The sequence below is a fragment of the Panicum virgatum genome, chromosome 4K (assembly GCF_016808335.1).
Source record: "Panicum virgatum strain AP13 chromosome 4K, P.virgatum_v5, whole genome shotgun sequence".
NCBI lineage: Eukaryota > Viridiplantae > Streptophyta > Magnoliopsida > Poales > Poaceae > Panicum > Panicum virgatum.
In genome coordinates this window covers 45,129,427-45,264,778 of record NC_053139.1, presented here as the reverse complement: position 1 = coordinate 45,264,778, position 135,352 = coordinate 45,129,427, and the positions used below count along the sequence as shown (strand labels likewise).

The following is a 135,352-nucleotide window of genomic DNA, read 5'->3' as shown; positions in this document are numbered from 1 at the left end:
GGGATACTTACAACAATGGTGCATGCAATTAATCCAGGCTTCTCTCTGTGGTCCAGAGCAACAAAGAATAGAAGGAAGGCACCAGCATACCACGGAATGGCAGCCAAGAAGAACCCCAATAAGAACCTTCAATAGAAACACAGAAGTGAAGTTTATATGGTGGAAAATTGGATCTTTCATAGAAAATTGCTAAATTCAGGATAAATGTTGTGCGCAAGCCGATTTACTTCATGCCACTAAAGCATCGCAGCGAACTTTGTAATCAGGAATTTTATACGGAGAGCACAATTCACTTCAATACATTACCATAGTTCATAAGCTTCTATTAGAACGTTGACTTTTTCTGCATGGTTATTGAATAGTATATGTTTACCACTGTCCGAATAGTATATGTTTAACACTGTCTGACTGACTGAGTCTGACTGCAAGCTAGCATTAACAAAACATCCTAAGGAAACACACCACTACAATAACATGTAAACATGGTTGATATACCAAATGATTGTGAAACGTCTACTTGTCTTAGACAACCCGGGGTATATACCAAATGATTAAGTTTCTAAGTGCTCTAGCTGATCTACAACTTCCCCACCGCATTAGATTGATGCTTATCGCCATGGGGACGCACTTACAGAAACCAGCCGATGCCGATGCCGCAGAAGGGCAGGGGCGGCTCCTGGACGGGGACACCCTCCACGAAGATCTGCTGCTGGACTGTGCCCGGGAAGGCCACAACGCCCTGGCTACCGAACCCTGTGCGCCGACCAAGACACGGAACCGTCGAGTCATTCCTCGAAACAAGAAGAGCCGAGGGTATAAGAGCGCGGGGGGGGGGGGGGGGGGGGGGGCTAGGGAGTACCGACCGATCTGGGAGGAGGCGTGGTAGGTGGCGCCTCCGACGGGCGGCGGCTGCGACGGCGGGGGGAAGGTGCCGTAGTGGTGGTGATGGTAGGGGAGAGGGCTGGGGGCGGGAGCTGAAGGGGGTTGGAGCCGAGATGGGGGCGGGAGCTTCTTGGCCTCCAGCATCGCTGCCGTGCTTGGAGCCGGAGAGGCGGAGATGGATGGATCCAGAGGGTAGGCGAAGAGTGGGGGAGACGATGAGATTTGGGACAATAGAATTAGGGAATGTCTCCACGGTGTTCGAGTAATTTTCTACCATGTTTTATCTGAATCAGATTCACATTTCTAGAGGTAATAAATAGTTGGTGCCCATCCGTGCTACATGCTTCCGTTAATCAGAGAAACATGTCCGTGCAAAACAACCCATTCATCTTCGGATTTACAGATGTGGCAACAAGTTCCGTTGCTTTTTTTTTTTCCCTAAGGTGAGAAGTTTTTTTCTTGCGAAGGGGAAGTATATTAAGACAGTTGCACAGTACATCCCCGGATTCTTACAAAAGACCCCCTGGAAACAAAGAAAATTACATCATTAACCCCAAACTTCCATAGAGACCCCTGCAATACCGAACATCCCAGTCGCCGGCGAGGGGAAGCGCCGTCGAGCCGCCACCACCACCGAAGAAGCACAGGGGAGACCTAACCCTAGGCGGGGACTACCTCCGCCGCCGGGATCTACAGCTAGACACCTAGAGCGACAGCTATACTGCTTCCACTCGCCGAGGAGACGAGCACCCCTCTCGACTCAGGCGTCCCGAGGACCGCCGGAGGAGGGGGGCCGGCGGATCGTCGGAGGAAAAAGGCGCTCGCCTGCTTTTCGCCCTTTCTTACTGTAGCCGCGAGAAGGGGGAGAAAGAGCGACTTGCTATTATTTTATTGGCCACACGGGTCACTCCTAAGGTGAGAAGGTGATCCAACTTGAACCTAGATGGAGGTCAGGTAGCTTTTCAGAAAAAAGAAAATAGACACATAATTAAAGCTGAATATAACTTAAACTTGATACTTCCCCCCCTCCCCCTGGGAGGAGTTCGGAAGCTGAATAATAGCTTTGATTTGCAGTTGATCCTCTCTCTCTTGCAGACATTCAGAAACTAGGCTAGACCTGAACTTTCATTTCTGACTGAGAAATTGTTCATCCCTCAACCATAGTTGTTCATCCCCCATGTGCCCTTTGACCGGCCAAGGCAATTATTCATCCCTCATGGCCGGAGTTGTGCGCTGCGGAGCTGCGCCCGCGCCCGCGCCACCAGAGGTCCAAAGCAGCGCCGCCTGTGCCCGTACTTGCCTTGCCGGAGTTTGTGTCGTCTGAGCTCGCCGGATTTCTCTTCTTCCCCAACTCTGACGGGCTTAGAAGGAGGGGGGCCTTCGGCCGGCCAGGCTATGGGGATGGCGGGAGGGCGGCGTTAGGGTTCTGGCGGCGGGGGAGGCTGTCGGGCCAGGTCGGGGAGGGGGTGCCATGGCCGGAGATGTTCACTGCAATAATGGAGGAAGACGAAATTAAAGAGAGATCGGTACTTTCGTTTTGGAGGAGAGAAAGAAAGAACCGAGTAAGAAGAAAGAGAGGCACATTTTAAATTTTGCCCTTCAAGGCTATACTGCTTGGGTCCACCTTCTTTCCCGAATCTCCAAGCAGAGTCACCCTTCTACGGTCACGATAAGGCTCGCGACCGCAGGGCATGCGGATTTTCCGCGTCCAAAATGCGGTGCGTGGTATGTACATGACAACTCATTTAATTTGGCTATGTGTTAGGTCATTTGATATTCGAAATATTGTTGGACCGGACCAGCGGCCATCTATCTCTTTATATTTTGTGTTTGTGTAGGAGTGTTCGACTATGTGTATGATCGGACAAATAAGAAAAAAACCCTCATAATAATTCAATTAATGATGTTTATTGGGTTAAAAAATTGGGATACAATTTGTTGTCCGTCTCACAACTTTGTTTGATGGGCTACAATTGTCTCTTTACTAACGAGGGTGTGACCGTTACTAGAAGGGAGGATTCCTCTATTGTTTTTACGGGTCTTTTGAAGGGCAAAATCTATATTGTTGATTTCTCTAAGGAGAGGATTGAGCCCAAGACTTGTTTAGTGGCAAAATCCGACTTGAGTTGGCTTTGGCATCGCCGACTAGCCCATGTCAGCATGAGGAACTTGGCCAAACTTCAAAAGGACGGGCACATCCTAGGACTAACCAATGTTGTTTTTGAGAAAGACAAGTTGTGTAGTGCATGTCAAGCGGGGAAACAAGTTGGTGCTCCACATCCCGCCAAGAACATCTTGATTTCATCAAGACCATTAAAGCTTCTACACATGGATTTGTTTGGACCGATCACCTACATAAGCATTGGCGGTAACAAATATGGTCTTATAATTGTTGATGATTATTCTCGTTTCACTTGGGTATTCTTTTTTGCATGACAAGAGTAAAGTTCAAGGAATTGTCAAGAAATTTATTAGAAGAGCTCAAAATGAATTTGAGTTGAAGATCAAGAATATTAGAAGTGACAATGGCTCGGAATTCCGAAACACCAATGTTGAGGAGTTTCTTGATGAAGAAGGAATCATGCATGAATTCTCCGCTCCATATACCCCTCAACAAAATGGTATAGTGGAGAGGAAGAATAGGACATTGATTGAAGCCGCAAGAACCATGCTTGATGAATACAAGACTCCGGATAGTTTTTGGGCCGAAACAATCAACACGGCGTGTCATGCCATCAACCGTCTCTACATCCACAAGTACTTGGGCAAGACACCCTACGAGATAATCACCGGTAACAAGCCTAAGGTGCATTACTTTAGAGTTTTTGGTTGCAAATGTTACATACTTAACAAGAAAACCAAAGGCTCAAAGTTTGCACCAAAGATTGATGAAGGTTTTCTACTTGGTTATGGTACTAATGAGCACGCCTATCGTGTTTTCAACAAAACCACCGGTGTTGTTGAGACCACGGTAGATGTGAAATTTGATGAATCGAATGGCTCTCAAGTAGAGCAAGTTGATATGTACCTTGTAGATGATGAAGAACCAAGTTTATCAATCATGAGAATGGGCTTAGGTGAAGTGAAGCCAAGAGAAGAAGGAGATCATGCTACAGTTGAAGCAAGAAATGAGGATCCATCATCATCCACTAGAGTTGAACCATCAAGTTCTCAAGTTCCTCAAGATCAAGATCATGCTCATGGTGACGATCATGATCACGGCATGGATTAAGGGGGAGCGAAAGGTGAAGAAACTCAAGAAGAAGCACCTCAAGGTCAAAATGATGATGATGGTGAACCTATTCAACCTCAACACCAAGTGTCTCATCCAAGAGTTCATCAAAGTATACAACGGGATCATCCCGTTGACAATATTCTTGGGAGTATTCGAAAAGGGGTAACTACTCGTTCTTGTTTAGCAACTTTTTGTGAACATTACTCGTTTGTTTCCTTTTTGGAACCTCTTAAGGTAGATGAAGTACTTGGTGATCCGGATTGGGTCATGGCTATGCAAGAAGAGTTGAACAACTTCACAAGAAATGAAGTTTGGGAACTAGTGCCAAGACCCAAGCAAAATGTGATTGGAACCAAGTGGGTTTTCCGGAACAAGCAAGATGAACATGGAATTGTCACAAGAAACAAGGCAAGATTGGTTGCTCAAGGTTACACTCAAATTGAAGGCTTGGATTTTGGGGAAACATATGCTCCGGTGGCTAGGCTTGAGTCAATAAGGATTATATTAGCTTGCGCTGCTCATCATGATTTCAAGCTATATCAAATAGATGTCAAGAGTGCCTTCTTGAATGGACCACTATCCGAGCTAGTCTATGTTGAGCAACCCCCGGGTTTTGAAGATACTAAGCATCCCAACTATGTGTACAAGCTCCATAAGACGCTCTATGGGCTTAAGCAAGCTCCTAGAGCATGGTATGAATGTCTTAGGAAATTCCTTCTCAAGAACGGCTTTGTAATGGGCAAAGCCAATTCTACTATCTTTACTCAAAAAGTAGAAAAAGATCTCTTTGTTTGTCAAATTTATGTTGATGATATTATCTTTGATTCTACTAATGAAAAGTTTTGTGAAGAGTTTAGTAGGATCATGACCAAGAGATTTGAGATGTCCATGATGGGTGAATTGAAGTTCTTTCTTGGTTTTCAAATCAAGCAATTGAAGGAAGGGACGTTCATATGTCAAACCAAGTACACAAGTGATATGCTCAAGAAGTTTGACATGGTCGATGGTAAACTAATCAAGATACCTATGGCCGTGAATGGACATCTTGATCTCAATGAAGATGGAAAATCTGTGGATCAAAAGGTACATCGCTCCATGATTACCTTTGTGCATCTAGGCTAGATATTATGCTTAGTGTGTGTATGTGTGCAAGATTTCAAGCTAATCCTAAGGAATGTCATTTGGTAGCTGTTAAAAGAATCTTAAGATATTTAGTGCATACTCCAAACTTTGGCATATGGTATCCCAAGGCTCCACTTTTGATTTACTTGGCTATTCTGATTCGGATTATGCTGGTTGCAAGGTAGATCGAAAGAGTACAACGGGGACTTGCCAATTTCTTGGTCGATCTTTGGTGTCTTGGAGCTCTAAGAAACAAAATTCCGTTGCGTTATCCACCGCCGAGGCCGATTATGTTGCAGCCGGTGCGTGTTGTGCTCAACAACTTTGAATGAGACAAACCTTGAGTGACTTTGGTTGTGAGTACAAAAAGACCCCTCTCTTGTGTGACAATGAGAGTGCCATTAAACTAGCCAATAACCCAATCCAACACTCAAGAATCAAGCACATTGGCATAAGACATCACTTTCTAAGAGACCACGAAGCCAAAGGAGATATCGCTCTAAGTCATGTGAGTACTGATAAACAACTAGCCGATATCTTCACAAAGCCTCTCGATGAGCAAAGGTTTTGTTTTCTTAGGAGTGAGTTAAATATCTTGGATTCTCGTAACTTGGCTTGATTTATTGCATGCACCTTGTATTGCTGCCTAGACTAGAAAAAATTTATTTGTGTGAGTTTTTTTTTTCAAACATTTGATGTTGTGATCGTTGGATCACTCCTTGCCTCAAATGATCATTGTTATGTAATGTTGAATGTGGCTGATTATTTGTGAGTCAAGGTTCTTATATGTCCATACTCTTATCTTTCACATCGGATCAAAACTCATCACTTCAAGGGAATCAGCCAAAAATCTTCTGTGATCCCCGAATGATCCAGCCCTAACCTGGATCATCCGGTCCCCTGTACTCGAACGGCTCTGAAACCCGCTGGATGATCCGGCCCTACACCAGATCATCCGGCCCTGGGCGGTCGGCCTATATAAAGGCTCGCGCCCGTGCCCTGTCTCTCTCTCTCTCTCCTCATTCTTTCCCTTCCAGCGCCGCCGCTCCTTTCTCCTCCACACCTGAGCGCGGCGACTTGGCATTTTGACAGGGATTTCTTCAAGATTTCAAGCTCCTTTGATTCCCCTACACTCCGAAAGACCCGGAACCTCTCCAGAACTTCTTGAACTTCTTGATTTGCACGGGAAACTCAAAGGTAATCCATTCAAAACTCTCGTCGCCCGATCTCTCAATGTAGGAAGTTCTAACTCGATTCCTTCGGGGGATAGCATCCTAGTACCATATAGAACACATGCCAAAAGTCTCACGAGTTTTGGTTGGTTGAATCTTTGGTTTCAAATCTCAAACTTTTTCATCCAAAACTCCCTTCGCCCGATCTACCAATGTAGAAAGTTTTAGGTGATTTCCTCCCGTGAATCATGTTATTTACCTATCTAGAGGTCATACCTAAAGTTTCATATGATTTGGTGGGCAAAATTCTTCGGATTCATGATTTTGGGGTGTTCTTCGCGCAGACCCGGATGATCCAGATATAGACCGGATGATCCGGATGATCCGACCTATACTCGGATGATCCGGCTGGGCACGGAGATGCACCACTCTTTCATGATTTCACATCCTTTCTCGGTCATGTTCTCAATCATGTTCACATATTCTTTTGACCAGATGCCAAAGATGAAGGTTTCCAGGAAGAAGGTTCGCTCCACCAACTCTTAATCAGAGGATTATTCTCCTAGCCCCGAAGAGCAAGTTCAAAAGCAAGTTCGCAAACCCAAAAGCACCAAGATGGGCATGAGTAAGAGCAACAAGAGAGGCCGTGGTACTGGAAATCCTCCAGGGCAAGGTAGAGGCAACCCTCCTAGGCAATCCCGTGCAAAATCCAGTTCTTTTGCCCTTGGTCATTCTGGCAGTCCAACTGATGAGCCTGAGGATGATGACATCAATCTATCATATCTTGTTGATTCCATGGTATCCATCAGACGCCCCAATCGTGACCGTTGTGATCCCGCCATGGTGAATTATAAGAGGGGTGGAAATTATGTTGAGAATCTAAGGTACAGTGATGACCCGAGGGAGGAACAGCGCAACTTTCATGGTGATATTCGCTTTTGGTTTCCACATCAGGCTGACTGGTATGAGTCAGTTATCATGAGCTACAAGCATGTTACTACAGAGATGAAGTGGATTGACTGGGGCTATCTGAAAAGGTTGGCATCTCCAGTCAAAGAGGTAGTAGATGCTGCATATGATCGTTGCAAAGAGATGGATCTTGATAACATCATGAGCTTCCAATGTGATTGGAATGAGGAAGTCGTGGCACAATTCTATGCCACACTCTTTATTGAAGAAAATGAGAGGATAATACATTGGCATCTAGGAGGAAAGAGGTTCAGTTACAATATGGCTGATTTTAGTACTTTGTTTGGGCACAGAGGACACTCTGTCTTCTTTGGTGGTAGCCTTGTTGTGAGCCGAGATGACTCTAAGGTGGACCTACAAGCAGGTAATGAGTTAGAGCCCTCCAAGATGCACTTTATGTATGATAGTGCCTATGGTGATGTTGTGTATGGGTCAGTCAAGGGTCTCACTCCATACTATAGACTGCTCAACACTCTGTTCCGCTTCACTCTCACTCCTAGAGGGGGTGATTCAGACAATATATCACATAGGGCAAAGAATTTACTGGTTCAGATGACTCCAGGGAAGCCAAAGTTTGCAGTCATGGAGTTTGTTTGGAATGAGATTATTGGATGCTCCTATGACTCCTCTAGTGCATGTCACTATGCACCTTACATTTTTCATATGATCAAGACAGTGTGAAAGGCTCTTGTTTGGTTTTGGTAATTGAGTGACAACTTAGGTGGACTAATAAGTGTTTATGTTGAGATACACAGGTGATTAGTCCACACAAAGATACTAGTATGAGCAACATGTGCCATGGAGGAGAAATGGCTAAGGGTTGATGCTATGCTCATATAGTGTGATGGAGGAACTCATTGCATATGAGACATGACATGGAGTTATGTGACCAAAGTGGAGAAGATCAAGACAAGGCTAGGCTTGATGGACCGGTTGCAATGGAGAAGGGCAAGTCAAGGCTTTGAAGCGAGGGACCGCGAGGCGGTGAAGCTTGGGCAAGATGTGGCGCCGATGGACCGAGACAACGGTGAAGAGTGAGCAAGGTCAAGATCGATCGACCAAAGAGGTCATGTGATGATATGGAGTGGATCATATCATTCAAGGAAGATCAAGCCAAGTGTTGACTCATGATGATGATCAAAAGGCTTGATGGAGTTTGGTACTTGTGTGGCATCAACATTTGGGAAGATGAAATGGAATGCGCAAGGCAAAGGTATGACTTGTAGGGCATTTCATTTCACCGGTCAAAGGTTGTGTAGAGAAGTGCATGACCGGATTTAGGATAGATGGCCGTACTATCAAGAGGGGCAAACTTGTTTGCATATCGGTCATCTAGTGCCACTTGAGCGATCTAACATGGCGATGTTGCTAGGATCGAGTGGCGTGGTGAGATCAAGTGAAAATCCTTTGAAAATGATTATGAAAATGCAAACACACATGCACATGGTATTGTTCACTTGGTGTTGTTATCACATTTGCAAACTAGAAAGAGCTGGAGTTGATGTTTATCAACTTGGGGAAGCAAGAAAGACTTTTCGGTGTTCTTCGGAAATTAGGTTGGCTCTTGGAATGAAATACTGCTTTGATCCATTGTGTTTTGGATCAAATATTCAGTTGGATTGTGTAGCCCTCTGAATAAGCTTTCTATAGAGTCCAAGATCACCAAATTTGGACATCGGGGCTAAGAGTTATGGCCGTTTTACCGAGATACATTTCTGCTGAAAATAGACCTGCGGACGGTCCTCTCCTGGGGGGGCGGACGGTCCGCCGTTATCTCGGATGAGCTCGAACAGAACCGTTTTTGGCTCTATTGGTGGTCCAAAATGAACTGCGGACCGTCCGGTCCATGGGGGCGGACGGTCCGCCTTTAAAAGCTGAAACGGGCGCAGAAACTTGGTAGTTCTGTCTTGGGTGTCCAAATTGTACTGCAGACGGTCCGGCCCTTGGGGGCAGACGGTCCGCCCCCTACTAAAAATTCTGGGACAGAAACACTACGGTTTCTGTGTGTTCACACTTTTTGAACGGCGGACGGTCCGCCCCTAGGAAGCGGACAGTCCGCCGGTCACTTCCAGATTTAGTCAGAGACATTTGCAAATCGGTTGGTTCGAAGTTTTGAACCGCGGACGGTCCGCCCCAGGGGTGCGGACAGTCCGCCCGGGGCTCTAACGGTCGACTCTGACATATAATCATTGCAGTTCTAGCCGTTGGTTTTGAATGTCGGACGGTCCGGTCTTTGTGAGGCGGACAATCCGCTAAAACTCTGTTTTCACAGGATTTGAGTGTAACGGCTAGTTTGGGGCCTCCTTCTATAAATAGAGGGTGTGGCCGGCCATTTGAGGTTGCTGAGCACCTTGGAGACTTGGTGTCCATGTGTGAGAATCCTTGAAAGCCCTCTACTCACTCTAACTTGATAGTAATCATCCGATTGAGTGAGAGAGCGATTCTAGTGTGATTGCTTTGAGAGATTGCATCAAGTGGCACTAGGTGATCGTGTTGCAAGCCGGTGTGCTTGTTACTCTTGGAGGTTGCTACCTCCTAGACAGCTTGGTGGCAAGAGGCTCTGTTGAAGCCCGCAAGAAGATTGTGCGGTGCTGTGGAGAAGAGATTGTGAGAGGTATTGTGCTCACTCCGCGGGAGCCGTGAAAAAGCAACTTTAGTTGAGCGAGACATGAAGAGTAACAAGTGGTTCGGCCGGATCATGTGCTAGAGCTCGGTGTGAGCACTCCACGTTGGAGAGTGTGACTTGAGAGTCACCACTAGCAAGAGGATCGGCGGCAACCTTGGAGCTTGTCTCAACAGGGAGTAGCTTGGTGGCAACCAAGTGAACCTCGAGATAAAAATCACCGTGTCAATTTTGTCTACTCTTCTCGGTGGTTTGCATTCTCCAAATCACAAGCCTTGTATTTACATTCATATATATCTTCTTGCTTGTGTAGCTAGAAGTAGAGATCCTAGTATAACTAGTTAGCTTGTGTAGCTTAATTAGTTACTCTTGCTTAGATTGTGTAACTAAGCAAGTTGAGCTCTTGGATTTGGATTGAGTATCCTTGTCCTTGAGCATCTAGTGAGCTTAGGTTTTACTTTGTGCTTTTTCTCATAAGAATTGAAAGTGCATCTAGGCCTCTAAATTGATTTTGGTGATTCTTGACAATCACAATTCGGGATATGATGCTTTTAATAAGATATGTGCAGGAATAAATGAAAATAATCAAGAAGAATATGAAAGGAAGGCCCCCAATTCAAATTCTACACTTGGTGGATCCTATCGGAGTTTAATTCTAATTTTCGGTTTGAAATTGAGTATAGGACCACCGTACTACCAAGGGGGATGTGTTCGATTAATCTAGGTCGTTAAAGTGCTTCATTTAAGATGAATTTTACACTTGAGAGACACGGTTCACACTCAAATACACTTGCGTGCAGAAATTTTCTGCACTGGCCGGATCATCCGGCCCTACGCAGGATGATTCGGCCCACACAGCCGAACCTCACTGTCCATGGCCGGATGATCCGGCCCCTGAGCCCGAAATTCTCTATCCATCTCCGGATGATCCGACCCTACCCCGGATGATCCGGGCCTGGAACTTTCTGGACGTCTTTTCTGCCTAAAAATAAGAGAATTTTGAGTGTGGCTGGATGATCCGGACCTGGAAGTTTTCGAGTGTGTTTTAGCCTATTCTGTTATCCTCCCGGATGATCCGAACTTACACCGGATGATCCGGACCTCACAGAAAACACACACAACGGTCACTTTTGGGGGTGGGGCTATAAATACCCCTTCACCCCCTCCTTTTGTCTCTCTCTTCTCTCCCGACCAACTCAGTTCCAAAAGTACTCATTCCTTCACTCTCCTCCATTCAAAAGCTAGATTCGTGCAAGGATTCACCTAGGGATTGAGAGGAAGTGAGATTTGGGAGTTGGTTTGTGAGCATCTCACGAGCTTTCGCGTGTTCATCTCAAGAAGCACTTGAAGCAACCTTGATTCGTCGATTCGCGTTCTTTACTCTTAGAGCTTTGCTCCTAGACGGTTAGAGGTGCCGGTGAGCTCCCATTCCTTTGTGGTTGAGCCTCCGGAAGTTTGTATTTCCCCCTCTCTTTGTGAGAGCAATAGTAAGTGACTCAATCCTACTACGTGGTTGATTGGGCGAGGAAAAAGGATTATAGGGAAACCCTGCTCTTTGTGAGCACCTCAACGGAACGTAGCTCCTTCGTGGAGTGAACTTCGGGATAAATCTTGTGTCTCCTTTACTTTTGTTCTTCGGGATAAATCTTGTGTCTCCTTTACTTTTGTTCTTCATAGTATTCTTCATATTGTTCTTGAGCTCGTTTTGATCTGATCTACTTGTTGGGATCTTTGCTTCTTAGATGCCCAAACAGGGAGCATGAACAGTATGAAAATGGCTATGAAAGTAGACGCTTAATTCTCCAGTAATAACCAGAAAATTCAACCCTTTACATAGTGGAAAGGAGGGGCTATTTATACCCCTAGCCCTCGGCTAGATATCACTAAATTGTCCCTCTCCAACTCATGTACAGTTCACATACAGCCGGTTTCGGGGTAAAATTACAAGGTGGGAGGTGCACAAATCTGACCTTCTCATGTATTCACGTTTTACACGCTTGCCTGTAACAAAACGAAGGTCCCGGAGTCCTCCGCCTGGTTTGTCCTCGGCGCTAGATAACCTTCGGGCTTCGGGGTCCTTCGGAAGTCATGATCCTGAAGGTTCCGTCTTCGAGCGATCAGTCGTCATCTTCGTTCCCGAAGGCGATCCCCTTGGTCCCGAAGGTCCGGATCTCCGAGCCTGTGCTTCCGAGTGACCAACTGTCACCTTCGCATCCGAAGGTGGGCTCTCTGGTGTGGGGCGATCTCGCAAGCGACGGTCGCCCTTCGGGTGTGCTAGCCTTCCTTCGTTAGAGCCCTGCAAACGAGTTAGGGAGCGTCTCCGAGGGTGGGTCGGCCTCCGGGAGTCAATACGAAGGTCCAATCCCCAACACTACTTTTTAGTAGCATATCTCTTGCATAGAACTTATTTGCAGGTTTGTTTATTTCGTTTGTCAACTTTGTATTCAAAGGGAATCGTCAAAAGCTAAGTAGATTTTAAATCTCGTACAAGATTCTTTTCACCTGCCGGATCATCCGAAGTTACGTAGGATCATCCGGACCTGGGAAGTCCGGAAGATCCGACGTAAGGCCGGATCATCTGGGCCTGACATTTTTACTGCCAAGTTTTTCAAGAAATTTTTGAACAGGTCTATTCACCCACCCCCTCTAGGCCTTGTGTCGATCCTTTCAATAATAAGCACGCACCTTCTCTTTGAATCTAAAAGGATATAAAAGGGCACCTGAGGCCCTAAAAGGATATGCCGGCAGGGCAGATGCTAATGTGGCTTGCATTTATCTTTGGCTCTGAGCTCATCACCGGCCAGAAACAGCTGCTGCTCGTCATCCATATCCATGGGTTGATGTGGAATAATAGTGGTGAAGTGGAATGCATTATCAGAATGTAGTTTCCATTAAACGAGTCGTGTTTTTTCATAGCAGGTTTAGACGATTCCCTACAACTTGCCATTTTCTGGAGATACACGTAGCGTGATGAGCTGTTACACAGGTACATCTCTCTTTTTTTTTATAAATACACAGTTACCCCCTCCGTCTCAAAATAAGTCATTATAGAAATTTTAGAACAGATTACCAAAAAGTTAAAATGATAATGTTTGCCTCTATTTATTACTCATATTTGGCAGTAATTGATTCTTATATGCACTTGCACTTTCTATATAGGGTAAAGTAACATAGTTTTTTGGGATAAATTTTGAATCCAGAATGATTTATTTTTTTGGGATGGAGAGAGTACATATCTGCTGATTGGTCTCATTTTTTTTATGGAAACATAAGGAGCAAGCCCCAACCAATTGATCTCTCGTTGAAGGCGGAGTCACCGTGAAGGAGTCACCCACGCGTGGGTTTATATAAGTTCTGCCATGGCTGCTACCTGAGTGGGACCGTACTGCTATGCGCTTGCTTTGCACCTTCACCATGTAGCATGTTACTGCCTTACGACAGGCACTTAGTGGTGAATCTAGGATGTGAATATAGGGAGATGCTCATTTTCCTCTTTTCCTTCTCCTTTTCTTTTTCTCCTCTTCATTCGTGGTTGAAAATTGTTAGGAGAGCTTTGGGTGAGTGGGGGTTGGGGGGGGGGGGGATGGGCTCCATGTAGGGGGGCTGGAGCCCCCCATCACCCCCTGGCTCCGCGGCGAGGGCAGAGTTGTAGCAAGCAGCTTCGACCGACGATGGCGGCGCTTAACCAAGGCGGCGCTCACCGGCCACACTGTGGTGCGTGAGAGCTTTGGGCTGAGAGATATCGGTGGCTATGTGCTGGGTAGGGTCACCGTGCTGGTCGCGGTGGGGCCGATCAGGATTCGTCGTCGTGGTGCTAATGTAGCTCCAGCACCGCCGCTGGTGGTGGTTTAGCTGGCGCCGACGCAGGGGTAGCCCTATGTATATCAGCCGCAGCCGGACTTGGACGCACCATCGCAGCCATAGCACGGGGCTTGGTCCGTAGCCCAGGGTTTTCTAGTTCTTTTCAAATGTGAGTGATACATTGTGATGGCCGTGGTGGCGGGGTGGGGTATATGTTTTCCTCTTCTCCTCTTCTTTTTTCCTCTTTTTGATTCATGGTTGAAAATTGTTGGGGTAGGGGGATCCATGGAGGTAGGGGGCAGGAGCCCCCCAGCACCCCTGGCTCCGCGATGCATCGCTACAGCCACTGCGACTGGAAGAAGTGTTATATGAGGACTTCGAGATCAAATGGCCAAAGGGTAGAGTAGTAGCAGGTAGCTTCGACCGACGATGGCGGCGCTCAACCAAGGCGGCCTCGACGGGGCCTTGGTCAGACTGCCCCGTCACCATCCACACTGTGGTGCATGAGAGCTCTGGGCTGAGAGATTTAGGTCTCATATCTCTCGGCTACGTGCTGAGCGGGTCCCCATGCTGGTCGCGGTGGGGCTGATCAGGTTTCGTCGTCGTGGCGCTAATGTCCCAGCCGCGCCGCTGGTGGTGGTCCAGCCACGCCAATGCAGGGGTACCCCTACTTATATGAGCCGCAACCAGACCCGGACGCACCATCACAGCCAAAGCCCAGGGTTTTCTAGTTCTTTTCAAATGTGGAGTGATACATTGTGATCAGCAACGAAGACAGGAAAAATATTAGGCGGGGCTAAACACATCTTAGACGTAGAGCACCTTCTTCTCAAGCCAATAATGGTTAAAATTTTTAGGTGGGGCTCAGGAAGGGCCCCATGGACTCACCATCAGTAGGGGGGATGGACTCACCATCAGTGGGGGGGGGGGGGGGGCTCGAGCTCGGGTTGCCCCCCTGCTGGCTTCGTCCCTGATTGTGATGGCCGTGGTGGCGGGTTGGGGTATATGTTGTGACTGGAATTATTACGCTCCCATGTAATTTGCCAAAACCAGCAGACTAAGCAAGTTGTGCGCTTCTTGTTAAAGTATCCTCTCAGTCTCGATAAATTTCAGTGTAAATTAAACTCTACAGTCCTCACAAACGTGTGGTCTGCATTTGCACTGAGTGCCAAGTATGAATGTTGAAAGTGAAAATGAAAAAGTCTATTTGAATTCCAAATCGGTTTTGAGATCGATTCATATTCACACTACCCGGCACAGTAGAATTCAGAAATCCTTTGGTCTGACCAAAATGCAAATGAAAAAAAAAAAGATAAAAGAACCGGTTGCAGGTGCGCCAAGCAACATGTTCAGAGCAACTTGAGCTAGAGAACAAACCAGCGCTCAAAAGATCTCTCCCCCGTCCAGAAGCTTTCACCATCCACTCCAATTCGTCCAAGTGGCCGCTTTGCCATCTCAAGATAAGCCCTCCTGTCCTACCACCATCGCCTCTTCTTCCTACTCAGCAACCGCAGCAAATCAAGAAGCAAACTGGTGTTCAAGTTCAGCAAAGGAAGAAACGCGCAGAGCGAGCGAGCGAACTGAGAAGACCGATCGAGTACGGCCATGGCTCTGGCACCCACGCCTCTCCAGTGCTTCCTCACTGGTAGACCGGTGTGCACGGCGACGCTGCCCAGGCTCGCGAGGAGGCCGTCGAGGATCTCGTGCAAGGCGGCCGGCGATGAGAAGGACAAAGTCACGTCGGGAGGGGACGATGGTCTTGGGGTGAAGCTCGGGAAGCTGGCGATGGTCGCGCTGGCCGCCGGCGTGCTGGCGCTCGGGCCCATCGACGGCGCCATGGCGGCCAAGTCCGGCGGCAGGGTCGGCGGGCAGGCGTTCCGGTCCGCGCCACGGTCGTCCGGCCCTCGGATAAACAACTCCAGGTAACCTTTAGCGGTTAGCGCCTTGTGCAGACTCTTTGAATCAGTAATAAAATAAAGCAATCTGTCTGCTAGATCTTTTACTACATCGTACACCAAGTTCAGTTCTAGCCGCGTTCAATTCAGAGTTCAGACTAGAAGATGTGTTCTTGCCTCTGATTACAGGCTCTGAATCTCTGAATTCTTGTATAGCTAACATCTTTTGATCCTCCTTCTCGTGCAACCTTGATCGTTCAGTTCCTCTATCAATCATTAGCAAGAATCTACCTTAATACGATAGGCAACTGAATCAGCTGTGACATGCTTTCTGCGTCTGCTAACGCAAAATGTTCTGCCGTCCGGTGCATCCGCAGGACGAACATCTACATCAACCCGCCGGTGGCGCCGCCTCTGGGCGGGTACGGCTACGGGAGCCCGTTCTTCGGCGGCTACGGGTGGTCGCCGTTCACCTTCTTCGCGCCCGGCCCGAGCGTCGCCGTCGGGGTCGGCGGCGGCTTCGACACGCTCGTCCTCTTCTTGGTGTTGGGCTTTGTCGTCGGAGCCGTCAGGCGGTTTCTCAACAGGAACGATGACGATTACGACGACTACTGATAGATCATCGATGCTGGCTAGGGTGTAGGAGTATGTAACGAATTTCATCCTCAATCCTCGTGTTGAATATGGCGAATCTTTTTCTTGTTAATTTCCAGGAATGGAACTTGACAAGTTGGCGAGGCGGGAGGAAACTGCACTTAAAATTTTGTTAAATTAAAGCAAAGGTACTAATTGTATAGTATCAACAACAAAGTCCTGGATATTGGAGTTTGCAGTGCAATCTGACCTGACCTGACCTGCTATACCCATGAGCCGGCACCCTATCAAGCCTGGATTCACCGGAGCCCAGCCAACCAAAATCTTAGATCTAATTTAAACCAAAAGACTAGCTTGATGGGTGAGTGTTGTCCCACCTTATACACTACCCTCTCTACCATCAATTTTCTGATGTGGTGCTGAATCTAGGCCCTGTTTAGTTGCATCCAAAATTCCAAAACTTTACAAGATTCTCCGTCACATCGAATTTTTCAACCCATGCATGAAATATTAAATCTACACGAAATAAAAAACTAATTGCATAGTTTGCTTGTAAATCACGAGAGGAATCTAATGAGCCTAATTAATCTATGACGGGACAATAATTACCAAATACAAACGAAAGTACTATAGTGTTTTACACCCTAAAATTTTTGCAACTAAACACGGCGCTAACACTGGATTCGAATCCTTGACTTCAAGAGCATGGAGGGCAGCCCAAACCGCGAGTGAGCTTAGAGCACTTCCACTGCGTTGCCACCTATGCAACAGGTCATTCTAGCCACTAACTTCTAATTACCTATAAAGTGCATAACTAAAATGGTTATGTTAAAAAGATAATAGTTAGAGACTAATAAAACGTCTCTTCACCAGATGTCATCTTACTTTGCCACTTAGTCTAAATTTACCATGTATCACAGTATCGCACCAGGTAATGTCTTGCTTTCTCATAGAAAAAAAATCTCGGCAACTTGTCATGGCTCCTTCTAAACTTTCTCCTTTTAACCTCCTCTCTGTTCTCACTCTTATGAAATGCCATCAAATTTCCTGATCATTTAGGTAGGAGAGAGAGCTGGACTTTGCTCATTACTATTAGAGATGAGATTGGTTAATCTGTTATTGCATTATGCTGGTGTGTTGTATTACAGGCTCGTTTGGGAGGGCTCCCAGAGCGACTCCACCGGCAGCTCCTATAAAAGCTGCACCAAACACGCTCTTTGCTGGAGCACTTCTGCCGCGCTAGTTGAGAGAGCCGAAGCAATTCGCAAAAGCGAATAGGCATAGCCACAGAACAATTCCTTTGTGTTCCATCCAAATGGCCACTTTAACAATTTTCCTATGTTTTGCGTTCCATAAAAGACTAGAAACTGTGCGCGGCTTTGCCGTGCTTGGCCAGTGAGGGTAGTTTTCTTTTTAGAACATATTTATGATTTAGGGTTTAGTGTTTAGGGTTTAGCCTAAACCCTAAACATATCAGTTGCAAACTAATTTTTCTGTGTAAATTATGAAAACTTCAATCTAAGCCATCAGATCAACATCTAAGGGAAGGGGCGCAGAGAGGTGGGAGAAGGGATTTGCAAAGTGTGATTACCCAATCCAAGGGCGGGTCCAGATTGTAAAATTACCTAATCCTCCATAACCCTTGGATGTTGATCCAATGACTCAGATTGGAGTTTTCATGGTTTGTACGGAGAGGTTGGTTTGCAACTGATACGCTCCCTTTCTTCTTAGTATTTTTGGATAATTCCATATTATAAATTGAAGTAATTGTAGACTTTTTTCTTTTAAAGATTATAAATTTTTAGGATCGACGAAGTCACTACAGATGCCTCGCTGTTGATGGGAACATCACCCATCTCTGAAAGTAACCCTGGGCACAAAATACCGAGAACCGAATACGGAACCGAAATTACCGAAACCGAAATATTCGGTTCCCATTTCGGTTCCGAGTTTTCAGGAACCGAATTACCGAGGTAAATACCAAAACCGAACCGAGTTTACTTAATTTACCGAACTTACATGAAATGTGATAAGTTTGAGTGTTGTTATATTAGTGATTGTACTATTGTAGACTACTATATTACGTATTTTGGCACTCACACTTATAGTCATGTGGACTTTTCTATGTATTTATATTTTGCACTATTATTATCTATGAAATGATGTTAAAATTAGTCTTTGAACCTACTATTATATCCTCTCTGTGATCAGTTCGGTACTGTTCAGTAAATACCGAAACTGAACCGAATTTACCAATACCAAATTTTCTCGGTACCAAGTTTTTTTAGAATCCGATCGGTACCAATTTTTGAGGAACCGAATTTGCAATGGTACCGAAGAACCGAACCGATCGGTTCGGTATTTACCGAATGCCCAGGGTGATCTGAAAGCACATGGCATTAAATCCTAGAATATTCGCTCCCACGGGGAGTCGAACCTAATAATTTTTTTAGACCAAGTCGAACCCAGTAACTTAGGTGCTATCGAGATACTTGTAACCACTAGGCCATATGCCCTTTCACGAAGTATTTGTAGACTTAATTTTTTTTGTTTACATATTCTATTCATTTGCAACTAATATTGGACTCCTGCACATATACCATTCGCTTGCCAACATCAGATTTGCAGTTGTAAAAAAAATAGCAAAATACACACTTTTATTTGTCTTAGTAAATGTAGATTCCTCTGAGTGTGGGTACCAGCCATACGCTCTGCGTGCAATCTGCTTTATTTATTTACCATGTGTTATGCAACTCTTCACGTGCATGCCTAATTGTAGTTGCATCATATTATTTCTAATAATGATTATAATATTTCTAAAAAGGATTATGATCTTTGATACAATGCTAGAGATTTCCGGCACCACATCGTTCTATTTTGTTAATTTGTTTTGGAATGGCGTTTGAACCCTTTTGTATGGATTACATACTCAAATTTGTTTTAGATAATTGTAACATACTAGCATACACAAAATACTGAAATGAGAAGCTGCAAAACTATTACTCCCTCCTTTCCAAATTGTAGGTTGTTTTTGCAAATCTAGATACATAATTTTTGCTATGTATATTTAGACACGATAATTATTTAGGTGCATGACAAAATCTATGTATCTAGATTTGCTAAAATGATTTGCATTATAAAACGGAGGGAGTACTTCTTTTTTTTTTTGTATATATGCTTTAATATATTTCCTTCTCCAGATCAATCATGATTTTGTGAATCTAGATTGTGCGAGTCGGAATATTAGATATAAAAGATATATATGCAAGTATGCAACAAACATTATGATGGTTTGTGGACAGATTAATTTACAGTCAGTAATATCAATGAGGTGCCGATTTGAAATGCCATCCTATCTACAAATGCTAATAATTTGCGGTTTATATGAACACGGTTGATCTCTGCACTTACTAGTGCATGGTAGTAAAGATACGGAGTAGTGCGCCGTAAACCGGCATCAGTGTGCACTCGACAGCCTCTTTAATCTTTATAATCTTTATTATAGCCACTACCCAGTCTTGTTGGGCTTTAGATTGCAGCAAAAGAAAAACAAAATGCACAGGGAGTTAGCATTTTGCCGAGCTCGTGCTGAGCATGTTGTGACGAATCGGTTTGGACCGTTTGGAGAAGAATAGTCTGGTTTAGTTTGGGCTTTGAAAAATTTATGAGTTGGATCAGCAGTGTGGGTTGGATCGAATCGCTGGTCTTTGATGGAATAGTTTGGTGTGAGTATGGTTCAGATTTTGGCCCATTAGCAAGTTTAGCTGGACCGGTACGGCGAATCGGGCCTTTCTGTCGCTGGAAGCGGATGACGCGGGAGGCGCTGCTGGGACGGGAAGTCGCGCGAAGCCGCGAAGCGAAGAGTCTGGAAACACATGCGACGCAAGCCTGAGATCAACGATCGAGAAAATAGTAAGTTGTGATCGGACGATCTGCAAATTCGGATTACGTGGCCTAACGGACGTCCGATTTTGGCCTCATTCCAGGGTCAACTTTCTTCTTTTAAAGAATTTGAGATGGTATGACACGCCAATCCTACATTTTTCCTATTCCTATGTTTTGAGAATCTTCGTTCCAACGGAGCCCTAAAAATCGGTGAAGAACCACCGTCTCTTCCGCCTCCGCAGACCGCAGCCATCCGCCCATCCCCCACGATGCTCCTCCGCGCGCGCGCGCGGCGTCCAGCCGCCGGCGCCTCGCTCCTCCGCCCGATCCGACCGCCCCCCGCGCTCTTCACGACCACCCCCATCACCACCGATGCCTCTTCGTCCTCTGCCCCCGACCCGGACGGTGTGGCCGACGAGGTGGCCACCCTCCTCTTCCGCTGCTCCGGCGACTGGAAGCTCGCCATCGCCGCCTCCGACCTCCCCTCCCGCCTCTCCCCCGCTGCCGTGTCCTCCCTCCTCCGGCGCAGCTCCTCCTCGCGCCTCCACCCCAAGCTCCTGCTCGATTTCCTCTACTGGTCCCGCCCTCGCCTCGGGCCCTCGGCGCCCGCCCCCGCCCCCGACGCCTTTGCCCACCTCGCCGTTTACCTCTGCGCCGCCGGCCTCTTCCCCCTGGCCAACGGGCTCCTCGACCAGATGATCCGCGCCTACCCCACCCCTCCCCTCGTCCTCGGCTCCGTCCACCGCGCGCTTTCAGGCTCCGGCCACGACCGCCGGCCGGCCGTCCTCGACGTGCTCGTCGATACCTACAAGAAGACCGGGAGGGTCCAGGACGGCGCCGAGGTTGTCCTGCTGATGAAGGATCTCGGCTTGGCGCCCAGCCTTCGGTGCTGCAACGCGCTGCTCAAGGACCTGCTGCGCGCGGACGCCATGGATCTGCTCTGGAAGGTGCGCGGCTTCATGGAGGGCGCCGGGATTTCGCCGGACGTGTACACGTACTCGATATTGATCGAGGCGTATTGCAAGGTCCGGGACTTAGATGCTGCCAAGAAGGTGCTTGAGGAAATGCGTGAGACGGGATGCAGCCTGAACAAAGTGACCTACAACGTATTGATTCGTGGTCTTTGCAGAGCCGGAGCTGTTGAAGAGGCGTTTCGGTTCAAGAAGGAGATGGAGATTTATGGGCTGGTTCCAGATGGATTTACTTATGGTGCAATCATTGATGGTCTGTGCAAGCATGGCAGGCCGAGTCAGGCAAAATGCTTGCTGGATGAGATGTCTTGTGCTGGGTTAATGCCTAACCTTGTTGTTTATGCAACTCTGGTTGGTGGGTTCATGAGGGAGGGCAATGTGGATGAGGCGTTTAAGATAATCAAGGAGATGTCTGCTGCTGGTGTGCAGCCGAACAAGATTATCTATGACAATCTCATCCGGGGTCTATGTCAATTGGGGCAGATGGGCAGGGCTGCCGAATTTTTGAAGGAAATGGTCAAAATTGGTCATATCGCTGACACTGTCGCTTTTAACCATCTCATTGAAGGGCATCTCCGACAGCATAACAAAGAAGAAGCTTCTTGGCTGTTTAATAAAATGAGAAAAGATGGTATTTCACCTAACGTATACACTTACAGCATAATGATTAGTGGACTATGCCAAATTGGTGAATCGGAAACAGCAGGTGGTCTCCTTGAGCAAATGATTGCAGAAGGTATAAAGCCCAATTCATTTGTTTATGCGCCTCTTATCTCAGGGTATTGCAGGGAAGACAAATTCTCATTGGCTCGTGAAACTTTCAAAAAGATGACCAGTTCAAGTGTGCCTGATCTGTACTGCTACAATGCTCTTATAATTGGACTGTCTAAGGTGGGAAAGATGGAGGAAGCCATAGAGTACTATGATCAGATGCTGAAGCAAGGATTGCACCCTAATGAGTTCACGTATGGTGGTCTGATTCATGGCTATGGTATGACTGGGAATCTAGAAAAGGCTGAACAGTTACTCCATCAGATGCTTAATAGACTAAAACCCAAGGACTTTATCTATGCTCATCTCCTAGAAGCTTACTTTAAGTCAGATAATCTTGAAAAGGTTTCCTCTATTCTTCAATCCATGTTAGACAGGGGAGTCATTCCGGACAACCGTTTATATGGAATTGTGATTCACAATCTGTCCAGGTCTGGACAGATGCAAGCAGCGTTTAGAGTTATCTCAGTGATGGAGAAGAATGGGTTAGCTCCTGATTTGCATATATACAGTTCATTGATATCTGGACTTTGCAAGACAGCTGACATGGAGAAAGCTGTTGGCCTTCTTGATGAGATGGTTAAAAAGGGACTGGAGCCTGGTATCGTGTGTTATAATGCCCTAATCGATGGACTTTGCAAGTCGGATAATATTTCTCATGCTCGTACTGTCTTCAATAGCATGTTGATTAAGGGATTACTGCCAAACTGTGTGACATATACAAGTTTGATAGATGGATACTGCAAAGCTGGTGAGATCCATGATGCTATTGGTCTTTATAAGGAAATGCTAGAAAGTGGGGTAACCCCAGATGCTTTTGTCTATAGTGTGCTTACCTCTGGCTGCTCAAATTCCGGGGACCTTCAGCAGGCTCTGTTTATAACTGAAGAAATGGTTCTTAGGGGATATGCGAGCATTTCTTCTTTCAACAGCTTGGTCAATGGATTCTGCAAACGTGGAAAATTGAAAGAAACTGTGGAGTTTCTCCACGTGATGATGGACAAAGATATAATGCCTAACGTGCTGACTATTGAAAATATTGTAAAAGGACTTGATGAGGCTGGGAAACTCAGTGAAGCACACACAGTATTTGTTGAGCTGCAACAGAAGAAAGCTTCACAACGTGAAACAGATCACTTGTCCTCATTGTTTACAGACATGATCAATCAAGGACTAGTTTCTCTAGATGTGATAAATAACATGATCCAGTCTCATTGTAAAGGAGATTTAGATAAGGCTTTGATGCTACATGATGCTCTTGTGGCAAAAGGTGCTCTTATGGGCTGCACATCTTATCTTGCTTTATTGGATGGCCTTTGCAGGAAGAGCAAACTGACTGAAGCTTTTAATTTGCTAAAAGAAATGGAAGAGATGGGTATTTGTCCTTCTGAGGATCAGTGCGTGGTACTTTTAAATAATCTCCACTCGTCAGGATTCATCCAAGAATACAATAAAGTTTTTGATACTATGTTGGGTTACAAATGGTTACAAAAGAAAAGCAAATTCTGTAATTCAGTTGGTAATAGTCAGGAAGCTGTGAATGCAGAATAACCATAGAATATAATTCTCATGCCATTGTACTGCAAATTTATGAACTTTTTGATAGATGAGATTTTGAGCAGATTAATTTACTTCATAGAATCTGGCTGATTTCTTCTTGTTGCAAATCAGAAAACCATGTCTCTGCAGCTATAGATTAATCTGTTTCGTGGTCCTGCACTTTTTCTGGTTCAGGTATGAAAGGTAAGATGATTGTGTGTTTGAGCAATGTAAAGAGTGCAACTGCATAACAATGCTCTTAGAAAAAAAATTACATAGCTATGTACAATAACTATTTCTATTACTTTGATTTAGCTGTGTAAATACTACTAATAAGTGGTTTGGGGGCTCACTCCTATTTCTCAGCATCATCCTGATCTATTCATTTGCGGGCACATCAGGGCCACACTGCCATTGAGTGAGTTTGGTTATGTTTTTGATCAACCAGAAGACAAAAATAACATTTCATGCTGTAGATGTAAGCCTTGCAATGTTTATTTTCTTTGTTAAACCCAGATTCTCAATGACTGTACATTCTTGATGAACTAATCTTTTCTTCTTCTTTTTTTTATTTCAGTTGCCCTCAGTTTATCCTTTTATTTTGCATTAAACTTTAGCTATTGAATATTGCCTTTATAACTTCCATGAACTGAACAATATCAGCAAGTAGCAAAAGCAATCGAGCATTCCAGTTCCATACCGGAACGGTAGATATTAAATTCGATTTCTGTTAAGTGAGATGGGTGCGCAGGTATTTTCTTAAAAATTAAAATCTAAATTTATCCATCTTGTCTGGAGGAAATATGCTGGGGAAAACTGGAAACACTAGAGGGAAATACAAGTATTCAAGTTTGCAGGTTTGAACGATTTGGTGAATGTTTTTGTCGATTCATCATGGTCAGGTAAAATGTTAATGGCAGATTGTGAGGAAGCTTGTGTCTTGTCATCATGGATCATGATACTTCAACTCTTTGTATTCATACTTGTCTGTAGAGAGCGGAGGCGGAGCAACTGGCGTGATTCTCCAGTCTCCACGCTTTCCACGGGTTGCACTTAAATTTGATTTTTTTTAGATTAAGGAAATTATCCGGTCTTAAACGTTCAGAACAATGTTTTTCTAAACATTAAACGGTAAACAGTCGGTCACCCTTTGTTTAGTGTTTAGATCGTTTAAACGGTGTTTAAATGGAGTTAAACGGTCTAAACGGTTTGACATATTAACGTTAAAATATGCATATTTACGTATGTAAATGTCAAATATACTAGAAAATCTATATATTTGCACATGTAAAAAGTAACTATTCTCCTAAATAATTTTTTTGGAAGAAATTTAAATCCCACAATATTTCATATACTTACGATGATACTTAGTTCGGCATTAATTATGGTAGTTGTAATTCTCCTATTGACTAAATTATGAATTAAGTGATCATTTAGCTTATTTAATCATGATTAACTCGACTATGTTTAGACGATTTAGACGGATTTTAACGGTTTAAACGGGTTTAAACGGTCCAACCGTTTAATTCACCATTTAGGGCCTAAACGACATAGGTGACCTCTGTTTATCGTTTAAACGCTGTTTAAACGGATTAAACGGCCGTTTAGGCGAACAGAGGTTCACAAAGTCACAAGTGAATGTACCACAGCAAAACAAATTTATCTCATTTAAATTTGGATTTGTTATGGCTTGTTTACAATTTATACTTCGTCCCGCACAAAGTTTGGCGGCATTTCAAAACTTTTGTCCCGCACAAAGTTTTGACAAGCGTCAGTTTCTCTACTTTGTTTTTCACTCGAGGCCTGGCCGGTTGGCCGCATGATCATCGGCTCCCATTTGCAAATAAAAACATGGAAACCCATATACAATAAGAAAAGAGAAAAAATACTTTTTAAAAAATATTTAAAAACAGAGTAATAATAAGACCTCAAACTAGATCTTAGAGACTGAGCACGGTGACGTTTCGAAATGCTGACATATTCTCATAAAAAATGCTAAAATATTTGGAAGTTTACCACTGGGCAGTGGCAGACAGATGGGTCCCACAATCTCAACGTTATCAGCCAGCCAGCCCACCCAACTCAAACTGAAAAAGAAAACGGCCCACTCACCTCCCGTCTCGTCCCTCTCCGCACCGGCGGCGGCGGCGCCACGCCCCCCATGCCCCTCCGCCTCCTCCCGCCGCCTCGCCGCGCCGCCGCGCCGCTCCTTGCCCCGACCGTCCCCCACCTCGCGCGCCTCCTCCTCTCCCACGCGCCGGCCACCCCGCCGCTCCTCCTCGAGCTCCTCCCGGCCTGCCCCGCCCTCCTCACGCCGCTCCTCTCCCACCTCCTCCTCTCGCACTCGCCGCCGCTCCCCGCGCTGTCCCTCTACCGGAGCCTCCTCGCGCTCCCGCACTTCCCTGTTCCGGGGAGCTCCCTCCCCGTCCTGCTCCGCCTCCTCGCGCGCTCCCGCCGCCACGCCCACCTCTCGTCCCCGCTGCTCGAGTCCCTCCCGTCCACGCACCCGCACCTCCTCTCCGCGCCCGCGCTCGCCGTCCTGCTCTCCACCGCACTCTCCGCGTCGGCGCCCGGCGCGTCCTTCGACGCCGCCGTCACCTGCTTCGACTCAGCCGCCCGCGTCTGGGCGCGCGCGGGCCGGGCCTTCGGCGCCGCCGAGCTCAACGCCCTGCTCCGCGCCTTCTGCGCCCGCGGCCGCGTCGCCGAGGCGCGCGCGCTCTTCCACCGCTACTGCGACGCGTACCCGCCCGACACGCGCACCTTCAACACGCTGCTGCTAGGGTTCAAGGAGGCCGGCCACGCCCAGGCGCTGGACCTCTTCTACCATGACGCCGTGCTGCGCGGCTTCGTCCCGGACTCCGTGTCGTACTGTGTGAGGATGGACGCCTACTGCAAGAAAGGTAGGTTTGTGGACGCCGTCGAGCTGCTTGATGAAATGCGCAAGAGGGAGAACTGCAAGCCGACCCTGCAGGTGTTCACCACATTAATATATGGAGCTGGGATTGTGAGGGACGCAACGCGGGCACGCCTCCTGTTTGATGAAATGGAGAAATGGGGTGTGACTCCAGACCGTGGTGCTCACAATGCATTAATGGGCGCGTATGTGAGGGCTAGGGATTTGAAGTCTGCGATGGCGGTGATGGACAAGATGGAGAGGAAGGGGATAGGTCCGGATGATGTTAGCTACAATACAATGTTTTGTGGGTTTCAGAGAGTTGGTGACTTGGAGGGGATCTGGAAGGTGTACAGCAAGATGGTTGGTTCAGGGTTTATGCCAAGGACCAGGACAACTATGTTGCTCATGAAGGTCTTCTGCGAGAATGGCCGGCCTGACCTTGGGCTGGAACTGTGGGATTATCTGATGGGAAAGGGATGTGTGCCTCACCGGCATGCATTGGATATTCTGGTTACCGGTTTATGCTGTAGAGGTGTGGTTTCTGAGGCATACAGGTGTTTCAGGGAGATCATCGAGATGGGGATGGCACCTACAGAGCGAGCATTTAGGGTTTTGGAAGGGTTTTTGAAGCGTACACAGGAATACGGGAAGGTTGAGGAGATTAGGCAAATGATGAAGGTTTCCCAGCTGGAGGGGCATCAGATTGAACAAGAGGCTGTGTGAGCATAAGCACCTTTGTAGTTGTTTTTCCTCGAGGAAATCATGGAATCATTACCACCATTGTTTGATGGCCTGTAGTGGCAAGGGTGAAATGTTGCAGTGACCAAGCTTTCTACATCTGTGGATAGTAGGAGTGAAAAGATCGATATCCTGAAGCTGGCAATTTGAGAGCACTAGGCTAACAGATATAGAAAAGCTTCCAATTGTTAAAGAGTTGCAGACCCAGCTAAGAGATTCTTGTGGAAGAATTTTCAGCTCTAGAAGCTGAAGTTTGAAGTTTCAGAGTTTCGTGAAAAAAAATACTTGGCCTTTACCAAGAAAATGATAAAAAAGAGAACTTGAAATATGAATCTTATGCATTGATATGATCCAGTGCAAAATGTAATGATTATATATTTAATTCAACAGTTGTAACTTGGAGGTTTTGTTTGATTATCTTTCAGACTTGGCTTGTGAGTTCCTTTTTTGTTGGACTAAATTCTGTTTTGCCGAGGCAAGGAATTCGTGTACATAACAAGTTATGTAGTATTCAGAAGCTAGAACTGTAGGATCGAACAAAAAAGTCACCAGAAATCTGAATCTTCTGGTCTCTGAATTAAAGCATAAAAGAACTCAATCATTTACAGAGATGAGAATTTAGGGTTTTGAAGGGTTTCCAAGGTGGATGTGGGAACCTGGGAAGGTTGAGGAGACCTGTCAAATGATGAAGGCGATCAAATTGGAGAGGCATCAAACTGTAGCGTCTGTTTGAGCACTCTTGTGATTTCTTTTTAGGCCAAGCTTTATAGAACTGTGGGAAACAGGGAATGAATAGATAGCCTGATTGCCTGAAGCTGTCAATTTGAGAGGAACAGGTATGGAGGCTAACCTTGAAACTGTTTATATCAAAGGATTTAGTGGGGTTGCAGGTTCAACTGCAGGAGCTGCTGTTTTCAGTTTGTGAGAAAGCTTTGTCTTTGTCAAGGAAAGGTGCTCGAAATTTGAAACCGATACATTGACATTTCACAATGTAAGATTTGACCATTATTCATTGAAATTATACATTGGGAGGCTGTATCGAATAATCTCGTTAAAAAAAGGCTGCAAGCATTGTATTGTCCAAATCAGTGATATTCCTTTTAAGTCAAAGGTTTCTTGGTACATGTCAATCGTTTTAGCCATTGCGAGTTTACCTTTGGCTATGGGTTCTGTATTTCAGTGTATAAAGACTAATGACTCAAAAGTATAAGACCGACATCCAACATTCAGCAGAAAACCACATTTCGTTCTGTTGATTGATGCACAGATGAACTTATGCTTTCTACTCTATGAGCTGAACAGCCATGATTGAAGGTATCTTTTCCCTCAGTTTTTGTGTCACAGCTACACGAACTGTCATTACACCAGCTGCAGGTCCACCGATTCGAATCTTGACGACATATCCATCGATCTGGACCAGCTCGAGGCTTCCACCTCCGGTGCCGGAGAGGTATGGCCTGATCTCATCAAGTACCTGCAAAGCATCAAGCAATCCTCAGAACTACAGTTTGATCACGATAATCTGCAGCAGAGGCAGAGCAGAGCACACTTGTATTTGCAGGTTCACGAAATGATCAGAGTCGAGCATAGCATCTGAGGAGTGAGGACTGGGACTGACCTTCTCGACGTTGTCAGTGGTGAGCTCGAGGCCGGTCTCGGTGTCGACGATCTGCTCGACCTCGAGGATGTCGGGGATCTTGTCGCGGAGGCGCGTCTCGATGCCCATCTTGAGCGTCATGGTGGAGCTGGGGCAGGAGCCGCAGGCGCCCTGCAGCTTGAGCACGACGACGAGGCCGTCGATCTCGTGCAGCGCCACGTTGCCGCCGTCCGCCATCAGGCTCGGCCGCACCTCGTCCAGCACCCTCTCCACGTTCTCCTCCGTCAGGGGAAGCACGCGCACCGCCCACCCTGATCACGCACGACGCATTGCGTTCCCTGATACGTTCTTGACTACTTGCCGCGTGCTGTGGCTATGATTTTTGCAGGAGAGCGGTGGCGAACCTGGTCGGTTTCCGCGGTGGTTCGGCGTCGGCGTCGGCGTCGTCTGCAGCGACGTGTGGGCGTGGCTGAAGCCGAGCCGGCCATGGGTGAGGGAGCTTGGAGAACTCTGTATTGAGAAAATCAAGGGCAGGTCAGTGGAGCCAAGAGGGAGAACGCTTGAGGCGGGGAGGTTACCTTGCGGATGGTGGCCGCCAGGGGGGAGCTGGTGGCCGTGGCCGCGGCCGCCGCTTGCCGGAGATAGAGCCTCATCTGAATCCCCGCTGATTTTTTTTCCCTCCCCGTTGGAGACGAGGCAGAGAGACGGCAAGCTAGATGAGGCCGGAGTTCGTTGTCGACCGCCACGCCAGGCAAGAAGCTCAGCCGTTAGCTGATTCGTTTCCGAGGATGTGGTTCGCCGGAGCCGAGAGGCGGCCTTGTTGGGCCCAGTTTTGCTATCTTGGAGCACGCAGGCCCACGGCCCAGAACTTTGGGCCCATTATTTTCTTTTCTCGAAACGGGGCTGGGCCTTCAAACGGACCAAGCCTTGTTGAAGATTACAAGCCCATACTTACGTATGCTTGTGACTTTTTTTTTTGACACCGTATGCTTTGCGACTTGCGAGCGTGTTTTCAGTAGTTTTTTAAGTTTTTAACGCTTAGGTCTGCTTTAACGTTGCACCATACTACGATAAAAAAAACGTTGCACCACACTAAGTATCACGCATAATTAACATCTAGGCTCCAAAATGTTTCGAAAGAAACGTCTGTGCTACAAAAGGTAAGGTGAACTACTCGGGGCAAGTACATTAGCACACGTTCTAACAAAGAGAAGTAGGTCACCATCCATACAAACTATAACTAGACACGTATCATCCCAAGAACCGTACTTCTATATGGAAGGAGAAAAGTCTTTGGGTACCAACATGGACAGAGAGAGCCCAGGTTAAAAGATGCAAGTCCACTTCACCTCAGAGTCTGTCCAGATCACCGATGTGCCCACAGGTATCTCCCAACAGATCCTGGCCACACAAACATCACCCAGAGAGATGCGCTCTTGCGTCCCCCCACAAAAGGAATCGCTTACCATGCCACTACTTGTAATCCACTTGAGAGGAGGAAAGAAAAAAAAAAAGAGATAAAGACTTGAGCCGAGAAAGCGCACGAAAACTACTCTCCACTGACAAGCAAACCTGATCCTCATCTGCAAGTAGATATAGATCTGACCGGAGTGGAGCTTGCAAATTGCCTTGGGCCGGCCGGTGCTAGCGGCCAGCAGCTGATGGGTGTATCAGTGTATGAGCATGTGAGCCACGGCCGGCCAGCCAGTTTGATGGTGCTCGTGCTTGCTGGCCATGGCCAGTGCAGATGCAAACATGGCGGCATCACCTGTGCGGATCACGACACCGATGAAAAGGATTAACGGCAGGTAGCCTGTCGGCCTTTGGAGGGGAGCGCGGCGGTGACAGATAGTTGCTTACATTATTTGGCTGCTGCTGATGCCTGGTCCTCCTGATTTGGGATCCATGCCATGCGTTTGATTCCATCCCCAGTGCTAGTGCAGTAGCATCAGAGAAGGCAGTAGCGCCATTTCCATGTGTATCTGCAGTTTTGTTTCAGAATATACAAGTGAGATGCAAATCTTTCCCATGTGCAACAGGATTTTCAGACAGTGCTAAGGAATCAACAAGGAAATTTAAACAGCACATGTTTCTAACTCTTTACGAACAAGCTGTCTGCTATGTCCGATAAACAGTCTACGAGTACAGACAGCAACAACCAATCTGATCGCTGTCAAGCTTATCCGCGGATATGAGGTGATGCTACTGGTTCTGCTTTTGCGTGGTACGTGGATGGCCATGACGCTGCAAAGTTCCTTTCCAACTTTCCAAGTTAGTGTAACACCCTGCCTCGCGGACAGTCCGCTTGGGGCGGCGGACGGTCCGCGACGGTCCTGTTTCAACCACTCCAAGACCGAGGTTCGTCGATCGCCACCATGTGCCGATCATCGAGCTCGTCTCTGCCCATCCCCGTACGCCGCATTGAAGACGAGCACATCCTCTCCACCCACCCACGCCCACTCTCTCGTTCTCTCTCTCGTTTCACTCTCCCTCTCCCTCCTGACGCCATGAGCGGAGCGTGAGCTCCTCCCGTTCGCCGGCCAATTCCGCGAGCTTCCCTCCATGGATTTCAAATCCACCGCACCTGAAGCTCGACCACCTCCCTAGCTCCCTCCTCAACCCCTCCAACCACAGCCACAACCCCCACCTCGCCGGGAATCTCGGATTCCCCGGCCGTCAGTTCGAGTTTCGCCCAAACTCGACCTCACCGTGGAACTCCATCGTCCGGGCACCGTTTCTTTCGTCCAAGGGCTCAAATCGACTGTAAGTGAGCCACTCATGCTCGTGCTCCCCTCGTTCCTCCACGTTCACATTGTTTCCACGCACATTCTCGACGAAGTCATTCTTACCGCCACGGGCCGCACGTCGCCGACTAGGTTCGGCTTGATATCCTCGCGTGCGTCACCCATGCCCATGTGCGCCTTTTCGAGTAGATGGGGTAGTGCTAGCCTCGCCGTCGATCGGGCTACCGTCGGCGGGAACGACGCGCCGCGTCGCCACGACGATCTCACTGGTGGCGGCGCATGGTGTTAAAAGACAGGAATCGCGGACGGTCCGCCTAGGAGGGCCGGACAGTCCGCAAGTCAGGTTAGACGTTGTCCAGAGAAGTTGTGGTCTCTGATGGTTTCCCAGAATTGAACTGTGGACGGTCCGCTATTGGAGAGCGGACAGTCTGCCGTAGAGTTCGAGATTTGTCCAGAGACGATGTTGTCTCTGGTGGGTTTCGCAGGGTTGAACTGCGGACGGTCCGCTATTGGAGAGCGGGCAGTCCGTCGTAGAGTCTAGAATTTTGTCCAGAGACGTTGTCGTCTCTGGTGGATTGACAGAGTGAACTGCGGACGGTCCGCCAAGGAGGGCCGGATGGTCCGCCGGTAGGATTAGAAATCTGTCCAGAGACGTCGTTGTCTCTGGTGGATTGACGTAGGTGTATTGAGGATAGTCCGCTAAGGGTGAGCGGACAGTCCACCAGCCAGTATAGAAATTCTCCAGAAACATTGGTGGTTCTGGTGGGTCTGCCGAGTTGAACCGCGGACGGTCCGCCACTTGGGCTCGGACAGTCCGCAGTGCATTTCATTTCGAAGTAGTAATTATATAGTGGGTTGCACTCAATTATTTCATATGCATTCGTGTAGCATCCGCAGTTGAGGACGTCATGTATGAGGTGATTGCGGCACCATAGGAGCAGCCGGAGCAAGCCCAGGAGGAGAGGCGTGAGAACCCGACCCAAAGTCCGTCTAACCCTAGCTCTGAGCAACAGCCCGAAGGCAAGCCCCGGCGCATGACCCCTATTTCAAATTATGCAACAATATATATATATATATTTCTTGTGCATTAAAGTATAGGAGTTGAATGGAACCTTAGTTGCATAACCCTTAGGTACCATGAGTTCTATACTAGTACTTTGTCAGATGATAGACGTGCTAAGCTATATTGAGTTCGGTAGAAGTCGAGTAATTTTCTGTTACTCGCGAGATATAGGGTGTCTTTATATTTCAGCAATATGAGCTACTGAATTCAAAAATGAAAGGAAATAGATGTGGGGACCGGGCGGAAAAATGTTTAGTCCGTCCGTGTCGATTAAGGACCGGTCCGTTGTTGGCAGTGCTGATCGGGGATTGAATTGTACTAACCGCATACCGGGAGTAGGAGGTAGTCGAAACCGGTAAGCCTAGTGCTGCCCTGCTTCGAAAGTACAGGACTCCTTCCCACCCCTTAGGGTAGTCGAGTGGTCGCGGAGAAGCGGCATGCATGTATTTACTTTTGGTGGTCTCTCGTAGGGCTCGGCTGACTATACGCTGATGGGGCGGTATTGTAGTTCGTGGCGGGGAGGGGAATGGTTGTTGCGTGAGGTCCGACGGGGTCTATGCTTGCCGTGTTGGTTAGGTCCACCTTGCAAGGTTAAATCGAATCGATTCGCCGTGTCTCGCGGTTATGAGGGCTTTGATCTCTTTGTTGCATCGTAGTCTCATGATAGAATGAGAAGAATATGTATAAATATGTCAATGAACACATTGAATTATTTGATTGAACCACCATGTTTACTATAGTTGATTCATGCAAATATTAGATTAGAGATAATTTGTATAGAATCTGGGACTAAAATAATGAAAGTAAAGATTTACTTTAGTAGCTTTTCTGCAAAAATAACCACCAGCCAAAAGCCTTGCATGTCTAGATATGTGGGCTAAGTTATAACCACTGGTCGGGTAAGTCTTGCGAGTATTAGTTGCTCAGGGCTTTTGTTGAAATATTATTTCAGGACACACAGACGTAGACTTCTATCCCTGCTGCGTTAAGTTCATCCGTCGGGACACAGAGGGATGTGAGGTTGTGGAGCCAGATTCTTAGTTAGGGGACTCCTCGGCTTGTGTTAGTTGTATGCCTTTTCTCCTCTATTCGAACCTGAGTTTCTGTAATGTAAAGTTTGTAAATTATGTATATATTCCAACTTGGTTCGTAAAACTTATGGCGGAGTCATATGTATATTGTTGCATTTTCAAGTATTTGTCGTGATTGTACCATCTGCGCTCACCTTCGCGTGAGACTATCGGTGTTGTTTCGATCGGGACGTGGGCTGAGAAAGGACTGTCAAATTAAATCATTAAGCTAATGCGCCTGATGTGTTCAAATGACGGTCATTATGCTTAATTGAGAGTTTCAATTTGGCGGTTCCGTCACAGTTAGTTAGATATTTCTAGTTTTCAGATATATTCTTTTTTTTAGCTCGCGAAAGGTAATTTAGGGATCAAATACAAGTAAGAACAGCAATGGTGTCAGTACCACACTGCTTCCACAACGAGGGTGGATATAGGCTACTCTCACCTGGGAGGTACTAGTACTAACTCAACCTAAAGCCAAGTTGTGTTTTCCCAAATGAAAAATGAAACAAAACAAAACAAAATGAGGTCAACGGTTTAAAGATGCTATATCCAAGTGCTCATCCTTTTCAAGAAACAGTGACTGTGATTTTAGAATCCCTTCTTTCGCGGAGAAGCTAGGAAACCCTATAAGAAGTGAATGCAAATCCCTTCTTTCGCGGAGAAAGCTAGGAAACCCTATAAGAAGTGAATGCATATTGGAGTTGGAATACATGACATGCAGCATATAAATTGTGTGTGTGTCTCTCTCTCTCTCTCTCTCTCTCTCTCTCTCTATATATATATATATATATATATATATATATATATATATATATATATATATATATATACATACATACATACACATACACACACATACATATACATATATATATATACATACATATATATACATATATATATATATATATATATATGTATATATATATGTATGTATATATATATAGACCTATCATTGGTCCCGGCATTAAATCTTTAGTTGTTGACAGAGGAATCTTGGAAAGCCAAGTGATGGGCACCGTAATCTTATCCTATGCGTGTACTACTACTGTCCTATGTGTGTACCATGACAGAGAAAATCACTTTAAGCTCTTCCAGCAATCTTGCATCTAGCTCTAGATAACGTTCATGTGGCGAGACTGGGATCAAGACTGGGAAAGATTCAAGGGCATCCATGTAACGAAACGAAGTCAAACCCGATTAATGTTTAGAATATTATGCACATCAGGAGTTTCATAAGTACTGAATCTACAACATCAAATCATGAACAGATCAACAGCCTGGTGTGCAGCAAGTCAACTGAGCAACTCAAATGTGATTTAGATCAGCAAGAGGTATTAGTTTAGTACCTGTGTCGGTGGGTTGAATGCAATTAACAAGATCCTGGCTTTGAGATCCAGCCGTCCAAGAACACTGGGAAGGCAGGGACGGAACATGCTGAGGCAACAGTACAGCAACAACCTGTCCAGGTTGAAGAAACACACACAAAGGGACTTGCAACTCACATGGATGCTTAAACGCCAATTTACTTTTCTGAGGCTGTGGGCAGATCCCAGAGTCGGGATTGTAACGAGGATGGACAGCATAGGATAAATCATGGCTGTGGGCCCCTGGTATCTTCAGATCTCTACTGCAAACTACCAACATGTGAAGATATATGTATGGCCTAGCTTATCTATCACACAAGAGAGAGGTTGCCAAGTCCAAAACCTTGATATCTTCAATTCCGGCAAAACCTGCGTGGAATATCTGCTTCACATGTCATTAGGCTGGCTTCTTGTTTCATTAAACCAGCCAGATTTGCCTCTCCGATTGGTTGCAGGCTGCACTTCCCTGATCTTTCCTTGAGTTTGTTAAACAAATAGCGACACGGCGTACGTCCTGCCAACGATCTCCAACTTTGCAGCTTTTGCATTGCTGCCCTTGCACCCGGCTTACCCTTCAGCTTCACACAGCTTGTCAGCCATTGCGCTACTACCTTTTCTTCCGTTTCAGATGGCATCTCCTGTTTCTACTAAAAAAGTATGAAGCCTGCTTCATAAGTGCAAGGAGAGAACCTGGCAGCTACTCACAAAGTTTCTTCCTCAGAGCTGTTCTGTAGTTAAGGCTCTGAAATGAGTAATGGGTGCTGAGGATAGACTTAAGCAAGCTTCCTCCAATTCAGCTATCTGCTAGCATATGGAGATTACCAGTGGTCACGACCTGTAACCAAAGAAGAGGGAAAATGCGAGATAAGCAGCTGGAACATGAGAAACCAGGTCATAAGGTGAGTAAATCTTCATGCAATTCCCTCTTTACTTGATTCTTGATTCAGTGTCAAACCCAATATCGATTGTCACCTGCCTTCATACTCTGCAGTCAACAATATAATTGACTAGCAAGCATAGTGAAACTGACACAGTCTACAGTTTTAAATTTCTAGACAATTCCTCCAATCCTGTAAGATGGCTGCCACTGAAGTTACTGACGTTCCAAACTGGTGTTTTCAGGAATGGCTGCTGGTCTGCTTGGTACTCATAGAATTCTCCTTGCCTTATTGGAGATAAAGGAATCCATCGCAAGGGATACAGAGAGTAGAGATTCTATCAAGAAGATAGCCAAATTATTGCTGAAAGTTAGTGGACAAAAGCTATTGTACTCCTTGGAAGAGCCAATGGACGAGTATTTCAAGCATGATAGTACGGAATCTGTTCGGAGAACAATCATGGAGCATGATAAGGTCTTCAGACAGCAGGTACACAACAAGTAGATCAGACACCCTAACAGGTCTTGACTCCCGCAATTTTTCTCCTTGAAAACGCAGGAGAGATGTGTTTTAAGAAGAGAGACTCGTGAAACTTTTGATTTTGTAACATATATTTGTACATAGAGATGAGAAAATTAACAGATTGTTCAAGGTTCTTCTTATGATGTAGTGCATACTACTACTTACTATGAATAAACTTTCATCTTTCTAGAGATAGGTTGAGAGCCAATCGCTAATCATTTCTAAGTTATCCTTTAATTCCAGCAACACATAACCCTTGCATTTATACTGTCTTCTTGCATCAGGTGCACGAACTGCATCGGCTATATTATGTACAGAAATCGCTGATGACTGAAGTTGGTTGTGGGAAGCGTAGTTTCCAATCTAGAACAGAAAAAACTCAAGAAATGGTGCAGAGATCAAGATCAAACCACAACAGAAGTCCTTCCACCTCAGAGACTAATCAACCTGCTTGCCTTGGTACTGCACAACACTCTGCTCCTCCACAAGGACCTGAACAATTGGGTCTTCAAGAATGTAGGCCAATGACATGCTTAAGCCTCTTTAGTGAAGACAATTCAGCAGTCAAAGAAGGAAACAGCACAGAAAACCCAGTAGGCAGCCATAAAGCAGTTAAGGATGAAAATTGGAGTGCCACTGTTGAGAGTGATCTTGACCTCAAACTAAGCATTGGCCCCAGTTCACCTGCAACACAAAAACCACACTGGCTATTCTCGGGCAGCAGGGATAGGAACCTTTCTGGTCAGCATCGATGAAACAAATTGGTTAACTGGACCAGTTAGTTAGATGATGTAATGGCACAGCGCTATAGTTTCACTCTGTGCAAGACAAAGCCTCCATAAAACAGGGCATATGCATTTCTGGAAATACAAGTCTGAAGAATACTGCAAAATTTTAACTCCCAAGACATCTGAGGAAAAAAACTGCAGCTTCGAGATACTTCCATCAAATTTTGATCAGAATTATTTCTTAGTCAGTAGAAATCTTTATGCTAATATCTAGGGCCTGTCAGGCATGAATACTAGCTAGAACTGCATTAATACAATACCAAGCAAAGAATTGGTGGAAGTTCAGTTCTTGTTTTGTCTTGCCCATAATGTAGAGTTTCAGAAAAAGTAGGAAACTACATCAAGCAAATATCATATTTGGAAAAAAAAAAGATTCTGATTTCAGTTTTCCCATAGAAATAGTTACATACTAATACCCACTGCTGTCACAAAAAGGGGTTTCTCCTATAGCATGTGTGTTCTACATATTCAATGCGTCATCAATTTTCAAAATTAATATAAACACTTTCCGAATCGAACACCGAACTACTCTATTATTGAAACATTGCCAACTAGGTCTGTGTCATGTATCTCTGCTTAATATGAAGTTAGCTTGTTCTGAATTCAATGCTGAGTGTTCTATGTTCAGAAACAAGCCAGATGAATAAGTTAGACAACTAATCATTTGATACTATTCTGCCATTTATTTACTTATTGAAAAATCATATTCTGTGTTCACCAGAATCCACCACAGGAGCATTCTCCATCGTTGAAGTGATGAAATCTCATATTGTCCCTTACAATAATGTTGATGGACTCAACTTTTGACACCAAACACATAAACAAATGGCAGTCCTCACAGATCCTTAGATTCTTTACGATCCTAACTGTAGATCCAGACCCCAGTATGAGCAATCCAAACGACAGAGCAAGCTTCTCGCTGTGACCCATCAACAGTCTTTCTTTCTCTTGCTCACTTACATCATAAACAATTGAACTCAGATGTGGCACATAACCTGCAAGCTTCAATTTTGCTACTAACTCCAGCAATGCCTTCTTTATTTCACTTGTCCTTGGGTGAGTATTATCACCAGCAAAGAACTGATGCACCAAACCATCCCGGCCTTCAAACCAGCTAACTGCAGGGTCCTTTTTCAGTCTCCGATTTCTCATCAGTTTCCTAACCTTCGACACTTCATCCCACTCTCCTGCTGATGCAAGTGTATTTGATAACAAGACATAGTTTCCTATGCCCTCTGGCTCTAGCTTAAAAAGGTGTTCAGCAGCAACCTTAGCAACTTCAGTATTTCCGTGGATTCGGCAAGCACCTAGCAGCGCCCCCCAGACAGCAGCATGAGGCTCCACGGTCATTGACTTCACTAGATCAAGGGCTTCAACCACCAATCCAGCACGACCAAGCAAATCCACCATACAAGCATAGTGATCTGCGGAAGGCAATATCCCAAACCTGTCCTTCATCTGTGCAAAGTAGAAGCGCCCTTCTCTAACCATCCCAGCATGGCTGCAAGCTGCCAGTACTCCGATGAAGGTAACATGATTCGGTTTCACATCTGCCCTGCTAACCATGTCGTTGAACAAAGCAATTGCATCATTAGCCCTCCCATGCGATGCTAGGCCAACTATCATTGAGCTATAAGCGTACACGTTTTTCTCTTTCATCCCTTCAAAAACCCTACACGCCTCATCAATGAGACCGCACTTGGCATACATATCCACCAACCCTGACCCAACAACCACATTCCTTCCGAAACCCTTCTGTTCTGCAATCTCCTGAACCCAGGCGGCACGCCTCACCGCACCAAGCTGAGCACAAGCTGAGATGGCACCAGTCAGTGAAACCTCATCAATGGCCATGCCTGCGGCCGCCATCTGCTCAAATACCTCCAATGCCTTCACTGGCATGGCATTCTGGGCATACCCAGTGACCATCGCTGTCCAGGCCACCATATCCTTCAGCGGACACTGCACGAACACCTCCTCAGCTGACCCCATATCCCCACGTTTAGAGTACGCCACCACAATGCTTGTCCAGGAAATCTCATCCTTCACCATCATATCATCAAACACCTTACGTGCAGCACCGACGTCGCCGCATGCAACATACGCACCGATCAGCGAGTTCTCAACAAACCGGTGCTTATCGAACCCTCCGAGAAGGATCGAGACCGCGTGGGCGGCGGCTGCAGCTGGCAGGGAGCGCGCGGCCGCCGCGGACTTGGCCAGCGGGGAGAACGCGAACGGGAGGAACGGGAGCTCGCCGCCGTGCGCGCGGCGGAGCCCCGAGAAGAGGCGGAAGGTCTCCAGGGGCGGCTGCGTGAGGTGCGCGAAGCGGAGGAGCGCGGTGGCGAGGAAGGGGTCGGGCGGCGAGAGGGAGGAGAAGACGGCGGCCGCGTAGCGGAGCGGCGCGCGGACGGGCGGGAGCGGGAGCGCGGCGAGACGGCGGAGCAGGCGGGAGAGGATCAACGGGACGGAGGTCTGCGGGACGGGCAGGCGGACGACGAGCGCGTGGATGTGGCGGAGGTGCGGGAGGGAGGGCGAGGAGGCGACGCCCTCGAGCAGCAGCGAGACGAGCGACGGCGGCGGGAGGAGCGGGAGCGGCAGGTCGGCCGGCGGGCGCGGCTGTGGTGGAGCGGGGAGCTGCGCGGGCGGATGACGCGGGGCGAGGTGCACCATGCCGGCGTCGCGGCGTCATCGACGCGCGGCGCGGCGGCGCAGGTGTGAAGAAGCGAGGTGCGGCGCCATGGGGGACGACGGCGCGGGTCGGTTCGAAACGGGGATTGGTTTTTTCGCGGGCGTGACAAGAAGTTAAACTGGGCCTGGACTGTCTCGCCGGCTCCCTAGGCTTTCAGGCCCACATGCAGCCTGCGTTTTCCAATTCCATATAGGAAAAAAAAAGGGCTTCTTCTACCACTCATGGTATCTTTAAAGACCTAAAACGGGGGGAAATTTTGCCCCCCCCCCCCCCCCCGCCACCTCAGCTGAAATATCCCGGCCATCGGATTGCGCGAGGACTCGCATTGTCTAGAAGGCTAGACAATTTTATAAAAAACCTCTCGAACTTTATCAAAATTAATAAATAGTTTAGCCCAGACTCAATTAAGTTAATTTTATAGAAACCCCCTTGAACTTTGCAGAAATAGCATTTGCTCAAGTCACCTCGCAAACAGTTTTACAGCAACCCCTCGAGCTTTATAGAAATACAATTTGAACGGCGTCATCGGGAATTTCTCGGCCGTCGGATCGCGCATGGATGGCTCGAATTATCCATGAGGCTCGATAATTTTATAAAAAAACCCCTTCAACTTTATTAAAATTAATATGTAGTCCAGCCCACCCTCAGTTAATTTTATAGAAATCCGGATCGCGCGTGGATGGCTCGGATTATCTAGAAGGCTCGACAATTTTATAAAAACACCTCGAACTTTATCAAAATTAATAAATAGTCCAGCCCACACTGAGTTAATTTTATAAAAATCCCCTTGAACTTTGCAGAAATAGCATTTGTTCAAGCCACCTCGCAAACAATTTTACAGCAACCCCCTCGAGCTTTATAGAAATACAATTTGAACCACGTCATCGGGAATTTCTCGGCCGTCGGATCGCGCATGGATGGTTCGGATTATCCATGAGGCTCGGTAATTTTATAAAAACCCTTTGAACTTTATTAAAATTAATATGTAGTCCAGCCCACACTCAGTTAATTTTATAGAAACCCCGGGGGGGATTTTCGCCCCCCTATTGAGCCACGTCAGCCGCAATATCCGGGCCGTCGGATCGCGCGTGGATGGCTTGGATTATCTAGAAGGATCGACAATTTTATAAAAAAAACCCCTCGAAATTTATCAAAATTAATAAATAGTCCAGCCCAGACTCAGTTAATTTTATAGAAACCCTCTTGAACTTTGCAGAAATAGCATTTGTTCAAGCCACCTCGCAAACAATTTTACAGCAACCCCTTGAGCTTTATAGAAATACAATTTGAACCACGTCATCGGGAATTTATCGGCCGTCGGACCGCGCATGGATGGCTCGGATTATCCACGAGGCTTGGTAATTTTATAAAAAAACCCTTCAACTTTATTAAAATTAATATGTAGTCCAGCCCACACTCAGTTAATTTTATAGAAACCCAGATCACGCGTGGATGGCTCGGATTACCTAGAAGGATCGGCGATTTTATAAAAAACCCCTCGAACTTTATCAAAATTAATAAATAGTCCAGCCCACACATAGTTAATTTTATAGAAACCCCTTGAACTTTGCAGAAATAGCATTTGCTCAAGCCATACAATTTGAACCATGTCATCGGGAATTTCTCGGCCGTCGGATCGCGCATGGATGGCTCGGATTGTCCATGAGGCTCAGTAATTTTATAAAAAAAACCCCTTGAACTTTATTAAAATTAATATGTAGTCCAGCTCACACTCAGTTAATTTTATAGAAACCCCCTTGAGCTTCGCTAAAATAGTATTTGCTCAAGCCACCTCTCAAACAGTTTTACGGTAACCCCCTCGACCTTCATATAAATACAATTTTAATCAAGCCAACTCTCAGGCAGTTTTATGGAAACCACCGCTAACTTTCAACGAATGCCAGCAAGGCTGCCAATTTTACAAAACTCCCCCAAACTTTATCAAAATTAAACTGTAGTCCAGCCACTCCTCCGACAATTTACTGACCCCCCCCCGAGCTTTTCATAAATACCATTTATTCAAGCCACCTTTCCGGCAATTTTACGACAACTCTCTCGATCCAACCACCTCTTAGGTAATTTTATGACAACCAACCCGCGATCCATGCATTTTTTACAAACCCAAGCTCTACAGCAGTTAACCCACGCTCCACAGACTTTTACGAAAAAGGCCCTAAACTTCCTAAAAATGTACCCACAGCCCGAAACATTGCAAAAAAAACTCAAATTCATGACGATCAACTCACGACTCCTGCATTCTAACTAAATAATAATACCCTGAAGTTTCTATAAATTAATCCATAGCCTAAAATTTCGCAAAAAACATTCACAGCTTTTGTACCAATCACTGGGCTATAGGTCATGGCACGGCAACGCCGCGCCCGTCTTTCTAGTCTACTACTAGTTGTAACTTTTATTTTTCTCGCGAGAGCATTGTTAACTTTTTTTTTCGTGCGAGAAAAAAAAAGCATTGAGTACTAGCCGTGGTGCAGACGAGGGTCGTATACGTGTGTGGCTCATTCTGCACGTTGCGAAAGTTCAGAGTCAGGCAAAGCTTCCGAGTCTAGCGATACATTCTCCGAATCGACATGAACTCCTGGCTCGTGTTCTCCTCCCCGATCTCCACACCGTTGCCTCACAGTACACACAACGGAAAAGGCACGCGACCCAGCCGATGGCTGGCTTCCTCTCCCGATCACACGATCTCCTTTACATGCCCATCACACCTTGTGACCCGACCCGACCACCCCAAGGCGCAGACGCTAGGTAGGCAGCTAGCTAGCACACGGCCACTAGCTCTCAGCTCGCCTTCCCCGGCCGGCAGCCGCCCAAACCAGGCGTGGCTCTCGCTCTCGGCCTCCAGAGCACGGAATCGCAGGGATTCCGTGGCTCCCATCGCACTCGTGGGCAAATCCGCTCAGCCCAATCGCATCCACCGCCGTATCAGCCGGTCGAAAAGCTGGAGGAAAAAAGAAGCGCACCGGGAGGCCGGCCGCCCACTTTGCCCCCGCCCCAGCGTGCGCGCGATGCCGTTTTCTGTTACTTAAAGCTCAGGCTTTTGTTACCGCATCGGCAGCAATAATGCACTGCATGCAACCAACGATGAATTGCAACCTGCATTATTCAGTTATTCAGGGACAGAATTCTCTGAATCTCTTGAGTTATACATGGTAATCTCCGATGCTGCTGCAAGTTCAGCAGTTGCTTTTGTCAGGAAAAAAAAGCGACATTCAGCCTTCCGGCCTAGAAAACTCTCCGAACTTTAACTTCTCTGGCCAGCGAGGGGGATTTTTAAATCTCAACCTGAAATTCGCTTTCACCGGAAATTGAACCCACCATCTAAGGAATGCTACCGCAGCGAAAAACCTGTCAGTATCTTTCAAAAAAAAAAAGATTCAGGTCCGTTTCTATGGCAGCATGAAAGTACCAGGAACTTCCTGCATGTTCTCTCCCTCTTTTGCTATGGGGGCGTTTAGTTCGCAGATGAAAAATTTTTTAGGTGTCACGTCAATGTTTGACCAGATGTCGGGAGGGTTTTTCGAACACTAATTAAAAAACTAATTTCAGAACTCACCTGGAAACCGCAAGACGAATCTTTTGAGGCATTTGACCGCATCATTAGCACATGTGGGTTACTGTAGCACTTATGGCTAATCATGCACTAATTAGGCTCAAAAGATTCGTCTCGTCGTGTACATCCAAACTGTGTAATTAGTTTTGATGTTTAATTATATTTAGTGCTTCATACATGCGTTCAAATGGGAGGTGAAAACTTTTGGGAACTAAACGGGCTCTATGTATGGGAGCCTGAACTGAACACCGATGATCGAGAGGCTAAAGTCTGTCCCTGGAGGCCTGGACTCATTTACCTGCGGCCGAGACTGTCAGTCAGTCAAGATGGTGGCTGTGGTCCAAAGGAGCTCCCCCGTAATCTCGGACTCGATCCGATCTTACGACGCATTCTTTTCGCTAATGAGGTGACAGAAGCACGGCCCTCGGTCAAAAGCCGTCTCCCCCCATCTACACGCGCGGCCGACCGAGCCTTCTGCGCGGCGAAATCGCCACCCATCCATGCTCCCGTTCTAGAACATGCGGTGGCCGCCGATCATGCTCATGCATGGTGCGCGCCCAAGACCACCCAAGTAACCGGCTCCTCCTTCCTCCTGCCCATCCACCCGCCGTGCTTATAAAAAGGCTGGGGCCGCCATGTACCTCCTCGTCACTCTCGATTCGATCTCCTTCCCGAGCCATTATTTACAAGTAGGTTTCCTGCATGGCTATGGCTTCCTCTGCCGCAGCTTTCCTCCTGGCTCTCTCCCTCCTCGCTCTGCACCTCTGCTGCTGCCATGGGAAGGGCGGTGGCGGCGACGGCAGTGGCGTCACTGCCATCTACAGCCTCGGCGACTCCATCACCGACACGGGGAACCTGGCCAAGGAGGCGCCCCCCGGCATGTTCGAGACCATCAAGCACCTCCCGTACGGCGTCACCATGGGAACCGCGACCGGACGCTGCTCTGACGGCCTCCTCATGATCGACTTCCTGGGTACGTGTACTCATGCTTACTGAAGTCAAAACGTTGTTTTCTTTCAAGTTTCAAAAGAAAACGTTGGTTCAGAACTTGGACACAATAGATGCGTTTCACTTCACTGGAAAAATAAACGAACAAGTAGATTTTGAGTGGTGACATGCATTGATCTTTGATCTATGCATGAGTGCAGCTAAGGACCTGGGCCTCCCGTTCCTGAACCCGTACCTGGGCAAGAACAAGAGCTTCGACCACGGCGTGAACTTCGCCGTCGCCGGAGCCACCGCCGTGGACCCCGCCGACCAGTTCAACCTCACCGTGCCGATGCCTTTCGCCTCCAACTCCCTCAAGGTGCAGCTCCGGTGGTTCAAGGACTTCATGAAGTCCAGCTTCGGCACCGACGAAGGCAGCTCCTCGTTCCTTTTTCTCCTTTCAATTTGCCCACATTCCTCGCGCTGATCAGACAGTCAGTGCACCGCCACACTAGCTCTGCTCTCAAACAAGTCAGATCGATCTGAAACTTCAAAGATCTCTGTGTAAACATTACATTTTTTTGTGTGCGATTTCAGAGATACGAAAGAGGCTTCGGAGTTCTCTGGTTTTGGTCGGGGAGATCGGAGGGAACGACTACAACTACGCCTTCTTCGAGTACAAGCCTGTAGCCGAGGTGGAGAAACTCATCCCTGGAGTCGTCAAGACCATCATCGACGCGGCCAAGGTAAACGTCTCACACTTACTCCAGTTCTACCGATGATCTTGCTGTTAGCATTGCTAAGTTTTTAAGATGACTCAGAGGAGAAGGCGAAGCTGTGGTAATTCCTGACTGAATTGTTGCGGCGACGCATGCTGCAGGAAGTGCTCGACATGGGCGCGAGGAGGGTGATCGTCCCGGGCAACTTCCCCATCGGCTGCGTGCCGGGGTACCTGGCCATGAACGCCGCCTCGTCGGAGCCGGCGGACTACGACGCGGCGGGGTGCCTCCGGGAGCTGAACCGCTTCGCCGCCAAGCACAACGCGCGGCTCCAGCGCGCGGTGGGCGAGCTGCGGGCGGCGCACCCGGGCGCGTCCGTCGCCTACGCCGACTACTACAACTCCTTCCTCGCCCTCCTCCGCAACGCCTCCTCGCTGGGCTTCGACGCCGCGAGCACGCGCAAGGCCTGCTGCGGCGGCGGCGGCGAGTACAACTTCGACTGGCGCCGGATGTGCGGCTTCGAGGGGGCGGCGGCGTGCGCGGACCCGTCGGCGTACGTGAGCTGGGACGGGATCCACATGACGCAGGCGGCGTACAGGGCCATGTCCAGGCTCATCTACCATGGCAAGTACCTGCAGCCGCAGATACTCAGCTTCCCGGAGAAATATGGCCAGACACAGACATAATCTTCATATATATAAAGAAAATATACATGCATCCGGCTACTTTTAGGCTTCGGTGGGGTGTACCTGGGCGCATCAGTAGGCTGTATCGATGTATGCTATGCTATGGAGCTTAGCAACGAATGAAACAAGCTGTGAGCAATATACACTTTGCAGCATCTAGCTGGTGGAATTCTAGCTGGCGCAGCAGCAGTGGCATTTCATCTAAGCTAAACACTGAACACAAGGAATGAGTAGTTCATACCTTGCACCAGTTGCCCCTACAGATACTTCGAAAGTTTGAATGGGATTTGCCACAAGAATCAGAGCTGATTTCGTTCTGTATACCAGATGGCAGAATAAAGAAGAAAAAAAAACTCGACAAGCAGGGGAAGACCGCCCCGCGGCATTACAACTGAGAACAAACCTCAGCGGCTCAGCCAAGCTGGCCGGAATAGCAATGGTGAAATATTTACACTAAGAATACCTAGTTAAACTCACTCAGCATCCTGGTGAACTATTATTTATACAAAGCTGATTGAAACTTGACAGCAGCATCGTCAAGTCTGGGTCAAGTTCATGCTTCTTCCAAGCCTCCTCAAATTGTTGTCCCTTGCAACTGCAACAGCACACACAGTTACTTGAGAAAAAGATATATCCAAGGCAAAAACGGAGGTGGACTGCAGCAATAAATACAAGAAATTGCATGTTTTAACATTTTCGTATGGATCGCCTTTTCATGTTTAAGCTTAATTGCATTATGTTAAATAGTGGATAATGAAACCTAACATACAAGCAACTTCTCCCTATTTTCAAGTGGCGCAACTTAATACCATAAGGCAATTAATTGATTCCTTGTTGTGAAAAGAGGGTGTTTAGTGCAAAATGACAAGAGACAATAAACAAATGTCCGCTGTCTAGGATGATAATGAGAATAGATGCGTGCTCAGCTCAGATACATCCTCAAAATGGAATAGTTTAGCCCAGGCAGCAAGTCCATTCTGATAATTGCATTGCCGCAGCGGATAACTTGTCTTCAATCAGTAGCATAAGTCATCTCAAACATTCCAAATAGGTCAACTAAATGAAGAACATTATCAACTCTGCAAACTAGGAACACCTAGGCTGTAGAATAGTATCCAGCAACAGAGAATTCACTGGTTTAAAGAATTCTTTTGAACCAAATGGATTTTTAAAGTCTGAGCACCACTAAGTAGCTCTTAATGTGATACAATGCGTGTGATCTAGAAACTAGAAGTGCTAGTGAGGAAGAGTTCCTTACTTCTGAAGCAGTACAAGCATTTCCAGGATATGAGTTCGTATGACCTCTCGGCTGCTCCTTGTTGCTGACTCTTTATACAAGAGAACGAGTTCATCCACCAGCCTAAACACAACAGAAGTGAGTTGGAGGCAACTAGTAGCTAATTAAACATTATTACACCTTTGGAATTTTCAGATACAGTGAGCACAGCAAGCAGAACATGGTAAGTAAGAACTATGACATAAATGATAAATCACAACTCCTAATACCTTGAAGTATAAGGTGATTTCCTAATCCAGGTAAGCTTGATGATGGCATGCATTTGCTCCAAAACCTGAAAAAAATTCACAGCTAAAATATCAAATTTCCATAATCAAAATATAAGAAAACTCCATATCATAAAAGATTTAGCGTAGTCCTCCTTACTCTAAAGAGTAATTAACTGTATTTCACATGACCAAGAAAATTTTCCTTACCAGAAGAACTGTCTTATCATCATCAGAGTGCATCCACTGGAAAAAGAGCGAAAAAAGGCGGCGAAAATGAGCCAATAAGAACAGGCCCATAGCATAAAAAACTGGCCCAATAAGGGTCAGCCATGCAACACGGCGTTCTTTATTTAGTGGTTGCCGTTCCAGGTGGCCTAACATCTCACTGAGCATACGATCATACCTGCAACAAATTAAAAAACGAATTTGAATAAGAGGATATGAGATAGTTTGAGAAAAAAATACAAGGCATTTTGTGGATATTTATATTAGAGTCGAGCCAGATTTTGCAATTATGCAATGTAATCATGGAACTCTGAAACTTATATTAGCATGAAAAATATCAGCCAATAGTCAGGCCAATAACTTAATTCAGTATCCATCTAAGAAAATTTCAGTAAATCTATTTTTACTAGCTTGCTTTCTCCACAGTTACCAATAAACATTGTACCTTAGGCTCTTCAACAATGATTCTATGTCTCAATTGTGGACAGCAAATGATGTATTTCCCTAAAATATGTTGAAGCTTTCAAAGTTCCAAACCATTCAATAGGTAAACTTTAATTTCCCTCCAGCTGGAATTACCAGGAGAGATTTTGAACTGAAAATAAAGGGAAAAAATTTTGAACTGCAAAGAGATTTTACCAGGGGCTACGAGGATTATGTCGCTGAGTGCATGTTAACAATAGCACAGATAACTCAACAACACGATGCCATAACTCATCATCGGCAGGAACATTATGGCAGCATGCATCAAGTATGGCATCTTCATACAAATTTAATTCCGTTACTTTCACGTTCTTCGCTATGTGTTTGAAACTAACTATTCCCTGTTCCTGTCAATTATATGGAACAATGTTAATTAACAGGACCAAAGGTTGAACTGTGCAGTTAGCATCCAAAATTTAAATAAATGCTACTAAGACAAAGTTGGCACTAATATGCAGTCCATACTACTGCTAACCTCACTAGTCACTAGACAAACCAAACAATCAACAGCAACACCATATGTCCATACCTTAACTTCTGGTGACCAATGATCCAAGGTTGTCAGAGCACACGGAATGACTAACCAACACAAATCACCAAGCTTAGGGTAACAAACCTGAAACACAAAAATAGATACTGAAGTAAACATCTCCAGTGCCACAATTTTACTACTACGTATTTCATTTAGTAATACTGTTCTGCTGCTGTGGATACTAATATTAGTCTTCAGTGCCAAAGATTTTCAGAGCAATGAAATTTTATTCAGAGTGTGAAATTTTCTCCTACTTGCAATAGTTTTACAACCCACCTATTGACAAGAACGTTGCTCAAGTACTATTCACAGAACACAAACCTGACACACCAGCCACCGGAACTGGTGTGCGGCGACCACAGCATGCTCCTTGGGCGGCTTCACCGCCCCAATCTCGTCGTTGTCGGCGTCAACGCACGAGTCCTTCACCAAGGTCTTGAGAGGAGGTACCACCTCCGGCATCACTGCCGCCACCATCTCCCCGACGCTGACCCACCCACCCGCCGCCGCCATCTCCCCCACCGCGGTGGCGACCGCCCCCGCAAGGCCCGCCGGGACCCAGTGCAGTGCGGGATGCTCCGGGGAGCTCGCGAGGACGGCGGCGCAGAAGAGTAGCAGGTCCGCTGCCTCCTTGCCCGCCCCGGGCTGGGGCTGGGTCGGGGAAGCGGAAGGGAGGAGAGAGGCGAGGAGGGACTTGACGGAGGCTGATGAGCCCGCGGGGGGCTCGTAGGGCGCAGCGGCGAGGGGCTCGCGGAGCGGCGCCGCGATGTGGAGGAGGGCATCGCGGGGGAGCCTCGCCGTCGACGCTGCGGCGGAGGCGGTGGTGGCTTGGGGCATGGCGGACTCGAAGCTTCGAGCACGTACCTGCTCTGCTGCGAAATCGGGTCAGCTCACGGCTTCACGCCTCGTCGCCGGTCGCCGCCGCCGCCGTCGTGGTGCCAGTCAGGGTCATTTTCGGAAAACTGCACGAGCCATTTGTGCTCGGCTGCGACCAGAGCCGTGGATGAACGATCGGACGGTTCATACCAATTCAGAAATCTTGATCCGATTTGGGGTGTAAACAATGAGGAGTATTGAGTAAAATAGCCGCTGCGAATTTGCTCCGCGGCGTTTTGGACCCGCACTTTATATGATCCGACGGTTCACAGAGCTCCGAAATTGGATCGCGATTATTAATTGGATCGCATTTGAAGTAAACTGGAATACTAAGGCCTTTTCTAGAAAACGGACGCTGTCACTTTGCCCCAGCTCGTGCTCCGGCTGCGCCCACGTCACCCCTGCGCCGAAACGGGAGCCCCGCGGCGGCGCCCCCAAATTCCAACCCTCCCCTGAACCCTACCTCCTCCCTCCCCACTCCAATCCACCCCACGCCATGGCCCTTTCCCGCCGCCTCCTCCCGCTCTTCCTCCGCGGTGGTGCCCCCGCCGTCCGCGCCCTCTCCACGGCTGTCGCGCCCGCGGCGGCGGCGGCCTCGGAGGAGGAGGAATCCATCACCGTGAAGGGCGTCCGCATCTCGGGCCGCCCGCTGTACATGGACATGCAGGCGACGACCCCCGTGGACCCGCGGGTGCTCGACGCCATGCTCCCCTTCTACCTCTCCCGCTACGGGAACCCGCACTCCCGCACGCACCTCTACGGCTGGGAATCCGACGCCGCCGTCGAGGCCGCGCGCGCCCGCGTCGCCTCCCTCGTCGGCGCCGACCCGCGCGAGATCTTCTTCACCTCGGGCGCCACCGAGTGCAACAACATCGCCGTCAAGGGCGTCATGCGCTTCTACCGCGACCGCCGCCGCCACGTCATCACCACGCAGACCGAGCACAAGTGCGTGCTCGACTCCTGCCGCTACCTGCAGCAGGAGGGGTTCGAGGTCACCTACCTCCCCGTGCGCAGCGACGGGCTCGTCGACCTCGCGCAGCTCGAGGATGCCATCCGCCCCGACACCGGCCTCGTCTCAGTCATGGCCGTCAACAACGAGATCGGCGTCGTGCAGCCGCTCGAGGAGATTGGGCGCATCTGCAAAGAGAAAGGCGTGCCGTTCCACACTGACGCCGCGCAGGCGCTGGGGAAGATCCCGATTGATGTGAACAAGATGGGGATTGGGCTTATGTCCCTCTCCGGGCACAAGATTTATGGCCCCAAGGGCGTGGGGGCACTCTACCTTCGCCGGCGTCCTCGTATCAGGGTGGAGCCACAGATGAGTGGTGGTGGGCAGGAGCGTGGCATCCGCAGTGGCACGGTGCCCACACCGCTTGTTGTTGGATTTGGTGCTGCCTGTGAGATTGCGGCTCAAGAGATGGATTATGACCATAGGCGAGTCAGTGCTCTGCAGCAGAGGCTGCTCGATGGCATCCGTGCGCAGGTCGATGAGGTTGTCATCAATGGAAGCATGGAACACCGTTACCCAGGCAACCTGAACTTGTCATTTGCATATGTGGAGGGAGAGACCTTGCTGATGGGGCTGAAAGAGGTGGCTGTGTCGAGCGGTAGTGCCTGCACCAGTGCCAGCTTGGAGCCCTCATATGTTCTGCGGGCACTTGGGGTGGAGGAGGACATGGCGCACACCTCTATTCGCTTTGGCATTGGCCGCTTTACCACCGAGGAAGAGGTTGACAGAGCAATTGAGCTCACTGTGCATCAGGTGAAGAAACTCCGTGACATGAGCCCACTCTATGAGATGGCTAAGGCTGGCATTGACCTCAAGAGCATCGAGTGGTCTCAGCACTGAGGCAGTTTGCATGACAATCAGTCACTCATAAGTTCTCTAGATGTACACGGAACACATACGTAGGTATATGCCTCTTAGTTGCCTGCCCTTCATTATATCCTGTTTTCTTTCAAAACAAAAGAGAAGCTGTCATGGTTGCCTTGGACCCATGACTCCATCACCAGGTAGAGTAATCTTACTCTTGTTCAGCACGTGATAGAATTTTTGAGTGTACGATAACATGTGCAATATTTTCTTAGTGATTTCTTATGAGCATGCATTTGTAATAAGTGATGATATGACTTGATCAGTTCGAAGGAGACCTAGTAAGGTTACATTCTGTTGAATTTAATACAGAATTCAAATAAGAGGAAATCAAAATCAGGCTGCACATTTTAATATGTTTGCTTGTTCTAAGATCTTTAATTCTGGGTACTCTAGCAGGAGATTTTTTTTCAATGAGATTTCGCAAGTGTCTGTGCTGAACTGCTGATCAATAATATACAAGGCACTTTCTTGCTTTCAGGATGCAATACAATAAATTCACCAGAAATGAACCCTGGTCTGTGAGTTATGACCACTGGGGTAAACTTATATTTCATATCTCATATGTTATATTTGGCCAGTGTATTGTTGGGGGACTAGATGGGGGGTGACTATTATTAGTAGATTGTGATAAAAGACTACTTAGTTGTGCATTATTAATTTGGTTTCTATCATCAGTATCTTCATCCAAAAAGCATTGAGGTGCAAGGCTTTACCTGAATATACTGAGTTAGCATTGACCAGTCTACTGGTATAATGGCAAATTTAAGTTCTCCTCTTGCATCTGTATTCTAGTATCATTTTATTTTCCCTCAACCTTCCCATTGTTCATTAATCATATGGTATGATTGTGTTCCGAAGTCTTCTCCATAGTCTTCTTTTGGTCTGACTTCGTTGACGCATCTTTTTTGGTAATTACACCATCCAGTCACTAAACTAGTGATTATGGAAACCAACACAGTTGACCTCCGAAACACAACTCTAGTTTTGTGCGAACTAAATTTTTTTACAAATTTTTTTTAAAAAAAGTCTAACATACATCATTTTCACATCCCTAATCTAAATATTCGATTGAATATGGTTGTTGGTACCAATTATTTCAAAGAGTTGGCTGGGCATATCATGAAGTTACTCATTTTTGCCTTGTGGGATCATATTTCTAGTTTCATTTGACAAATTTCTACCACAATCAGGGTTTTTAAAGCGGTAAGGCTAAGGTTATTAGCACGATAAAACGTTGAAACGTTTGGAGAGCAGATTTCGTCTTGTAAACGTTTAAACGAACATTTAAACGTCGTGACAAATAATATAGAAAAATATCAATATAAATAATCAATTCACATAATATACGAAGTTTAATACCAAACAACTAATTAAATACCAAACAACCAATGTAGGTTCACATAATAATAGTTCCAAAATTACATGTTCACAACCAAAGCAAACAACAAAATAGAATAGTAGAATGACAAGTCCACAAGCACCCTAATTTCACGAGATAAAACGACCATGCAAGCGTCGTTTAACCGAATTTCACGAGATAAAACGCCTAAAATGAACGTTTAAACATCATAAAACGTCGTTTTACGTGATTTTGGCAAAACATTCAAGCGTTTCAAAATCCTCCAACGTTTAATCGTGTAAACGACGTTTTCACGACGTTTTAATAACCAGGGGTAAGGCGAGGCGATGGGGAGCCGCTCAGTCGCCTAGGCGACGCCTAGGCGGGCTAAGTCGAGCCTTAAGCAAGGCGATGGGGAACCGTCTTGTCGCCTAGGCGACGCCTTGAAAACCCTGACCACAATCATCACTAGACGAGCTCTCGGTAAACGTTTCATTTGTAGTTGCGCCCAGTTTATTCTACTCGTCAATGTTTCTTGGTGACTATTGGTCTCTGGAGATCCTTATGAGGCCATTAGCTAGATTTTTTTGCCATGTAAACGACAATTTATGAGGCAAAGTGACTTGTTTGCAATTAGTAGATCTTGCTTTGGTCATATGCTCTAGTCCTTGATGCAGATCATCTTGTGTCATTGAGGTTATTTTCAAATTCAATACATCTTTTAGTATCAGCATTAATCGCAATTGTAATTTAGTGCTCATGTCGGAACTCTTTCAGGCTTTGTCTGCAACTGGTGAAGACATTCCTGCAGGTGTAATCATCTCGCAGTTCTGTTATACAGGAATGTATTCCAGAGGTTTAGCTGTGCCTTTTTTAAGGTAGTGTGTGTTGACAAATAATAAGGATACTTTAAATACTTGATATTGTCTGAAATACAATTTCAAGTAGTAGTGTCAGTGCTGTGAATATATTGTGGTCTGATATAAATGCTGCTATTTGCATCTGACAGATAAAATTACCTCAATTTGGATGTCAGCTTACATCCATATGTTTTCTGTTCATCTTCCAAATATATTGGACAAAGTTGCTCATCTCAAAATATTACCGGGATAGAATTTCACAAAGTTGGTTGCCACGCTCAGTGTCAGTGAGGCCTTTTTCTCTCTTGTGAATGTACGATCGGTTAGACGAGACATGAAAACGCATACCCTGCTTCTCACTAACCACTGCTACTTCCGGTACTTGAGGAGAGCAAGCACACTGACACCGATTGCCACGAAGTTGTCGAGGACGAGCCTACAAAAACCCATTCCGATTGCCATGGCCCAGGTGATGGGGTTGGCGATCACACGCACGAAAAAGAAGTAGAAAAAAATCGCTAGGGGAATAGCTGCCATGAAGCTGGTGATGGCAATTCCCAAGATGCCGGCGAGGATCCCCGGAGCCACCAAGGAAGTCCAGCCCTTTGCGGCGGCCATCCCGCCGGCTGCGGTCAGGCCGCCGGCGTTCGCGGCTGAGGCCACCAGCAGCAGCTTCCCGTCGAACCCGAGCAGCTTCCCCACGCCGAGAGTCACCAAGAGATGCGCCGCGAGCTGCACGAACGCGAACGCGAAGATGCTGGGCGCTTTGCTGATGGCGTTGCCGATACTTCCATTAACTCCCACAGCTGCAAAGAGTACCTGCCAATGCAGCAAGAGCAAGTTCAGTGAAATGCAGTAATGCACAGGTATCAGCTGTGTTAATTTGCACAAACACTCCATTACACCAATACTTCATTCATTCAGCGATCCCTTCATATCTCCATATATAGCAACACGCGAGGAATTCACATAGTATGTGTGTTTGTTGATCTAAGAATTTCAGAAAGGAAGGTAGAAAGGGGGGGGGGGGGGGGGGGATGCTTGCCTGCATCACAATCCCAGCCAGGGCCTCGTCTGACGGCGCAAGCTTCCCGATTTGAGAGGGGAAGAAGATTGCCAAAGCCACCGCCACGGTCGCTGTTGTGTAGGGAAGGCTTGCCCCCTGTATGCCCAACTGCTGCTCCAGCATGCTCGTCGCGAGCTTTCCTGCTCTGCACATGGCAAACGCCGCCGCCACAACCATGGCGCTTGCCGCAGCAGGTGGCGTTTTGCCAGCGGCGGCTAACTGTTCGTCGGAGCCCTCACCCGTTGACTGCGAGTCTTCCGCAGGAATCATGGCACTTAATGCAAAGAGGCCTGTCAGGTAGAGCGCGCAGGTGGCGTCGCCAGCAGCTTGCCCGGCTGCCTGCGCTGATGAAGAGACTCCAAGAGCTTCACAGACGGCGGCGAAGCTGAGAGCTGACGGCCGGCGAGCCGGCAAACCGTTAGTTTAGAGCTCGGACTAGTTTCAGGCATGCCGCCGCGGCGGATGAACCGGAGCAAGAGGGGATGTGTACCTTACCTCCACCGATGTGGCGGGTCATCAGGGCTGTCGCGATCTTCCAGCTGTCCTCCGGCCCCAGCGACCGCATCGGGACGAGCCGGAGCGCCACCACCGTGCCCATCGCCGTCGCCGCTGCGAAAGCAAGCGTAGCGCCGGAAGATCTTCAGAGATGGCATGGCATGCGGCACGGCGCAGGAAGATAATCGACAGGCCCGTACCAGATCCGAGCAGGAAGGCCGCCAGCAGCGCGCCGGAGGAGCGGAACACGCCGCGGCGGCGGCGGCGCAAGTCGGCGCGGAAGAGCAGCAGCGGGACGGCCAGCGGCAGCAGGTAGTCGAGCGCCACGCGGTAGGCCGGGGCGTCCGCCGCCACCACGCCGGCGCTGCTGGCCGCCAGACCCAGCAGCAAGCTCACCAGAGCTCCGGTCAGCGCCTTCCCCACGGGGCTCCGCTTCTCCGACCAGGCGCCCAGCGCGGCGGTGCTCAGGAGGAAGGTCCAGTTGCCCCAGTGGTCAGACGCCGGAACCAGGGGGGCGCGTCCATAGCCGCAAGACGGCGATATCGGGCGCCGGCGGACACCGGCACACGACGATGAGGGCGCCCGTGCAATCGCAAGGCCGCACGAGTAGTTGCGGCGGCTGCGGCTGCGGCGTTGGTGAAGAAGAAGCTGAGCAGTGGCGCTGGCTGGGGCGAAGACGGCTGCCATCCTGCGGAGATCACGGCCTCACGGGAGAGTCAACGACGGGACAAGTGAGGCGAACTGACAGACTGAATATATACTGACTGTGACAGGTAGGTGGCTATTGGTCTCCACTCTTCCATGTAGGCCACAGCATTATGATGCAAAACAAGATACCTAATAAGCTCATAAAATATCAAAAAATGACTTGGTTTGCAATTAGTAAATCTTTCTGGGTCAGTTGCTCTAGCCATTGATGCAGATCTTCTCGTATCATTGAGATCTTTTTTTTTCCAAATTTGAATGCGTCATTTAGTACCAGTAATCACAGCTCTAGTTTGGTACCTCATGCTGGAACTCTTCGGGCTTTGTCTGCAACTGGTGAAGCCTGTCTGTTCGGCTGCAATTAAATCCAGCCGCGGCTGGCTGATTCCGTTTGGGCCGCAGACAGACAGGTCGGAAGAAGAGGACAGCACGGCAACACACGCGATTGGCAACCCCGCGGGCTCTGTCGTTGGGCCCCGCCGGAAGAAGAGGACAGCTCGAGTTCGTGCCCGAACGGAACCAGCCAGCCGCGGCTGCGTTTAAGTGCAGCCGAACAGGAAACTATGGTACGATTTGAGCTCAATTAATGCCTGATAATTCTCTGCCTCATTGGAACAATGATGAAGCCTTGCAAGAATCCTAGGCCACGAAGCCCACACAGCCACATGACCGGCACCAACGAAGCCCACATGAGGAAGGGTGATCAGGGGCCAGGGCCGGATGTCACAGGCTGACAGCAAACACGAATGCCACAGGTTCAGCAAACACACCGAGCGCCGGAGCTGCAGGGGGTCGGTGGCACCGTGGCCGGACGCTACAGGCCAAACCCGGCACCCAGCCGATAACCCCAGATGGCTCCATTCCTTTTTCGAGCTCTCCATCCTTCAAGGCTTCAACCAACTTTTGGATTGATTTCTCACTAAAAAAAGAGTTACGTAACCATCAAATTTTAAAGGTAGGCTAATACAAATAGAAGAGAGTGAGAAAACACGAGTCTTAAAAAAAATCAATCATACAAGCAACATGGCAAACACAAACACAAAATAGGCTTAGTGACATCACGAAATTCATTTTTTTCAATCATTATAAAATTTCTCATCATTCTTATCTTGCCTGCAACAATGGTTGATTTACTTTTTGCATCTAAACCTGACTAGTTACAATACGTCACGACAAGAGTCATTGACTTTGCAGTGACAGCAAGTCGAAACTCAAACCTGAGGCAGGACGAACAAACCACGGCGCTCCGGGTAAAGCAGTAGTTCCCCAGCTGGTCCGCACGAGCGAGCGAATACTACGGGCAGGCACCAGCCAGCAAGCAACCGGGGCAGACCACAACTTGATCCGTGCCTCGCGGCAGCTGGCCGTGGCCTCCACCCACCCGCCCATCACAGCCGTCCACGTGCGCCCACGGTAATACTCCAACGGCGCAGATCCCCCGGACCGGACGCTTCCGGCGCCCGGGCGAGTCGGTTGACGGGCACTTGTGCCCCCCTGTCCCGTCCACTCGTTGGCGTCTCCCCGGAGGAGAGACAGCGAGGCTGCTGCTTGCTCTCTCTGGCTTCCTTCCAACCCAAACCAGAGCCCGAGCCCACCGCCTCCGCCCATTCCGCCCCCGTCGCCTCCCCCGCAAAACCCAATCCCGAGCCAGCAGCCAGCCCGGCCACCAAACCCTAATCCCCCCGCGCCACGCCTCGCGCGCGGCCTCCCATGGGCTGACCGCGCCGCGGTGGGGAGCCCCCGGATCCGGAGCTAGGGTTCCGCCATGGAGTGGGACAGCGAGTCCGACGGCGCCGGCAGCGTCGGCGCCGGCGACGAGGAGGAGGAGGAGGAAGAGGAAGAGGAGGAGGAGGAGGAGGTGGTGGGAGCCGCGGGAGCCGGTGACGCGGCGGCCGCCGCCGCCGGCGGGATGTTCACGTTCGCGATCGAAGGCATGCTGCGCGCGTCCGGGCCGTGCGGGCTGGTCGTCACCGACGCGCTCGAGCCCGACTGCCCCATCATCTACGTCAACCGCGGCTTCGAGGAGGCCACGGGATACCGCGCCGAGGAGGTGCTCGGCAGGAACTGGTCGGTGCTTCGTCACCCTTACCCCCCATATGCTTGCTTTGCTTTCCACTCAATTAGTTTCAGACCAATTTGATTTCGACGCGAGGGTTAGCTTGTTCCGCTTAGAGTCGAGCAAACCTACTGCTATTTTTGTAGACGCGTCGTAAGCATCTCTGCTGTGATTTCGAGTGACAGAAGTGAACTGTACTGGAAGGTGCTCGGTTTTGCTGTTAGAAGGCTCAACCTCTTAGGGAAGTAGGTAGGGGCAGGCAACCGTTTGCTAATTTTGGGTGCAAGGATTTGGGTACTTAGAATCAAGCAAAACGTAGTACTGCTTTTCTGTCTGTTTCGTTGTGGGCTTCTGTTTTGGTGGCTCTGGGTATTAGAATGGGACATGCTCGGTTACGCTGTTTCTGAAGACACGCTCTTTGAGAAAAATGGAAACTATTGATATTTCTTCATTCAGCAGCTAGAAAAGTCTCCCCTGGTAGCACAGTCCGTGCTCAGCTTGCTCATGCTATGTTATAAATGTGTGGTCTTTGGTTTATAGTCATATAGTGTACAGCCGATAGCATAGAAGACTAGAAGCACACTGCGGTGTTTTGCATCTGCTTGCGTGGGGTTTGCCTATCAGTTTTTTTGGGGGTTCTATTTACTGTAGATTATAGTTAGTTAATCTTATCTTGGCTGACGTGCTAGATTGAAACCATGGTATTTGAGTTGCTATTTGATTTGAAAATCTCGCAACTAATGCTACCCTGCAAGTGTGTGGCTTAACTTTTATGCTCTCCATTATTATAATTACATTATAGGATTGTTCAGCTTGATACCACACTACTGGTTCCAAACAAACTATCATGCAAGCCTTTAATTTCCATGATATTGATGTTTTGAGATCATATCCTTGAGTGTTATTTGGAGGAAAAATTCTCTAATGTAAGCTACCACCTTCAGACAGAATCAATAGAATGTTTGATTTATATGGAAATAAAATGATGGACCTGATCAGTTCAGGGCGCATCTTTAATCAGTCTTTTATCTGTCCTATCTACTGGAATAATTTGATTTTTGATGATTGAACAGTTGATACCTGATAGTGATAAGTACTCAAGAGTTCTGATATTTTTCAGTTTTCGCCTCTGGTCTGAAACTAAAATTAGATGGTAGAAACTCAATGGTAGGTGCATATTGTTTAAAGGGATTTTCCAAGGTAGTTAACAATTAACCTAGAAGAGAAGAATACTCAAAAGATAAAAAACATAGTAGTGTTATTAATTGCAAAATCAGTAATGTGGCCTAAAAGGTAGTAAGTAAAAGTGAAAATAGGGAAATAGTAATGCTACGAATTGCGCATCGAGGTTCTATACTTGTTTTGTAACTTGATTGGCTGATTTGCATCATAATTTCCCTCAACCTTTTCATTTGAGTCAAGACCTGCAGAAACATTATCATGTTTGTAATGGCTAACTAGTAATCCAAGCGCACTTTCATGTTATATATGTTGAATTACAGTTCAAACATATTTAAAGTTTGGGGAAATTGCAAGATTCCTACTGCTTTGAGCTGTTATTGCAAGCTTGCCACTGGAAAATTGCAAAAATGCTACTAAAACTGTCATTCAAGTGGTCTTTTTGCAACAAAAATAAAAACCAGTGATATAACAGTTGTGTTGTCAAACAGGAATTTAGAATGAGCCCACATGTCATTCTGCCTAGTTAGCAATTAATTAGGGCTTGTAGATGGTTGTACTGACATACAGTAGGGACCTGTGCAATTTCAAACTCCCAGGATCTGTGTGATGCAGGCATGCAGCTTAATTGATTCTTACCCTATGGATTTACATATGCTTGCCCTTACATTTCTTGTGTTTGGTTGTCAAGCACTATTGTTCATGATTAAGTGTATTCTCAATGGAAACCTAAGCATATGACCTTAGTTCCACGGGAGAGTGCTTATGAGTACTTTGGTTTTTGCGGGAGGCAGAAATTCTGCTTTGCTAAAATGTGGTTTGAAATGATATTTCTCAGGTTCAGTGGAAGTCAAAAATATATCATGTCTGATGCATCTTTCCCTTTTGCTTGTTTCATTATTTTCCTGAATTAGGCCACAATGTAGCCTGTGCAAGTGTGCGGTTATTTATTATTTAATTAATATTCATTAAATATTTTTACACTACCGTTTTGTTCTCTCTTTCAGCCGGTTCCTGCAATGTAGAGGGCCATTTGCTCAAAGGAGGCACCCCCTAGTTGATGCCGCAGTGGTTTCAAATATTCGAAGATGCATAGACAATGGTATTGAGTTCCGTGGTGATTTACTAAATTTCAAAAAGGATGGATCTCCATTAATGAACAGGTTGCATCTGACCCCTATATATGGAGATGACGAAACCATAACCCACTATATGGGCATTCAGTTCTTCACTAATGCTAATGTTGATTTGGGACCATTGCCTGGCTCAATAACAAAGGAACCCGTGAGATCTACAAGGTTTGCTCCAGATAACTCATTTCGACCCATATCCATGGGTCCTGGGGAGAGCAATTTCTGCCGGGAATACTCTAGTATCTTCCAATTGTCGGATGAAGTGCTTTGTCAAAGTATACTGTCAAGGTTGTCACCAAGAGATATAGCATCTGTGAGCTCTGTGTGCAGGCACTTGTACCACTTAACAAGAAATGAAGATCTTTGGAGAATGGTTTGCCAGAATGCTTGGGGCAGTGAGACTACTCAAGCTCTTGAGACAGTGCCTGCTGCAAGAAGATTGGGCTGGGGTCGGCTGGCGAGAGAACTGACCACACTAGAAGCTGTTGCCTGGAGGAAATTGACAGTTGGGGGTGCCGTGGAGCCATCTCGATGCAATTTCAGTGCCTGTGCTGTAGGGAACCGTGTTGTTCTCTTTGGTGGGGAAGGTGTAAACATGCAACCAATGAATGATACATTTGTATTGGATTTAAATGCTAGCAATCCAGAGTGGAGGCACATCAATGTAAGCGCAGCTCCTCCAGGTCGCTGGGGCCATACTCTGTCGTGCTTAAATGGATCTTGGTTGGTTGTTTTTGGTGGATGTGGAAGGCAGGGTCTGCTTAACGATGTATTCATGCTGGATTTGGATGCAAAACAACCAACCTGGCGTGAGATACCTGGAGTTGCACCTCCAGTTCCACGTTCATGGCACAGCTCCTGCACTTTGGATGGGACAAAGTTGGTGGTTTCTGGTGGCTGTGCTGATTCAGGTGTACTACTCAGTGACACATATCTTCTCGATGTGACCATGGACAGGCCAGTTTGGAGAGAGGTACCTGCATCTTGGAAACCTCCTTCGAGACTGGGCCATTCAATGTCTGTCTATGGTGGCAGGAAAATCCTGATGTTTGGTGGTCTTGCTAAGAGTGGCCCTCTCCGACTCCGGTCTAGTGACGTTTACACAATGGACTTAAGTGAAGAAGAGCCTTGCTGGCGATGCCTCACTGGTAGTGGAATGCCTGGGGCTGGAAATCCAGCCGGGGCAGGTCCACCTCCTCGCCTTGATCATGTCGCGGTGAGCCTGCCCGGTGGAAGGATTTTGATATTTGGTGGCTCAGTGGCAGGTCTTCACTCAGCATCACAGCTGTATCTGTTGGATCCGACTGAAGAAAAGCCTACCTGGAGAATACTGAATGTTCCCGGGCGTCGTCCTCGCTTCGCCTGGGGCCACAGCACTTGTGTCGTTGGAGGAACAAAAGCCATAGTGCTTGGTGGACAAACTGGAGAAGAGTGGATGCTTACAGAAATACATGAGCTTTCTCTGGCAAGCAACTCAGTTTGAGTTCCAAAGGGGTTCTAGTCATTTTCCTGGAAGACTGAATGAGCATACTGAATCTTTTGGCAGCTGTTTGGCTTGGCTTGGAAGATAATAAGCTCACTTGGGATTGCTCGCCTTTATGTAGACAAAGGGTAGTGATATGTTCATTTTTATTGCTGTTTGTTTGGCCTTTTTACCAGATAATTACAATTCATAAGCTGCTATTGTGAGACGAGTACCAAATTTTATATGTATTTTCAGATGTTTCTGACTTGCAATATGGTAGGGCACAAAGGACTACGCTGTATAGTTTAATCTTTTGATGTACACGGTACTTGCTGACAGCTTGATAGTTGATGACTGATAAACCATCTTTTTGTAAAACTTGTAATATGTTGTAGCAAGTTTCAGTCAGGTGAGCTTAGCTCGATGTATTTGCATTGTTCTATGTTGCTGTTGCATTTTTCCTATTGTCTGACATGTTTTATCATTATGGATTCATCATCTTGTACTACTATTGATCATTGAACGGGTTTTGAACTTTATGGTAATGGTCCTAGTCCAAAACGTCACTGATACCTAGCTCGTGTAATTTGTTGATCAGTGCATTGCTGTAAAAGAGCTGAATTTGTTCTGCCCCACTCTGTATGTACCAGTTATGGCATGGCGGTGGAGTTCTAAATTCGTGTACTTTATTAGGGCTTGTTTGGTTTGAAGACAAACCTTACCATATCTTGCCCTGTCTAAGTTAGACAGGTTTGAAGTTAGTAGCCATTTGGTTGTCTCACATGTCAGTGACAGAGGTGTGGAAGATTCTTCTAGGCTAGCAAAAGTGTGAAACAGTTTGATGAATTAACTTTAGCCGCGGTTATGAAGTCTAAGTGGTCATGACTTCAGGATACTTCATCCATTCTTAAATATATAGCGTTTAGTTGAAAGCTAATAATTTCAAAAATGAACCTGTTAGCTTGTTCTAAACATCATGTATTTGAAAATGGAGCTAGAACTTACTTTTCACGATCCAAGTTTGGACACAGCAGCCTGTCTTGGGTCCTAGTGTACACTGTATTGGTTCAGATTATTATTATTATTGGGCCTTTGATGTATCCTAGCTTGGTTTAGTCTTTCTGTAATCCAGCTCGTCTATGTGATCGTCAGTACACGGCACTAAAGTGTGCTCGTACGACAGACGGACAGAGTGACGAGTTGTGCGACGATCAACGAAATAATTGAGAGTCTAATCACAAGTTGGCAGCTAAGGTGCCTCTACACAAAGATAAGACTAAATAAAATAATTTATAAACTCAGAGAGAGATATGGTATGGTTTCAATTTCACTACGGCTGCCCTTTGGCGTCCCTCTCCTCCAACATGTTTTTTTTTGCTGAAAACACAGAAGAAATCAGAGAGACAGACATGCTTCCATTTCCAATGAATCGCAGTTTTTGTTTTTAGAAACCGGGCATATATTACATATACTTCTTAAAATTTACATTCCAAATCTTACAAAGACACCTTTGAAGAAAATAAAAACTACAGCTCTGTCCTTGCAAGATCCTCCTGGTCGTCAATGAATCACAGTTCGAAACTTCAAATGATTCCCTTCAAAAAAAAAAACTTCGAACGAACTTTCAGTTTCAGTGTCGTCAGCAACTCAGTAAGCCCCGAAACTGACTGGCACAACTGTTCTGCCGGTGGGCTAAATGAGTAGAAGGCCCAACACCAATGGGGCACCCCTCCTTTCCTTTTTTTTTCTTATTCTTTTGAAGAAATGGACGAGCCCCCCCCCCCCCCCCCCCCCCCCCGCCTTTTTTTTCTTTTGAAGAATGGACGAGCTGGTGATGACGTTGAACGTTGCGCCTACATGGCTTTTTTTTGTTCTGAAACCAAACAAGAGATTTTCTAGCTTATTATTCCAGAAATGCAACGTGGTACCCTACCTACTGACAGATCGGGCCATTCTGATAACCGTATCGCAGAAGAGTATAAAATACTTCGATTTGGTTCTCGAGAGATCAGGATAAGGTCAATAAGTTAATGTCAGCGACGTGGTCAAACGACAAGCACACCGACAAAAATGAAAAGCTAATCGAAATAATTTGCAAGGTCCTTGTCGAGGCCATCACCAGCCAGATCACCTAAAGAATGGAAACGTAACACGAAGGCAAGCCGAAAGCTCAATTATTTGGACCACGACGGAGCATGTACCAGGCATGCATTCAGCCCGTACTCCAAATCCCAGTTTAGAATAACACAGGTGGTAGGGTCAGACGGGCTCTCCAGCAACATGTACCTTCCCTGCTCATCACAATACACGTCTCTGACAGGGCAGCGGGTATCATAAACAAATGTGAACACTATCGCCATGGATCCAAATGGCTGGCACGCAAGAAACCAGAGCCTGCTGGTATAGTTCTCAGCACTTCCAACACGGAAGCCCATCAGGAGAAAGAGAACCTACCACCAGCACAAGGGGAGAGCAACTTGGCCGCATGTAGCTTTCCAGACACCTGTCTGAAGTTGCCTGAGGAAAGCTTCAACTTGAGAGCAGACACTCGATTAAGCCCAAGATGGTGTGTCTTATCCCAATGTCTTCTCAGGAAAACACTAACCACATCTACATTATCTGCACTTCCCAGCGAGACAGATGTATCCAAAAATTCCTTGAACTCTAACTCAAGTTTGTTTTGGGGATTTATGTAAAGCTGCGCTACATCTTAGAAGAAGCATGGCGAAAAGAACTGTCACCAACATCCTATAGAGATGGGTGCTAAATATATATACAAAAATAAAACTAGGATGATGAGGCTTGTTGCAAACGAACAGCGGGACTCTGTTGCTACTTTTTATGCACAGATAAGTTTAAACTGGGGCAGAGCCTACCGAGGACAGAGGTGCAAAAGAAATTCAAATGAGCGGAGGTACAATGGTTACGATGATGGATACATCACATAACAGCTATTCTTCCTTTTTTTTCATTTTAACCATGGATTCTATGAATTAACGTCCATATCTTGTATCTCTGCATCCACAGGAGAAGCATATGAAAAGAATCAGAGATGAAAAACCAATTGATTTGATAAAATATTCATTTATAAGATGTAAATACTATTATCAGTATAGTTCAGGCTGATTTAGAGAGCAGCTCTAAATATTCTCCCCAGGATGTAAAGCAATATTCCAACCTCAAGACTCTATCATTTTACAAGTTAACCTATTTTTTTTTCTGCTGTCCCTACCTAAACAATATGCCCTAATCTGGCACCCCATGAACATGCATCAGACAGAAAATAAATAGGATTCAGATGGCATTCATTATGCATATTGACATCAGCAGGGGTGATAGAAAACAGAGTAAGATATGATAAAAAAAATCTATATAGCTGAATAGCTCACCATCTCAGGTAGCCATTATAGAAGTACAACATGAACTACAGAAAAGAACAATACATTTGTCTTTCATGTTTTGTACAACTATGTGAGGGATTTTATTTGGTTTATTTGGAATGCATGATCCTGTTGTGCAATTGGGTATGTTTTTTTTTATCTTTTTGAAGGGCACATGGTTCTTAGTAGTCAAACATTTGCAGTAGCATACTCCAACTACTGTGCGGGAAATTGAAAGCAGATTACTTTACATACCTGTAATGGAAACTAGCCATTCTTCCAGGTGCTGCAATACTAGGAATAGCACCTGTTACTATGTATTCATCATCAATTTCATCAAATCTGATTTCCCTTAATTCAACAGATTGTGCTGGAACCTCGAGATTGAAATTTTCCAGATTAGCCTGATTGCCACTCCTCCTTCCTCTTCTTTCCCTCGCTCTTGCTCTTCTACGGCTTCTAGAAGACCTTGAAAATGCCTTGCAAAATATACATGACCACCAGTTTGTCCTCACCCTGCGGAAAACTTCATAGTCCTCTCCAGTGTCATCATCTCCATACTCAATCACATAATCTCCCAGAACAATCCCATTGGGAACTTGTGCATGTATTGTGCTCAGCACATCTACGATATCAGAAGATTGCTGGAAGTTCTCCCAATCAACTTGCCTAGCAGGATCAATCTCTGAAGGGCGTGAATCTGGATGCTTTTGTTGTGTGTGCTTCTGAAGCTCATTGAAGTTACCAACAAATGAGCAGCAATCCTCTTCACAGCACCTTTTCTTCTGGTTAAGATGCATCCGAGCCTCACCGATAACAATCCAACCAATAACATCACCTCTACACAAAGGGCAGCTTGGGCGGTTGTTTGCATTAGATGGCACAATATGAATAATACTATCGAGAGGAGGCACAGCCAGCGAAGAAACTTTCACATTGGCAGGCAGCTCATATGCACCCTTAAATCTCTCGAGGCAGTTTGAGCGGGTCTGGTCCGTATCACAGACAAACGGCCTGCAGCCTTTCTCATAAGACGTGCATCTCAGCAGGACCGCATTGTGAGGGTAATCAAGGCAGATAGGGCAAGTAACATCCTCCATCCAACTCTTATCAAGCTGTATGTCCAGGTCAAAAGAACTGTGCCTCACCACCTTCTTCATGAGCAGGTTTCCTGAACCCATGACAGACTTCCAACCAAAACTCCAGAACCTAACAAGCGCAGATTTTCATTACAAACCTGCACGACATCAAGAGGCAATCAGATCGGTTCCAAGTTCCTCCATCATAAACATAGTGCACAAATTCTGTATACACCAACAGAGGGAACAAACTAATATAATTAGCATTTCCGTCAAAGGACAGCAAGGCAGGTACAAACATCCTAATACCCCCAATCAATCATGTAATGATTCCCCGTAAACCCACATGACTACTTTGACACTGAAAAAGGACTAAGTGAACTCATCCACGCAATGATTTGCTACAACTTACAGTTCTGAAGAAACTCTACGAACCCCAGAAATCGCAGCAGAAACAAACAAGCGCACGCGAGTCAGAATCCAATTTGGATCCCAAAATATCGCGTCCCGGGGTGGGAGTTGACGCGGGGGGGTTCAGTTGAACCCCCGAAATTTTCGGAAAAACAAACCGAACGAACGGGCACCAACAACTAACTTTCACGGCGCGATGTCACTTGAGATCGACCGATTTCGCGCGCTGACGGACTGGAACGGATTGGATTAACTGGATGGCATAAGGAAGCGCATACAAATCCACATGTCGACGGAATCCAGTCCGCTCAGGAAATATTCGGAATTCTGGATTCGATTGCGAACAGAACCGCCGGAAAGGGGATCCGTCCAGGGAAACAAGCAGGAGTGATTGCTCACCAGTCACCAGCAAAAAAACGACGAGACCGACCACGGATCTCCGCTCCGCTCGACCGGTAGAGGGGCGCCGCCGCGGCGGGTGGAGGATCCGGCGGACGGAGGGAGGGCCCGGCGCGGCGCGGGACGGGGCGGGTAGGGAGGGGGCGGCGGCGTCGCCTCGGGGAGAGTCTAGTCTAGGTTTGGAGTTGGACTTTTAGAGCCATTTTGCGCTTGCGTGCGCCGAGTGGAGAGAGGAGAGAGAGGGCCAGGGGTCGGGGCCGGCGATTGCAGACGTTCCTGTTTGACATTTTCCACCGCTTGCCTTGCCTCCGCCACTTTTTATTTTCTTTTCTTCTCTTTTTTTTTTCCAGATGTTTGGTCAAGTGTTGAACACTTTTATCTTCCCGTGAGGCATGATAGTGGTCTCTGAACCATGATGACCGCAATTCTTCGAGTGTCATATTTTCATAACTTCAACAAAATTTAGATTATTTGCACGAACTTCATGTGCTCCAGGTACTATGCTACAGACTTCTGTGGTGGACGATTCGGAAAAACCACATTTACATTGTAGCGTTATGATGGATTAGTTTGTCAGAATTTTGTGTGGAAACAGAAGTTTTAGTCATGGAGCGTTGAAATTTCAAATGGCGTGTTTTCACCCTCGTCGTCAGAGACGTGAGAAATCCGCCATTCATAAATAGATGGGGGGGGGGAAAACGTGTACAAAGTACCATGGGCCGCGTGGGCTTTCTGTTTGACAATGGTGACGCGACAAACAGGTCAGTGTGGTGTGTGGATGACGCGTGCAGGGAGGAAGAGAGTGTGGTGGCAAATGGAAGCTCCTTGCCCCTTCTCCCTGCGCGTCGCATCTGCCGATGAGCTTCCAAAAGAGAGACGAGAGTTCTTGGACGTTCGGTGCGAAGGGAATGAGCAGATGACACTGATGGCTGCCGCATCGTGCAGTCCATGGCGACATCTTCTGAGTGCTAACAAGTTTGCAGCAGGGATTATTCGAGTAAACAGCAAACTGATGCACAGATCGACTCTGCTGATGTAATGGTTGTGTAGGCAAGTTCTCGGAGTAAACAAAGGGACGAGAAAAACAATTTGGCCACAAGCAAATTATACCAGCGAATACAAATTCCTCGTGGCAGGATTCAACAAAAAGAACAGAGAAGAAGCATAAGACACCATACAAATTCCTGTTAGAGCTTGAGACTCGGTTTTGGTTTTGGATCAAACTGCTCTCCGTACCGATTCTGGTTCCTCGGCCTCACTCTTTTTTTTTTTAAAAAAAAAAGAACATGACAGAAGCTCTGCCTTTCAATTAAGTAGAAAAAGAAGAGTGTTAAGAATTACAAGTGGTTCACGACATGTAGTCGGCCTCACTCATGCTCATTGCTCACAGACTTTTTTTTAAAAAAAAACTGAAATTGCTCAGACAACTTTCATCCTTAGACTGAACTGTAACCAAATCCATGCTCTTGTAGCTGAACAAGAAAAACACAAACAGTAAGGCCTTCAATTCCCATTCATGAACTAACATTGTCAGACACATTTAAATGGACAAGTGCATGACATACCTGGATGCCAGGGAGAGTGCAAGGGCACATTTTGTCACCGCAGAAGGCCGTGGTTTCTGGCGGTAATAGCGGGTAAATTCTCGAGAACCAAGAGTTCTCACACGAGTTCCTTTACCCGTCTTGTTTGTGGTTACTAGCTCAGATCCGCCGATTCCAAGCTCGATGTTGTTGTTAACATCGCCAGCAGCAATCAACTGCTTACCTTCGACATCGGTATAGCTGCAGTGAGAATAACATTGTTAGACCAGATGCTTACGGGTTTTATTACTTTACCAAAAAAACAGAAAACTTTTTATCAAGAAACATGACATGATATAACAGAACTAGCAAATCTAATTGATGCATGTAGTCTAATCCAAGTAACTTTATGGAATATGAGAACCACAACTCAACAGCATAAACCAGGCATGTACAGCATAGCATTAAATCTCTGAAAATTGCAAAATATATCCATTCCGACAACCCAGATATGTTAAATTATCTCTAGATTTTAGTAACTGAAATCCATTCATTTTAATAACTGAAATCCATCCATGCAACAGTTCATATGACATTCAGATGAATATAGTAGTATCCCCACATGATCTTTCCCTGACAAGAATACTAACATCGCTGAAAATCCCCAAGTTTAAACCTCTTAAATTTCCCATCCTGTTCATGGAAACAGCGAGAGACCTTGACCTTTTGTTAGAAGGAATTTAGTAAAATTAAGCTAGAAAAAACAAACCTTCTGCTGTAATCATAGAAATCCTCCAGGTCGGCATCTTCATCGTTTCCGCCATCTCCATACCGTAATTTGCAATGACCCTTTGCATCCATATGTTTCCTGACAGCCTCTAGGCTCTGAAAGGGCTGGCGCCTGTCATTGCAGTAGAGGCAGATAAAATCCCGCTTCACCTGCAGGTGGAACAACCATTGAACATGAAGATTTAAACTGCACAAACAGAAAACTAGATAGTAGCTGCTACACAAAACAGAATAAAATAACTACCTTCAATCCAACGTAGGTAAGAAGACCATGGGGATCCTTCAAGTATTCACTGTCAGGTATGAAGAACCCATGCTTCTTGTGCATGTGGACCATGCAGTCTTCTACTGTGTCATGCTTAAGGTCACACATGAAACAGAGCAAGGGGTCCAGCTCTTCAGGTTCTTCACCACATTTAGAAGAATCCTCATTCACATGCATGTCTGAAGTAGATTCATTGGCCAACTCTTCATCCTCTTCCACCGCAGCCGGGCCTCTGCGCTCAGCAGGTGGCTTGAGCTTGACGACTTTGATTCCGGCAATGGAGGAATCGGGGACCTCATCAGAGGCTCTCAACAGATGCGATCGCGAGCTGAGATGCTGCGCGTGAGCTCTCGAGCTCCTGTACTCCTTCCCGCACAGAGCACAGCCGTACAGGATTGGGGTGCCCGTGAGCTCGCCCCCCTCCCCTAATGCAGCTTGCAAAGCCAAGAACAGAGCCTCGGTCACGCCAGGAACTCCGGCCACCTGACAAGCATGAAACGTCAGAGAACGCATGCAACGCGAAGCGTCAGAGCCGCGGCGGAGGGGGCGATCGATACCTTGCGCTTGAGGTTGAAGCGGTGCCAGTCGGAGCGGTAGTGGAGCCGCTTCTGCTCGTCGTCGACGAACCTCACGTTGCACGCGTTGCAGGTCGCCGTCGCCATCGTCGCTACCCCCTCTCTTCTCCTCTCTCCGTTCGGTTGCTTCGGTTGGCAGGGACGAGCAGCACTGCAATGGAGCTTTGATTCCCTTTCCCCTCTTCTTCTTCTTCTTTCCCTCCTCTTCTAGGACTAGGACTCTAGGAGTGGCAAGTTATAGGCTCCTAGAACTGAGGCCCGTTAGGACCCGGCGATGTTCTTGGTTTCCAAGGAACCAAGTGGCTCACGTGAAATTTGTGGAATTAAATGAACGGTGATCGGAAAGACTAGCATCAAATCCTGACCTTATTATGGGTTTATATTTTGAAATTCTTTGCTGCAAGAACTTCGTTTTTGGCATGTTGGAATTTCACGCTAGGAATTTTGATCCTGAAATCCAACAAATACGAGAATTCCAGATTTTGTAAATGGAAAATTATAGTGATTAAATTTAAGTAAATTAACAAGTTGGAGTTTGATCCCTATGCTTGACCACTAATTTTCAACAAATATAACTATGCAAGTATTTATTTATAAGCGCACAAATTTCTGAAAGTAGTCCTGACTCCTGATGTGGCCAAAGCGTTGCTGGACAAAGCATGAATGCAAAAGTCAAATTTGGCAATCTTCTTGCGGCGAATTGAACTCGATGGCCCGGGGTCAGGGCCACATGGATACTCCTTGCACCTCAAGGAATCTCAAAAGAAGGGGACTTCTCCCAACTGAAATATTATCAAAAAGGTGCAAGCATGCTGATAGCTGCTCCAGCGTATTACAGTTACATGTTGCAACAGGCTGTTCCAAATCATCACGGTCAGCTCGTCGTCATTGGTCGGCTCTGTTGCTGTCCTGCTGACTGTCGATGCAACGGGCGGCCACAGGCCACACCATTCATCCACCAGCGGGCCGCAGCAGCGCACACACAGCAGGATCAGCACATGATGCAAACACGGTAATACAGAACAAGGATAACATACCGTGTCATAGCAGCCCAACACAGCTCAACATATCACAGAACAGAATGAATAGTAACATCGCCACATTGGCCATCGCACCTCGAGTTCACCCAAAAAGAAAACAATGTATGGAAGGTATACTGCTATTGGGAATACATTAAGCATCACGATGGTCAGTGATGGACAAAAACATGAGACCCATAGACATCTAGAGAAGCTCCTGATGGGCTTGGACCCCAAACACGATGAGGTGTTATCAACTAATATGGGCAGTTCTTTGGGAGGTTCCTGATCACATTGCTCTTCATACCAATCTTGGTTCGCATCGTCTCGACCCCAGCCCTGTTCATTGCCCGGAGAACCTTCAGCCTTACCATCTGCTCCTTAGACTGAACTGTCACCAGGCCCATGCTCTTGTAGCTGCCATGAAAATAGAAATCACAAGTCCAGTGTCAAACTAAAGGTTTAGACATTTCATGAGTGAAATAACATGAAGTCATCATTGAAATGGACAAGCGAACAGCATAAAGATTTGTACCTTGAAGCCAGTGAAAGTGCAAGAGCACGATCTGTCGCAACAGAAGGCCGTGGCTTCTGGCGGTAGTAGCGGATAAATTCCCTAGAACCAAGAGTTCTGACACGAGTTCCTTTCTCATTCTTGTTCGTTATTACTAGCTCAGACCCACCACTTCCCAGCTCAAAGTTGCTGTTAGCGTCATCAGCAGCAACCAACTGCTTGCCTTCCACATCAACATAACTGCAGTGAGTAAAATTGTTAGATGCGTCCAGACTTCATTAACTCACCAAAACTAAGAGATTCAAAACTGACAGTATTTTTTTTAAAAAAACACTGTCCGAACCATCTATGCATAAATCTTCAAGCATTTTCCATTATCTTTCAATTTGTTTTGAAAAATATAGCGTTAACATTGACCCACATAAATGATCAAATAACAGTCTGCATTCTCTTGATTATTCTTTACCATTGAACTATGCAGCAGTCTAAGCAACTTTATGGAATATCAGGTGGCTCACAACTCAACAGTACAAACTGAGTTAGCATAACATGGCTAGGACAATATAACATGATACGAATTCCTAAAATTTGCAAAACACATCCAACACCAATATGCTGTTCAAATATAGATTATATAATATGGCTAATCCATCCATAGTGCAGTTCGATGCTAGCTTCAAATGAAAACGGTACTCAATATGACCATCCCCCCTAAGTAACTGCCAAGTGATGGCCACCTACTTGTTTCCCAAATTAAAACCCTTTTCTTTAAAAAGTCTTTCCATGCTGCTCACAGAAACAGGAAGAAACATTGACCTTGTACAAACAAACTTAGTAATATAGAGTTGAGCTTAATAAAAACCTGCTGCTGTAATCATAGAAATCCTCGAGGTCAGCATCTTCATCATCTCCACCATCCCCATACCGCAATTTGCAGTGACCCTTTGCATCCATGTGTTTCCTGACAGCCTCTAGACTTAGGAAGGGCTGGCATCTGTCATTGCAGTAGAGGCAGATAAAATCACGCTTCACCTGCAGGTAGGATAACCAATTCAACCTGAAGATTAAAACTGCATGTTTTGCACACATAAACCATCAGATGATAAACTGATGAAAAATTCTACCTTCAGTCCAACATAAGTAAGAAGACCACTGGGGTCCTTCAAGTATTCACTGTCCGGTATGAAAAACCCATGCTTCTTGTGCATATGGACCATGCAGTCCTCTATTGTGTCATGCTTGAGATCACACATGAAACACAACGAGATATCCAACTCTTCAAGATCATCCATTTCATCATCTGATTTGGATGACTGCTCATCTACTTGCATGTTTGAAGTAGATTCATCAGCCAACTCCATTTCATTTGGGTCAACTTCAACCCACTCTTCCTCCTCATCTTCATCTTCATCCTCCTCTACTGCAGATGGAGCTCTACGTGGAACCCGCTCAGGAAGTGGCTTGACTATAGTAATTCCAGCAATTGAGGCATTGGGCTCCTGAGAGGCTCTCATAAGATGTGACCGCGAGTTAAGATGTTGTGCATGAGCTTTGGAGCTCCTGTACTCCTTTCCACAGAGAGCACAGCTGTATAGCATAGGGGTGCTTGCAGGCTTGTTCCCCTCCGCTAAAACAGCTTGTCTAGCCAAAAACAGAGCTTCGGTCACACCAGGAACTCCAGCCACCTAAAGCCATTTAACATATCAAGACAAAGCAGAGCATGACAGGAAGTTCCAACTGAAGGAAGCAACAAAGTAACATAATCAAAAAAGGCAAACAGAAGTAAAACAGTTATCCACAAGCAATCTCCATGACACCAGGTGACACAATTAGCTATATAGGATCGTTATCCAAGTCCATAAAAATGTCAAAATATCTAGAATTTCTATCTTCTAACAAATTCTCATGGATTAGCTGGAACTCTAAAACATCTAGAAGGAACAAAATTCAAATACTACCAATCCACAGTGATATTTCTGTCTCAAATTATTCATACAGCCGACACACAACCATAAAAATCTACAAAACTCAGGTTCAGATGTTGGGGGTCAAACATTCCAAGGCCTTAGTCGTAAACTCTAAAAATTCCGATACCGGAGCGTAAAGCTTTTGCACAGGACCCCTACGCTTGATTCTCGTTCTCGCCCCCAAAGCACTCGACGCATCATGCCGCCTACAGAAAGGCACCGCCCGCCGCATGAACCGCTAAACCCTAATCCCTAGTACCCGTTAGCTGGAGACGGCCAGCTGCGGCGAAGGGCGGCCATACCTTGCGCTTGAGGTTGTAGCGGTGCCACTCGGAGCGGTAGTGGAGCCGCTGCTGCTCCTCGTCGTCGAACCCCGCGTTGCACGCGTTGCAGGTCACCGTCGGCATCCTCGCGCCGCTCTCTCTTCCTCTTCACTCGTTTCCGGATTCGGCTTGCTTCGGTGGGCACGGGCGTCGGGCGGGTAAGGGCCTCGCTTCGCTTCTTCTCCTTCCGGTGCCGCTTCGCCTTCTTCGCGGCAGCGGCGCGGTGGTGAGGAGTAGTGGGAGAGAAGTGGCGGCGGGGCGTGGAAGAGGGGGAGGAGAAAAATAGGCGAGGGCAAGGCGGCCGCGTTCGCTGCTGACGTTGGCGCTTGGGTCAGTCAGAGGCCTCCACCGCCTTTCGGGGTTGGGCCTGCAGGCTATAGGCCTTGGCATGGGCTAAGGCCCAATTCCACTTGCCACCCGGAAATACTATACATCTTTCGAAAAAAAATTTTCTCTTCTTCTCGTGTTTGAGATTCGTATAAATTTTCTTGTCTATTAGATCTCTTCAATCCGACCTTCTTTCTTCTTTTTTCTTTCTTCTCCTCACTATGCACCGCTGCGGCTGCTGCTACTAGCCTGCTGTTGCTGCGCCGCTGCTGCTAGCTTGCTGCTGTTGCGCCGCTGCTGGTGGCCTGCTGCTGCTGCGCTGTGGCAGCTGCTGCGCGCGCCGCCGCCTCGCTCCCCGCCGGCGCCGGAGTAGAAGATGAATTGAAAAAAATATTGATATAGATTTTGATTTATTGAATCTATTTTTTAAAATATTAAAATAGTCTACAAAAATATTAAATCTACTATTTTCAAATGTTAAATTATTTTTTAAAAAATATTAAAGTTAATTTAGAACTAATAGACTTTATAAATACATAATTTATACATCTTCGAGAAATTATATAGGAGGCCCTTTGCCACCCTATGGTTCCAGCAGCCTCCCGGCTTTAAAAAAGAAAAAAAAAACTCCACAAAATCCACAGGCTCCAGCGCTCTGCTCTCTCCACACGGCAGTCTCCACCTGTGTGGGCCCGCTCTTCAGCGACGTGGCCTCGAACGACCCGAGCCGCCGTCGAGGCGCATCACAAGCCGCCGCCGCCGCCGGTTCTTGTTCTTCACCGACTCGTACTCGGCAGAGGCAGGCTGTCCGCCGCCCAATAAGAGTAAACTGCCGCTGGCCCTCGTGGACAACACCGAACGGGACGCGCGCGCAGCAAGGGGAGAGGGAGACTAGAGAGGCCTGTGCGCCGATCTGTTTGAATTACCGGCGGCCGCGCAGCCTGGCTAGCCTTATAGCAGATTCCGGCACAGTCCATCCAGCGGCGGCAAGGGCAGACAATGGGTATGTCTCCTGACCCACTCTTTGCGCTAAGGCTACAAGAATTTGCTTCGTCTCATTTTTTTTCTTTCTTTTTTTTTGCAAACCATGCGCTTTCCTAGCAAATTGAACGAACTGACCAGTAATGGCTACTATTAGGCTCTGTTTGGATCTATGAGTTAAACTTTAGGTTTAAATTTTAGTCTAGTAGGTGATCCAAACAGGTGGACTAAAGTTTAGTTTCATCCCACTAATTTTTAGTCCTTATAAACCCACCTAATTCGGAGTAAAGTTTTTTTAGTTTCACTCCTTTATGTGTTTCAAATAGTCTCATCTAAAGTTTCGTCCATTGATGCAAACGGATGTGGACTAAAGTTTTGTTACGTAATGTTTAGTCATCTAGAGTTTAGCCAACTTTAGTCCTAGTAGATGCCTTTGTCTTCAAACCAGTCATCTCGAAGGCTGCGTAGTTAACGGTATCTTATCTGTTCCATATGCTCTTCGCGATCGGAAAACAGAATCATTGAAGGCCAATGGTACAATGCCATCACTCTGTCATGTGTTGTGTCTTGTGACTGAGCACGTGCAGAGGTGTCGTTTTGCTTGTTGAAAAAGCTGCACTTTCTGCAACTTTATCTGTTTCCTGGGCAACAGAAAGTTCAATGCTTTCTTCGAAAATCGAAAGTTGAATAACTCAAACTGATCATACTGTGTGTGTGTGTGTGTGTGTGTCAACGTGTGCTGTATTTTCCTTTTGGCATTCTCTGTTCGCTGTAGTGGCCTAACTCGGTTGCACTGCAGAGGAGGGATCAACCACCACAGCACCAAAAATAAAAGACTCGACCTGCCCAGAAACAGATGGCATTCAAGATGCCGAAAGGAGAGGATCAGAACTGATATTACCAGAGGTATCAAATGCTATTGTAGTTATGAAATTCCTCATCTTAACTACTAACGCTGACCAATCCGATCCATTTTATGTTGGCCCATCTGTTCGCTCCAAGAAAGTATCATTATTGCAACTATTTAGCTGTTGTTGATTTCAATCCCACGCTTGTTTATGCAGGATATACTTTATTACATACATGCTCTCATGTCAACGAGGGATGCTGCCCGTGCTGCTGTTGTATCCCGTGGATTTCGTAATTCTTGGAAGTTCTACCCCAGGCTTATGTTTGATACCGAGACACTAGGCATAAATGAAGACGGCTGTAACAATAACAAAGTAACATGTGATCCCATTAGTATAGTTGACCACATTATGCAGAACCATTAAGGCATTGGGGTGAAAACATTTAGGCTTCGCATCGAGCCATGTGTCAATGTTCATCCAGTTATGTTGACCACTGGCTTCAAGGTGCCATAACGCCTGGGATTGAAGATTTTGAACTGCAGATGCCCTGGCCCAACAAGATCTCTTACAATTTCCCATCTTCACTTTTATCTACTGAGAGGGGAAGCTCGATGCAGTCATTTGCACTCTCTGACTGTGCTTTCCATTCTGCAGCTGGAGTTGGTTTCTTGAGTAACCTGACGAAGGTGGCACTGAGTTCAGTCCCCATTACTGGGGAGGAATTATGTGGGTTTATCTCCAATTCTTTGGCACTGGAGCGATTGGACCTGTTAAACTGCCATGATATAGTTCATCTGAAGATACCTTGCCTTTTGTCACAGCTTAATTTCCTACAAGTGGAAGATTGTGTTATGCTGGAGATCACTGAAAGCAGTGCTCCAAATCTGTCTCAGTTCAGCTATCTAGGCCGCCCGACGATACATATCTCACTTGGAGATCCTCCAATAAAGCTGAGGCATATACATATGTCGAGTTTCGATGACTCTAACATGCTTTATTCTGCCAGTACCAAGCTTCCATCCATGGCACCGAATTTGCAAACTCTTTTTCTGACATCCACTTATGAGGTTAGTATCTTCTTTGTATGCTAATCTATTACTCTTCACTCATACCTTGTAGGAACACACTTAAATATTCTATATGGAACCTTTTTTCAGATTGTTAATACACCTATGGTGCATGGAAAGTAAATCCATCTCAAGTACCTGGAGATATTACTATTCAAACCAAGCTTTTCCCCGGACTATGACTTCTGTTCCCTAGACTCTTTCCTTCATGGTTCACCTGCCCTGGAGACTTTTACCTTGCGTGTATGTCCTTTATCTTATCAAAAAATACTGTCAACAGAGACACAGCTATGCTTGTGAAAGTAGTAATTTTGCTTTTGATTTGCTTGAAGTGTGCATATACTAGGTGTTCCATTTTCTTGAAGTATAATAACAATGAAGTACTGACTGTATTCTCAAATTAATACCATTTAAACAAAATAGTTGCAATCAAACATTAAAATGTTTGACCATTCATAAATTCAGAACTACAGAAGTAGCATTATATTACATAAAATGGTGTTTGTTAGTTCTTTTTGAAAAAAAAAACTTTCAATATCTTTTACACATGTATTGTTTAGGAAAACTAATGGTCAGACAAATGTATTGTATCCATGTCTTGTTTTAAACGTTCTAAAAAAGAACTAGACTACTAACTATTAATTACATATAACAAGGCAAATTGTACATATTAATTTGATTAACAATGCGTTGAACTGTTGAAGTAAACACTTGTTATTGAGATCATTGCTCCCTTGCTTCCTCTCTGATTCTTTTTATGCATCAGTAAAATATATTATGCCAAAATTATTATCCATTGTTTATATTTAAATAATTGATTGATCAATCATTTCCAGATAGCGCTGCCAGCCATAAGGCACGATTCAATTCTTGGATGTTCTGATAGCAATTCAGTGCAGCCAAGGCGTGTTTCAGAACATAGCCATGACAGCTTGAAAAATGTGATGATCACTGGCTTTTGCTCTGCAAAGAGCATGATTGAGCTTACAAAACATATTCTTGAGAGGGCACATTCACTTGAGCGCATGACATTAGACACTAGCCGTGGCCACGATGACAAGTTGGGGAATTGTGCACAAATGTTGGAGGAGGGTCTCCTTGAAGCCCAAAGAGCTCGCTTGGCTATTGGACGACATCTAGAGGAGCATGTTCCCTCGACTGTTCGCCTGAAGGTTGTCGAGCCCTGCAGCATGTGCGTACACTAATTAGCTTTAGGTGTTTCCTCAAGTTTTTTTGGGCATAATTTATGCAGTATTCAGTTATGTAATGTACATTTGGACTCCTTTTTTTTGTTGCTTCATCATTGCGATGACTTGTCATTTAAAGAAAATTTTCCACTGATCCCTTTTGGTCTAACATCTACTGTAACTTTGTAATTTTGTGTGTTGATTAATTGGCCTAGCTATTAGTTTGTATATGTACTTCCGTGCGTTGGTTAATTGGCCAAGTTATGGATGGTGCATTTGCAGAAACACCTGGCCATTGCAAGAAAATGGTGGGAGTGTTGGATTTGAGAAATGCGATGTCAAATCGTTCATAAACTAGCTAGGGAAGCTTGGTTTAAATTCACATAATAATAAGATAAACAGAACACATTCATCATCTCTTAAACTGGCGCAAAATATGCCTTTTTATGGAAGCCGCAAAGCCACAGTTTGTTCCCCTTTCTCGGTTGGGAGCCCTGCACCTTACGTTGACCTGCACAATGAGATGTTAGACTAAAAGGATAATGGCAGAGGAAGACCCTTGGGAATGTATGTGCCTGTACTACTGTAGTAACAGAGAATAAATGAATGAAGAAAGATCAAAGAATGACGAAGAATGGAGTGAAGAATTCAGGGCCCGCATTATTAATCAGGATGGTAAGGTATAGTTTGATGACATTTGCCAACAGCACCGGTGCTTGACGGGAAAGGGCAGGGCCGGGGACTCTCCATCCAGCACAACCCCGGCTGGCGAGGAGCACATCCGCGCTCTGTACCGGGACCCAGCTAGGATCACCTTGCCCGAGGCCCGGGACGCCGTGCGAGCCATGAACGAGGCGAGCGTTCATTTCATCGACGCATTCGACAGCGGCGCAGTCGCCCTGGAGCGGGTGAACTGCGCCTTAAGCGCCCCGGCGCCTCGACGGTGGATTCCTTCCGGCCAATTTTGCCTCCAGAACTGACATGACCACGACGGGCTGCACGACGCCGTTATGGCATGACTCGTGGCTGCCGGAGGGGCCCTTGTTTTGGAGCTCCAGTCGTGGATGCCGACATCTCTATCCATCCTGAACGGCGCCTTGCCGGAGCTGGACACTCTCCACCGGCACAGCCTCGCCGCCGGATGGCAACATCACCAGACACAGTTGCAGGGACGACGATGGGACGCTGCGTCCGGCGCCCGTCTACAAGCTACCCTGCTCCGAGCAGCGATACTTCGGGGCCGCATATACAGAGAAGCACGACCTAGCAACTCCGAACAGCTGACGGCGCCGCCGCCGTGGGCGCACGAGCATATTTCCCTACTTCCATCCTCCATCCTATAAAGCACCGATTGAACATTCAATCGCCACCAACATTTGCGCCCCCGCTGAGATGTCTTACCAGTATGTACCAAATATTGTGTACCCCAAATCTCCACACAGTTAAAATCAACAGCTCAAAATACACTAGATCTCAATCCAACGGACGTCAACCCTCACCTTCAACGCGTTGAAGCGCCGAGACGCCGACCGCCGCGCGCCGGGTTCGAAACCAACCAAAAAAAAGTCCGCCGCGGCCGCAGACGCGTAATCCCGCGCGACGGCCTCCGCCTCCGCAGACGCCGCTTCCCCGCCGAGCGGCCTCCGACGCCGCTTCCGGGTCCGGTGCCCGCGTCCCCGTCCGCCGTGCCGCCGCGCCCGGGTCCGGCCTCCGACGCCGCGGCTTCCGAATCCAGCGCCCGCCTCCGCCTCCGGCCTCTAGGTCCGGCGCGCCGCCGTGCCCGGGTCCGGCCTCCGACGCTGCGGCTTCCGGGTCCGGCGCCCGCCACCGCCTCCGGCCTCCAGGTCGGGCGCGCCGCCGCGCCCTGTTCTTCTCGACGCCTGACTCCCGCGCGCCACCCTCACCCGCGGCCGTCCTTGAACTCCTGCGCGCCGCCATGAACCGCAGCCGCGCTGGCCGCTGGGGACCTCAACCGCGCGACGCGCTGCCCTCGGGACGCCGCGACGCTCGCGCACTCCGCCTGGTTCCGGCGAGCAGAGCTAGGAGGCCGGAGGATAGGGCCCATGTAGGCTACCGTTGATGTTGAGGCCGTGGGGGTCGCGCTCGACACCTCGGAGGACGCCGGTAGCGGCGACGACATAGGTGAGGATTTCTTCAATCTTAGGGTTAGGGTTTGGGAGATTTGGGGATTTTTCATTATGCTCACGATGTAGCTAAGCGACCGCTGGATTTCTCCTATCCGTTTGAACCCTCGCTGGAATACTCTCGCTACACCGGCTGCTCCGAGCTTGGGGCTCGGAGGTTGTTCTTCTCCGCGTGCAGGCGCTACGTGTTCGACATAATGCCTCACCGGGCCATCCCATGCAGATCGCGGTGGACGGCTGCATGCACGGGGAGCTGGACATCGTCTACGACATGCTTTGCACGCTCGAGGAGGCCGAGGGGATCAAGATCGACCTCCTCCTCTGCTATGGCGACTTCCAGGTGCGTGCTCAATGCTCCCCGTTCGTCCTCACTTGTGCGATTCTGCGGAGTTCGACGGTTGCGTGATATGGCATATTGGATGCGTTTGACCAAAGTCTCTCGTGCTTGTTTTTTTCCATTTGAATAAACATTCCTCCATCTGTTTTGGGACTTGGGGGAAATGTCTATGATATTCAGTAACATTTGATATTATTGTAGTACTCTAGATGTTAACACATCTCACATCATGGCATTGCTCCATGCCCAACCATCTTTAATCATGAAGCATCTAATTATCTATGGGAATTGTGAGTCTTTGCTGTTTCTAAAATTTGTTGTTTCCGTTTTGAAGTCTTCATGTTCATTTGCAATGCATAACTAGACTTGCCTCTCACAGAATTGGACAAACTGTTTTAACGTTACTCGAGTATCGGGTGACAATTGTTCCATACTGCACCTGAATTTGATGTGTTTCTTTAGCCTTTGCATCTACCTATGCATTTTGTTAAATTTTGTTATGCACTGAGTTCTCACTCATTCCTCTACCTATGGAGGTCGGAGATCTGTCGTTGGTCTCGCCGGTGCCGTACTCCTTCGATACCGCGCTCAGGGAGAGGAGGCAGAGGCACATGATCAAGAACAGGGAGTCGGCCGCAGGGTCGTGTGCCAGGAAACTGGTGAAACCTCTTCTTCTTCCACTGCACTGCACTGCTCTGCTCTCTGTTATCCGTTAATCATTTGCCTTTTGCTTAATTATAGTAAAATCTTGCCTCAAATGGATCTCTATGGTAACCATATTTGGTATGCCCCTCGATTATGTTGTACTTTATTCACTTGATGTGATCTGCCACTTCAAGTTTAGCTGTTTAATAGTATTAGTTTATGACTGAGTAGCCTCTGCAATTAGCTAAAGAGGAGAAGAATCTATCTGCAAATGAACCATGGTTCAACTTGACACCTTTCAGATTCAGGAAGACCAAGAGACAATGGATAATTTTGTTAATTTTAGGGATGATGGTTACACATTCCAGTCTCAGATCCCACACTCCCATATTGGTCTTACAGAAATTTACATACGACTGATTAACATATGTTTCTCTGATGATTACCTTGAATCATGAACTTGTCACTTTGCATTGCTGTTAGTTTTTTTTGTTATCTTCTCTGGTTAGTTGAGTGATCTTCTGATGGATGCTTAATTCTAATACACTTGATCACTGAAACTCTAGAGATTGTTAGCTCATGTTTCTGTAATCTTGCCAGCAAAAACTATGGTGCTTGTACTGTTCTTGTGTGCCCCTACTTAGCAACTTTGCGATTGAGAGGATCAGCTGCTTAGATTAGATTGCCCACGAGGGAGATGGATTGGGATGAGCTGGTGCTGTATTTGTGGCTCGGGTAGGATCAGATGAGCAGATGAGGATAGAAGAACTGAGAGGAGGTGTGCTGGTGATTATATTTGAGTTGTTGCTTGTCCATTTGGAGGACGAAAAAGAAAGAAGCCAGCTATTGGGATTATTGCTTGCTTGGTGGAGGGTGAGGGAGAAGACAAGCCTGAAGGAGGAAAGCCAACTAGAGAATAAGAGGCTGGGAGCTATTGGAATACATTATTCAGAACATGTCACAAGTGCTAGCATATTCTTCAGATATTGTATTGTTTTATGAGTAAGTTTCATTCCGTGGATGAAGTACAAAATTGGCATCATATTTATTTATTTTTGTTAACCCAATTCATGGTAGTCTGGGCAATTTATGGTTGTTTCTGGTCAGATGTTTCTATTAACTGAAAATTCACTGTAGTTGCTTCAGATTTAGAATTTATTTTTGTCAACCCAATTCATGGTTGTGAATCTGTTATATTGTTATTTAGTTGATAATGTTGTTTAAAATGTACTTTGGCTTCAATGTGGCAGGAGCTGGTAGCACCCCACTTCACTATGCTGCTTGTGGTGGAAATGTTGTCTGTTTTCAAGTATGTCCTGCTCAAAAATTTGTATCATCCCAGATAAGAGATGAACAATCTAAATTAACTGGATGATGTGTTCTGTGTCCCATTGCAGGGATGTTGAGGAAGCAGAAGCTGCGGCATGCTTGGAAGGGATTCAGCAAAAGCAGAAGCCATAGCATGCTTGAGTCTAACAGCTTGTGAGTTTTTCTTTGTGACATGTGCAAGTACAATCTTTTTTTTTTTTGCGAGGAATGACAACCTGCTTGCTCCTGGTGGCATCGATGACACATGAAGCAAGTACAATGAGCATGCAAAATAAAATTCTTTGATCCAAAAAATGAACTCACAGGTTTTGTCATTAGGTCCTGTCAAAGACTGATTATTGTTTCTAAGTTTTGTGTCTCATGTAATGACATTGTTGAATACGGCATAATATAGCTCTCTTTGGCTAAGAAAAATATCGTTCACTTCAGTTGTGTGTTCCTACAGTAATAATGGATCTAAATCTTTTGAAAATAAGTATTATGTGGGTAAATCATTTTTTATTGTTTGATTAGTAATAGTCATTATGTTGTTTTGGTATTTGTTTTGGCATTAGGATTTTTTGCTATAGAATTAGTATGGGGCAACCATTTGAATTGAAAAAAATGTTTTACTAACATACTTTTGCTTAATAGAGGGGGGAATCAGGAAAGGCCGATATTGGAGAGACATTGCTCGATGTTGTCACAGCTGGTGACCATCTCAATATGGACATTCAAATGGAGGAAGAGTATAGCAGCTGGTGACCATCTCAATATGGACATTAAAATGGAAGAAGGTAATTTTACTTTGTGCATGTGTTTGTGTAACATAATAACTATGTCCTTTGTGTGAAACATATATTTCTCAGTTTGGACTATGGATTATGTGTTGTTTGGTGTACATCTGAAATTTATTCGTGGCGTTAGTACGGGCACCTTACTAGTATCAATCAATGTACCAAGTAACAACACATACTAATGTTCTCTTAAAAAAACACAACTAATGTTAAAAAGTTCGCAAATAACACCGAGATGCATGGCTGCCATCACTGTTACGCAACAATCGATGACCCCAAAAAATTCAGGGAATGCGCATACTACAGACCACATTTATTTCCTAAGAGCAACTCCAGTAGGGAGAGCAAATCGGCTTTCATATAAAGATTTAGTCAGTAGACATCAAAAATCAATCTCCAGCAGGGGAGCAAATGGGCCCCAGCCCCCGCCCCGTCACGCCGCCACCACCGCCGCCGCCCCGCCCCCGCCGAGGCCACGCCACCGGCCGCCCTAGCCGCCGCCGTCGCCGCGCCGCACGTCGTCGTGCCCCCAGGGATCGGGCTGAGGCGCGCCGAGCGGAGGAGCGCCCTCTGCATCCTCTCCGCCTGCCCCGGCCCCGCGGAGGACACGAGGCGGTCCCTGCTGCCGGCGCCGTCGGCCTCCCAGTCCCCGAGGTCGAGGAACACCAGCGCCTGCTTCTTGCCGGGCAATGGAGATGGATCCCTCAACGGCGGATGCGGCGGCCAAGGCCCTCGCGTACGTGAAGGCGGTGGACGCGTACAGGAAGGCGGTGGGCACGGTGGCCTCGGTGCCAGCCTACGCCATGCTAGTGCGCGGCATGGCGCGGGAGCTCCTCGCCCACGACCTCCTCGCCGCGGCGCGCTGGGCACAAGTTTGTGCGACCACGCCTTCAAGTACAACCATTGTTGGCTGGATGCTTTTGGCAGAGGACAATGAAGGCCAAGTAGGGTTCCCCTTACCGGTGGGAACCGGTCCGGTCCGGTTCCGGTTTGGGCCGGTACCAAACCGGCCTAAATTCAAAATTCAAATTTGAATTCAAAAAAATGAAAAATTCCCAAAAAATTCCTAAAAATACTTCAAGGTGCGATGAATCTAATTGTGTCAAATTTTCTCAAAAATTCGTTCGTTTAACATACTTTTCGGGCATTTAAAGTTAAAACAAAAAAGAAAAGGAAAAAATGAGACGGCCCATTAAGGCCCACTTGATAAACCGGTCAAACCGGCCGGTATACCGGTCCAAACCGGTTAGACATGCGATTTTAAATTTGGATTTGAATTCAAACCGGTCAAACCGGCCGGTAAACCGGTCGAACCGGTCGGTATACCGGTACGAACCGGTTGAACTGGGTTTTTTAATTCAAATTTAAATTTGACCGGTTTCTACCGGTAATCGGTCAAACCGGTCTGGTTTACCGGAACCGGAGTGCTCCGGTTTGGGGTGTCCGGTTGGGAAAAAAAACCCTGAGGCCAAGTGGGCTTGTATGTGGAAGTAATGATAATTCATTTTCGGTGAATGTTTTCCTTCAACAATGGTTCTGCTGTCTGTTGATGATTATTGATGTTATCTTTCAAGCTTCTGCTGTCTGCTAAGTCGGCAGAGCAAATGAAAACTGAAATGGTGTGCTGTTTCTTTCACGGCAACAGAAATTTATTTGCAATTCTGTGACAAATATTTGCAGTAGCAAATGGAAGACCACAGAATCACTGTGAATATTGAACAAAAAAGCAGGGACACCATGTTTCTGTCATGTGAACAAAAGCAATTCTGTGAAAAATGCATGATATATTGATGGATATAGAAGCATTTGCCTTAACAGTACTACTGGCAGGCAATACAAATGAACATGTTGTGTTTGGAAAGTTCAACTGAACTCAGCAGTGACCATACAGGATTATATACTGAGGCATACATGTTCAGCACAACTTCATTTAGATTCTGGTGTTACAAGATGCTCACAACTTCTGAAGCGATATACATGTTCAGCATTTAGATTAAAATGCAAACAGAACTGAATGAACACAAGAGCCTATGGTTTACAAGATTTCACCAGTTAGCAGGTGAACCTGTTGCAGGTGAACATTCTCCTCTGCCATGCCAATGTTGATACGTTCAAATCAACAGAGTACAACTTCCATTATATATTACAGAAAGAGTGTAAGTAGAATTCCAGTTGAGTGTGCAGGGAAGAAAAGGTCACTGAAGATTCCAGCTGAATGAAATACATCCCTTCTGAAATACCATGCTGATAATTGCTTCCAATACGTTCCAGCAAACAAGCATCCACAAATAATTACAAGCATCCACTACTATTATCTATGCTTGAAAGTGATTGATACTGACATATGTATGTAATTGTGGAGGTCAGTCTCCTCTTTGGATTCACTGACAGAATGGTTCATACATATGGTGCAAAGTTAAATCAATAATATTACAAGCTAATCCACAGGCATGTGGGGCACAGTGTTGACAGCCAAATTTGGCACCTGCTGAGGTCGACCGGTCTGGTCTGTACAGTCCGAGTAGAATTAGGGTTTTTGTAAAGAGTCCTCATGTAATCCTACTCGTGAAGGGGTACGTCTTCCCCGGCCTATAAATATAAAGGCTAAGGCCGATTGAGGTTATTCCCAATCGAATCAATACAAAAATCGCATTACTTTTATCTCTCAAACCAATCGCATTCAAGTGCGTTGGCGCAATTCTGTGTCAACACACTTTTTGGCGACTCCGCTGGGGACAGATTAATCTGGTTTTAAAACCGATCTAATCTACTCCTTGAAGAAGATGGGCTCTTCAGAGATCGACAAGGAAAACATCATCACGGCTACAATGGAGGAGCTCACCGAAGAAGAGCGCAAGGCCTACCTTCTTGTGGAGGAGCACGTCAAGGCACAATTCTTGAAGGGCTTCAAGAAGGATCGTGGTGGCCTCGTCAAGAGAGTGGAAGAGTTCGTACTGCCGTCTCTCAAGCTTAGCAATGATAAGGTTGAAGAGATCTTCAATGTAAGCCTCTCTCCCTCTGATATGTTTCATAGAATGTCATCCATGATGGATCAAAAGATTGTTGCTGCACAAGCCGCTACGGGTGATATTCTAATTAAATTGAGTAGTGATGTTGATGCGCTTAAAGGTAAACAACCCATGTCAGATCCTAACTCATTAGATCCGAGTTCGGCTACCCCTGAGTTCACATCTGAACCACTCTATGGTATGTCACCGAACTCGTTCTCAGGACAAACCCCGCCACCGTCGACCGTGCACACAGCACCGGTCGGACCGGTCCCACAGACCGGTCAGACCGGTACGACCGGTCAGACCGGTTACTCAGTGCCGTCGCCGACGCCTCTCGAGACAATTCCTGGTTCGGCTGCCCCTAGCCGAACTAATGAGTTGTCGCTGTATACGCTGCCTCGCACTACTACCGTAGCGGGAGAGCCACGACGATCTGGATCTAACCAAGGACCGATCCCAACTTCTTCACAGACGATGGTGCATGGAAACCCTAATGCACATCGTTTTTCTGAGTTTTATACCAGCCAGCACTATCAAGCCGATCTTATTAAGTTCAAAGAAGATCTGGCCAATGCGATTAAGAGTAAGCTTGGGGTGGATATGGGTACTACACGTTTATATCAAAAACCTTATCCCGCTGAGTTTGATTTTACTCCTTTTCTTGCTGGTTGGCGTATTCCTGAGTTTACTAAATTTAATGGTGATGATTCTCGTACAGCTTGGGAACACGTTAGTCAATATGTCTTGCAATTAGGAGAAGCTGGTTTCAATGATGCTTTGCGTGTGCGTTTATTTTCTTTATCTTTGACTGGAACGGCTTTCTCTTGGTTTTCCTCGCTTGCTCCTAATTCTATTCGCAATTGGGCTCAGTTGGAGTATAAGTTTCATGATCACTTTTTTAGTGGGGAAACCGAAGCGAAATTGTTGGATTTAACATCGATTAAGCAAGGACGTGATGAATCTTCTTCAGACTATTTCAAAAGATTTAAAGAAATTAAAAATCGGTGTTTTAGTTTGACGATTTCCGAAAAAGATTTGGCGGATTTGGCATTTAATGGTTTACGTTCTTATTTGAAAGATAAACTCGAGGGCTTTTGAATATCATACTATGAATTTCTTGCAAGTCAAAGTCATGGGTTTAGAGTTTAAGCTTAAAAACGCCAAAGATACTTTCAAGCCTCATCGGTCCAACACGCACATTATCGATCGTGATTCGGATAGTTCGGACGATGAGAATAAAGAAGTATATGCTGCTGAATTTGTTTGGCCATCGAAGGCCAAACCCGGTTCAGTTCCATCTCTCAAACCGATTCAAAAGAATCGGCAAGAGGAGCTGAAATTTACTTTTGATGTTTCTAAATGCGATCAGATTTTTGATGAATTACTTAAAAATGGTAATATCCGATTGTCACATGCTATTCCATCTCCCGACAAGCTCAAGCGACATGCATATTGTAAGTGGCATAACTCTACATCTCATACTACTACTGATTGTAATATTTTTCATCGACAGGTACAATCGGCCATTAATGAAGGACGATTGGTACTTTCTGAGATGCAAATTGATAAAGCTCCTTTCCCTGTTCATACACTGGAATTGAACAATCCGAATGTGCTCATTCGGTCGGAACAAGCCGAAGGAGCTAAGGGGAAGCAGGTTGTCATCGGTGATCCAAGACCGATGAATACAAGTGACAAAATTCTTGCCCGGGAAGTTATCAAGGAGAAGACTGATGATGGCAAGGATACTCTAAAGATTATTATCAGAAATCCCAGACTTGGGGGGCAGGGAAGCTATCCACTAGAAAATCGGTCTGCTGATCAGGCACGACCGGTCAGACCGGTGTCTCCGACCGGTCAGACCGGTCCCTCAAACCGGTCAGACCGCCCTGGTGACCGTCCCCGGACTTTCAAGCCAAAACATCCGGAAGTGGGTACTTGGAAGACCAATGAGGTGAAGGTGCAGGGAAGAGCTACTAATCAGAAGCCCACCTTCAACCAGTTGCTGAACAAGTACACAAATGCCGTTCAAAACGATCGGCCGCTAAAAAAGAGACCGCGATCACCACTGTGCCAAGATCGTCCAGCATCCCCGAGGGGGGAGTTCAGCAGGTGCAGAGGTGATGTTGTCACATTGTATCCTCCTCAGAAGATGTATGCTACCATGCCATGGATGCCACCGGCGTCAAATGCAACAAATCCGGTGTGGGAGCATGAAGGGATATGGATGCAGTGTTTTCTGATGCCTTATCCTCCACATTATCAGGGGAAAGCTCCAGAGTACCAGTACATGACCGATTGGGATCACGCCAATCTGGTCCAGTGCAGCAGGCTGCACCGGTCAGACCGGTCACCTCCGACCGGTCAGACCGGTCTCATCAGAGGCAGGGCCAAGCTCCTGTTCCAAGGTTCGAGTATCACGTCAAGGAGAAGAAAGGGGAGCAGAAGCCTATGGCCGACCCAGAGAAGTTTAAAGCCGATGTTGTGGTTCAAATCGGTGAAATCAAAGTGCCCATAAAAGATACGGGCAAAAAACCGATGGATATAGATACATCGGTTGATGTTCCTTCACAAAAGCCGGTCATGGCCAATGATCATGAGGCCGGTAGCAGCAGGGGTGCAGCGGATAAGTACCATCAGCCTAGATGGTGCCCTTCGGGATTAATTCATACGCAAAAAAGGAAATTGCAGCGCCTCCGCAACAAAGAAAAGAAGGAACAGGAGAAGGAGAAGATGAGGGATGAGGAATTCAACAGATACAGGCCTATGTTCCCTCAAGGCAAGGTGTGGAAGGCTAAGACAGCAGACCAGCCAGATAGACCAGTCGAACCACCGCAACCAACCGGTCAGACCGGTCAGACAGACCGGTCAGACCGCTCTAACCAATCGGTTAGACCGGTCGAGCCCAGTACAGAGGCAACAGCCGAATCGGCGCCGCCCGTTTCGGTTTCTTCTGTTAATGAAGCCCCAGCAGTTCCTCCGACATCAGAAGACGAAGAGTTGGTAGACTACGAAGCGTCTCCAGAGCGCACCAATATGGAGATCAATGTGGTGCACTTATCTTCGGATTATTTCGTGGTTCCGGAGGTGGATTTGGCTCATCTTTAGTTCGGGCCCCGTGAAGCTGTGTTCTAGAAGCCAAGCGAGAAATACAATCATCTGAGGGCTCTTTATATGAGGGGACACATCAACGGGAAGTCAGTGACTCGCATGCTAATAGATGGTGGGGCCATTGTAAATCTTATGCCCTACTCGCTGTACAAGAAGCTAGGTGGCCAGGACGAGAACCTGATCAAGACAAACATGACGGTCAGTGGTGTTGGAGGGAGGGAGCCCCTTAGCGCCAAAAGGAGTTGCTTCCATGGAGCTCACCATTGGAAGTAAGACGCTTGCTACAGCTTTCTTCGTTGCGGAAGTGCAAGGTAACTACAATTTGATTCTTGGGAGGGATTGGATCCATGCAAATCAGTGTGTTCCTTCTACCTTGCATCAGTTTCTTGTTCAGTGGATCGGCGATGAGGTTAAGATTGTCCATGGGGACACTTCATCTTTTGTTGCTTTGGCTGATTCGGATTCTATTAGTGCACACAACAACGTCAAGTGTTTATCAGGCATGGATCTGTCGGATTATGATTTGATCAGTTGCACTAAAGATGGCTTTGTTTCTGCTGTGCTAAAGCCGATGAATAATCGGCTAAATCATTTAATGTAAATCAGACGAGTACAACAGAAATTCCAGAGGTGACCGGTCAGACCGCTAGTGCCGACCGGTCTGTCCCGTTCGGCGCACAGGGCCAACCGGTCAAACCGGACACCCCGACCGGTCAGACCGGTCTAACGCAGAATGGCTACGGCAGAGGCTAGATCAATATCGGGCGCGTACGAACGATATGTGTGAAGCCATTGAAGATTCTGATGATCTAGATAAGCTGGGGCAAGGGTTTACATCGGCCGATCCTTTAGAAAAGGTAGACATTGGTGATGGAACTATTCCTAGGCCGACCTTTGTAAACAAAAATTTATCGGCTGAATATAAAGCCGATTTGGTTAATTTATTAAAAGAATATGTTGATTGTTTTGCTTGGGAGTATCATGAAATGCCTGGTTTGAGTCGTGATCTTGTTGAGCATCGTTTACCAATTAAAGCCAGTTTTAGGCCATATAAACAACCGGTTAGGCGTTTCAATTCCATTATTTATGACCGAATTAAAACTGAAATTAATCGTTTACTTGATGCTGGATTTATTCGGTCTTATCGTTATGCTGATTGGATCTCTAATGTTGTGCCTGTTGAGAAAAAGGATTCGGGGAAAATTAGAGTGTGCATTGATTTTAGAGATCTTAATAAAGCTACTCCCAAGGATGAATATCCTATGCCTATAGCCGATATATTGATTAATGAGGCTTCCGGACATCGTGTCATTAGTTTTCTTGATGGTAACGCTGGTTACAATCAAATATTCATGGCCAAAGAAGATATATCTAAAACGGCCTTTAGATGTCCGGGATTTGTTGGCTTATTTGAGTGGGTGGTTATGACTTTTGGTTTGAAAAATGCGGGTGCTACTTATCAAAGAGCTATGAATTTAATCTTCTATGATTTGATTGGTGTCATCTTGAAAGTGTATATTGATGATATTGTCATTAAATCGGCCGGTTTAGATCATCATTTAGCCGATTTAAGAATTGCTCTTGAAAGGATGCGCCGGTATGGTTTAAAGATGAATCCACTCAAATGTGCTTTTGGTGTATCGGCTGGAAAGTTTCTTGGCTTCATTATTCATGAGAAGGGAATAGAGATTGATCCTAAGAGAGTTGAAGCCATGAAAAAGGTTGAAGCCCCTACATGCAAGAAGGATTTACAGAAGTTCTTGGGCAAGGTAAATTTCTTGAGAAGATTTATATCTAACTTGTCCGGGAAGATTGATGCTTTTACTTCTATTCTTCGGTTAAAAGATGAAACCGAATTTACTTGGGGGGCAAAACAGCAAGAAGCATTTGAGAAGATCAAAATTTATTTGTCTTCACCACCCGTACTCAAAGCATCTAGGAGAGGAGTACCTTTCAGACTTTATGTGGCTGCTGAAGACAAGGTTATTGGGGCTGTTTTGACTCAAGAGACCGAAGGGAAGGAATATATTATTACATATTTAAGCCGACGACTTATTGATGCGGAGACGAGGTATACATTTATTGAGAAGTTATGTTTGTCTCTTTATTATGCTTGTACCAAATTGAGACATTATCTATTATCTAGTACTTGCATAGTAGTATGTCAAACCGATGTGATCAAACATATGTTACAGAAACCGATTTTGAGTGGTAGAATCGGTAAGTGGGCTTATGCTTTGGTTGAGTATGATTTGGCTTGTGAACCTTTAAAATCTATGAGAGGCCAAATTGTAGCGGATTTTATTGTTGAGCATCGGATTAATGACAAGCATGATTTAGAAGTCGGCTATATTACTTGCACATCATGGAAGTTGTACTTTGATGGATCGGTTTGTGATGATGGTCAAGGGATTGGTGATGTTCTTATTTCTCCGAATGGTGCTGTTTTTGAATTTTCAAACCGATTGGAAGAAGAGTGCACAAATAACCAAGTTGAATATGAGGCTCTTCTATTTGGCTTGGAATTCTTGCAATCCATGGGCGTGAAGCATGTTGAAGCCTTTGGAGATTCTCTTCTGGTGGCGCAGCAAGTATCTAAGGTATGCCAGTGTTATAATGGTTCTCTAAATGCATATCTTGATAAATGCCTCGATATTATTTCCTCTTTCGATGAATTTATTATCAAACATATTCCGAGGGAGGAGAATGGAAAGGCAAATACTCTGGCGCAACAAGCATCTGGCTATAATGTTACGAAAAAATATTTCAACATTCGCAAGCCGATGCAAACGAAAGCCGAGTGTCTGGTTCTGGACGCACCGGTCCGACCGGTCAGCGAAACCGATCTGACCGCCCAGACCGGTCCAGAGACCGGTCTGACCGGTGATGTAGCTGTTGGTTCTGATTCGGCCAAAAAAGATGATTCAATCGTCTCGGCCGAAGTCCAGGATTGGAGAGTTCCTCTTATGTCGTATTTGAGAGATCCTGGTCGTGGCGCAGAGAGAAATATTCGGCGTTTGGCTTTCAAGTATGTTTTAATTGACGATGAACTTTATCATCGAACTGCCGAAGATTTGTTCCTCAAATGTTTAGACTCGGATCAGGCTCGGGTTGCTATGGGTGAGGTTCATGAATGTATTTGTGGTACTCATCAATCGGCTCCCAAGATGAAGTGGTTACTCAGAAGAGCTGGTTTCTATTGGCCCACCATGATGTCCGATTGTTTTAGATACTATAAAGGGTGTGAAGAATGTCAGCGATTTGGTGATTTGCAATTGGTGCCTACTGCGTTGATGCATCCTATTATTAAACCATGGCCGTTCCGAGGTTGGGGGTTGGATTTTATTGGACAAATTAATCCTCCATCTTCAAAGGGGCATCGCTTCGTGTTAGTTGCTACAGATTATTTTACTAAGTGGACCGAAGCAGTTCCTTTGAAGAATATGACACATAGAGAGGTAATTGAGTTTATTACTGAGCATATTATTCATAGATTCGGCATTCCACAAACTTTGACAACGGATCAAGGTCCTTCATTTATATCAAAAGAGGTGTGTGCCTTTGCCGAATCTTATAAGATTAAGTTGCTCAATTCATCTCCATACTATGCTCAGGCCAATGGGCAGGCCGAGTCTAGTAATAAGATTTTGATCAAACTTGTCAAGAAGAAGATAGAAGAAAATCCTAAGAGGTGGCATGAGGTGTTATCCGAAGCATTGTGGGCTCATCGTATATCTAGACATGGTTCTACTAAGGTTACTCCTTTTGAGCTTGTGTATGGTCAAGAGGCCGTTTTACCCGTTGAGGTAAATCTGGACGCATATAGGTTGGCAAAGCAAAATGACCTCTCCGCTGTTGATTACCAAGATTTGATGATGGATAATATTGATGAGGTGGCCGACAAGCGTTTGAAGGCTTTGAAGGAGATTGAGAAAGACAAGCTTCGGGTGGCCAGAGCTTACAACAAAAAGGTAAAACTTAAATCTTTTCAGGTTGGGGATCTGGTTTGGAAGATAATTTTGCCTCTTGGGATGAAAAACAACAAGTTTGGCAAATGGTCGCCAAGTTGGGAGGGTCCATACAAGATTGTCAAAGTTATCTCCGGAAATTCGTATATGGTGGAGACGGTGCAAGGTGAACGTCTACCCAGGGCTATCAATGGGAGATACTTGAAGAAATTCTATCCTAGCATTTGGCAAAGTGTGTGAAGACGAAGACGGCCGGTATTGGATATCGCCCTTAGTTTTATTTTTAGAGTTGCATGCTCTGTGTAAAACATGTACACCAAGATAGTTCTTGCTTTTTGGCTTATGAAACTCACCAAAAAGCAGGGGGGCATGTGTTGACAGCCAAATTTGGCACCTGCTGAGGTCGACCGGTCGGGCCGACCGGTCAGACCGGTCTGGTCTGTACAGTCCGAGTAGAATTAGGGTTTTTGTAAAGAGTCCTCATGTAATCCTACTCGTGAAGGGTACGTCTTCCCCGGCCTATAAATATAAAGGCTAAGGCCGATTGAGGTTATTCCCAATCGAATCAATACAAAAATCGCATTACTTTTATCTCTCAAACCCTAACCTTTTCCAACCCTAGATTGCTTTCTTCCTTCGTCCCGGCGGCGTTTGAAGACGTTCTGAGTGGCCTGCCGACCTCAGAGCAACACTACGATCACGAGCTCCGACGGGGTCCCTCCCGAGCTCGCTGTTCTAGGTCTTCGCGAGTTCCCTGCCTGCACCGGTCAGACCGGTCGGTGAAACCGGTCACACCGGTCTGCCTAGGGTTTTTCGCTGTGTTGATCGTTTTGACGATCGTCGCGCGTTCTAGCGCATTCAAGTGCGTTGGCGCAATTCTGTGTCAACACACAGCAAGCCATTTGATATCTTCATGGTTACCCCTCAGCGCCTCTGCCCAGAATCACTAATGTATTTCCTTATGACTGAAACTATAAAACAGGATGTCTTCGATGAGCACACTTGCAGATGTGCCTGAAACAGAACAGTAACACTTTAAGACCAAAATTCCAAAACCATACATACAGCAAGAACTATGCTGGTATGTTGCTGGTAACATAAGTCAGCAAGAAATTTTATGATTATCAATAATGTAGAGAAATTGTCTAAACAGCTACAGAAATTTTACAATAGCAAAGTAGTAGTTTTTGGAAGATCATGATAGTATAAAGCTATATCTTGATAAAATAAATTTTTTACTGATTTAATTAGGATAATAGAATCTGCCAAATGATCAAGCACAGAAGGTGAGCATCATGGTTGATCCTGGAAGCTAAAGGTTTGCGTCCATCAATGCCCACACCGAAAAGTTTGAACTCTTTCAATGAGACGGCATGGATGTAGATTTGTGAGAGCTTGACATGCTTAAGCTTAAGCAATGCACGCAGGAATAACTAGTCAGGTTGGCGCGCTATGCGCGCTTATATCAAAAAGTTGATCTAAAGTAATAATGAAAAAAATATTATCTCTTACTATGTTCAAAGCAACTTCGTATCTATGTATTGAATAGAATCTAAAAGTTAGAGCTTGAGATTGCGTCAATTCCAAGCATCTTAGTATTTTTTAGTAGGTACAGTTGATGAATTGGTTTACATTGATTATTAGTTTTGGTAGAAAAAAAGATAAAATTAGCAATGAATGAATGATTCGATTATATTTTGCGAGTTTACGAAGTGAAAGTAAAATCCAAAAAATAGTAGGGCTACCACATGTGAACGTAGTATACAAAGTTGTGTTATTATTTTTTTATATAGAAAATAATAAAATATATTTTATGCGTGGGTCCCAACTGAATAGTACGTAGGTCCCAAATAAATAGCACACAGGTTTCACGTGGGCCCCACTTGAACAGTACACACGGGCCCCACGTGGGTCCCACCTGAACGGTACATGGGCCCCACGTGGGTCCCACCTAAACAGTACATGGCCCCACGTGGGTCCCACCTGAAGAGTACATGGATCCCACCTGAACAGTATATGGGACCCACGTGGGGCCAGAACGCACGGGAGCTCCCCAAATCTTGGCCCGTTAGTATAGTATATTAATGTGCAGTACCTGTGCCTACAAACTGATGCTAATGAAAACTTCAAAGTTTCCTCACAGCATGTTCTATCATAAATCAAAATCTTCTAAACCAAGCTGACAATCAAATTAAATTGGTCTAATGAAACACTGCAAGCTTTACTCAGTAGCACATTCAACACAAATCACAACGGGATAAGCTCAATAATCGGCGACTTGATTCAGAAAGTTAACAGTTGTCAATCAAATTAAGCTCTTGCATTTACCATACCAGTGGCTCCCTGTTTGATGATTTTGCCAACTACTGCAAGTGCAAGATAAGTGATTTTGATGGCAGAGGTGCCCACCTGGTTCCTTGTCGATGGGCAGGGAGGGCGGGGCGCAGCGGCGAGGGAGGCTACCGGCGGTCGGGGCGGAGGAGGGCGGGCGAGGTGGTGCCGGAGGCAGCGAGCCTTCGCTCTGCTTCGTGCCGGCCGCGGGTGCGGGGAGGCGGCCGCGGTGCGCGTCCTTGAGGCCGACGGCGACTGCACTGCAGCTAGTAGATGTAGGCGACGACGGGCTCCTCCTCGCACCGACGAGGGCGGGAAGGCGGCGACGGGCAGGGGCAGAGGCGGTGCGGAGGTTGGGGAGGCACGAGGCGGCGGCGGCGGTGCGGCAGTGGGAGGAGAGCGGGTCGAGAAGGCGCCCGCGTCGCGCCCCCACCCTCGCTTCCTCCTCCTCCTGGCGCGAGGGCGGCGGCAACCGGACGATGAGCGGGCGGCGGCGGGGTGGCGGGCGGCGGCGGCGCGGGGTGGGAACAGTGAGGGTTGGGAACGGCGAGTGGGAGAGGTTGGTGGGGTGACGAGGGAATGACAGGTGGGGTCCAGTTGTCAGTTGGAAAAATGGAAGCCCAATTTACTCGGCTTGCTGGAGTGGATGTCCATATTTGGGTAAGTAAAATTTAGAAGTGTGGCTTCTAAATGGGCTTTTGCTCACCCAAATTTAGCAGCCCTACTGGAGTTGCTCTAAATGGGCTTTTGCTCACTCAAATTTAGCAACTTTACTGGAGTTGCTCTAACACAACTACAAAACCACATTTCAAGGTTTACAGCATTAGCAATTAGCATAGTGTACAAAGTTATCCGTTTAGCCCAATGGCTGCGATTCAGAAGATCAGAAAGGAAGAAATAATTTGGAGGCCACACTAATTAGACTCTCGAAAAGTGTTTCGAATCTTCATGTTGGGAGGGTAATCGTCTTCTGCGCGTTAGAGTTATAGTTTGATAATCTGAGAAAGCACAAAGTGTTATTTCCTTTTCATCTGTAGATGCAAGGTCAACTCCCTCGCACTGTTCAAACAACTGCATCTGTTGGTGTATATGTGTGGCCCATATGGCCCGTGGGTTAAGACCCATCTAGTGGCCCATGTACAGTTACTATATTACCCACCCTTCTAGGGTTTGGAGGAATACACTGAAAATTCTCTCCAACATGGTATCAGTTTAGTCATCTCCTCCTCCCCTCGCTCTCCAGCCGCCGGCGCCGGCGCCGCCCCTCTCCTCCTTCCCTCCCCTCTCCTCTGTGGCTGGCAGCTACTCCTTCTTCCCCTCCTCCTCTGCTCCCACTTGGGCCCCAGATCTGGGTGCCTGGGCCTTTGGCGCCGGCGCTCGGCCGCCGCCGCCCACCTCCACCGCTGCCGCCTTCGCCGCCGCAGCGGGGCTACCGGGGCACCTCCTCCTCCCCCTTCGACCTACGCCGCCACCGCCCATGCTCCTCCTCCTCCATGGACTGGGCTCGGTATGCCTCCTGTGGATGTGCCGTTTGCCGCCGCTGCCTTCCGCGGGCAGCAGATCGTCACCGGAGCTGCTACGGCTGACGCTGCTCTCGCCGCGGCCTTCCTCGCCTCCAAGTTCAAGGCTGCGGCGGCTCAGGAGCGGGTCTGCATGTCTGCCCTCGCTTGGGAGCGCGAGCGCTCCGCGGCCGATGCTCTCACTTGTCGGGTCGCCGAGGCGGAGCACTACTTCCTTGTCTCCTCCGGCAAGCAGCCCGTCTCCCCCTTCACCAAGCACGGCGCTTCTTCTTCCCACCAGGCTCCGCCCTCTGGATCTGGACCTCGGCTCGACCCAACCGACTCATGCTCATCCAGCTCCACCTCCAGGCCACCGGCGTCCAGAACATCAAGGCACTAGTTTCCGTCCTCCTCGACCCTACGTCCTCCTCCTACAGGCGCTGGCGGGACTAGGTCCTCCTCGCCCTCCGCCGCTACGCCCTCGACGACCACATCCTCCTCGACACGCCGGTCGAGGCGAGGGACCTAGTGTCGCTGCGCCTTGACAGCGTCGCCATATCCTGAATTTTTGGGACCATCTCCCTAGATCTGCAGGACATCGTCAGGACTCACGGCGGCACCGCGCGAGAGGCCCGGCTGGCGCTCGAGGGCGCAGTTCCTCGGCAACGCCGAGGCCCGTGCTCTCCAGCTCGACGCCTCCTTCCGCACCTTCGAGCAGGGGGACCTCTCTGTTGGGGAGTTCTGCAGGAGAATGAAGGGCATGGCTGATGCTCTTCATGACCTCGGGTGTCCGGTGCCCGACCGAGTCTTGGTGCTCAATGTCCTACGGGGTCTCAACAGCACCTATGACCACCTGCGGACATGGATCACCCACCAGAGGCTCTTCCCCTCCTTCCTGCAGATTCGGGACGACCTCGTTCTCGAGGAGACCACCAGGGGTCCCGCGACCGGCTCGTCCTCCTCCACCGCGCTCGTGGCTGCTCCATCGGCTTCCTCCGCCTCGCCAACCACCTCCCTCCTTGGTGCTCCTCCCACCGGGCAGACCGGGGGTGGGGGGCCGTGGTGGATGTCGTCAGCGGGGGGCAGGGGGACGTGGTGGTGGTGGTACTAGTGGCCCTACTTCTATGGTGCTGGTACCGGTGGTGGTGCTGGTGGGGGCCGTTGGGGCACGCCGACTCTGGCTCCGGCTCCCGCTCCTACCCCTGCCCCTAGAGGTACGCCCTGGACATCATTCAGCAACCCATGGTCTGGGCGCGTCTCGATGTGGCCGTTTCAGGGTCGGGGGGCCTCGTCCTCAGCTCCAGCCGGCGGCCATGTTCACTGGTACTGCTCCCCTGTTCGCGCCGTCCTGGACTCCACCCGCTCAGCCCAGCCAGCCACCGACCTGGCCTGGGGGGGTGGGACCAGACTGTGCTGGCGCAGTCCTTCAGCACCATGGGGCTGACACCGCCGGTCAGCACCCAGTAGATTACCGATTCGGGTGCCTCCTTCCACACCACTCCAGATGCCGGTATCCTCTCTTCTGTCCGACCCCCACATCTCTCTTGTCCTTCTTCCATCATGGTTGGCGATGGGTCTTGTCTTCCTGTCACCGCTGTGGGTTCTGCTCCAGGTTTTTTCCGTCTTCCCAATGTTCTTGTTGCTCCTCAAATGATTCATAATCTTCTTTCCATTTGCCAGTTTACTACTGACAATTCTTGCTCCATCAAATTTGACTCCTCTGGTCTTATTGTGAAGGATTTGGCTTCCCGACGTACGCTCCTCCGATGTGACAGCTCGGGGCCCCTTTACACCCTTCGTCTTTCTGCTTCCGCTGCTTCGCATTCGACTTCTTCTTCATCTGCTACCTTTGCTGCGACGCCGTCTTCCACCACCTAGCACCGCCGGCTTGGTCACCCCGGCCGCGACGTTTTGACTCAGCTCAGTCGTAGTACCGATGTTCCTTGTACTAGGGCTCCTGCTGAGCACCTCTGTCATGCGTGCCAGCTAGGTTGTCATGTTAGACTTCCTTTTTCTTCTTCTTCTTCGCATGTGATGCATGCCTTTGATCTTGTTCACTGTGACCTGTGGACTTCTCATGTACCCAGCATTTCTAGTTATAAATACTATCTGGTGGTGGTTGATGATTTCTCTCATTACTCTTGGACTTTTCCTTTGTGCGCTAAGTCTGAGACCTTTCCCACCCTCCTCCACTTTTTTAACTGGGTATCCACTCAGTTCGGCCTCACCATTAAGGCCGTCCAGTGTGACAACGGGCGTGAGTTCGATAACACCACCTCCCATTCTTTCTTCCTCTCTCGGGGTGTTCAACTGTGTATGTCTTGTCCATATACCTCTCCCCAGAACGGCAAGGCTGAGCGGATGATTCGCACGACGAACAACGTCATGCGCACCCTTTTGATCCAGGCCTCTTTGCCTCCCCGCTTCTGGGCTGAGAGTCTCCACACCGCCACCTACTTTCTCAACTGCCTTCCGTCCACGGTTTCCCCTGCTCCCACTCCACACCATGCTCTTTTTGGTACCCCTCCTCGTTACGACCACCTTCGTATCTTCGGGTGTGCATGTTATCCTAACATCTCTGCAACTGCTCCTCACAAGCTGGCGCCCCGCTCGACTCGTTGTGTGTTTCTTGGTTACTCCCCTGACCACAAGGGGTATCGATGCTTTGACCTCACCTCTCGTCGGGTCCTCATCTCCCGACATGTTGTGTTTGACAAGTCGTATTTCCCCTACTCCATCTCCTCTACACATTCCCCTGACCCCGAGTTGGAGTCCCTGTTTTCGCCTGACTCGGTGGTTCAGCCACCTTTGTCCGTCTATCCTTTTCCTGCAGGTTTTCCTGGTACACCGGCACCACCTCCGGTAATCTCTGTTGTGCCTCGCGCGGCCCCAGTGCCTTCTGTCGTGCCACGTGCGGCCCCGGTGCCTTCTGTCGCGCCACACGCGGCCACGGTGTCTCCTACTGTGCCACGCGCGGCCTCGGTGCCTCCTCCTGCGCCTGCGCGCTATGCTCAGCCGGTGCAGGTGTACCGGCGTCGTTCGGTGCCGACACTGGCGCCGACTCCGGCTCCGGAGGCTCTTGCGTCGCCTACACCGGAGCCGTCACCGCCGTCACATACACTGGAGCCGTCGCCACCGCCGCCTCCACCGCATCGCTCTCGTGTCGAGCCGGCGGTGTACCACCCGCCCGTCATCCATCAGGACTCTGGTCATATTCATCCCATGGTGACTCGGCGGATGGCTTCTCGGCTCGCGACTCTCTCCGCCACCGAGGGAGAGCCGTAGATCTCTCCAGTACCCTCCTCTGTCCGCGACGCCCTGGCGGATCCTCACTGGCGTCGCGTGATGGAAGAGGAGTACGCGACTTTTCTTGCCAACCAGACGTGGGATCTCGTGCCACGTCCGTCTGGTTGCAATGTGGTCACTGGCAAGTGGATCTGGACGCATAAGCGTCGGGCTGATGGTACACTGGATCGCTACAAGACTCGCTGGGTTCTCCGGGGTTTCACCCAGCGGCCTAGTGTGGACTATGATGAGACCTTCAGTCCAGTCGTGAAGTCTGCTACAGTGCGCGCGGTCCTCGTATTCGCTCTCTCTCGCTCTTGGCCTGTGCACCAGCTGGATGTGAAGAATGCGTTTCTCCATGGCACTTTGTCCGAGACAGTCTAATATACTCAGCTAGCGGTATTTGTGGACTCCAATCATCCGAACATGATCTGCCAGCTCAACAAGTCTCTCTATGGTCTGAAGCAGGCTCCTCGGGCTTAGTATTCTCGGTTCGCCGCGTTCTTGCTGACATTGGGGTTCACCGAGGCCAAGTCTGACACTTCTCTATTCATCTACCGCCGTGGGGATGAGACTGCCTACCTGGTGCTCTATGTTGATGACATTGTGCTCACAGCCTCCAGTCAGCAGTTACTTCAGCGCATCATCTCCTCTCTACAGCAGGAGTTTGCTATGAAGGATCTTGGTTAGCTCCATCACTTCTTGGGTGTTACTGTTGAGCCTCGCCCTTCTGGCCTTCTCCTTCACCAGCGGCAGTATGCACTTGATATTCTGGAGCGGGCTGGGATGACTGATTGCAAGCCATGCTCCATTCCTATCGACACTCAGGCGAAGTTGTCTGCTACTCTGGGTGATCCCGTGGCTGATTCTACTACCTACCGGAGTCTTGTTGGAGCCTTGCAGTACCTCACTTTCACCAGGCCGGACCTCACATATGCCGTTCAGCAGGTCTGCCTTCATATGCATGATCCCCGGAAGTCACATCTTGCTGCGCTGAAGCGTCTCCTCCGCTACGTCCGTGGCACTGTTGACTTCAGCCTGGTTCTTCACTGATCTCCCTCTGCTGAGTTGGTTGTCTACACCGACGCTGACTAGGCTGGCTGTCCGGACACTCGCCGCTCCACTTCCGGCTATGCCGTCTTTCTGGGCGGCAACTTGATCTCCTGGTCATCCAAGCGGCAGCCGGTTGTCTCCCGCTCCAGTGCCGAGGCGGAGTACCGTGCTGTCGCTAACGGCGTGGCGGAGGCGTCCTGGCTTCCACAGCTCTTGGCGGAGCTCCAGAGCCCGCTCGTCTACTGCGACAATGTCAGCGCCGTGTATCTCTCCACCAACCCCGTTCAGCATCAGCGGATGAAGCATGTGGAGATCGACTTGCACTTCGTTCGCGACAGGGTCGCTATCGGCGATGTTCGGGTCCTTCATGTCCCGACCACCTCCCAGTTTGCTGACATCTTCATCAAGGGTCTCCCCTCCTCGACTTTCTCGGAGTTTCGCTCCAGCCTCAATGTAGCAGGTGGCTAGTTGTGGCTGCGTGGGGGAGGGGGGTTGTCCCTGTGTGTGTGCTTTCTTTGTTGTCCAGTCTTGAACTCCGCTGCGCCGGTAGTTCAGACTGCGGGGGGTATTGGTGTATATGTGTGGCCCATATGCCCCGTGTGTTAAGGCCCATCTAGTGGCCCATGTACACCTACTATATTACCCACCCTTCTAGGATTTGGAGGAATACACTGAATATTCTCCCCTACAACATCTACTCAAGAGATGCAAGGAAAAGTCCCTCACACAGTTCAAACAAAGACACCTGCTTGTACACCTTTTTCTGGTGGAGTAAGAGAGGATCAAGTTCATTTTTCTTCTGATGAAGTAAACCGAGGGCGATTTCCTCCGTCAGTCAAACAAACACATTACTCATCTTTTCCTATATCCAAGCTTAGGCGAGTCCAATGAACCAATCACTTATATCTCTTTTCTTCTAGGGGTAACATTGTTCTTTTTACCTTTACTTAACTATCATGTGACTGTGTTGTGATGTAACTGTACTGGGACGGTAATGGCATATAAAGGAGGTGGTTAAATTTCTAGTGGCACCGAAGGAATGATCTAAATTTGAATGGTATAGAAGGGATGAGTTAAATTTTCATTAGCATGTAAGAAATTTTCTCTTAATTCAAGATCGGTCATCTTAGGTTGCTTAGCGGTACATGTCAATATGCTAAAGTATATGTACCCTCGAAATAAATTTAGCAACCAACCGAACAAGTATATGTACTTACCGAAATGGACAGTTAGGATTTAACAACCAAGCCAACCAGTTAAACCAATGACCGAAGGATATTGGACACGCTAAAACCAACTTACAAACATCTAGACCCGAGAGGACAGGCATTTGCTACAGGGCTCAATGAGCTTCAGGTTAACAGTCGAGGGCACATTCCCCTTCACATACCGCACGATGGCCAAGCGAGCTCTTTGGACTTCAACGAGTTCCTCCTCAGACACATGCTTGCATATGCTCGACTTGCCTATCTTTCTTTCATGGCCACGGCTCGTGTCTAATGTGAGGTACTCTAATGCTGGAGCATTCCCAAGAATATGATTTGTAAGCTCAACCATACTCTTTGCAGAGCAAAAGCCTGTGATCAACACATTTTTGAGGTTGTCATGTCTCTGTTGTGGAAGGCACCTTGGATGCAACAAGCTATAATCAGGATATTCAAGAATCGAATCGTGCCTGATAGCTAGAAACTCTATCTGCATAGAATCAATCAACGATTAATTATTTTTTCAATGCAATAAAAAAATTCAGTGAATATATATAGACATAAAAGTGAGTACATGTGTAGCATGGCAATAGGTACAATGTGCTTTATCACACAATTAGTGCTAAATATAGTTAACCAAAAGAACAAAAAGGATCGAATGTACTCTTCATCTTAGTAAAAAGTTACTGTGTCAAGTTTATTTTTTTAAGTTCCCAAGGACAACAATTATTTTGTCTGTTGATAGCTTCGAGAGGATAATGGCTTACCCGTAAGATGAAGGTTTCCAAAGAAGGTGCACCATCAAGAAAAGAGACTAGAGAACAAAAATCATAGTTTGGGGATTGATTTGGTTTGATAAGCACTATCTCCAGGTACTTGAGATGTGTGAACTTTCCAAGCACCATGGGTGTATTGACAACCTGAAATACGATGAACATAAAAGATTAATTGGGAATCAAAGGTATAGGAATTAGAAAGATAGTTCCGGCATTTTGAAGCAAAGTGCGAAAGATTAGTATGCAAAAGCAGACACTAACCTCATAACGGGATGTCAGAAAAAGAGTTTGCAAGTTTGGTGCAACGGACGGAAGCTTGGCACTGGCGCAATATAGCATGTTAGACTCACTAGAAATCATCTGTATGTGTCTCAGTCTCAACGGATATCCAAGTGAGAGATGGATTGGGCGTCCGGTATAACAGAACATAGATAGATTTGGCGCATCGCTTTCAATCAACTCAAGCATAACACATTCTTGCACATATAGGCAATTAAGCTGTAACAGAACATAAGGTATCTTCAAACAAACTATATCTCCTTAACACGAAAGGTGGGCCGATTCCCTGGCCGGGCAGCGTGGCCACGTCGCCCGTTGTTCCCGGCCGTCGGATCGGCCGGACGAACGGCCTAGATCTTGCTTTTCCTAGTCATTTTGCAAAAAAACCCTCGAACTTTATAGAAATCAACCCGCGGCCCAACTTCCTCTCAGGAATTTTTGCGAAAAAATCCTCAATCTTTCTCAAAATCAACCCGTAGTCCAATAATCAGGGTTAAGGAAAATTTGCAAAGAAAACCTTAAGTTTATATCAAATCAACCCGCCATCCTATCCTCTCTCAAGATTTTTTACAAAAACCCTCAGATTTTAATTAAATCAAACTATAGCTCATTCCATCCGTTACTTTTACGTGAGTAACATTATACGTACAATTTGAACACCAAAACGCATTAAAATCAAAAGTTGCTCAACATAGAATTTGATCAAAAATTCAAAACCAACTTTATCATAGAACAAATTTTAAAATTCAAAACGCTTTCGCAATTCGTTAGCACAAACGCTTACATGCAACCCATTGTACCTACAATTTGGACACCAAAATATCTTCAAATAAAAAAGTAATCAACACAAAAGTTGCCTAGAATTTCAAAATCTACAACTTTAGCATATAGCAAAGTTTTGTAAATTCAAATTATTTTCGTAATTCGTTCAACATAACATCTTATTTTGCTTAAAAATATAATAGCGTACCACCGTTCTTCTATGCCTTCTCATGCTACGTCCACAATAACACATTATATTTTAATATAAACACTACTTCCCTAAATAAATAACACGTCTATTAATCGCAATAAGATTTTGTAAATATGTTAAGTATCAGACTAATTGTGCTCCGCCCTCGCTAATAAATTATCTTACCCCTTCTTTCACCACAAAAATATAGCAACAAATGTCATAGCTCCATTTCGATACCCAAAATAATATAGTACTTAAAATAACATCACCACAATAGAATGTCCCAAAATATATACAAAGTGCAATAGTGGACTGCAGACCATGACACATACGCTTAAAGAAAAACCTACTACATGCATCAACTAAAGTTCACATCAACTACAATCGTCTCACCTACGTTGCAATCCTGAAAAAAATCAAAGAGTATATCAAGCTACGTACATTCTTATTCCACGTATGAAATAAAGTTTCACCAAATACAATAAAATGGTCACGAACAGGCCTTGCTCGGCAATGCCGCGTGGCCTTTCTAGTCACTGCACTCATGAAGGTCCAATTGCTCCAAGGCCAAAGATTTGGACAGAAAGCCACATAGTTCCTCCCCGGTAATGTGGACAGAACTCAAACGCACGCACTTCAAGCTACTTAAGCAACCAACTTCAAGTGCAGGATGGAAAGCACAGTCACTTAGGGAAAAGGATTGCATTGATCTTCCTCTCTCGGTAGATAATAGTGAACATGGAAATTTGTACTCAATCTTGTTCTGCCAGGGCATTTGTAATTCAAATTCTTCAATCCCAGGTGTAATAGCAACCTGAAGCCAACGGTCAACATAGCTAGGATGCACATTGGCACTAGTGGCGGAGCGCTCGGTAGGGCAGGGTATGGCGGCTGCCATACCTCAAATTTTGCTGACAATACGTGTTCAATGTTGGTGTCAATTATTTTAGCATTAACATAAATGCTATACTGTAGTAATTGACTTCATTAGTCTAATCGCGCCATACCTAAATTCCAATCTGTCCTCGGCCACTGGCACAATGGTAGGTTCGAAGCCTAAATATTTTCACCCCAATGCCAGAGTGATTTTGCATAATGCGGTCAACTCTAGTGATAAAATCTGTTGTTATTTCATCTATTTTATGGTCATCCTCATTTATGCCAAGTGTTTCTATGTCAAATATGAGATTGGGAAAGGATCCCCAAGAATGGAGAAATCCCCTGGACACACCAGCAGCACAGGCAGCATCTCTCATTGGCATGAGAGCATGTATGTGATAAAGTAAATCCTGCACAAAGAAGCATGGGGTTAGAAATCAACATAATAAATGGAATAATCCCCATATTCTTGAAGTGAAAAATAGCATCAAAACGCAATCGCAGCCAAGATAAGGAATTTCATCACTATTTCATACCTCTGGGAGTGTCAGTTCTGATCCTCTCCTTTCGGCATCTTGAACGCCATCTCCTTTTTGGCGGGTCAAGTTTTTTACTTCTGGTGCTGTGGTGGTCGATCCGTCGTCATCTGCAATCCAACCGAGTTAGGTCATGACAGCGAACTAATAATGACCTAAGAAATCTCTTCAAAAAGAATGCCAAAAGAAATAACACGCGCGTGCGCACAAACACACGATGACACGTACACAAAATATGATTGGTTTGAGATCTTCAATTTCAAAGAAAGCCACTGAACTTTCCGTTGCACAAGAAACAGTTAGTGTGACATCCCGAAAAATTCACCAAAATAAATCACACGCTAAAGTTAAATTTTCAAAACTCTTTTCATCGTTGAGCTCAATCATTCCTAAACCCATGAGCCCTAATTCCTCGTAACCCTTCCCGGCGATTTTTCACCGTCCCGACACCCGAATTCATTCGACGTCCCATCCCTTTTTTTCCTCGTTCCGCGCAACGCGCTGCGCGTCGCCGACCGGCGCGCGTGCTCGTCCGGCCGCGGTCGCCGCCGCGAATCCCGCCGCCCCCCCCTTTTCTTTTTCTCTCTTTTCCCTCTCTTCCTTTTTCTTTTCTTCTTCTTCTTCTTCTCCTTCCCTTTTTCCTTTTCTTCTTTTCTTTTTCTCCCTCCTTCTCCTTTCTTCCTTCTCCTTCCTTCCTGCTATGCCCGCGCGCGCGCCCCCTGCCCGTGCATGCCCTGCCCGCGCGCCCGTGCCCACGCGCTCCGCGTGCCCAGGATGCCCGCCGCGCCGCTCGTCGCTGCCTGACTCGTCCCATCACCTGTGCTCGCCGCGCCGCCCGCCGTTGAGCACGACGTCGCCGCCTCGCCGCCCAAGCCGCACTGTTCGCGAACAGCGCGATGACAGGCACAGCAACCGGCCCCCCTCCTCCACGTGCTCGTCCTCCCCTGCACGCCAACGTCCTGGACGCCCACGCCACCCTGCGACGCCCGCAAGCGGCCAAGCCGGCTCCAACACCATTAATGGTGCCCGCCGAGCTCGCTGGCCGACCACCACCGCGGACCCCCCTCCTCCACCGCCTTATTCCGCCTATAAAGAGGCCCCTCGCGTCGGCCACCACCACCACAAGCCACGCCGCCCCCGCGCCCCTCCTCCCCGGCCTTGCTGCGCCGCCGACCAGAGCCGCCGTGGCCGCCGCCGCCCGCCCTCGTAGTGCCGCGCCCCGGCCCAAATCGAGGTGGGGAATAGGTTCCTCGCGGCCTCCTCTCCATTTTCCCCTCCTCCCCGGCCGCTCCCGCGCCCTGGGCCGCCGGCGCCAGGAGCACACCCCCCTGCACCCTCCTCTGCTCTCTGTCGAGAGGTAGGGGATGAAGGGCTGTTTTGCCCTTAGGCCCCTCCCTTTCTTTCTATTTCTTAAAGAGTCCTTCCACCCTTTCTAACCCTTTTACAAAAGAAACCCTCCCCTCTATTATATTCTAAAACAAAGCCTTCCACTATGTGACCTATTTACAAATAGACCCCTACCTATTTTCTATGGCCTCCCTGATCTTTTCAGAAATTATAATCAAGCCCTTGCCATGATTACAAAGAGGTCCTTAACCCCCGTTTAACCCCCAAACCTCCCGATAACCTGTCATTTCATGCGCCAAAAATCCTCCAATCACCTCCAAACTTTACCACGCCATTTCTAGCATAGTTTTGGCCATGCCATTAGAAAACCACCCAAAAATATTACTCCTATCCCAATATCTTAATTGTTTCCGATTCGAGCTCAACGATAAAATCCTTATTTCATTTTCTTGATTGTGTGCTTGCTTGTGTGTCGTAGATCACAGTGTGAACGAGGGAGAACCCGTCGATGAGCAGTACTGCGAATAAGTGAACGAGGATCAGTTCCGCGACTCCAAACCCGAAGGACAGTACCTCGATCAGGACTTCCCGGAAGGCTTTGAGAACGGCAAGTTCAATCTCATCCTTTGATGCATGTTTTGTCTCAGTTTTATAAACACAACATATTGGCTTATTTTACAAAATTGCATATATTTTGACTGCCGAAGACATGGTTGGATAGCCACCACTTGATTTGTTATAACTATTCCTTGACCACCTAGATTAATATCTGAATGTGATTTGTTTGGACGTTAATCGCTGCTAGAATGCTTAGGACTAAACATGATTCAACTTGTTTTATAAAGAAAATGTGTGAGTGTGTGTGGAAAGGGAAAATGTGGAATTTTCGAAAGATGAGTTTATACGGGATGTATGTCACTTCTGTGTGAAGTACCAAATGGTGTGCTCGTACCTGTGTGGTAGAGCAAGGAAGGGAGATATCCATCTTGTCACAATTAAGGACCGAGTTGGTGTGTCATCTTGCCTAACTCCACTATCGTGCAAACCACTCGACCGTTGTATGGGCAACGGCTTAGCATAAACCCCACTAGTTAGTCTGATAGCCATCGTGCAAACCACTCGATCGTTGTATGGGCAACGGCTTAGCATAAACCCCACTAGTTAGTCTAATAGCCATCGGGAGAGCTAAGAGCAACGAGTGACCAAGGAGAAGGGATAAGCTCTGTGTGACTTATGCCCCGGTTAAACCTCGGTTGTAGGTCAATGGCCCCTTGGTGGATCCCGTGTTGGCTAGTTAAGTCTAGCTAAGGTGGGTAATGGCTTTGTTGGGATCTGCACCGACACTAAGATGATCGTGCTGTGGTACCCCGCTTGTGGGTAAAGTTGCACACATCTGCAGAGTGTAAAACCTATTCGAATAGCCGTGCCCACGATACTGGGTGAGTTACAGTTTGGTCACACAACTAGTGTTTCTCCTGGGAATGGATGGGTTGGCGTGAGTTGTTTTGGAAAAGTGTCCGGCAGCTGTGCCGTGTGCTACGGCGGATGAGGAGTCCGGTAGCAACATAAAATTGGGATCCTGTGTGGATCAACACTACGTGTTACTCAATGCAAGATAATTGCTTTTGAAAATCCCTTTCTTTCAAATAAACCCCTGCATAAAATTTAGCTTTCCGCAAATTAAACTCTAGCTTTATCCTTGATTTACCATGTGCATTATATTCTGTTTATATTCCCTCCGTGGGTGTGGTTGGACTTGCTGAGGACGTTTGTACTCACCCCATTCTTAATTTTTACAAAGGAAGACCCAGACTACGTTTCCGAAGACGTTGAGTAGGGGTTCCGTCTCCACCCAACCTTGTCTGTGGATAGGGTCACCCGCAGGGAGCTCCGTATGGCGCAAGACTCTGATAACCTCTTCGTAGTTAATATCGTTGTGTGGGTTTTAGTTGTTATCCTCGCGATAGTGGCGCTTCACTGCCCATTACCGCGTAGAGTTGTACGGTGATGTACCATCTGATGTAATAAATGTGTTATCAGGCTCCTGGGACTGATATTTGTATCATATTTAAGTCTTCTCTTATGAACGCTTCAGTTAGTATGCCTAAAAATCAGAATTTTTTTGGGCAAAAAAGAACAGCCTTTTGGATTAGCAAAATCGACATGTGATCTGTCACAAACTCAAATACATGGAAGGTAACTTCCAATTTCAGTTCTGTTTTTTGGTCGCAAACAGCCTATGGAAGAGATAAGCTACCGTTAACTATGCAGCCTTCAAGATGAGGATGTAAGGATAAAGTCATCTTCACGGAGTACCCAGTATCAAGACCTAATACCCATAACTCAAACTGATCAATTTTCTAAGAAAGTGTATGGTTTATAGAAAAGAAAAAAAATGAGACGAAGCAAAATAAGGCCAAGCAAAATCTCTATTGCGCAAAGAATGAGCCAGGAGACATACGCAGGCCCCGTTTAGTTCAAAAATCAAAATTCTAATTTTTTTTCCGGCACCTGCATGGAGACTTAAATCTAGACGGAATAAAAACGCATTACGACTGCTGCCTGTAAATCGCGAGACGAATCTAATGAACCTAATTAGGCCGTAATCGGACGCTAAATTGCTACAGTAAACAACCTCTGATGCCGGATTAATTAGGCTCATTACATTTGTCTCGCGATTTACATACGAGTTCTGTAATTTATTTTATGATTAATTTTTGTTTAATACTTCAAACATAAAAAGATGACTTTTCAAAAATTTTACGGAACGCAACTAAACACGGCCCCATTGTAGAGCTCTCACCCATTGTATGCCCTTGCAGCCGCCGGCAATTCAAACAAATCGGCTCTCCCTCCCTGTTCTTCACGAGGGGGCCGGCGGTGAAGAGTACCCGCCGTCCGATTCCTTCCCTCCCGTGACGCGTCTCGCGTCTCGGCCTCTTGCTCGAGCTGACGTCGCTGTCTCGCTGAATAGCGGGGCCACGCAGTTGGGCGCGCCACGTCTGTGGACCGCAAAACTACCTCGCTGACAAGCGGCCCCGGATTGGAGCGCGGGTCCCACGCTGCCCCCTATGCACTGCACCGTGACAGCTGTCCAACTTGGACCTTTTTACCCCCGCCCGGCACCCGCTTGCCGCGGCGGCGAATCCATTCCTTTTCGATTTTTCCCGCTCAAACAACCGCCGCCCCGCTCGATCAAATCCCCTCCTCGTCGTCATCGTCCCCACCGAAGCCGCAGTAGCGCACCCGCGCCGACGCGAGCGCGATGGCCGCCGCGGCTTACTCCTACTTCGCCGGCCCGGCCATCATGCCGTCGCAGCGCGCCGTCGCGGCGAACGACAACTCCGCCGCCGCCTCCGCCGCTCCTTCCCCGACCAAGGTCCGTGACCCTCGTGACCCCGCTTTCCACCTCCCCCTCTCCGCCGAACCCTAACCCCATGCGCCTCTCCGTTCTCAGTCGCGGGACCCCCGCTTCTCCGGATGCGCGCCCGCCACCGTCCGCCACATCGCCCGCTCCTTCGCCGCCGCGGCCGCGGCCGCCGATACTGCCGGCGGCGGCGACCCCGTCATCTCCATCGACGGCGTCGACGCCACCAACGTAAGCCCCCTCGCGCCTCGAAGTCCCCCGTAGCGTTGCATCCGTGTGGCTTCGGTTAACTCCGCGTTCCTCTGAAAAATCCCCAACTCGTGCGTTTAGGTTTGTGTTCTGGGGAGGGTGGTGAGCTTGGTGAACATGGAGGCTGCCGTGCAATTCATGCTCGACGACGGCACTGGGAAGATCGCCCTGGTGCGGTGGTGAGTTGCGATTAGTGTCCCATGTTTTTTTTTTCTAGACGCAGTGATGATCTTATACGGTATGTGACATTTTTTACTGGAACGCAGGATCACTGACCAGATGGATGCTAACGAGGTGGCTTTTGTCCAGTATGTCTATGTGGTGTTGATAGGCTCTGAGATGTGTTCAGTTTAACTGTTTTAGTATTAGTATTAGCTTTCTAGAAGTCATTTGGCATTTAGCCTTTTGCTCTTGGGAAACTGATTTGATATAGTTATTATTTACCTGGCTGGTGTGTATGAAGGAATGGAGTGTACCTCAAGGTTCAAGTCACTCTCGTAGGGTTTAAAGCTAAGCAGCAGGGTTTTGCTCGCTCTATCAGGTGAAGAATCTAAGTTTCTTTGGTATTTATGGTCTTTCTCCCTCTGTTTCTGTACACATAAATTTGGTTATATTTATAATTCAGGCAGAGTGCTTGTCTTGTTTGCGAAGTTTTATCGATATAATTTGTTGCTGTAAGATGGAGCTTCAATGTTCATAGAACATGTTGAGTCTGTTTACTGTGTCTCAAAAAATTTTTGTTCCAAAGTTTTGTTTGCGAACAAAGCTTGAATGCTGTTTGTACGGTAAACCTTTTATTTCCTTTTCAGTGAGATAAGGTTTATCATTTGAATGGAATGCTAGCCTTGTTATTAGGATATTCTGATCAGAAACAGAGTGGAGAACTGCAAACAATCATTCTTTTGAGGAAGGTGTAAGGGCAAGTGGATATAATTTTTATAGGCTTTGCCTCAATTGTCTCTTTTATTGTTGTCCACCACTGCGCACCTTACAATTTGGTTGAGACCATGGCTTTGCTCATACTAATTATTTCTGGGCTGTAACCAGTTATCTTGCATATGATCGTTAATTTTTTATTATTGGATGAAACTGACATTAGAACTTAGAAGGTCGCATGTGATTTCATTTATTAATTGTCTGGAAAATGAGCTCTGTCTTGTCATTGTGCTTGTTCCTGTATTTCTCAGTTTGTCACTTTCTCTAGTGTATTCACACTCTTCTTTGTGCCTGCATTTGGCTGGGGTTGATTTAAAGCTGTGCTGGTTACATTTTGTAGTGACTGATAAGCACTGTTGAAGTATTGATAATATCTCCATAGTTTACACTAAAGAACTGTATTGTAATTACATTCCTTGTGCACCTCCTTCCTTTGGTTTGATTTTCTGAAGCCTAGTGCCAGCTGAAATATCATCCAAGCTGGAATTTTGATTTATTAATATTCTCTATGCATTCTTATTACATTCGCAGTGCAGAATGTGACGAGTAACTGATCTGTAGAAATCTAGCTTATTATTGCAGTGTTCGTTTATGAATACTTGAGGAAACCAAATTATTTCTTGCCATGTCTAGTCTGTAAGGACCAATACTTGTTTCAGCTACTTACAACTAGTACTTAGATTGTTGTAATGTGTTTTACAGGCCTGTTACCAATTTCACTGAAATTGTGCTGCATTTCATTGAATGTATGCATGTGCATTTGGAAAATGTCCGGCCAAAGGTAATTAGAGCGAATGACTCAATTTGTGACAGTTCTATTTTGATAATCTGAGAAAGCACAAACGGTTATTTCCTTTTCATCTGTAGATGCAAGGTCAACTCCCTCGCGCTGTTCAAACAAATGCATCTACTCATGAGATGCAAGGACAAGTCCCTCACACAGTTCAAACAAACACACCTGCTTGTACACCTTTTTCTGGTGGAGTAAGAGAGCATCAAGTTCATTTTTCTTCTGAAGTAAACCAAGGGCGATTTCCTCCATCAGTTCAAACAAACACATCTACTCATGTACCCTTTTCTGGTGGAGTGAGAGAACAGCAAATTCATTTTACTCCTCGATCAAACCAAGTAAGAAATCGTTTTATTCTCACTTTTTGGAGTTCCTTGCTAAAGGAGAATAGCAGAATCTATGAGTTAATTCATGTTAGGGATCTGAATCTGATTGTGTTGATCCTGATCTGCAAATTTACACTTGAGCATTATGGTATTATGAATTTAGTTTATTGCCTGTGGTAGCATTTTTTATCACTGTCTTTAGTTTTATCCACCAATTTATATCCATAACTGCCCTTTTGTTGGGTAAGTATGTTTACCTCTTATGTGTAACTGATTGTTTAAGATAGTTGTTATTGTTCAGTTTTCAGCTCACCCAGGTACTGGTGTACAGCTGAATGGTCTGCACAGAATGGTTTTGGAAGTTATGCAACAACCAGATATACTGTAAGTTCTACTTTGCTGAAAACTGTGAGTAAATGATAAAGATATTAAAAGCTTCGAAATTGATAAGCCCTATGCCCTAATCCCAATCAGTGGTTGCAAGCCAATTCCAGCCTTACATCCTTAATGCTTTTTTGGTGCCTTGCATGTAGGAATCTTTTGGTGTGTTCCAAAAAGAAACTACCCTTTTCTTGTAAATATACATAAACTACTTGGATGTTAAAAGTTTAGTAAAGAGAATATGGACTGGCATTGATTCATGAGAGAGAATAGAGTTGCATTCTTGTTTCTTTTGAGCGAAAGGAGTAGCTGAGTAACATTTCGTTTTTGACCAAAGAGCTCTTGGCCAGCTTTATTAAAGCTTAAAATCAATGTATTGATGTTATTACATCTTTTGAGATTTAAATGAATATGATGTTTTGCTGCTTTGGCTTCGGTAAATCTCCACTACTCTTGATATTGTAAAGTGATGCTGAGCTATGCTGTTAGTTCAAGGTCTGGTTACATAAACAGCAAAAATAACCCTGTAATAACATGGAAAGGCTCTAATCATAATGCACATAAAAAAGTGGTTCGGTGCCTACGTCTTGTGTATTCATGCAAGCAATGTGTCGTGAAGTAAGCTGTAACTATATTATGGAGCCTCACAAAGAATCAAGTAATCTAATGGTTGCTTGATCCTTTTGTTTGAAGTCTTTTCTATAAATAACTCATGTGACTGTTTGAGCTGTTTCAAGTGATATTTGTCAAATCTATAGTATGGTACTTGTTTGGGGGTCTTCTGAATTTTCAAGCATTAAGGCTTCTTTGATTTGTCTCCTACTTTTTACTTTCAGTCACAACAAAATTCCATGTGTTCCCAGTTTTGCGTTGGGCATATTTTCCGTATGTATTGGGTATCTTGCCAGGCAGAAATCTTGTTTTGGGACGGGAGGGATATCTTATTGACTCTGTTATTTATTTTGTTCTTGTTGTCCTTTAACAGCTACATGAGTACATGACTTAATGCTGATTTGCCCAACTTAGAGTCTTAGATGCCTAGTATTTAAATACTGATTTCCATGCAACTATTCTTGTTTTGGAGTTCTGAATTGACCATGCCTCCACTGTTGACCATGCCTCCACTATTACTCAGCGCAAATGAAAATGGGGTACATGTTGATGAAGTGGCGAGGAGACTTGGAATGCCAAGAGCACAAATTCTGTATATACCCTTCCCTCGCCCCTCCTATTTCAACACATGCATTGATGCATATGCGTAATGCCGAGTATTAATCTTACCTTTAAATCTGCAGGGCCACTGCTGTGCAGCTGGTCGACTGGGCCTGCATTTATTCCACCATCGATGACTATCATTTCAGGTCTCTTTTAAATGGCTGATCGATGCAATCATCTTCGAGACTAGTATAACAATATATGAGATTCGTTCCAGTTTATAGGGATTGAACAGCTGCATGTATATGCTTTGAGTATCCATGTCTAGCGCACACATTTTCATTTTGTACATATAGCACTCATGTGTTAGTGGCCAAGCAGATTACTCAGACATGCATATCGATTAGAATGCTAACCATTAGCATGTGGAAGTTGCTGGATGGACCTGCTTAGTACTGTTTGCTTGTTTTTTTTAAAAAAAATTTGAGTACTGAGATATACAATGATATCTTCTCATCCATTTCTTTCCATGCTTATCTAGCCCCCCTTTTTATGCTTATGAGTTATGAACTTATGATGAGATCTTACCCATTTTATTTTTAGTATGTTTACTCTGGAGATAAACTTGGTGTTCACCATTCATTTCAGCCTCTCTCTCTTTTTTTTTCATTTGGTTGGTAATTTTTTGCCTGGTGTTTGCAGTTGAACCTGCGTTTCAAATATAGTATTTCTGTCTTGCCCTATTCAAATGCCATGGGATTGAATAAGAAACAGTTAGAAACTTAGAATGAATCAAATAATAGGGGTTTGGTCTGAAAATTTCACTGTTCAAATTGTAAGGTCAACCATTTCAGTTGGTCTTACACCCATATGTTGAACACATTCTCTTCTATTTAGGCCACCTTGTCAAAATAAGTCTTTATCTGCTCTGGACAATAATTGTGCACAATAGCTTCCTAAGTATGCTCACCTAAGCTAGGATTTTGAGTATCCATCTACTGATCAGAATTGTATATGTGCTATCCTAAAAAAGGATTCTTAATTTTCCTATCTAATCAATACCAGTTTGCTAACCTTGGAACCTTCTACAGGCTATGCTAGATCCTTCGGCATTATATTTACTCTGAAGATGGCATATAATAGCTCTTCGTGCATTGAATGAAGTGTGCATAGAAACAAGTGTTGTGGGTGACGTCTTAAAACACATCCTGCATTAGCTATACTGTACTGAACGTTCTGGTGCCGTTTGATGTTTGGTATCTGTCCGATGTTTGTTCCTAAATCTCACTCACATCAGTAAATAATATTTTTAGAGTTGTGCATGATATGATACATCTGCACCAGGTCCATACTGTGCTTTTGTCCAGGTCATTGTTTTTTATTTTTTTTATCTTCTGATTATCCAATGTTTTGTAGCTGTATACTCACGAACATGTTTCCTTGTTCAACATGCATAGAACCCATTATATAGATGAAATAAGACATTATCATAGTCAAATAGGCAATTACATCAGGGTGTCATTTTCCAGGCTCCTAGCACGTTTAGTTTCCTTGAACCTGCCAGCACATTTGGTTTCCTTGAACCCTGCCAGCACATTTTGTTTGATTGCCCCATAGTATTCCGAACCATTAAAAGAATTACAAGCAGCCACCTGTACATGTTTCTGGAATTTTTTTGATAGAATACTAGCTTATATCCTAATGCCTTTTAATGCAATTCGAGTCAAATATTTGTACATTCACCCATGTACCAGAATTATTGATCAAAAGTCCTTACCAAGTTACCATAGATTTCCGAAATGAATGTCATAAATTAGCTTGCTGATATTGACACTATCTCAATACTATATTTGTTTTTTTGGTTGGCTTATTTGCATCTGATGCATCAGCAAGGAAATTAGGCCAATAAAAAAACAAATCTTTTTTTTGTTTTTTGATGTTGTAATCCAAACAGTTAAGCTGTATTTAAGGAAAAGCATGGTACCCTTGTTGAACAACACCTTTCATTCCTGTGCTGTGGAACATTAGCTGCTGGTCTGGTGGACTGTCAACAGCAGTTAACCATCAGGCAGCCCATATCTAGCATTTTAGTTGGTGCAGCTGTGCAACAGATGACCATGGGAATTGTTCGTCTTTAAATTGTTAATGAGATAGAGATGCCTAATTTGCTGACTCTTGGATGAGGTCATGCCGAGGTTCTTAGAAAATATGGATTTATTTTCTTTGACGCAGGCGCTCCTTGGAAATGTTTGCTTGTGATTTCCCTATTCCACGTCATTATAATTTTTGCCATGTTGTTTAGGCAGCGGAAACAATTCCAGTTTGGTTTGAACTTTGCCAACCATGCGTACTGAGCATCTGTGCATAGGACACGGTGGGTTTGACTGTGCTCCAGCACTGAACCCCCTCGCTTGTCGTTTGCAACAAGCAAGGTCCTGTTTCTTTCCCAATAGGTCAGACACTGCACGCTTGGATGTGCATTGGCCATGTGTTGCCCTTATCTGGGTTTGGGTACCTAAACCCCCTAATAAAACAGCGAAGATATTATTCCCTCCCGGACAGTGGCGACACGTAAAAAAGGGTCACGAAATCCTGCTCCTTTCCATCACCGGTCACGTGATTCTTTTCTTGGCTCGCTCACTTCCTCTCTCAACTGAACTCCCTATTCTAGGAGCCACTGTACTCTGCCAGAGGACTTCTCTACTGTATTACTGCAGTTTGCAGGCCAAATCATTTGGCAGAACGTCCAAGGAAGCAGGCCCCGAGAAAAAGGCTTCGAGATCGAGTGCCAACTCCACTATTCATGTTACTGTACTCGCACCACAATTGTACTTGAAGAACACGCACCGAATACTAATCTTTTCTAGAACCAATGCACACTCGATTGGGCCATTGTACGCGTGGAAACCGGAGTCCGGAGCAGTACTCCACTCTAGCTAGCACTCCACCATGTAATCGTTTTCTAAACATAACCCCTCTCCTCCCTGCCCTTCTTCAGAGGGAGTTGCTTGCCGAGCTCCAGACACGCTCAACAACTTCCATAACCTTGGAAAGATGGGCATCAGCAGCCGCTACTCCCATAGGATCCTTGACCCTTCGCCTTTCCCCATGGCATCGCAGGAGCAAGCGTCCAAGCCCTGACGCGGAGCCCAGCTGCCCGGGCAATGCCGGCCGTGTCCTTGGGGCGCTGGCTGCGGGCACGTATCCCGGCTTTACCGGGCACAACTCGACCTGTCCCAAACTGCCACCGCGCCACGGCAACCGCTTGCTTGCCCCTCGCCGCAGCCCCCAGCCAGACCAGGTCGCCACCACTTGGCATTGGCAGCAGCTAACCACCCGCCCGGTGGCCGGGGAAGCGGCGCACCCCACAACTGCCCACTAAATTAGTGTCACGCGCCCGGTCACCTTCGTCCCACTGTAACCCAACTGATGCTGCAACCTGACAAAGTGACAAGTCAGCCTGTCAGCGCCGGCCGACGAAATCTCAGTTCGCCTCCGGCTATTTCGGCTCATGATCGCCCGTATTACGCGCGGCAAAGTACAGTCTTTTGATGTGTGTCTGTATGTGTGGATCATGTCACGATCAATGGACTACTGATTGGCACTGTAGTACTTCCTTTTCGTATTCGTACACCGACGGTTGACGAAGATAACCTTTGTATGTACAAGTGGGCCCACCCTACGTGTAGGACGGCTAGCAAAAAAAAATCACATCAGAATTTGTGTTTAGGTTATGACGCATGCTAATTGCTCGTGGTCGATGAAGACGAAGAGGGGGACGGGGTGTTGAACTCCTCATCTTCTTCATCCTCCTCGTCGTCGAGGTCGTCGAACCACCACGGCTCCTCCTCATCGTCGGCTGCCTCCGGCATCGCCCAGCGGTCGTGCCGGATCTCGCCGCCTTCCAAAAGCTCCAGCACCTGCCACCATCAGCGTTAATCCACGGACCACCTCATTACATTACCACTAATGCCACAACCGTTACAGGTAAATTAAGCAACGGAGGAGTGGTTTGTGGTGGGTCACTAGTAAGCTTCACGCATGGAGACGTGTGCTTCGGGCGCCCTGCCACGGACGCCGGCCCTAAACTACGGCTAAATTTACCTCGAAACGCTAACAAAAAACCCTGCAAGTTGACAGTAATGTAGGCTGAATTCCAGCCTAAGCACAGTGCTCCGGAAGCAGACAAGCACTGTTGCGTTGTTAAGGCGCATACGGTGACCTGCCACTTCGGATTGAGCTGCTGACCCCACGCACCTCGGTCATGGACGGCCGCCACGTCGCCGGCGCCCGGACGCACAGCGACGCCACGAACGCGACCCGCCTCGCCTGCTCGCCGTCGTAGTCGCCGCCGAGCCTCGGGTCCACCAGGGCGTCGACCTTGCCGCCGTCGGCCAGCAGCGGCCGGGCCTGCACGAATAATTCACGAGCGGTTTCTTTCAGCGATCACCGATCGGTGGTGTGCTGGTTGGAAAAGCGTGCGCTGCAGGTGGCGACGTTTCTCTTACCCAGCTGAGGAGGCTCCGGTGGCTGCCGTCCACCGGCTTCCGGCCGGTCACGAGCTCCAGGAGGAAGACGCCGAACGCGAACACGTCCGTCTTCTCGTCGACGATGCCGTGCGTGTAGTACTCCGGCGCCAGGCACCTGATCACCAAGAAACCACCCACGCCGTCGTCATTTCATCCCCATGGCCATTATTCGCCTTCGTTTCGTTCTTGGTTCGATCACGAGCAAGTCAGGATTACCCGAAGGTGCCTTCGATGGGCGCGATCGCCCGGTGCGTCCACTCCGACGGCAGCCACTTGGCGAGCCCAAAATCAGAAATCTGCAACGTGAAGGTGAGGGAGGGCGATCAAAATTCAGTCACTTTCTAATGATTTTGGGTGCGGAATCACGAGCGAAGTATGGAGTCTGGACACGGCACGCACCTGGGGCTGGAGGTCGTCGGTGAGCAGGACGTTGGAGGCCTTGATGTCCCGGTGGATGATCCGCCTCTGGCAACCCTTGTGCAGGTACTCGAGCCCCCTCGCCGTGCCCACCGCAATGCCGCGCCGCGCCGCCCACCCCATCGCCGGCGACGCCTCGTCTGCCGATCACCATGCAAGAAACCGTCAGGCGCTGCGCATTCATTCACTCGCCAAACCGCTGCCGTTGGCGGTTGTAATGCTTTGTGTACCATACCGTGAAGGTTGGCGGCGACGGAGCCGCGGCGGGAGAACTCGAAGACGAGGTAGAGGTCGCGGTCGACGCAGCAGCCCAGGAGGGCGCACACGTTGGGGTGGCGCGCGTGCCCCACCGTGCCGAGCTCCGCCAGGAAGTCCCGCTCCCGCCGCTCGCACGCCGACGCGCCCATCAGGCGCTTCACCGCCACGGCGCGGCCGCCGGGGAGCTCGCCGCGGTACACCTCCGAAGACCCGCCCCGGCCCACCAGGTTGCCCTCGTGGAAGCCGCCGGTGGCGCGGTTGATCTCATCGTAGGAGAAGCACCGCCACGCGGGCCTGTGAGGCGGGGACTCCGGCGACGGCTTTTCCTTCGCTTCTTCACCAGCGTCGGCGGCGGGCGCCGCGGGCTTGGACGGTGACCGGTGGCCGCCGATGGAGAGCAGCAGCCTCTTGAAGCTGCCGCTGCTCCGCAGGTACAGCGGCTTCATCTCTCCTCTGGCCACGGCAATACCGGAGATGTGGAGGGAGAGCACGGCGATCAAAGCAGACGAGGAGCAGCAGGAGGAGGGAAATGGGAGCGGGCATTGATGGGCAGTAACGGCGAGGGGGGGGGGGGGGGGGGGGGGGGGGGGGGGGGGGGTTCGCGAGTGTCGCGGGAGGCCTGAGCGAGTGAAGGCGACGGGCGTTTTGTGGACGGAGGCGGCGGTCCCGGCCCCGGCCCGGGGTGGGGGTGGGGTGGGCGCGGCGCTCGCTGGTCCGGACTCGGACAGGACCCCGGCGGTTGCGCTGCCAGCAGACGCAGCACCACCAGCAGAGCCAGAGCTCAGGGTTCAGTTCAGCTCGAGCCTTCAGGACACCTCAGCGGCTCAGCCTGTCCGCGAGCTGAGCTGAGCTGACCCCGACACCGCATTTCCGAGTTCACCTAGGACACAGAGCTGTCAAAATCCATGCCGTGAAATCATGATCACCGCGAGCTCGCCGCGCTCCGAGCGGAGCCTCGCTGTCGCGTGCGCCCGGGCCCGGCGGCGTGCCGCGACGGCGATCGGGGCGTCGAATCTCAAACCGGAAGCTTTGTCTGAATATCAACCGTTCGCCATAACTCTTGACTGACGTGCGGCTGTACAACCCCCATTGACAAACACACGCGTTTCCGTGCAAGTTTTACTTCTTTTTCTTCCGATTTTTCTCAAGTGAAGTCCACGGATGGCGCGGCCATGGAACAGGTTCAGAACTTCAGGTGGGTGTGACTGGGCTGGTTGGCCGGGCTGTGAGACTGAGCAGTGAGCAGGGAGAGGGTGGGGCGGCGGCGGTTGCTTATGAACAAGGGAAGGAAGCGAAGCGGGCGCTCTCTGCACGGGGGGGATCGAAGCCAAGGGCCTTTCTGCTGGCTTCTGCCACCGATTCCACTGCGCAAAAGGGCAAAAGGGAGCTCCTCCCCGTGCCGGCCGGCCTGCTGACACCGACGGCCGACGGCGGTGCCAACCGAGCTCTCGATCCACAGTGCGGGGATAACTCTTACTCTTATCAGTGTCACGTCTCTAGAAATGAAAAAAAAGGAGAAAAATCTGCGTTACAGCTTACAGTGTCAAGCGTGTCCTTGCCATTGCCCGTAGCCTCGTACTGCCACAGTGACCAAAGATCGTCGTCAGGTATACTGGTGCGAAGGGCGATGTTTTTTTCTGGGGCTGTTTCTGGGCCGCATTAGTTTATGGGTATAATCTGGGAGAACAAGCAGCAGAGCCCATTAGGCTATGGGCTTAATTTAGGTGTACCTTTCGGTTGGCCCAGATGCTTAGGAAGTGGGTAACTATTTCATGCCGGGCTTGCTTCCTTCAACCGATTGATGCGCCGATATCAGATTTGTACCAACCGCAGAAAAGCAGGCGGACGATTCCAAACGATTAGCTTTTGAAATTCACATTGAGCTAGCGAAAAGAGTCGCTAGCTCTAGGGGTGCAGCAGTCATGTACCAGAGGTGTTTGTGGAAATTCCCATGAGAAAATATGCTCAAATTGTTTGATACTCCAAATAGCTACAAAAAATGCTCTAGCGGTGCTGTATTTAGCATTTTGTACAACTCCCTAGATTGGATCGCGATTATATCCGAATAAGAGGTACATGTAATAAAAATGGGTTTCTAATATTTAGATAAAACCTTCTAGTTTGGATCGTGATAAAAAACAAAAGAAAATTTTCACTTTGGTCTGCCAATATTTTACACATAATCCTCTATTTTGGATCGTGATTAATAATTGCGATCCAATATATTACAAGGGAACCTTTTATTTTTACAAAAGTAAAATAATCATTTTGATTCCTCAATTTTATTGGAAGGATCAAATTTATCCCTCAACTTTCAAATAGGACAATATAGTCATTCAATTTTCATTTTAGGGTCATACTCCTCCTTACACTGATATTATACACCATAATAACATGAGATACATGCAAAAAGTCTTTTTTTTCTTAGGCTTCTTTTTCATCTTCTTAATTTCCACTCTTCATGCAACCCGCAATACAATGTGATGCATGGATAAATAAAATTCTATATTTTCAATTTAACAGTTGTGACATTCAACTCCTAAATGCATTGATGCTCATGCCACTACACTGGTTTGTTTGCATTAGCAAATATATTTTAGTAATAGTAAACTGTTGAGGAATTTAGAAAGGAAAGAACAAGGGTAAAGAGATTTTTTTTGCATAAATCTCAAATTATTATGAAGTATAATATTGTCGGTGTCCTGACCCGGGGGTCCGGATCCCAACTAGTAAATGCTGCGTGTTTCCTCGTCCCAGATGATGATGCAAGAGGCAACACAGTAACGCACGGTTTATCCTGGTTCCGGCCGCGGGGCCGTACGTCCAGCAAAGGGGGTGTGCGAGGGCACTGTATTATCTTGCACCCGGAGTGCTTGTAGTAGGGGTTACAAGCGAGGCGAGAGAGGGAGGAAAGCTCCCAAGTCTCTACTAGAAATGGAATCGGTTGGGGTGAGTGCTCAGTGACCCCTGAACGTCCTCTTGGAAGAAAGGAGCCAGAGAGTGAGGGAGAGCAGCGAGACCAGAGAGACCAGCCAGCCCAAAAAGCCGAGATCCCCCGTTCGGTCAGCCCACCTCCTCCTTTTATAGTCATAAGGAAGGGCGGCGTACATGAGTGGGGCATGGAAGTCGTCGTTTTCCCCTAAATCGCGGGGGTACAGTGGTTGGACACTGTAGGAAGTACACTGTGGGAAGGCGGCGCGCGTCGCTGTTGTCCTGGATTTCGTCCTTGGTCCCGCGGGGATGGCGCCGGTCGTCCTGCAGTGCCCCGGCGGTAGTAATGGCGCGAGTCGGCCCCGGACCCTCTGGTCGGAGTGCGGGTGTGCACACTAGAAGGTCCGGGGGACACGTGACGTCGCCGGACCCCTTCCTCAGTGGGAGGCGGGTCCGGAAGGTCGGCGGGAGCAGTACCGAGCCTGTCTTGTCCCGCGTCGCAGGTCCCAAGGCGCTGCTACAGCGTCCGGGATGGCGGAGTGGTGACCAGAGTCAGCGGATGGGACCCCGGTCACATCTACTGTGGAAGTGGCGGCCTGACGCCGCCCGTCCTTTGAGCCGTGGTGGAGTGGCTGGCTTTTAATGCCTTCGTACGACGAGTGGTTGGGCGGCGGGGCTGTTTGTCCCTTGTGCCGAGGGGTGGCCTCGAGCGAGGCGGAGATGAGTCATTGAGGGAATTGCCCCCATTCCTTTTACCGGGAAATTCTTTGACAGTGTAAAATGCATCACTTTGATGACCAGGAGTTTTTAGAAAGTGTAATTGTTTCTGGCCACTTTGATGCATGATGCCATGGCTGTGTATTCATTGTTTTACCTATTTTGCAGCACGCATAGGGAATGGCGGAGGTTAATCTATCAACCTTCGCAGTCTCAGTTCTTCACAAGGCTGCATCCTTTGGCACTGACTGAGCTGTTGATGAGTTCAGGTCAGCATGGAATGTCAATAGAGAAGTTAAGAAATTAGAAAGGTCACTGAGATCCATCTGTGCTGTTCTAAGAGATGCTGAGAGCAAGCAGCACAATTCTCACGCGCTTCTGGAATGGCTGGACAACCTGAAAGATGCAGTATATGACATTGATGATATTTTAGATGACGTGGCTACTGAAGCTTTGGAGCATGAAGTCCACAAAGGTTTATTCACTCGAGCAAGACGTCTGCTTGCTTACCCATTTAGATCGAGTCACAAAATAAAAGAAGTGCGTGAAAAGCTTGATGAAATAGCAGCCAATAGAGCACAATTTGGATTAACCGAGAAGCCATTTGATAACCAGACATCTAGAAGCACCAACAGGGAAACACATTCCTTCATCACTGAGCCCAACATTGTTGGAAGAGATGGAGCTAAAAGTGAGATTGTTGCAAAGATTTTAACAGCTGCAGACTCTGCAAGTCCTTTGTCTGTCCTTCCTATTGTTGGTTTAGGAGGCATAGGCAAAACTGCACTGGCCAAACTGATTTACAATGATGTGCAGATTCCTAACAAGTTTGAAATGAAATTATGGGCATGTGTCTCTGATGTATTTGATCTTAACAAAATCTTGGATGACATAATACAATAGTCTACTGGTGAAAGCCACAAACATTTAAACCTGGACGTACTGCAGAGAATGTTATGTGAGCTTTTACGGGAAAAGAGATATTTCCTTGTACTAGATGATATGTGGAATGATAAGGTTAGTGACTGGGAAGAGTTACAAAGCATACTATCAAACAGTGGAAGGGGAAGTGTGATTATGGTTACCACACGACGCTCGGATGTTGCATCAATGGTGAAGACGATGGAACCATTTGATGTGGCAAAGCTACCACAGGATATGTGCATGCAAATATTTATTCGACATGCATTTAGAGATGAGGAAGACAAGGATCCCCAATTGTTAAAAGTTGGAAATTCCATTGTTGAGAAATGTTGTGGTATTCCCTTGGCAGCAAAGACTTTGGGTTCCCTATTGTCTAGTAGTCGAGATGTTGAAGAGTGGCAGAGTATTGAGGAAGACAGATTATGGAATGTTAAGCAAGACAACGATGGTATCCTGCCAGCACTAAAATTAAGTTATGATGCACTTCCATCACATCTACATGCATACTTTGCTTCCCTAATCCCTATCCACTTTCCCAAAAGGTTATGAGCTTTTCACAGAATCTCTTATTATATTTTGGATGGCATTGGGTTTGTTGCATAAAACTAGGGAAATTAAGGAAGAAATAACTACTGGAACAAAGTACTTGCATGAACTGCTTGGAAGATCTCTTTTTCAGGACCAATATGTTGTTTCTGACGGAACCATTCGGGCATGTAAAATGCATGATCTTATTCATGACCAGAAGACTGGAGTTTGAGGGATACATTGAGGCCAGCCTCAGGCATTTGTTGACATGGTTTTGTTTATGAGCTGCTCCACATAACAGGAGAATGGCTGGTGCATTTGTGGACAACTCATTGATGATCCTGTAAGCCTTGCTGGTCAGTTGGATAAGACCATCCCGGATGCAATCTACAACGAAAGGCCGCATCGGCCTCCATCTGGTTTCTTCATGGAACTTTGGCACTGAGAACATAGGGTAATCATTATTTGTGTATACTTGGAGCATACATTTAGCTCAATTCTTTTGGTAGCTAACCTTGCTCTTTGCCCCCTTTATTGGAACCCTGTTCATTATAAGAGTTTGCTATCTCATAGCTTAACGTTTTCCCCTTCCATCCAAAGTGGACATCCTAATCAACATAGGCGGAGCATCCCAGTTTGCAACACAGGAGGGTGTATTTTGAATTCCAGATGCGTGTGAGGGTGTACAGTTTGGAATTTGATTCTTGAATTCTGCCACGGTTAGCTGCTAGTCAAGTTGAAGTTTGTTGGTCCCGAATCTGAATGTTGACAAAAAAAATCCAGTTTTAAATGCACATGTTTTTGTTTAGGCATTTCTAATAATGATAATAAATAACCTTGGCCATCGTAATAGTTAGTTGACTTATCACTTAACCCTTTTCCCCTTCCCATCCCAGTTTAATCAACCTAATCAACACTGGAGCATCAAGAGTTTGCAACTATCAGAGCAGGATGCGTTATGAAATCCGCAGGTGACCTAGTGTGGACAATTTGAAATCTACTAAGGCCTTAGGTCCTGAGAGTTTATCCATATATTCGAAACCTGAAGGACCGAACAGGCGACCAGAGGGGGGGGGGGTGAATGGGAGCCTCAAATCCGATTTGAAAACGGAGAGAAAAAGGTCCCGATTGCACCCAATGCACCTCGGGCGATGAGTATCAGTACCGCATAGCTCAGAACGGCTATCGGCACTAGGAATACTCACACGTCAACCCAGAACACACACGCGGAAGAACAGCGGTGAGAGACTCGAGCAAAAACTCAGATGCGCAAAAACATGGAAACCGAACAAAGTTGAACACCCGAGAGGAAGTTACTCCAAGAACTTGAGCAGGAGGGTTAGTGCACAGTTAACATACATGGCTAGAAAAATGAGGAACAAAATTAACTGACACAAACACTACTAAACTATTGTTTTACTTTTTCTGGTTTTGATTAAGCAGGAAAAACAACAAGCAAACCTAAAGCTTGAAATAAATCTAGAGACAAACTATGAAACTAAGCCTAGAACACAAGCCTAGAAGAAGATCCACTACTTACACAGAGCCTAAAATAAATCTAGCAAAATCAACGGAAAAGGAAAAAGTGAGAGCAACATTTCACCAAGCACATTCCGGGTGAGAAATTGCTGATGAGGAATGAGTTCGATCTGCACCGGAATTTCCCACTCACACACGCTCGATGGAGACCTGCAATTCAATCACAAAACACCCACACGTGCTAACAAAAATGCTGAATTGAGATTTTCACAAACACCTTGCCTGCACCTGTGCCGCACTGTCCTCCAAGCGCTGCTTGCCACTGCTGCTGGGCGCAGGGGCGAAGCTACGAAGGCAGCAGTGGGTGCCGATGCACCCACGACAAAACCGAAAATCAGTGCTAACAATCAAAAAATTACAATGTACGCACCCCCCTTGGCCAATACCCTGCACCCACACGAGCCACCAAGACATCATGACGACTTCCAAGGCAAATCCAATTAAAGCATCACAATAGCTAGTTTGTCATTGGCGCACATTAAATCAGCTAGTGTTTCATTAGCCACAATATGGCTCCCCCTACAAGGGTGCAACTTTTGTGGACATTATAATGCACCTTTACTAAGAAACATTATTGTCTGAACACCCCATAACTTGGTGGTTACCAGACTTCCTTAAAAGTGAGCATGTAATCCCTTAGTGCTATACTTTATAGCACAAAACTTCTTTATCACTTATGTTAACAAGGCAATACATTCTGAGCAATTTTCCAGGGGTCCAATCCTGGATGTATGTTGGACAGATATCCCGATCTTTAAAATTTAAGGACATATCATAACTTAGGTATATACATCACTTATGTCTGCCACGACATAAGAAAACTTATTGCCCTTACCGGAAGTAAACATAATTTTTGAGGATAATACTTAATACTCCCATTTTTCTGGACCAATCTTGGTGAATTTCAATATTCAAACAACATAAGGGATATCACCAAGAATAAACTCAATTCCCTGAGGATAAAACTCATTCCTTATAATATACAATATCCCTATTGCTTATTGTTAACAAGACGTTGATTAATCCAAAATTTCTTATTGAACTTTATTTCATCACTTAAAATGTTTATACCCTCAAAGTAATGTGCAATAATAAGCACTTATTTTAATATATCTTATCATAATGATTAATTCCTTATTTTACATGATCCTTATATAATGAACATAAAAAAATTGTATCTTTCATTATTTCATTTCATAGTCATATTTAGGCATTGTCTCTATTAAGAGAAACTTAACATAAGTATTAAAAACTTACAAACTTCCATTCCAAGAGATGGAAAAGATTCTTAAAACTTATATCTTAGTTGGGATGTAATTATGTGAGGCTTATTATTAAAAGATGGCTAACTTAGACCATTAGCATTAAAAGATAAATCTAATTATTCTTTAATTATCTGTCTTAAAAAACAACCACTCATTCTTAATAACCCTTAATATCATTAACTAAAAAACTTTGATTTAATGAAATGTTTTAAACAATATTGGATAGAAGCTAAATAATCTTAATAAAGTCAGGTACTGAAAGAGATAATTTCACATATGCATAAATGTCTTAATATTAACATCTTTGATAACATAATTTCTTAATTTACTTCATTTTGTATCCATAAAACATCACAAAGAAGAATGAAATATACACAATACATATAAGCGTACCTGATAAAGCATTTCATTCTTTAATGGAAAGTTCAACTCTCTCCCCTTCGAAATGTGAACTAAGAGATAGTGTCACATTTCGATAGAATTTCATAACAACTGTTTCGTTATTGGAATGGAGGATGAAACCTTAGGATAAATTCCAATTAACCTCCGATTCTCTTTTAATACTTAAAACTTTCATATTCATGAGGCCATATTTTTATCATACTCGTAATAGCTTATGAGCAGAAAATTCATTTGAGCTTCAATCATAATATTTTATGATTAACACCATAATGATATGAACTCAAAGGTTCTAATGACCCTTCTTATAATCTTTAGGCTTCGAGAGTAATTTCTCCATTATTGCCAAAAAATCATAGCATAATTATACAAAGGGATTCGCTCCCCGTGATCCTTACTGGCATTGATCATGAGATAGATTTCTTTAGATTGCTCCCATTAGATATTAATAGACAAGAATTTTATCAGATTTCTCATCATTTTCATAATCATCAAGACTTCTCTAATAGGAGCTTATTGCATTTATTCATGCAATAATTATTTATGACCTCACAAAAGATAATAATCTATCAATGAGCTTAGCTCATCTCTTATTGAGGGCACTTAAAATAGCCAAGAAAATTATGGCTAAATTCAAAACAACATCAATAGGGATACTTTAACTGATAATTTTGACAAGACTAACCATTCTACTTTGCATCACCTTTGGACAGAAACAAAGTAGAGCTTAACATGAAAATAAACATTAATAATTCTTCATCTTATTATTATAGGCATAAAATTTCTTATGCAAATATTAATACTCAGGGAATGTTATATCAATATAATCAACTTTGATCATGCTTGAGACTTGAAAACTTAATTGATCTGGGAATTAAATAATGACACATAAGTCATAATATAGTCATAAGTCACATATATAGTCAAGAAATATATCAATATAGTCATATATAAACAGCTTTGGTCATAATATAGTCATATATAAACAACTTTGGTCATAATATAGTCATAAGTCACATATATAATCATAAAATTTATCAAGTCTCAAGAACACTTTAATCAGATGCACTTAGTTGCGGAAGCATAAACATTATTTGCTAATATTAATTTATGGTTATTTAAACCATTTTACCTTTAGAATAATTTCCCAATTATACATTAATCATATGGCCTGATATAAGAAAAGTCCAAAAGCCATTCATGCATTAAGATTTTCCCAGATCATTAACTTCCTTTTATTGATCCAACCCACATCAGCTTTGGCCAGAAGTGGATAGGAACAATAAAATTCAGTGAACAAGTATTCATTAATCAGCTTTGGCCAGAATAACAAATATAAGTCACACTTTTCTTGACTTTAATCTTCTTTTACTGATCTAGTCCACATCAGCTTTGGCTAGAAATGGATAAGAGCAGCAAAATTTTGTGGTCAGATATTCATCAATCAGCTTTGGCCAGAATAACAAATATAAGCCACATTTAATTAAAAATTACATGTCTATATGTGCTTCTTTTATTGATCTAGTCCATATCAGCTTTGGCCAGAAATGGACAAGAACAATAAAATTTTGTGAACAGGTATTTATCAATCAGCTTTGGCCAGAATGATAAATACAAACCACCTTTATACAATTTGAGACATGTTTAATGAAAATAACCTAATTAAATATGCATGGCTTAAGGACATGAATCCATCATTAATGGGCATTAAATTATGACACTCCATTATACACAACTTTGGTTGGTATATAACCATGAAAAGTTAACATTAGGTATACTTAAGCCCCATACTTTAGTTCAGACCTAAATTTTCTATTGATTTGATCATAATCTTGACATATGATTAATCATAAGAGTCCACTTTTTTTCTTAGGAATAAATCAATCATTAACATCAAATTTAACAAACTCATTTATCATAAAAGGCATTATTCAAATAATACATCATTTTGGGCAACTAACATTAATTACTTTATTTTGGGTTATTTATTATAAATAAAAGGAACATGATTTCTTATTATGGAGAATAAGCATAAATGGCTCAAAACTTAATTTTACTGCCCAAAATAATATTTGATCTCAAATCATGAATTATATTAGTCTATGACCCTAATATTCTTAGTGGTCAAAGGACTCATAACTTTATTAAAGTAATTTCATAAAATAACACTTAATGAAAACAAAACTTAATTTTTGTATAATATTATTACATTAATGTTGAGCACAAGCATAATAATCAATTCCAAAAAGTAAGGAAATTTCATCACATAATAAATGCATTTATTATTCTTGTCATTATTTACTAAGGCATGATAAAAGATCTTTAAACTTTGAACATAAAATAACAATCATAATCATAATCATAATACTTAAAAGTGAAACAATATTTATAATCTAAAAACAACATTATCTTAGCCCATCAATTCATTTGGCCCATCACTATGCAGCCCAATACATTATATTAGGAAAAATATCAAAGAAATTCGGCCCAAAGCCCTTTTCCGAGCTGGACCGATTCCGGTCTGGCCCATTTGTCCGAACCGCCTTCCCACCTGGGCTCCAGGCCCGAAAACCTGGGCCTGGGCCGGGGAGGAGGCGCTCACGCGCCGGCCTGGTAGGCCCGTGAAGCGGCCGGCCACCGCGAGCCGTTGGATTCTGATCGGACGGCGTTGGACGCGTGCATCAGGGATCAAAACTGCCGGTGGGCCGGCCCCCGCGAAACCCTAGTTTCATTTCTTTTCCCTCCCCCCTCTCCTCTTTCCCGACGGCGGCGGCAGGCGACGAGACGGCGATGGCAGCGCGGGGCACCGGCCGCAGCAGAGGGAGGCCATGGCGTCGACGAGGGCCGCTCGCCTGAGCTGCGTGCCGCCTTTTGCACGCGCGCAGCCCCGTCGAGCGCCACTCGACGGTGCCCTATGGCGCCGCGCGCGCGTGAAGGCCCACGGCGGCGGCGGCAGCCATGCCCGGCGGCGTCCCCAGGCGACAGTGCGCATGGGGAGTAGCGGCGCCGAGCCGGTGCGGTAGGGACGGCGAGGCTGCTCGGGGCCAAGTCCCCAAGCGCGCGCTTCGCTGCTAAGAAAAGCCGGCCACGGCGGCGCCATGGTCGACGACGGCCACCGTGACCCTTGATGGTACGTCCACTACCTCTTTAGCTTAGGGTTATGGGAAAAAACTTAGGGATTTCGATCTAGAGTTTTGAATTTGGGGGAAAATCCAAAACCCTAGGTCCATAAGGTACTGATGCGATGCATAAGCTTGATTAGGGCATGTACTTAAGTGACTAAGGACTAAAGAGAGGGCTAGTTGGCATGAACAACATGAATACAAGCAAGAAAATGATGATTGTCATATGAAATTGATGATGACTTGCTTATGCAGAACATAAGTTAGAGCAAGAACATGAATCTTAGCACTTGAACAAAAGGATGAACATGAACATGAGCTTTTGTCATGGAAGTGAACACTTTTAAGGGTTCAATCTTAGGGCTAGATGGCTCTGGTGCCAATGTTATATATATATATATATATATATATATATATATATATATATATATATATATATATATATATATATATATAGGATCACTAGCTCAAGAATAGAACCACAAAATAGATTAGTGACCATTAACAAACACACCTTAGGTCTGTTGGGATGCCATCTTTGGACTTAGAGATGGCTTGTAGAGCTGGCTGTCGATGGATGGGTTGTCCTTCCCATGGTTCCTTTGCAGTAACTGTTGTTGGGCAGCTTAGGGTAGAGGAAGACAGTGAAAAATTAGAACACTCTTTCATAAGGACTTCTCCTTTATTTATATGCAAAGCACCATGGGGGACAGCACATTTTGGGGTCTTCTAGGGCCCTCCAACAAAGGGCACAAGTCCAAATTTGACTTGTTCTTTGACCGCTACTAATCACAGCTGTTACTATGCTTATTGCTGACATCATTGCTGACATGATCAACCCAACAGTTTCATTTAATTAGTATTTACCTCTTGACCCCGATTGCTGATTAGTGAGTTTCAAGCAGCGCCAATGTGCTAGACATTGCGCAACCTGACAGGCTGCTGCTGGTTGATTATGCCAGTCTCGTTAACTTGTCATTATGAAGGTAGCATGGTCTTCGTCCCCGCCTCCCCCGCGGCGGGCCAGTGCTTCTCCCCAGGCTAGCAGCAAGCGCGGTGTCTCTACGCAGCACTGGCCTTGTGCGCGCGCCCTCCTGCCTCCTGGTCGAGGTGGCGCAGCGGCAACCCGGCGACGGGACGCTCTCTCGGACCAGGGACTACAAGCGGGCAGTCGGCGTTCTGCGGCACGCGGGGACCGGGGGCGTTGCTGGTGACTGTAACACCCTTGTGTTAATTGAGTTCGCTAATCATGAGTTAACTCGCTAATCGTGGACTCAAGTTCGTCGTTAGCGCTAATCGCGTTTGCTTAGTAAACATCTACTTAGCCGTTTTCGATCTCGTTTTTCTCAATGATCCGAGCTCCAAATCAACTTTCGCCCAAAACAAAAGTTGTAGATCTTCTTTTGCTCTACAACTTTTATTTTGGCCAAATTTCATGTTCCCATATCAAATTTTAAGTTTTGGCCGGTCAAAAACGGGTCAAAATCATTCAAAATGAGTCACTGGGCTTCACTGTGCTTCTCCAGTTCTTCTATTGTGCTCGTACGCCGCCCATACCGCCGCTGTGGCCGCCGGCGAGCTCGTCCACGCGTCGGCAATCGCGCCCCGACGCCGCTCAAGCTCGACCTTATCTCGTTCCCGTGCCGTCTCTGGTTTCTCCTCCCGTTCCTCTTCGCCCTCGAGCTCGCGCGGAGCCAGCGTTCGTTGCCCCCCTGCCGTTTCTCGCCACCCCGCCACGATTCACCGCGCCCCGAGCTGCACAGTCTTGCCGTCCACCTTTTCCACCCACCCCGTGCCCGTTTAAGCCAAACCCCGGCTGAAATCGAGTCGCCGCCGTCGGCCGCCATTGCTGTCCTTCCCGAGCTCCGCCCTCTCCGTCGATGACCCACCTCCGGCCCTTCCCCGCCCAAAACGAACCCCCGGTGAGCTTCCCCGCGACCTCCTCTCCCTCCCCGACCTCTTCCCCGCTCGGTTCCGGCGCTACCACCGCCGCAGCGCCGCCGCGCCGCCGTGGCTGCGCCGCCGCCGCCACCGCGCGCACGTCGCCGGGCCTCCCTGAGCGAAGCCGCGCGCCGCTGTCGCGCGCCCCAAGTCCGCCCGGACCCCCTGGCCGTGGCGTCCCCCGCCTCCGCCGCCGGCCGGCCCTGGCCGGGCCGGAACGCCGCCGCCGCCGCGCGTCCTGCCCTGCGCCGCCGCCCCCTCCCCCCTCTGCGCCTCCCCGCGGGCCGCCGGCCGCCCTGCACCCCCGGGGCTTACATGTGTCGTGTTGGTTGGGTCCACCTTGCAAGGTTAAATCAGATCGATTCGTCGTGACTCGCGGATATGAGAGCCTTGGTCACTTTGTCACATCGTAGTAAGAAAGTGGAATGAAAGCGGAATGGAAATGGCTGGTTTGTGAGTTACTGAAGAATGATCTGATCCACCATGTGTGCTCTAGATGTTTAGGCGAATTTAGTTAATACTCGCTGTACTAAATGTAGCTAAAATATTGAAAGTAAGGATTCAATTCTAGCAGCATTTCAGCAAAAGAACTCCAGAGCCAAAAACCCTTGCATGTCTAAGTAATGGGCTAAGTATACCCAAAGTCGGGTAAGCCTTGCTGAGTATTAGTATACTCAGGGTTGCTGTTGTAACCCTTCTGAGCAGTTTGTGTCCCCGCTGACTTCGAGGAGGTTTGTGCGTCCTGGATTGGACTGCCGCTTCCTCCGGGGTGGACTGTCGAGTGGGCCCCGTCTTCCCCGTGAAGATTGGGCAGGTTGGCCTCACATCGGTGGGCAGGATATGGAGCTCACCTTGTATCGTCGTCGTGGTTATCGTATTGTATTTCGACTCGGTTTTAAACTTCCGCTGTGCTTTTGAACTCTGTCGTTTGTACTTAAAGCTTTTATGTAAAACTTGTGTTGTAAATTAATTTGAGGATTTCTGTATGCTAGTATCATTTGTGCTCGTCTTCGTACGGGTCTACTAGTGCAATTGTGATCCTGGAGTACAGTAGTTTAATCGGGATTTACCCGACAGCCTGTCAGATTACACCATTTTAAGTGCATAGTAATTTGATTAAGTATTAAGATGATAGTTAGCGCACTTAAACCGGTTTAATTTGGGCGGTGCTGCTACAGTGACCATGCTCCGCCATTGTTAGGATCCAAATCGGCGCTGAACTGCCGACAGCGCTCTCCGTGAAGGAAAGCGCAGCCGCAGAGACGGCGACGAAGCTGCTGAGCGGTTAGCTCCGGCCTCCGGCGCGTGCGGCCTTCCTACGTTGACCGGCTTCCCTCACGGCTCGTGCTTCATGCCTCCGGCGGCATCCTATCGTCCAGCGCGGCCTGTGAAGAGCTTGTTGAGGATCTGAGCGAAAGGGGTTTCGTCTGGAACGGGGCCGTCCATCGCTCGAAACCTCAGAAACCCCATCGACGCCGGCAGCCGGCGACGCTATATTTTGTAGACAACCCACTAGTTTTGGATCGTGATTACGGATCACAAGAATTTTTATTAAGAGGCAAGTAATTATTAGTACTATATTTTTATAAGAAAAGGAGAGCCAGCACCCAGTATGGCCTCCACGAGGCTCCGCCAGGCACCAGTGCTCATGCACCCTCCTCCGTCCCTGGCGTGGGGTAGAGATCTCTCTCCCGCGGTACACCATGACGATGAGATGATACAGTGCGCTACCTAGGTAGACGAGCTCTCAAACGCCAAGCTGTCCGCTGGCCGTCCGATGGGCACACTGCTCAACAGATGCTCTACTAGGGGCAGAGCGTCTCCGACTCCGCCGCCGTTTTGCGAGCAACCGAGTGGATCCCTTCTCCGGTCTCCTCGATCTCCGCAGAGGAGCGAGAGATCTTTTCTGTCAGAATCCACCCCAAAAATAGACCAATGA

The 135,352-nt window shown here is 46.7% G+C and overlaps 17 protein-coding genes, 2 long non-coding RNA genes and 2 pseudogenes across 33 annotated transcripts in view; 12 read left to right on the top strand and 9 right to left on the bottom strand.

The window, feature by feature from the left end:
• Window positions 1-1,174, bottom strand: part of LOC120704338 (60S ribosomal protein L18a-like protein) — a 2,805-nt gene extending 1,631 nt beyond the window's left edge. Inside the window, exons 1-3 of the mRNA XM_039988692.1 lie at window positions 864-1,174; window positions 633-753; window positions 12-126 (exon numbers count right to left, since the gene is read on the bottom strand). Of these exons, the coding sequence (XP_039844626.1) occupies window positions 12-126; window positions 633-753; window positions 864-1,026 (399 nt within the window). The 5' untranslated portion in view covers window positions 1,027-1,174. The remainder of the gene's footprint in view (window positions 1-11; window positions 127-632; window positions 754-863) is intronic.
• A 14,029-nt stretch (window positions 1,175-15,203) lies between these two features.
• On the top strand, window positions 15,204-16,531 carry LOC120704337. The gene is made up of 2 exons (XM_039988691.1): window positions 15,204-15,726; window positions 16,077-16,531. Exons 1-2 carry the CDS (start codon window positions 15,410-15,412, stop codon window positions 16,312-16,314), a joined length of 555 nt encoding a protein of 184 aa, XP_039844625.1. The 5' UTR covers window positions 15,204-15,409; the 3' UTR covers window positions 16,315-16,531.
• A 3,815-nt stretch (window positions 16,532-20,346) lies between these two features.
• On the top strand, window positions 20,347-23,811 carry LOC120704335 (pentatricopeptide repeat-containing protein At1g63330-like). The gene has a single exon (XM_039988690.1). The coding sequence runs from the start codon at window positions 20,448-20,450 to the stop codon at window positions 23,469-23,471; it is 3,024 nt and encodes a 1,007-aa protein (XP_039844624.1). The 5' UTR covers window positions 20,347-20,447; the 3' UTR covers window positions 23,472-23,811.
• Window positions 23,812-24,198: 387 nt separating this feature from the next.
• Window positions 24,199-27,078, top strand: LOC120702282 (pentatricopeptide repeat-containing protein At3g61360-like). The gene is made up of 2 exons (XM_039986001.1): window positions 24,199-24,210; window positions 25,744-27,078. Exons 1-2 carry the CDS (start codon window positions 24,199-24,201, stop codon window positions 27,076-27,078), a joined length of 1,347 nt encoding a protein of 448 aa, XP_039841935.1.
• Window positions 27,079-28,144: 1,066 nt separating this feature from the next.
• LOC120704333 (nifU-like protein 3, chloroplastic) lies at window positions 28,145-29,449 on the bottom strand. The gene is made up of 4 exons (XM_039988689.1): window positions 29,269-29,449; window positions 29,095-29,200; window positions 28,712-29,001; window positions 28,145-28,567 (listed from the first exon to the last, which is right to left on the bottom strand). Exons 1-4 carry the CDS (start codon window positions 29,341-29,343, stop codon window positions 28,376-28,378), a joined length of 663 nt encoding a protein of 220 aa, XP_039844623.1. The 5' UTR covers window positions 29,344-29,449; the 3' UTR covers window positions 28,145-28,375.
• A 1,562-nt stretch (window positions 29,450-31,011) lies between these two features.
• On the top strand, window positions 31,012-33,695 carry LOC120704334. The gene is made up of 2 exons (XR_005687532.1): window positions 31,012-31,453; window positions 33,450-33,695. It is a non-coding gene; the product is annotated as an uncharacterized LOC120704334 (long non-coding RNA).
• Window positions 33,696-34,757: 1,062 nt separating this feature from the next.
• Window positions 34,758-37,421, top strand: LOC120704332 (annotated as a pseudogene).
• Window positions 37,422-37,788: 367 nt separating this feature from the next.
• Window positions 37,789-39,883, bottom strand: LOC120704331 (pentatricopeptide repeat-containing protein At5g44230-like). Its single transcript, XM_039988688.1, has one exon. It carries the CDS (start codon window positions 39,796-39,798, stop codon window positions 37,840-37,842), a length of 1,959 nt encoding a protein of 652 aa, XP_039844622.1. The 5' UTR covers window positions 39,799-39,883; the 3' UTR covers window positions 37,789-37,839.
• Window positions 39,884-43,902: 4,019 nt separating this feature from the next.
• LOC120704330 (acetylajmalan esterase-like) lies at window positions 43,903-45,931 on the top strand. Its single transcript, XM_039988687.1, has 4 exons — window positions 43,903-44,361; window positions 44,537-44,749; window positions 44,913-45,061; window positions 45,196-45,931. Exons 1-4 carry the CDS (start codon window positions 44,091-44,093, stop codon window positions 45,718-45,720), a joined length of 1,158 nt encoding a protein of 385 aa, XP_039844621.1. The 5' UTR covers window positions 43,903-44,090; the 3' UTR covers window positions 45,721-45,931.
• Window positions 45,923-49,469, bottom strand: LOC120704329 (uncharacterized protein At2g39910-like). Its single transcript, XM_039988686.1, has 7 exons — window positions 48,788-49,469; window positions 48,464-48,550; window positions 48,091-48,281; window positions 47,434-47,629; window positions 47,227-47,291; window positions 46,979-47,080; window positions 45,923-46,315 (listed from the first exon to the last, which is right to left on the bottom strand). The coding sequence occupies exons 1-7, from the start codon at window positions 49,301-49,303 to the stop codon at window positions 46,198-46,200; spliced, it is 1,275 nt and encodes a 424-aa protein (XP_039844620.1). The 5' UTR covers window positions 49,304-49,469; the 3' UTR covers window positions 45,923-46,197.
• A 251-nt stretch (window positions 49,470-49,720) lies between these two features.
• Window positions 49,721-53,523, top strand: LOC120704328 (cysteine desulfurase, mitochondrial-like). Of its 2 annotated transcripts, none has more exons than XM_039988685.1 (2): window positions 49,721-51,254; window positions 53,335-53,523. In XM_039988685.1, exon 1 carries the CDS (start codon window positions 49,839-49,841, stop codon window positions 51,189-51,191), a length of 1,353 nt encoding a protein of 450 aa, XP_039844619.1. In that variant the 5' UTR covers window positions 49,721-49,838; the 3' UTR covers window positions 51,192-51,254; window positions 53,335-53,523. The 2 variants fall into 2 exon arrangements, with proteins under 2 accessions (XP_039844619.1, XP_039844617.1); XM_039988683.1 differs by having other exon boundaries at window positions 49,722-51,355.
• A 49-nt stretch (window positions 53,524-53,572) lies between these two features.
• Window positions 53,573-55,831, bottom strand: LOC120704327 (uncharacterized membrane protein YjcL-like). The gene is made up of 4 exons (XM_039988682.1): window positions 55,179-55,831; window positions 54,979-55,092; window positions 54,463-54,875; window positions 53,573-54,236 (listed from the first exon to the last, which is right to left on the bottom strand). The coding sequence occupies exons 1-4, from the start codon at window positions 55,663-55,665 to the stop codon at window positions 53,787-53,789; spliced, it is 1,464 nt and encodes a 487-aa protein (XP_039844616.1). The 5' UTR covers window positions 55,666-55,831; the 3' UTR covers window positions 53,573-53,786.
• Window positions 55,832-57,219: 1,388 nt separating this feature from the next.
• LOC120704326 (adagio-like protein 1) lies at window positions 57,220-61,958 on the top strand. 3 transcript variants are annotated; one of them, XM_039988681.1, is made up of 3 exons: window positions 57,220-57,510; window positions 57,544-57,750; window positions 59,926-61,958. In XM_039988681.1, the coding sequence occupies exons 1-3, from the start codon at window positions 57,449-57,451 to the stop codon at window positions 61,532-61,534; spliced, it is 1,878 nt and encodes a 625-aa protein (XP_039844615.1). In that variant the 5' UTR covers window positions 57,220-57,448; the 3' UTR covers window positions 61,535-61,958. The 3 variants fall into 3 exon arrangements, with proteins under 3 accessions (XP_039844615.1, XP_039844614.1, XP_039844613.1); XM_039988680.1 differs by having other exon boundaries at window positions 57,220-57,513; XM_039988679.1 differs by having other exon boundaries at window positions 57,220-57,750.
• A 2,201-nt stretch (window positions 61,959-64,159) lies between these two features.
• On the bottom strand, window positions 64,160-67,082 carry LOC120704325. Its single transcript, XM_039988678.1, has 3 exons — window positions 66,786-67,082; window positions 65,152-66,133; window positions 64,160-64,531 (listed from the first exon to the last, which is right to left on the bottom strand). The coding sequence occupies exons 2-3, from the start codon at window positions 66,075-66,077 to the stop codon at window positions 64,510-64,512; spliced, it is 948 nt and encodes a 315-aa protein (XP_039844612.1). The 5' UTR covers window positions 66,078-66,133; window positions 66,786-67,082; the 3' UTR covers window positions 64,160-64,509.
• Window positions 67,083-68,072: 990 nt separating this feature from the next.
• On the bottom strand, window positions 68,073-70,194 carry LOC120704324 (cytoplasmic 60S subunit biogenesis factor REI1 homolog 1-like). The gene is made up of 5 exons (XM_039988677.1): window positions 69,920-70,194; window positions 69,342-69,845; window positions 69,078-69,247; window positions 68,351-68,569; window positions 68,073-68,257 (listed from the first exon to the last, which is right to left on the bottom strand). Exons 1-5 carry the CDS (start codon window positions 70,022-70,024, stop codon window positions 68,170-68,172), a joined length of 1,086 nt encoding a protein of 361 aa, XP_039844611.1. The 5' UTR covers window positions 70,025-70,194; the 3' UTR covers window positions 68,073-68,169.
• A 763-nt stretch (window positions 70,195-70,957) lies between these two features.
• LOC120704323 (cytoplasmic 60S subunit biogenesis factor REI1 homolog 1-like) lies at window positions 70,958-74,066 on the bottom strand. The gene is made up of 5 exons (XM_039988675.1): window positions 73,740-74,066; window positions 72,595-73,155; window positions 72,333-72,502; window positions 71,492-71,710; window positions 70,958-71,373 (listed from the first exon to the last, which is right to left on the bottom strand). Exons 1-5 carry the CDS (start codon window positions 73,842-73,844, stop codon window positions 71,214-71,216), a joined length of 1,215 nt encoding a protein of 404 aa, XP_039844609.1. The 5' UTR covers window positions 73,845-74,066; the 3' UTR covers window positions 70,958-71,213.
• A 629-nt stretch (window positions 74,067-74,695) lies between these two features.
• Window positions 74,696-78,362, top strand: LOC120704322. 2 transcript variants are annotated; one of them, XR_005687531.1, is made up of 6 exons: window positions 74,696-75,090; window positions 75,868-75,974; window positions 76,133-76,645; window positions 76,741-76,986; window positions 77,077-77,229; window positions 77,823-78,362. It is a non-coding gene; the product is annotated as an uncharacterized LOC120704322 (long non-coding RNA). The 2 variants fall into 2 exon arrangements; XR_005687530.1 differs by having other exon boundaries at window positions 76,133-76,986.
• Window positions 78,363-79,525: 1,163 nt separating this feature from the next.
• LOC120704320 (bZIP transcription factor 46-like) lies at window positions 79,526-85,941 on the top strand. 10 transcript variants are annotated; one of them, XR_005687529.1, is made up of 7 exons: window positions 79,526-80,315; window positions 80,541-80,657; window positions 81,191-81,313; window positions 81,900-82,301; window positions 82,550-82,608; window positions 82,697-82,781; window positions 83,262-83,533. XR_005687529.1 is itself a non-coding variant. In XM_039988674.1 (6 exons), the coding sequence occupies exons 2-5, from the start codon at window positions 80,559-80,561 to the stop codon at window positions 82,758-82,760; spliced, it is 345 nt and encodes a 114-aa protein (XP_039844608.1). In that variant the 5' UTR covers window positions 79,719-80,315; window positions 80,541-80,558; the 3' UTR covers window positions 82,761-82,781; window positions 83,262-83,533. The 10 variants fall into 10 exon arrangements, 5 of the variants coding, with proteins under 5 accessions (XP_039844606.1, XP_039844608.1, XP_039844605.1 ...); XR_005687528.1 differs by lacking the exon at window positions 81,900-82,301 and adding an exon at window positions 85,085-85,885 and having other exon boundaries at window positions 79,718-80,315; window positions 83,262-83,404; XM_039988674.1 differs by lacking the exon at window positions 81,900-82,301 and having other exon boundaries at window positions 79,719-80,315.
• A 24,850-nt stretch (window positions 85,942-110,791) lies between these two features.
• LOC120704319 (replication protein A 32 kDa subunit C-like) lies at window positions 110,792-116,190 on the top strand. 2 transcript variants are annotated; one of them, XM_039988668.1, is made up of 11 exons: window positions 110,792-111,018; window positions 111,097-111,237; window positions 111,337-111,434; window positions 111,522-111,563; window positions 111,719-111,796; window positions 112,894-112,972; window positions 113,059-113,319; window positions 113,609-113,691; window positions 114,824-114,892; window positions 114,984-115,049; window positions 115,935-116,190. In XM_039988668.1, the coding sequence occupies exons 1-11, from the start codon at window positions 110,905-110,907 to the stop codon at window positions 115,942-115,944; spliced, it is 1,041 nt and encodes a 346-aa protein (XP_039844602.1). In that variant the 5' UTR covers window positions 110,792-110,904; the 3' UTR covers window positions 115,945-116,190. The 2 variants fall into 2 exon arrangements, with proteins under 2 accessions (XP_039844602.1, XP_039844601.1); XM_039988667.1 differs by lacking the exon at window positions 115,935-116,190 and having other exon boundaries at window positions 110,793-111,018; window positions 114,984-115,371.
• A 2,215-nt stretch (window positions 116,191-118,405) lies between these two features.
• Window positions 118,406-120,628, bottom strand: LOC120704318 (probable receptor-like serine/threonine-protein kinase At5g57670). Its single transcript, XM_039988666.1, has 6 exons — window positions 120,025-120,628; window positions 119,772-119,929; window positions 119,589-119,668; window positions 119,352-119,487; window positions 119,101-119,253; window positions 118,406-118,763 (listed from the first exon to the last, which is right to left on the bottom strand). The coding sequence occupies exons 1-6, from the start codon at window positions 120,491-120,493 to the stop codon at window positions 118,587-118,589; spliced, it is 1,173 nt and encodes a 390-aa protein (XP_039844600.1). The 5' UTR covers window positions 120,494-120,628; the 3' UTR covers window positions 118,406-118,586.
• Window positions 120,629-123,741: 3,113 nt separating this feature from the next.
• LOC120704317 lies at window positions 123,742-125,646 on the top strand (annotated as a pseudogene).
• Window positions 125,647-135,352: the final 9,706 nt, after the last annotated feature.

What these genes read in the sequence shown, in the direction of transcription:
- LOC120704337 (XM_039988691.1), top strand. Translation starts at nt 15,410, where the DNA reads ATGGCTCTGGCACCCACGCCTCTCCAGTGCTTCCTCACTGGTAGACCG. An exon ending in CCTCGGATAAACAACTCCAG is followed by an intron (nt 15,727 to 16,076) that starts GTAACCTTTAGC and finishes GTGCATCCGCAG; the next exon opens with GACGAACATCTACATCAACC.
- LOC120704335 (XM_039988690.1), top strand. Translation starts at nt 20,448, where the DNA reads ATGCTCCTCCGCGCGCGCGCGCGGCGTCCAGCCGCCGGCGCCTCGCTC.
- LOC120704333 (XM_039988689.1), bottom strand. Translation starts at nt 29,343, where the DNA reads ATGAGGCTCTATCTCCGGCAAGCGGCGGCCGCGGCCACGGCCACCAGC. An exon ending in TGGCGGCCACCATCCGCAAG is followed by an intron (nt 29,201 to 29,268) that starts GTAACCTCCCCG and finishes TTCTCAATACAG; the next exon opens with AGTTCTCCAAGCTCCCTCAC. An exon ending in CCACTGACAACGTCGAGAAG is followed by an intron (nt 28,568 to 28,711) that starts GTCAGTCCCAGT and finishes GATGCTTTGCAG; the next exon opens with GTACTTGATGAGATCAGGCC.
- LOC120704331 (XM_039988688.1), bottom strand. Translation starts at nt 39,798, where the DNA reads ATGGTGCACCTCGCCCCGCGTCATCCGCCCGCGCAGCTCCCCGCTCCA.
- LOC120704330 (XM_039988687.1), top strand. Translation starts at nt 44,091, where the DNA reads ATGGCTATGGCTTCCTCTGCCGCAGCTTTCCTCCTGGCTCTCTCCCTC. An exon ending in CCTCATGATCGACTTCCTGG is followed by an intron (nt 44,362 to 44,536) that starts GTACGTGTACTC and finishes GCATGAGTGCAG; the next exon opens with CTAAGGACCTGGGCCTCCCG. An exon ending in CAGCTTCGGCACCGACGAAG is followed by an intron (nt 44,750 to 44,912) that starts GCAGCTCCTCGT and finishes GTGCGATTTCAG; the next exon opens with AGATACGAAAGAGGCTTCGG.
- LOC120704329 (XM_039988686.1), bottom strand. Translation starts at nt 49,303, where the DNA reads ATGCCCCAAGCCACCACCGCCTCCGCCGCAGCGTCGACGGCGAGGCTC. An exon ending in ATTGGTCACCAGAAGTTAAG is followed by an intron (nt 48,282 to 48,463) that starts GTATGGACATAT and finishes TATAATTGACAG; the next exon opens with GAACAGGGAATAGTTAGTTT. An exon ending in CATAATCCTCGTAGCCCCTG is followed by an intron (nt 47,630 to 48,090) that starts GTAAAATCTCTT and finishes AATTTGTTGCAG; the next exon opens with GTATGATCGTATGCTCAGTG.
- LOC120704328 (XM_039988685.1), top strand. Translation starts at nt 49,839, where the DNA reads ATGGCCCTTTCCCGCCGCCTCCTCCCGCTCTTCCTCCGCGGTGGTGCC.
- LOC120704327 (XM_039988682.1), bottom strand. Translation starts at nt 55,665, where the DNA reads ATGGCAGCCGTCTTCGCCCCAGCCAGCGCCACTGCTCAGCTTCTTCTT. An exon ending in GGCCTTCCTGCTCGGATCTG is followed by an intron (nt 55,093 to 55,178) that starts GTACGGGCCTGT and finishes TTGCTTTCGCAG; the next exon opens with CGGCGACGGCGATGGGCACG. An exon ending in TGGCTGGGATTGTGATGCAG is followed by an intron (nt 54,237 to 54,462) that starts GCAAGCATCCCC and finishes CTGCATTGGCAG; the next exon opens with GTACTCTTTGCAGCTGTGGG.
- LOC120704326 (XM_039988679.1), top strand. Translation starts at nt 57,449, where the DNA reads ATGGAGTGGGACAGCGAGTCCGACGGCGCCGGCAGCGTCGGCGCCGGC. An exon ending in GAGGTGCTCGGCAGGAACTG is followed by an intron (nt 57,751 to 59,925) that starts GTCGGTGCTTCG and finishes TCTCTCTTTCAG; the next exon opens with CCGGTTCCTGCAATGTAGAG.
- LOC120704325 (XM_039988678.1), bottom strand. Translation starts at nt 66,077, where the DNA reads ATGGGTTCAGGAAACCTGCTCATGAAGAAGGTGGTGAGGCACAGTTCT. An exon ending in ATGGCTAGTTTCCATTACAG is followed by an intron (nt 64,532 to 65,151) that starts GTATGTAAAGTA and finishes CTGTGGATGCAG; the next exon opens with AGATACAAGATATGGACGTT.
- LOC120704324 (XM_039988677.1), bottom strand. Translation starts at nt 70,024, where the DNA reads ATGGCGACGGCGACCTGCAACGCGTGCAACGTGAGGTTCGTCGACGAC. An exon ending in GCTTCAACCTCAAGCGCAAG is followed by an intron (nt 69,846 to 69,919) that starts GTATCGATCGCC and finishes CATGCTTGTCAG; the next exon opens with GTGGCCGGAGTTCCTGGCGT. An exon ending in TTACCTACGTTGGATTGAAG is followed by an intron (nt 69,248 to 69,341) that starts GTAGTTATTTTA and finishes TTCCACCTGCAG; the next exon opens with GTGAAGCGGGATTTTATCTG.
- LOC120704323 (XM_039988675.1), bottom strand. Translation starts at nt 73,844, where the DNA reads ATGCCGACGGTGACCTGCAACGCGTGCAACGCGGGGTTCGACGACGAG. An exon ending in TTCTATGATTACAGCAGCAG is followed by an intron (nt 71,711 to 72,332) that starts GTTTTTATTAAG and finishes TACTCACTGCAG; the next exon opens with TTATGTTGATGTGGAAGGCA. An exon ending in GCACTTTCACTGGCTTCAAG is followed by an intron (nt 71,374 to 71,491) that starts GTACAAATCTTT and finishes TTTTCATGGCAG; the next exon opens with CTACAAGAGCATGGGCCTGG.
- LOC120704320 (XM_039988670.1), top strand. Translation starts at nt 80,535, where the DNA reads ATGCAGATCGCGGTGGACGGCTGCATGCACGGGGAGCTGGACATCGTC. An exon ending in TCTGCTATGGCGACTTCCAG is followed by an intron (nt 80,658 to 81,195) that starts GTGCGTGCTCAA and finishes TATGGAGGTCGG; the next exon opens with AGATCTGTCGTTGGTCTCGC. An exon ending in GGTCGTGTGCCAGGAAACTG is followed by an intron (nt 81,314 to 82,696) that starts GTGAAACCTCTT and finishes GTCCCATTGCAG; the next exon opens with GGATGTTGAGGAAGCAGAAG.
- LOC120704319 (XM_039988667.1), top strand. Translation starts at nt 110,905, where the DNA reads ATGGCCGCCGCGGCTTACTCCTACTTCGCCGGCCCGGCCATCATGCCG. An exon ending in AACGAGGTGGCTTTTGTCCA is followed by an intron (nt 111,564 to 111,718) that starts GTATGTCTATGT and finishes GTGTGTATGAAG; the next exon opens with GAATGGAGTGTACCTCAAGG. An exon ending in GGTTTTGCTCGCTCTATCAG is followed by an intron (nt 111,797 to 112,893) that starts GTGAAGAATCTA and finishes TGTGTTTTACAG; the next exon opens with GCCTGTTACCAATTTCACTG.
- LOC120704318 (XM_039988666.1), bottom strand. Translation starts at nt 120,493, where the DNA reads ATGAAGCCGCTGTACCTGCGGAGCAGCGGCAGCTTCAAGAGGCTGCTG. An exon ending in CCCATCGAAGGCACCTTCGG is followed by an intron (nt 119,488 to 119,588) that starts GTAATCCTGACT and finishes CTTGGTGATCAG; the next exon opens with GTGCCTGGCGCCGGAGTACT. An exon ending in ACCGGAGCCTCCTCAGCTGG is followed by an intron (nt 119,254 to 119,351) that starts GTAAGAGAAACG and finishes TTATTCGTGCAG; the next exon opens with GCCCGGCCGCTGCTGGCCGA.